General features: G+C 39.8%; 2 protein-coding genes and 1 long non-coding RNA gene across 16 annotated transcripts; 2 read left to right on the top strand and 1 right to left on the bottom strand.

The window, feature by feature from the left end:
• Nucleotides 1-20613: 20613 nt before the first annotated feature.
• On the top strand, nucleotides 20614-25078 carry LOC310903578 (uncharacterized protein). Its single transcript, XM_083847053.1, has 4 exons — nucleotides 20614-21888; nucleotides 22051-23769; nucleotides 23931-24000; nucleotides 24180-25078. The coding sequence occupies exons 1-4, from the start codon at nucleotides 21709-21711 to the stop codon at nucleotides 24371-24373; spliced, it is 2163 nt and encodes a 720-aa protein (XP_083703179.1). The 5' UTR covers nucleotides 20614-21708; the 3' UTR covers nucleotides 24374-25078.
• Nucleotides 25079-33376: 8298 nt separating this feature from the next.
• Nucleotides 33377-38559, bottom strand: LOC310903297. The gene is made up of 3 exons (XR_014587441.1): nucleotides 38423-38559; nucleotides 37698-37818; nucleotides 33377-36061 (listed from the first exon to the last, which is right to left on the bottom strand). It is a non-coding gene; the product is annotated as an uncharacterized lncRNA (long non-coding RNA).
• An 80-nt stretch (nucleotides 38560-38639) lies between these two features.
• LOC310903296 (uncharacterized protein) lies at nucleotides 38640-130713 on the top strand. 14 transcript variants are annotated; one of them, XM_083846224.1, is made up of 11 exons: nucleotides 38640-38778; nucleotides 40567-40674; nucleotides 49350-49418; nucleotides 49871-49997; nucleotides 108717-108914; nucleotides 111524-111608; nucleotides 112775-112906; nucleotides 127025-128212; nucleotides 128375-130093; nucleotides 130256-130325; nucleotides 130505-130713. In XM_083846224.1, exons 8-11 carry the CDS (start codon nucleotides 128033-128035, stop codon nucleotides 130696-130698), a joined length of 2163 nt encoding a protein of 720 aa, XP_083702350.1. In that variant the 5' UTR covers nucleotides 38640-38778; nucleotides 40567-40674; nucleotides 49350-49418; nucleotides 49871-49997; nucleotides 108717-108914; nucleotides 111524-111608; nucleotides 112775-112906; nucleotides 127025-128032; the 3' UTR covers nucleotides 130699-130713. The 14 variants fall into 14 exon arrangements, with proteins under 14 accessions (XP_083702350.1, XP_083702353.1, XP_083702346.1 ...); XM_083846227.1 differs by lacking the exons at nucleotides 49871-49997; nucleotides 108717-108914 and adding an exon at nucleotides 70455-70557; XM_083846220.1 differs by lacking the exon at nucleotides 108717-108914 and having other exon boundaries at nucleotides 128084-128212.
• The last annotated feature ends 13466 nt before the right edge of the window (nucleotides 130714-144179 follow it).

Here is a 144179-nt window from a genome sequence, read left to right as displayed (position 1 = left end):
GCTTTGTGTGTGTGCCTGCTGGGAACACATCTTCAGCCTCACATCTGCTTGGACCTGGGGAAATGTAGAGGCAGCAGCCTCACCATTCTCAGGCTGTTGGATGCAGATAATTTCCTTTGTACTCTCTGTACTTCTGATACTACTTTACCCCCTGTCCTCTCTGAATGCCATATTGTTCATTGCCCATTTCCTTAGGACTAGGAAGTCGTCTTATGTGCATGAACATGTAACACAGACTGTACAAAAATATAGAAATGTATATGTTTATTTACATACAGATATAGATATTCTATTATAGATACACCAGCATTCAAGGACAAAAAAATGTATGGAGATGTCAGACTGCCAGCCATCACACCAAATGTCTGATTGCTTGATTTCTTATGTATACGTAGTAGGCATGTGTTAGTAGATATGTGTATGCCACCGTTTGCGTTAAAGGACATTGGCTGTGCTTCAATGGAGGTGGGAAACTTTTAAGGGTGTAAATCCCCTTTTTGGAACACCTAAAAGGTGAGCAGGTTCCAGTCATTCATTAACTGACTTGCAAACCAGGATACTCACAGGATGTTTACACCGATTAGGTACTTTAAAATCAATTGTTTTAGCAAAATACCGTTCAGTAATTTGTTACTGATAATGAATTAAATCTATTACCTTTGAGTGTTTTAAAAAGAAACTCAAAACCACGGAGTGTTGATATCTTACAGCACAGTCTAGTCATTATTTCCTGATTAAAACACGGAAACCAAGAGAAAAAATGTACTTTGCAGTGGCTACGGCTATTAATATCATATAAAGTGCATTTGACAATGTGATATAGATAACTGGAAAACAGTTGGACTGTTTAACTATGTGTGAAGCTGAACACCAGCAGATTTTTTTTTTGATTTTTTTTTTCCAGCAGACTCTCAGTATCATAGGCAGTAAGGGATTTTATCCATTAGAATGGTAACTAAGTTATTTGTTCTCAACTACCATGTCTTAAAACAGCTTTTAATCTTTTTAAGTCACTAATCCACTAATCTTTTATGTATACTATGTACTGTACAAGTATATCATCCAACATTTTTAAAGGAAATTAACATTTGAATCAGTAAAGAAAGTCTCTGTGAGGGTCTAGCACAGAAAAAAAAAATCTTTTTTTTTTTTATTATAATTTTTGGAGTCTATAAAACCAAGAATGCAATGAAAGCTCAACCCTCTGGTCTGCAGGTATTCCACCTCCCACTGACTTTAGTGGAGGTTTTCAGAGAGGCAGGAATATTGTACCAGGCTAATAAAGATGTGCAAGGAATCACTCTTTTCTCATCAATGAACCAGTCGCTGTTGCTGCTGTTGTTTTCTTGCAAAGATAGGCAAATGTGTAGGGATTTTTAGATGAAGTCAATCTCATAATTTTGCTTCATTGTAAATATATATATAATATATATATTTATTAAGGCTAACAACCAGAAACATATACAAATGTTTCAGTTGGGTATGATTTAAACTAGCAAAAACATAAAATTAAAAGTGTTTGAACTATGGATCACAAATTCTAAATGTTCATGTTGAATACAAAAATAAAATTTCAAGCTGTCACTATAACTTGTAAAGTGGTGTATATTTTGACACAAATAATTTAAAACTGACAATTTTTCTGTGTAGCTCACTTTTTTTTTTTTTTTACATATTTTTTTTCCCTCCCTTTGTGAAGAAAGAGAGAGAGAGAGGGATTATTCATTGTTGTAAAGCTGTAAGCTGCTCCCTTAAATGCAATTTTTGCTTTATTGTTACTGGAGAGGATACTTGCAGTGTTGATGATCAACTTCATCAAAAGTGTACTTTAGAAAATACATGAGGCTTTTGTTATGTATTTTGTTTTTCTGCTGCAAGTTATAAAAGGTGTCCATGTTTGTAGCTATGCTAGCCAATGGTTATACACGCTTTGATTGCACATCATTAAGGAAAGACTTCTGGTTATTTCCCTAGGCTGTTTTAGGCTTAAAAGTGACGGAAGACATGGGTGCTAACAAAAGATTTCTTTTTCAATTACTATTGATGATCCCCATGGAATTTCTAGAATTGTTCCAGGGGAAACTATGGTTTTGTTTGCTTAATGAAAATCACAGAATCACAGAATCACAGAATCAAAGGGGTTAGAAGGGACCTCGAAAAGATCATCGGGTCCAACCCCCCTGCCAAAGCAGGTTCCTTAGAGCAGGCTGCCCAGGTAGGCATCCAGACGGGCCTTGAATATCTCCAGAGGGGGAGACTCCACAACCTCCCTGGGCAGCCTGTTCCAGTGTTCTGTCACCCTCACTGTGAAGAAGTTCTTTCGCATGCTGGTGCGGAACTTCCTGTGCTCTATCTTGTGGCCATTGCCTCTTGTCCTACCCCCACAAACCACTGAGAAGAGGTTGACCAAATCCCTCTGTCTCCCTCACCTCAGGTATTTATACACATTGATAAGATCCCCTCTCAGTCTTCTCTTCTCCAGGCTGAACAGACCCAGGTCTCTCAGCCTTTCCTCACAGGGAAGATGCTCCAGGCCCCGTATCATCTTTGTGGCCCTCTGCTGGACTCTTTCCAGGAGATCCCTGTCTTTTTTGTACTGGGGAGCCCAGAACTGGACACAGTACTCCAGGTGAGGCCTGACCAGGGCGGAGTAGAGGGGGAGGATCACCTCCCTTGACCTGCTGGACACACTCCTTTTAATACATGCCAGGATCCCATTGGCCCTCTTGGCCACCAGGGCACACTGCCAGCTCATGGTCAACCTGTCGTCCACCAGGACCCCCAGGTCCTTCTCCTCAGAGCTCCTCTCCAGCAGGTCGTCCCCCAGCCTGTACTGATACATCCGGTTGTTCCTTCCAAGGTGCAGGACTCTACACTTGCTCTTATTAAACCTCATTTGGTTTCTTCCTGCCCATCTCTCCAGCTGGTCCAGGTCTCGCTGAATGGCAGCACAACCTTCTGACATGTCAGCCACTCCTCCCAGCTTCGTGTCATCGGCGTACTTGCTGAGGGCAGACACTATTCCCTCATCAAGGTTGTCGATGAAGATGTTGAACAAAACCAGACCCAGCACCGACCCCTGGGAAACACCGCTAGTCACAGGTCTCCAGCTGGACTCTGCGCTGCCGATCACCACCCTCTGAGCTTGGCCAGTCAGCCAGTTCTCAACCCACCTTACTGTCCACTCCTCTATCCCACACTTTCTCAGCTTTGCTATCAGGATGTCACGGGAGACAGTATTGAAAGCCTTGCTAAAATCAAGGTAGATGACATCCACTGATCTGCCCCCATCTACCCAGCTGGTGATGTCATCATAGAAGGCAACGAGTTTGGTCGAGCACGACTTCCCCTTGGTAAATCCATGCTGACTACTCCTCATAACATTCTTCTCTTCCAATTGCTTGGAGATGTCATCCAGAACAAGCTGTTCCAACACCTTTCCAGGGACAGAGGTGAGACTGACTGGCCTGTAGTTTCCTGGATCCTCCTTCTTGCCCTTCTTGAAGACCGGAGTCACATTGGCTGTCCTCCAATCTTCAGGCACCTCTCCTGTTCTCCAGAACCTTTCAAAGATGATAGAGAGCGGTTCGGTGATCACCTCTGCCAACTCCCTTAGCACACGTAGATGCATCCCATCGGGACTCATGGATTTGTGTGCGTTGAGCCCACTCAGGCATTCCCCAACTACCCTCGGGTCAACCACAGGAGAGCCCTCCATTTCCCAGCCCCTTTCACCCCCCACCAGGGTCAAGGAGTCCCGGGGGGGAGTCCTGGAAGCAAAGACTGAAGCAAAGAAAGCATTCAGTATCTCCACCTTCTCGGCATCTCCCGTTACCAGGACACCCCTCTCGTTCAGCAAGGGACCTACATTATACCTAGTCTTCCTTTTACTGTTTACGTACTTAAAAAAAACCTTCTTATTATTTTTTATCTCTTTTGCAAGCCTCACCTCTAGGTGGGCTTTAGCCTTCCTTGTCGCACCCCTGCAGGCCCTGACAACACTTCTGTACTCCTCCCAAGAGGACAGGCCATTTTTCCACATTTAATAGACCTTCCTCTTCCTTTTGATCTTATTGATTAGCTCCTTGCTCATCCACTTAGGTTTCCTGCCCCCCCTTCCCCGATTTCTTACTCTTAGGGATGCACCAATCCTGAGCTTGGAAGAAGTGCTGTTTAAATGTAGCCCAACTCTCACAAGCACCCTTGACTTCTAGCAACCTAGCCCAGGAGATACTTCCAAGCAGGTCCCAGAAGAGGTCAAAGTTGGCTCTTCGAAAGTCTAGGGTAGCAATCCTGCTTTTAGCCTTACTTCTTCCACCAAGTTCCATCTTGAACTCCACCATCTCGTGGTCCTTGCATCCCAAGCTGCCCCCAACCTTCAGGTCCCTAACAAGCCCATCCCTGTTGGTAAGGACAAGGTCCAGAAGCACCCCCTGCCTCGTCGGCTCCTCCACCACCTGTGTCAGAAAATTACCTTCAATACATTGTAGGAACCGTTTGGACTGCTCGTGCCTGGCCGAGTTGCTTACTCAACAGATGTCTGGATAATTGAAGTCCCCCATGAGAACCAGTGCCCGTGATCGTGAGGCTACTACCAGCTGTTTGTAGAAGGCCTCATCGACCACGTCCTCCTGATCTGGTGACCTGTAGTGCACCCCCACAACAGTGTCCCCCATACCAGCCCACCCCTTAATTCTCACCCACAAGCTCTCCACTTGTCCTTCACCCTCTCCCAGGTGGAGCTGGGTACACTCTAATTGCTCCCTCACATAAAGGGCAACCCCACAGCCTCGCTTCCCCAGCCTGTCTTTCCTAAAAAGGACATAGCCCTCCATGACAGCGTTACAGTCATGCGAGCTGTCCCACTACGTCTTTGTGATTGCAACAAGATCGTGGCCCTGCAACCGAACACAGATCTCGAGCTCATCCTGTTTATTTCCGATGCTCTGTGCATTGGTGTACAGGCACTTGAGGGAAGCAGTGGGCGCAGTTACCTCTGGAGGGATGCAAGAAGAAGATTCCGGATGGGGTATTGGGATCATTACCTCCTCTGAGGAGCCCTCAGACAATCCTATGGGACAACTCAGAGGTGCTTCCCTTCTGCCTTCAACAGTGACAGCAGTGACGACTTCCCCCAGCCCTTCTCTGTCACTTGTAGCTCCCCTCCCTTCCCCTGTCAAACCTAGTTTAAAGCCCTGGTTTGTATATTTGGATAGAAAACAAAGGAAAAGAAAGACCAACAGCCAGAATACTGTCATTCTGCTTTTGCTAAAACATGTCTATTTGTTCATATTTACCCTTTATAAAGAATAGGGGAATCACAGTTCAAAGTTGCTGCCATCATTCAAAAGTCACAGGTGTAAAGATCCATTGCATTTTAAATAATCTTGGCTTTTCGTACTTAATTTAGAAAATCCAGTGTCCAGAATTATCAGTTTTTAGTGAAAATAGGCAAAGATGCCAGTTGATTGCAACAGACAAGAGCTAAATGAGACTTGAAATACACTGACAGCATATTAGCAGATGTTTCTGTCATTCAACAAAGGGAAAGTAAGCCTTAAAGCAAGTTTTGTGTTCTAACCAAAAAGAAATTAAAAAAATAAAAGACATTATACCTACTTCAATTTACAACTATGTAAAATAAATACATCCAAGAGTAGTGTGTTAATTTTCTACCTAATTGCATTTGCATTCGTTTGCTAGAAGATGTCTTTAGTTAGGAATTCATTGTGTTGAACTAGACGTACATAGCAGATCTATGCTCTAAGATTTAAGGAAAATGGTCCATACTCAAGGTGGACTTTCTGTCTTTGCAGCCATGGTCACTGTCATTACAATTGTCAAATCTAATTAAGTCTAAACCTCAGACCAGTGAAAATACAGTCTCATTCTTTCTACTTTGCTCTTTAAGTACATAGTTGGTCTTTTTATATCTATTTTTTATATAATTACTCTAAATTATATGCATATATACATATATATATAATACTCTAAATTACCATACATATTCACACACATGAAAAAGTATCTTGAGAAAAGAGAAAGTAAATGCTATCTCATACAAGTACACACATTCAGAGAGAGTGTGTTTGTTTTCAAGTAGGACAATCTCTGCATTTGTGATTGATGTGTACTGACCCCCAAATTGAGGCCTGCTAGTCCACAATGAAAGTCAGAAAGTATGCGATTTTCAAATAATCTTTCCAGTAAACATGATAATCATTTTTCTATTCTATAGTTTTTTCTTCTAATAGAGTTATGAAAAAGCAGAGCTGAAAAGTATCTCAAGGTATTACCAAGTTAATTCCTTTCCTCTAAACTGGGATCAGTAATATATACTTGATTTAAGACGAATTCTTCCAATATATTCGGTAAGCTGGAGTCTACAGATATTAGGTAATTTATTTCCTTTCTAATTACCTTCTCTAGTAAAATATTTTTGTTTGTTTGTATGTTTTGTTTTGTTTTACCTAATGTCTTATCTGTATCTTTCTCATTTTAGATTACCTTCTGTTCTGACTATGTGGACACAGAAAAAAATAAAATAAAATAAAAAATCCTTCCTCCATCAAGCATAGCTGAGGACTGCTAAAAATCATATCAATCATTTCCTTAAATTTTACATTTTCTTCAGTCATTTCTCCTGATTCATGGTTTCCAACCTCTTTTTTGTCCTCTGCTGGATTTTCTAAATATATTCTACAGTTTTTCAGCTGTGGCTTTATGCTGCCTGAGTACAGAAAAACTATACTGAGAGTGTTTATTCATCTTTATACTTCCTCTATGATGTCAGCCTTCCCTCTGCAATGACATTATTGTCTCCTGTTCTATTTGGGATTGGTTTTAATTTTGACTGACAATAAACCCACAAAGTCATTTAAAAAATCATTAAGAAAGGAAGCCCAAAGAAACCTATATTAATCTGCTTGGTGCTCTTTTGTTGTTATTCTTTATAGAATATATTGTAATAACCTCATGCAAATAGTCTCTTTACACAGAAATTCCTTCATAAATAACTGCTTTCAGTCACTGAGGTCAATTATTTTTGGTTAAATTTATTTACTGATTTGAAATTGTAGCATTTCTCATACTCCTTCTCTTGCATCATTGACTGAAGTAAATGTTATATTCGTGTCTATATGATTTTTCTACCATTATGTATTACATGGGAATAAGTCTGTAGTTTCTTCCAAACTTATCATTGTTATCTGACTGTTACAAGTTATGTTTTAGATTCATGTTAATGTGGTGTTTTTAAATTCTGTCAGAAAATAAATTAATGTAAGACCTACTATAAAGTATATATTTTATAGGTATCTTGGCATTGTCTGTAATTTCAGTGATTTGTATTTACTTGAGAAATATGATTTTATTTACTTTTGTTATGGGTTTTGTTCTGTTTAAGGACTAAATAAAACAAAAGCAAGGATAAGAAATTCACTGCTGCCCTGCTTCTGACCTTGTACCAAGGTAAATGGATAGTAAAGTCCCAGATACTTGCTCATCCCACTCAAATTTTGAATCCCGTTCTGCTGTCAAAAGCACATGCTCTCTTTTGCAGACCTCCTTGGTGAAGTGTGATGCAGTGATGGATCTGTGAAGGACAGGGGAGAGCTTTAGTCCGTTTTCTGTTTTCTGCTGATTTAAGAGAGAATAACTAGATTACTCCCATGGTGAAGCATGAGTAGGATATGACCAACATTTTTTTTCTGAATTGGGAGATATTTTTTTACACAGTCCAAGTTATCCAATGCAGAATTACAAAGCTCTGCAGAGTAAATATTTTCATACTGAAGCGTTTGATGAGTTACTGTGCAGCAACCTATTTCTACACATTCAAAGACATGATAAAACATGCATTGATTTAACTTGCAATTGTTTAGAATAGAAATGTCACAGTACAATAGTCCTGATTTAATGTACTTGTACATGTACTGTACAGAAAGAATACTACAGTCTCTGATACAGATAGAACATTTTCATCCCATGCCCAGAAGTGCATGACTCACTGGTCTTAGATAGTTCTTTTGCATCAATTGGTGTGCTTGTTAAAGTGAGTAGTGCAATTGAGAGGGTGCTCTGTTAACAGAAATCCCACTGCTTTTCCTTTATGCTTCATCCTTGCTGGGGCAAAAATATCTGACCTGACAGAGAAGAAAATGTTCAGTTAAATTGTTCAGTATTGTACACTGCACAGAATCAGGTGCATCCCTCTGGTCATGACACTGAGAAATGCAGTTGAGGGGAAAAAGATTCTTTATCTGCAATACAATTGCTTTGTATGCTTTTGTATTTCCTAAACTGTCATTCATAATGAATATGAATGCTAGCATAAGCTTCTATTCTTTAAATCCAGAACCAGAAGCCTGTATCTGTCTGTTTTATACAGAATAGGCACTAGTTTACACTAATGATGTAGAACCACGTATGTAATGATTTCAGGTGAAGTCTCCTGATGCATTCATGAAGAAATGACTGCTGTGTAACCACTCAGGGAAAACAAAGGGTGGAAGTGTGACTCTCTTGTTTCCCATTTCCATAGTCCCAAAAAAATAATAAACGTATATCTTGCATGTCTCTGTGTGCATTTGTCTTTGTTAATTTAGCATTACTTTAAAGTTTGGAAATTAGTTGGAAACTAAAAAGTTTTTGAACTTTCTTTGCTCCTGTGCTTTCTTTCGCCATTTGCTACCAAGGGACTACTGAAAGAGTAGCCCCATTACTCCTTACAGTAAATATCGAAAGGATGCTATGTGGGAGATCAAACAGGCTGGATCCCTGAAAATCTGGTTACTAAACAATAGAGTAAGATCTTGGAGGAATGTAATTAATTTATTTTGTATTATTTTGTATTAACATATTTAGTGTGACTTTTATAAGTCTTGATTTCTTCTGCATGTAGCTGGTCAGGGAATAGGTTACAAGTATTTTAACCTTGACTTTAAGATTTGAAAAACAAAGGACATAGAAAAGTATTACTCTCTCACTAGGAGTATTTTAAAAATAAATTCATATTGTTATAGCCAACAAAAGTTTGCCCCTTCCCATAAATTGTATAGAAAATTATATATAATCACTAGTTATATGCCCAGACAGCTCAGATCTCCTTTTGAATACTAATTAAATACTTTTAAATTGTCATTAAAATTTATTTACAGAAACCTGCTTATTTGTAATGATGACACAAAAGGTGATATCACTCATCAAAATTGCTTTTCAAATCATAATAAAATTAAGGTTAAAATACTGGTAAATTACTGTAGAAAATTTTTTTTTTTTTTTTTTTTACCGTATCATTCATCAGCAGAAGGCCCTGAATACCGAGCTATGGTATCATAAAACACATTTGCAAATTCATTTTCAAAATAAACATTTAATTTAATTTTTAATTTAAACATTTAGTTTTTTTTTTCCCCTCTGGTAAATTTTAAACATGAGATTGAATATTGTTTTCTATTTTCTGAAGGTACTGTACTCTCTGCCTCCCCTGTGATAGCTTAAAGGATGCTTGTCACTCTCTAACCAGGAGTCAGACTTTCCCAGCATTTCCCATTTCCTATTATCTAGAAGTTAACAGAAGATAAAGAAGAAAAATTGGGAAGTGCTGCACAGACTGCACACAGCAGCTGCAAACAGCAGCCTGAAAAGCACCCTGGGGAACCTTCATGAGCCCTCTCCCAGTCTCTGTCTGCAGCCCCTCATTGCAGTGATCCAGGTTGCTTTGATCTCTAAGGGCGATTTAAATAGCAAGTGAACGCTCTGTAAGGTGTCCTTCCCTGGCATGTCCGTTCTCATGAGGCCCAAATTCCACAAAGACCTCCTGAGCACGAGCTCATGAATTTATTGCTGCCATGTGGTCCAGACAACCTCACAGCAAGTGGAGGATTAAATAATTATCATAATTATTAATGACCTTCATCTTAGCAAATAGGAAGCAATAGTACAAGCTATCATTAGATCAGCCAAAAATGGAAATTTTGAAGTACCAAAGAAATTACCAAGTGAACCCAAGAGAAAACAAAGCAGGCGACAGCTAATGATGCTGCTGAAAAGTGAATGTAACAACTATATGTTTATATTAAAAAAAAAAAAAAGTCACTGCAGTCTATTTAAACGTGAAAATGAGAAAATAAACTGAATTAATAGCAGGTGTGAGAAGTAACACTGCAATATTAACAGAGGGAAAGAAGAAAAAACATAAATCTCATTACAAACACATCTGTTTTTAAATAATAAGTATGAAATAAAAGAAAAATAAATAATTTATCTTCTATTCAAGAAATGCTATTTTAAAATAACTGTGACTGTTTTAAAAATATGCAGCATGTTAGAATTGAAACTGGAAAGGTTCTGCATATGTGCTGCTGTTATTTTGACGGTCTGTTAAAGATGACGGGTCAAGAAAAAACTTATTCTCATTTCAATTGCGGTGTGTAGCTATGATAATTGTGTTGTTGTCTAATGCACCATTACAGTTCCCTTCTGTAGCAGATCTTTTGATAAAAAAGGGAGGGAGGAATAGTCATTGCAGCCCCTGTTTCACAGACACCTCGGCAAGCAGTGCTAGCAACAGTGAGTCCAGATGGCAGAGCACAATGTCAGATGTCCAATTACCTATGTGAAAGCTGGCATTATTATTCTTCAGCCAGCTGGGAGTATATAATGCTGGGGTAATCTCAGTTCTATATTTACAAATGGACTACAGTACTTTACCAAGTGGTGCAAAATAGCAGTGAGTTGACTTTCAAACCTGTCTCTTTCTACAAGGACAGAAATATTAGTTTAAGGATGATAATATAAGACAAAAACCCAAAGTCTGTTTTCAGATTTTAAAGCAAATTTTCTTTGTGGGAATAGGAAAACAAAACAAACAAACAAAAAAAACCACTAAGAATACTTTTACTTTTGTGATAACAAAGAAAAATGTGGTAACAATTTATCATTCATCAATTTATCAAATTGACATTTATCAAAAATAATGTAAAATATAAATAGATATAGCACAAGTTTGGTATAGTCAAATTACATAGTAATATAAGTAAAAATGTATGTTTCAATATATGCAATTTCAATATATGGTTTCTTACATTGGATATTCTTTGACAGGGCACTAGTGAGAAGATTCAGTTCAAGCTGAACTTTCAGTTTAAAACACATTACTATAACGCATATGAGCATTGTCCAAAGAGGAGTACTAGAAGATATGAAATAGTAATTCATTATTATGAAACTGATGTATAAAGATTCAGTTCAAGCTGAACTTTCAGTTTAAAACACATTACTATAACGCATATGAGCATTGTCCAAAGAGGAGTACTAGAAGATATGAAATAGTAATTCATTATTATGAAACTGATGTATAATCTGCTTCTTATTGTCCTCAGCACAGAAGAATAGAATTTACTGTGGGAAAGAGAAGTGGCAAAGGTTGTTGAGTGATGCAAATATTCTTAGTGCAATGAAGAATGAAAACCTTAGTGAATTGTCTCATAAGTCTTTCATAACGATGTGTGAAAAAGCAAAAACATAGCAAATGAGGTTCAGCACTGATAGAGTTAAGTCATTAGTTGAAAAGCAGATTTGCCTATATATATGGTAGATTCTAAAGTTATATTAACCCTCTGAAGAAATGCTCTTTCAATCACTGAATAAATATATGACAATGTCAGCTCCAGCACTCAGTGGTGGTTCAGAAAGCAAGTATCAGTTAAGAACTAGGAAAAGAATAGAGAACAAGACAGAAGGTATCACTACAACTTTTGAAACCCCGGGAGCATAAAAGAACTGAATAATGAATGTAGAAGAAAAACAAGTATGACTGCAAATATAAAAATTAATCCATTTCATTCTGCGAATGGATGCTTTAAATAAATTGAGATTCTTTTGCTCAGAAAAGATATGAAGAGGATTATAATGAAGACATTAAAAAACTCTCAAATAAAAGGTAAATGAGGACCTATTTTTCAGTATTTTTTAATAAAGCAAGAAATAAGAAGAATCCAATGAAATTAAGCATAGAAGTTCTAGAGCCAAGAAAGGAAGTTATATTGAATATGTTTTGGAGTTCATCATCGTAGGTGTCTTCGGTACCAACTGTACACCTTAGTTAAAATAATTATTAGGGAAACTCATAGAAGAAAGGTTCATTGAAAGATTATAAGAAATACTTAGGAGAAAAGATTATTAAACACAGAAGTACGGATATAATTCTGGATCAATGAATCCTTAACTCAACAATTTATGTGGGGGAAAACATTCCAGAAAAAAAAAAATTTACATTGATTTATTTTTCCTTTTTTGCTTCTCCAGCATGAGCCACTCTAAGACAAAGTGGCATGAGGTTTTGTGAAAACTTATGTAATACAGGTTGAACCTATACTTTTAAAATAAGACAGAGGGCTAAAAATAGCATATGTGGGACTTTCTGAATTCATTGTTTTGTTTTTTTTTGTTGTTGTTGTTTGTTTGTTTGTTTGTTTGTTTTTATGTTTCCTGAAGTGACAATCACAGGAGAGAAAAATAAGTTCACAACTGTGAAGTAATAAATAGGTATGATTTTCAAAAAATGCCCATTATGTTGCAAATTTTTATGATAGCAATGATAAACTGCTCAAACATTCCTGTGAGAAAATACCATAATAGCTCTTAGTCAGTAGGTAGGAGGACATAACTGTCATAGACATAACAAAAGACGATACTATTTTTATTATTCCTATTCCTACCATTCCTCTAAGCCCTAATTTCTCTGCAATTTCTTATATTTTTTGGCTACCTACTTTAGAATGTTGCCTTACCCACTATATTCCATTTTGGTTTCCATTTGCTCTCTAGATGCTATATTTACAATAAATAATCTAACCATTGTAACTAGGCAATCCTTTCAGCTCCACTGCCTGTTCCTGGGCTGTCGGCACTAGTGGATGCAGCTGGCTGTGATGTATTCCCAGCATTCCCAGTCATTCCCAATAGCTTCAATGTTACTATTCCCCAGTCTCTTCGAATTTCTGCCAATTAGGCTGTGACTAGTGTTCTATTTTTTATGGGAATATTTACATTTCTTTTTTGTTGATTGTTATGGTAAAATGGTTTTCAAATTATGTTCCATGGCATTCATTTTGATAATGCCTTTTTTTTTTTTTTTTAATGAGAAGCTCTCCAACCCCCATGAAAACTGATGAACCATTTGCTATATTTTTCCATTTTAAACTGTTCTTTTTGTGCTCAAAATAACACAGTTATATTGCTGTCTATAATCACTATCACTTTGTTCTGGCAATTCTCTGACACCTTTGCAAATCTCAAATGTCAGGATGTTATAATGCTTCCCTTTGGCTATTGGAAACGAAGAACAGGCTAATTTACTTCAACGAGAGATGTAGCCTATTCTTATTTTTCACATTTAGTTCACGAAGACTTTCTTTGATGAAATTTGATGGACACACAAAATTTGATTACATACTTTTGGTAAGTAAAGAAACACCAATTTCATACTATTTGGAAGTTCAGTTTTAGTCAGTATCAGGACCTGGGTCTCTTCCTGCATTTCATTAATGCTATCTTTCTCTATCTTCCACAAAAAATTTTTTTAGACCATTGTGGTGGGTTGACTTTGGTTGGCTGCCAGATCCCCACACAGACACTTTGTCACTTCATCTTCTCAACAGAACAGGGAAGAAAATAAGATGAAAAAGCTGGTGGTTGAAGATAAGGAGAGAGATCATATACCAGTTACTGTCACAGACAATTGCCTTAGGGAAAAATAAATTATTGAAAATTAAAATAGTTTGGGATAGTGAGAAACATAGACATTAAAACAACACCTTTCCTCCATTGCCTCTCAGTTTCCCAGGCTTAACTTCACACCTTTCCATCTGCTCTACCTCCCACCCTGCACTGAGTACAGAGGAAGAGGGAATGGGAGTTGTGGTTGGTCCATAACAGTTCCTCTCTACCACTCTTTCTTCCTCACACTTTTTCCGTGTTCCATTGTAGGTCCTTCCCACAGGCTATAGTCCTTCAGGATAGACCTGCTTTTGTGGGGGCTCTCCACAAGCTGTAGTTGTTTTCTTCAGGGAGTATACACCTGCTGCATTGTGGTCCTCTCCACAGGCTACTGGGAAATCCCTGCTCCAGTACCTGCAGAACCTCGTTCTCCTCTTCTTTTTCTCAGCCTGGTGTTGAAAGGTTGTTCATCCCGCTTCCCCCCCCCCTCATTCCTCACTGCCTGTTTGGCATTTTTGCCCTTTCTTAAATGCATTTTCACAAATGTACCACCAGCATCGCTGGTCGGTCAACTGTGTCCTTCAATGGGGCTGTTAAAATGCATATCTGGAACATTCCTCTTGCCCATACTTTCCCACCTACACCCAATATGACCCTATATGATCATATCTTTCCCCCTTTATCAAAAGTCTCCCATACTTTTTTTTTCTTTCTTTCTTTTTTTTTTCTTCTCCTTTATCTTTATTTGAAACTCTAATTTTGCAGTTTTCAAATGCATGGGAATAGTTCTCCTCATACAAAACAATGTAATGCATTGGCTTTACCTTCCCTCGTTATGTAATATTTAGCTTTATGATATCTTCATGTCATCTATACAAACTTAATTAACTTATTTTCATTAAGCACTGAAAGATTGCCCACTTAGAAGTCTAATCCCCATGGCTATCCAATAGTTTTAATTCACATTGTTATTAGTCACTTTCTGTCTAAGCCTCAAACACAGCTATTTTAATGTATCACTTTTACACTGTCCAACATATCTGAAGAATGAATCTCTAGATGTGTCCTATGAAGTAGATGTATACCATAACTTTATTTCTTCTTTTCATGTTCAGAATTTTGCAGGATAATAATAATAATAATAATTTCATACTTTTTCTTTGTAGCTTAGTAAATAGGACTTTTGCTATTACTGAGTAATCTTTTTACTGACCTGAGAGTCTCAGGACTTCTTGGGCTCACCTTGACCTCTTCTATTTTTTGTTTCCTGTAGCATTTTTCTACTATTCAAATGTTTATTACCTCTCACACTTAATTTCTTCAAATATATGAATGCACATATATAACCATCCTGACAAAATCATGGAGTTACTCTGCATTGACTTTGTAACTGTTGATATCAACTGAGGTTAGGGGAAGCTGATGTCCAGCTTTCAAACTTCAGCTGGGTACCAGGAAGCAGATTGGGAGAAGTCAGCAGACTTCATGAAGGACACGCATCAAAATAACTCCTTGCACGCCCAAGACTGAGAAAGAAAGGACTCATGCCATGAACGCCCTTGCAGCAAAGACCTTAGGTGTTCGCAGCTAATCTCACTTCTATTCTACTTGAGGAAGGCTAAATCGTTAGGTCCCATAGGGATGCTGAAAGGATGAACGCACCACCAGAAAAAAAAAAAAAAAAAAAAAAAGGAAAAAACAGATATTAAAACTTTTTTATTCATACTGTATTTTTGAAGTTTTCCTGAGTTAATTTGACTGTTAAAACATTATTTGGATTATTGGTAGATTCTTAGGTTTTATCTAGGAGAGTAATCCCTTTTGCCAATAGTCTGTTTTCAAGTATAACATTTTCCAACTCTAATTTTTTTTTTCCTCAAGTGTGCATAATGGATGAAAGGGCCATTACAAAAAAACTGTACCACATAAGTCCTCAATGGGGCCAACATATACAGCAAAATGTTAATTATTAAGGCTTGGTAGTGACACAAACTCTCATGGTATTGAAAAAATGTGCACTATGAGCAGAATATGTGGAATTTTATATCACTCCATTAATTTCATAACATGGAATCATAGAATGTCTTGGATTGGAACAGACCTCAAAGATATCTAATTCCAACTTCCTGCCATGGGCAAGGACACCTCCCACTAGACCAGGTCACTCAAAACCCCTTCCAACGTGGCCTTGAACACTTCCAGATATGGGGCATACACAAATTCTCTGAGCAAATTGATCCAGTGCCTGACCACCCCCTGAATTTCCTCATAATATCCAAACTAAATCTTTCTGTCTTTTTGTTTAAAACTGTTTCCTCTTGTCCTATCACTACCTACCCTTGTAAAAAGACACTCCATCTTTTTATTAAGACCCCTTTAAGTAATGAAAGGCTGAAAAAGAAGCGTGGAGATGATGCTAAGGGCACAGGGATATCCTGGAAATGTAATTGGACCATCAAACTCCTTCATAAATCACAGAACTGACGTTCCGCTCCTCCTCCTCAAATCAGGTAGGAAATTTTATCTTTCTTATCATTGCTTTTCTTTTATCACCTCTTCAGCTCCTGTGTTGTTGATATTGTTTTCAACTTTGTGCTGAAGCAGTGATTATAATGAGTATACTGAGTCAGAATAATCAATTAAACCTTAGGTAGTTCTTTCTAGATTATTACTTTAGGTACCAAACCTTCACACTGAGCTATTATTATGAGCTATTCTGCCAGCAATTCATATATCTTCAGTGATTTTGCTTCCATTGAGAGAGATTTTAGTTTCTGAAGTAAACACAGTACAATTAAACTACCAGGAGCAGCTGTTTTCATTTTTCCAGTGAGTTGCTTTCACTTCTGAGCCTGTTTCATTCCTTTGCTTTTAACTCAATGTTCAGTTCAGGCAATCACAGACATTTACTGTTTTGGTGCACAGGGGCTTCTGCAGTATTCTTCCTGGAGTGAAATTTTATACATTTTTTGACATAATCATGCAAAGACGTATTCAGCATTTACTAGAATCACTTCACCCTAAAGTGTATTATGTTGTGAGAATTTATTTTCTTTGGCTTTTTTCCCTGCAGGAGAAATCACTCAAAAAAGCAAGTGTCCTAAACATTGCGATTTGCAAAGCCTGTCCTATTTTCTGTGTCTAGAATATCCGACCTAAAAGAAGTGTTGCTGAGAATAATACCACAGACGCTTCATTGAAATAAGTGTGTTAACTGCTGTAAAGAATTTTGGTTTGCTCTTGCTTTTAGCTTGCACTCCTTATGCTTTTATTTTATTTTATTTTATTTTATTTTATTTTATTTTATTTTATTTTATTTTATTTTATTTTATTTTATTTTATGTTATTTTATTTTATTTTATTTTATTTTATTTTATTTTATTTTATTTTATTTTATTTTTTAAACACACACACCCCCCTGTCCTTTAATGACTGTAATATAAACTTAAGACATTTCTTAGTAAGTTCCAGAGAAGTACTGGATGTGACATTGGCATTGGAATAGGCTGCCCAGGTAAGTGGTTCAGTCACCATCCCTGGAGGTCTTTAAAAGATGTTTAGATGTAGAGCTTAGTGATATGGTTTAGTGGAGGACTTGTTAGTGTTAAGTCAGAGGTTGGACTAGGTGATCTTGGAGGTCTCTTCCAACTTAGATGATTCTGTGATTCTGTGACAGAAACAGACTTCTTTATGAGAGTTTATGAATACTATAGAGAAGCTTATTTTGTAGATTACTGTTTAATTATATTGGTTTAATCTAATGGGGGAATAATGGAAAACAAAGAAAGAGAACAGAAGGACTAAAAACAACATGCCATTTGCAGACACTTAGAGGTTATTAATAGAAGACAATATCATCAGAAAAAGCCTGGATTGCAAAACAGCAAAGGACAAGAGGCAATGGGCGCAAACTGGAACACAAAGAGTTCTGTCTGAACATCAGGAAACGCTTTACTGTGAGAGCGATGAAGCACTGTAACAGGATGCCCAGAGAGTTTGTGAAGTCTCCCTCCTTGGAGATATTCAAAAGCTGCCTGCACATGGTCCTGGGCAACCTGCTCTGGGTAGCCCTGCTGAAGCAAGAGGTCCCTTCCAACCTCAACCGTTCTGTAATTCTGTGACAATAACAACTCAAGTATAGATTTGCCTATTGATCTCAAGCCTACCTTGACAGTAGACTTTACTTGCAAGCCTTAAGTTAAATGGCCTGAATGCTCCAGAGCCCACTTTCTCTAAATGTGATGTCACCATTTTTAGATAGCAATTATTTTTTTTCCTATATATTCCACTGCTGATAAATTTCCAGAGAAAGGATTTCAGTAGTAAGTCCTATTTAGACTGAATGATTAATTGCTTACTTATCCAGGCCTGGTCTAAATATGAGACTATTTACATTTTATTTTTGTCTTTGATAGGCAAGGGATTGGAACTGATTGCTGGATCAAGAGTATTATAGACAGAAAGGATCCATAGTTAATCTTCCTCTGTAACCAAAACTTTGCAACAATCAAGATTCTCAGGCTAAGAACCAGTTAAGTCCATTCACCTATGCTATACTGTACACATGTACATGAATGTACAGAGAACACAATCAGTTCAAGGACTGGTAAATTAATTTTCTCTCCTTGAATAAGAAATGCATTGAAAAAAAAATAATAGACTTTTTTTTTCCAATTAATTAAAAGTCTTTAAATCATAGAACTGTTTTTTTGTTTGTTTGTTTTGTTTTGTTTTTCTTTTCTTCATTTAAGGATATCTGCCTGTGTATTGATTTACAGCACATTAATCAATAAATTAATTATGTCTTTTAGGTAAAAACATATCAATAGGTAATTTAGCAATGAATGTTTTATGACATAAATTGGCTGCATTTGCTGACAAAAAATAGACTGTGTTCTACATTGAATTACATAGATCATCACATTCAAGATATACAATATTTTGAATATGTCATAGCCTTAAGATTTAGTAACTCAATAGACATTAGTGAAGTCTGAGAGTCCAAGTTTCAGTAAGTTTTTGATCATTCTTATGGTGCTCATGACTGATGTATCTATCACAATAAGTTAGAGAATATTTTTGTTGAAATGTGTACAACCCTAAAGATGTTTTGTAACATCCATGTAGTGACTCAGTTTGGGAGGAGATTTTAAGCATATTTCAACTAAAGCTAGCTATTACACAGTTGACATCCAATAAACAAAAAGAAAATGTACCACAACTCTAAAATGACATAGACCAATCTTTTCTAGAAAACTGAGTGTTCTGTTGTGTATATTTAACCTTTTAAAACAGAGAATTAAACTAATTAAATGCATCAGTGCTCTTCACCAGGTATCCAATTACATTATTAGAACTGAAGGCCAGTCGGTGGAGCATGCAGTCTATGACAACTCAAAAAGATACTCCTTAGACCCTTAGTGGTGAGGGAATTGGCTGATGTAGCTGCCAAGCCTCTCCCCATCATATTTGAAAAGTCATTACAGTCAGATGAATGGAAAAAGGGAATCATCATTCCCATTTTTAAAAAGGGTAGAATGGAACACCTTGGGAACTACAGGTTGGATGAGTCCCAGGGACACTAATGTTGTGTGTGGCATCCCTGCCCATGGCAGAGGGTTTGGAACTAGATGATCTTTAAGGTCCATTCCAACGCAAGCTGATCTATGAAAAGGGAATTAACTATGCCAGTTGTCTCACCCAAACTGTCACTAAAAGCAGAAGTGATTTCGATCAGATAGCTCAGGGCCTTTTCCATCCTGTTTATCCAAGAGCATCTTCAAGGATGAAGTTTCCAAAACCTGTCCAAGCAACCTGTTCCAATGTTTGATTAACCTTATTGTGAAATTTTCATAAATATATATAATGTGTTTCCTGTGTTCCAACCTGTGTCCGTTACCTGTTGTCCCACCACTGTGCACTTGCAAGTGAAATATAGCTCCACCTTCTCTATACCTTTCCATCAAGTATCACAGAATCACAGCAGTTCACGAGGGGTAGGCAGAGGTAGTTCATATTGTAACAGCCTAGCAGGTAGCAGGTGAGGAGTTCCAGTGGCACGGTCCTGCTCCACAGCAGCCCTGTTTCCTGACCAGCTGGAGGCTGCACCTAGAATAGTGCGTCCGGTTGTATGTCCCCCAGTACAAGATACACATGAAAAGTCCAACAGGGGGCCACTAAGATGATCAAGGGACTGGAGCATCGCTGAATCACAGAATGGCCAAGGTTGGAAGGGACCTTTGAAGATCATCTAGTCCAAACCCCTGCCAAGCAAGATCACCTACAACACATTGCACAGGATAGCACCCATGTGGGTTTTGAATATCTCCAGAGAAGGAGACTCCACAGCCTCTCTGGGCAACCTGTTCCAGTGCTCTGTCACCCTTACAGAAAAGGAATGCCCCTTCATTTTGTCTTTTGTGTAGCATCTGCCTGGTGGGATAGGGAAAACTTTGTTTCTTCTGTGGTGGCTAGCTCATGAGTCTGTCTCAGAGATGTTAGCGTATGCTTCCACCTGTTCCCTCTCTGACTCCCTGATGCTCCTTGGCCTACTCACCTCGTCACGAAGCTCCACCACCTGGCTGAGCAGTTCTTCAACCTGGGCACACCTCCCACGGACACTGACAGAAAACTCGGGCACAACCTGCAGCCCAAGACCTGCAAGGCCGCGTGTTTCCCTGAGACCTCTGTCTGGGTAGCCATATCTCTAGCTGTGGCTGGAGAGGCCACAAGGGATGCTGAGGCCATGGCTTTCTGCCAGGTGGATACATGGCTGGGCTCTCCGCAAGCAGGTTACAACCACCGTTGGAAAACAGCAGTGAGAGCGCCCTCCCTGCTCGCCCTGCCTGCGCAGAGAGCAGCTGTGGTGGAGTTTGGCTGCCCAGCTGGGTAAAACCACCACATTGGCTCACTCACCATCTGTGTCAAGAAGTGAAGGAAGTTATCTTCCACAGACGATAGAAACCTCTGAGACTGTTTCCTCTTTGCTGTGTTGCATTCCCAGCAGATATCTGGTAAGCTGGAGTCTCCCGTGAGAACGAGGGCAACTGATTGCAAGACTTAATTTTTAGGCACCATTTGCCTTCAGGAAGCCATGCTGGCTGAAGCCCTGAATGAGAGCATGGAGAGCTGCCAAAGGAAGAAAGGGCTGAGGCCTGGAGCATTCGCTTGGACGGGGTGCATTTGGCAAGGGCTTGTCAACAGGGAGGCCACAGGGTGGCCTCTGTGAGAGGAGATGAGGGGCTGCCCCGTGCCAGACACGGCATGGTTCCAGGCACTTCCAGCAGCCCCAGTGCAGGCAAGAGTGAGCCCGTGAGGGATGGTGATGGCGCCTCTCGGAAAATGTCCGGCAGAGGACCGCCAGGATGACGGAGCGGGCCTGGAGTAGGGGAGCCCAGAGGTGCCTCCTGACCCCCACACTGCTGTGAGCCAGTGTCTCGGCGGGAGGCTGCCGGGAGCAAGGTGGCTCCACAGCAAGCACCAGGGCTTTGTGACATGGGGCGGCGTCAGGCCACAAGACCATTGTGACAGGGCAAGTGTCCCCATGGTGACGGTGTGCCTTGTGGGGCCCGAGCCCCCGTGGTGCCCACTCCCAGGAGTGCAGCGCCGTCAGGAGGCAGCAGCTGCCCTGGGTGCCTGTTTCTTTGTCTCTGTGAGAGGACAGAGAGATGTCGAAGGAGCAAGAGGCGAAGGCCCGCTCCCAGCCCGACGAAGGGCTGCCGAGCGTGCAGAAGCGCCGCCAGGTGCGGGACAGGGAGGGAGGGAGAGGGCGGACACAGCAGCGAGAGCGGCAGGCGGCAGGGCACGGCACCGGGGCGCAAGGCCTGGCCCTGAGCATCCGCGGCTCAGGCCCAGGTCCTCCTGCCCTGGGGGGTTCCCCTGGGCAGAGCTGAGGCCTGGGATGGCTGCGACTCGCGTGGGCCAGGCAGCTCTTTGCCCCAAGGACCTGGCGCTGAGGTGGGGCTGGGTGTGCCGGCACCACAAGGGATGCTGGTGGCAGCGCAGCCACTGCCATCCCACACCTCCTTCTTCCCACAGGCGCGACCCAACCTACCACAGGCAGGACCGCCGGGCAGCCAGAGCCCGTCCTCATCCATCCATGGGGTCAGGCTGCCACTGCTCCCCTGCCCAGAGAGGTCACAGGCCTCTAGGAATCAGAACACACAGGTAGGGAGCCCAAGGGAGATGGGGCCAGATGCCTTCCCAAGCCCTGGGAGCTGCTGACAAGGAGGCAGCATGTGCTGGAGGGGGCAGGTGGGCTGGTGCTTGAGGTGGGCAGGTGGGAAAGGGCCACAGTAACATGACCTTTCTCCTTTGCTTCCCTTGCAGACAGACAGGCTGGAGCTGAGGCAGGCACTGCCCCGCAGCAGTGCCACCAGTGAACGGAGAGAGCCTCTACCAGCCTTGCTGCCTCTGCCAAGGCAGGCAGCGACACTGACAGCCACACCCCGGCATTCAGTGGGAGTTGCAAATGTCCCCCGGCTGCCCGCTCTGCCAGCAGTAGGCTCCACCACTTCTGCGCCATGCAGAGACCGCATCGCGAGCACCAAGGCTGTCAGACTCCCCGAGGTCGTCCCACGTCCTCAAGGAAACCCGAGTAAACAGCAAATGGCAGCAACTGCTGAGAGCTGGGGGACAGCCCTGCAAGTCCCCGCATCCATTCTGACGCCTCTGCAGGCCAGACCTGAGCAACACAACAGGCTACCCCCGAGCCATGCTGCAGCCAAGAGCCCAAGACTCAGGGTGCAGCAGGGGGTACTAAGGCACCATGCCCCTCCCAGCAGTCTGGCAACACCAGCAAGGACAGCCCAGGTGCCGGCAACCAAGACTGAAAAGACACCAGCAGCACAGACAGAAACAGATGACCATGCTCAAGAGGACACGAGAGCTGCTGGTGGGACCTCCAAGCCATGTTCCCTGGCAGCAGCACCGGGCCCAGCAGCGCAGGCAGACGGCATTGCCTGCCACCCTCAGGGCGAGACCCCACACCCTGAGGATGTGGCACAGTGTCTGGACAGTGAGCCAGAGCCTCTGGAAGAGCTGGAGAGCACCGCTGCAGGACCATCAAGGGAGGAACAGAGGGACTTGATGCAGGGGGAGGAGCAAAGAGATGCTGCTACCAAGGACCCGTCAGGAGGGAGGCAGCAGAAGGAAGCCACCTCGAACCTTCACCAGGACCCAGAGGCAGCCCACCAGCAGGGGCCTGGCTCACCCCATAACACTGGCAGAGATTCTGCAGGAGAGGCAGTCAGCCACGCACAGAGTGCATCTCTTGCCCTGTCAGGGACAACCAATGCTGAGCCAGCAGCTTCTGCGCAGGCCGCAGGTCCTGCCAGTGAGGGGGACAAGGAGCTTCTGGGTGCATCAGCACCCAGAGATGCTAATTCGCCTTCTCCCCTGCCTGCCGCTATGCCTGACCCTTCCACAAACACCCAGGGAAGACTGTCGACATTGCAAGACCGGGTCAAGATCAACTGGGATGTCTATGGGCGCTCTTCCTTTCTGCCAGCAATGCGGACCATTCCTAGCGGGGAGAGGGAAGGCCGCCGGTTGTCCTGGTGGAACGTGTCCTGGCCGAGAAGCGTGAGGGTTCCAAGACTGCGAGGGATCTGGGCAGCACATGATGGTGACACAGCTGCCGGCACTGCACCCAGCGCATCGGGCAGCCAGGAGATGGCAGGGAGGACCGCGGGCCAGCGCCTTCCCTACCTTTGCCCCTCAACGAGTAAGACCACTCTGCAGGATGTTCAGGAAGAGTGGGAAGAGAGCCCCAAGAGAGAAGCTGTGGCAGAAGCAGACGACGTCCCACCCAGCATGTCTCCTGCCCCATCTGGTGAGGCCGATGCCGGGCCTTCAGCTGCTCCTATGGCTGCAGTTCCCGGGCCCGAGGAGCTCACCCCTGTCTGCATGCCCGAAGATGGAAAATCTTCAGCCCCTCCCCTGGCTGTGGACCCTGTGGAGGAGGCCAGCACAGCACCTCTCACCCCATCGGCATGTGAGGAAGAAGAAGCAGCACCTTCTCCCCTGGTTGGGAGCCTTCTGCAAGAGGTAAGCAAGGTACACCTTCCTCGTCCCACGGGTGTGGAAGCCACAGACCCTGCCGGTGGGCCTCGAGGCCCCTCATCACTTATCCCCCTGGCCCGGGGCACCGGGGCCCAGAGCATGGCCAAATGGTGGCCTACAGTCTGTGGTTTTCTCTCCCCACGCAGGTTTCCTCCGAGCCCAGAGGCAGTGCACAGCGCTCCTCGCACTTCCAAGCAGTGCCAGAGGAAGGCCCAGGTATGTCCCCAAGTGTGGAGCCATCACAGCCCGCAGCATGGAGGCTGGCAGCACTCCACGCACAGGGTCGGACCGTGCCCAACTCTCCCCTCCCTGGGGAAAGCCTTGTTGGTGGGGGCAGGCAGGGCCGTGCCCAGTGCCTGCCCAGCCCCTCACGTACAGCTCTCTGTCCCCCACAGGCACCGCTGCCCTCCCGCATGCTGCGGCTCGCCGGCGATGGCCCAACTTCTTCAGGACAGCGCTTCGGGCTCTGCGCAGGGCTTTCTCCTGCAGCTGCATCACAGGAGACCGAGAGCAGCAGCATGAGGCTGCCAGAACCAGGCAGCTCCCTAGAGATGGCAGCTTCGGTCCCGAGGACGGGGCTTCTGAATAAAATCGTTCAGAACTCTTTCCTAGCTGAGGGCTGTCTCTTCTGTTCTGTTCTGTTCTGGTGTGCAGGGGTGTCTACAGGCTGCGAGTGCTGCTGCTGGGGTCAGACCCCGGGGCAGTGGGTCCCCATTTCTGTGGTGCCAATGCCTAGAGGGATCGTGGGTGTGCAAGGCAGTGTGATAGCTGGCAAAGGTCAAGCCGGATGAGCCAGTGAGTGTGGGAGGTGGAGGGCCGAGTGGCTCTGGGAGGGCCCTGGATGTGCAAGTGCCCATGTGTCTCCAGGGCTGAGACCACTCTGGGGTCACTGTGTTAGGGATAAAAGGCTTAAACTGGTCTGATGTGAAATAGCCATTGTTTTAAGACTAGCAAGGGGAAACTCTGACCTTGCAACGATACATAATGCTTGCTCAGTGATACGGCACCAGGCTGCAGTCATCCAGCTTGAGACAATGCTGCCATCCACACAATTCCAGTATTCTGTCACCCTCACAGATAAGGAATGCCCCCTCATGTTCAGCCAGAACCTCCTGTGCTTCAGTGTGTGCCCATTGCCCCTCGTCATGTCGCTAGGCACAACTGAAAAGTGACTTGCTCCATCCTCTTGACATCCTCCCCTCAGATGTTTATACACATTGATGAGGTCTCCCTCCCCTCAGTCTTCTCTTGTCCAGACTAAACAGTCCCAGTTTTCTCAGCCTGTCCTCGTATGACAGGTGCTCCAGTCCCCTCATCATCTTAGTAGCCCTCCTCGGGACTCGCTACAGTCTTGTACAGGGGAGCCCAGAACTGAACACAATACTCCAGGCGTGGCCTCACCAGGACTGAGCAGAGGGGGAGCATCACCTTCCTTGGCTCGCTGGCAACACTCTTCCAAATGCCCCCCCTGGATACCATTGGCCCTCTTGGCCACAAGGTCACGTTGCTAACTCATGGTCAGCCTGCTGTCCACCAGGACTCCCACATCCCTCTCTGCAGAGCTGCACTCCAGCAGGTCATTGCCCAGCCTGTACTGGTACTTGGGGCTATTCGTCCTTAGGTGCAGGATCCTGCACTTGCCTTTGTTGAACTTCATGAGGTTCCTCTAGGCCCAACCCTCCAGCCTGTTGAGGTCCCTCTGAATGGCAGCACAGCCCTCTGGGACATCAGCATTTCCTCCCAGCTTTGTGTCATCAGCAAACTTCCTGAGTCTGATAAATTTGAAAGAGTTTATCTATCATTTTATATGTTTTCCATTATCTAAATTTTTGAACCAAAAGGAATTTTTCTAAGTTCCATGTGTGTCCTCTAGGCAGGCAGTATTGATCACCAACAACACTAATTAATTTTATGCACTTACTTATTTCAAATTTTGAAACTAGTTGCAAGTGTATGAGCTCATGAAAAATATGAATCTGCGATACCAACATAATTGTCAGATGTATCACTTTGATGGAGAATTTGTTTTGTTAAATGGTATCCGGATTTTGTAGATTTTTTATAGAGTGCTGTGGAGTTCACAGCTGATTCAATACAGTAGTTGAACTTCAACCAGTTAATACCTTATTGAATATATATTGAAATTTAGAGGATTAGTTTGAGTTTTAGACACTTCTGAATGTTCTGTTATACTCTTCATAACTATAATAATATTTTTATGAGATTATAACCTATATTATTTCTTCCAGGCTTTTTCATAACCTATAATCCATTTATTTCTTATTTGGCTTTATTGCCATGTAATAGTTTCATTTTTCTACTGTCTAACTACTTTTCTGGGGCATGGTACATTTTGCAATATTTTTTTGGGGGGGGAATCATAATAAAATATTTTGCTGTTCAAGTAATTTTAAAATATTTTAAGCTGAACTATGCCATAAGCAAAAATAAATAAATAAATAAAAATAATAAAAAAAGCAAAATTCCTGACCTGGAATTCTGGGATGGGGAGCAGAAGAAACCCTCCCACAATTCAGGTGGAAACAGTTAGAGACCTGCTGCTCCACCTGGACTCTCACAACTCCATGGGGCCAGATGGAATCCACCTGAGGGTGTTTAGGGAGTTGGTGGATGTGATTGCTGGGCCACTTTCCATCATCTATCGGTGGTCATGGTCATCCAGAGAGGTCCCGGATGACTGGAGAGTTGCTAATGTGATGCCCATCTATAAGAAGGGTCATAAGGAGGACCTGGGGAACTACAGGCCTGTCAGCCTGACCTTGGTGCCAGGAAAGGTGATGGAACAGCTCATCTTGAATGCAATCACACAGCATATGTGGGACAACCAGGGGATCAGGCCCATTCAGCATGGGTTCATGAAAGGCAAGTCCTGCCCGACCAACCTCATCTCTTTCTATGACCGGGTGACCCGCCTGGTGGATGAGGCAAAGCCTGTTGATGTAGTCTACCTGGACTCCAGCAAGGCCTTTGACGCGGTCTCCCACAGTATTCTCCTGGAGAAGCTGGCAGCCTATGGCTTGGACAGAATATACTCTTTGCCGGGTTAAAAACTGGCTGGATGGCTGGTCCCAGAGGGTGGTGGTGAATGGAGTGAAATCCAGCTGGTGACCGGTCACCAGTGGTGTTCCCTAGGGGTCACTGTTGGGGCCCATCCTCTTTAATATCTTTATTGATGACTTGAATGAGGGAATTGAGTGCACCCTCAGTAAGTGTGCAGATGACACCAAGTTGGGGGGAATTGCCGGAGGGTAGGGAAGCCGGTCAGAGGGACCTGGACAGAATGAATCAATGGGCAGAGGCCAATGGGATGAGGTTCAACATGGCTAAATGATGGGTCCTGCACTTTGACCACATCAATCCCATGCAATGCTACAGGCTTGGGGCAGAGTGGCTAGAAAGCTATTCAGAGGAAGAGGACCTGGGTGTGCTAATCGATGCTGGCGTGAATTTGGTCTGTTCTCCCATGTGTCTGGTGACAGGACGAGGGGGAATGGGCTGAAGGTGCGCCAGGGGATGTTTAGGTAGATATTAGGAAGAACTTCTTTACCGAAAGGGTTGATAGGCATTGGAATGGGCTGCCCAGGGAAGTGATTGAGTAACCATCTCTGGAAGTCTTTAAAAGATGTTTAGATGTTGAGCTTAGTGATATGGTTTAGTGGACGACTTCTGTTAGGTTAGAGGTTGGAGTAGGTGATCTTGGAGTACTCTTCCAATCTAGATGATTCTGTGATTCTGTGAACATGAGCCGGCAGTGTGCCCAGGTGGCCAAGAAGGCCAACGGAATCCTGGCTTGTATCAGGAACAGTGCAGTCAGCAGGATCAGGGAGGTGATCGTCCCCTTGTACTCTGCTCTGGTGAGGCCGCACCTTGAGTACTGTGTTCCGCTTTGGGCCCCTCACTACAAGAGGCCCTGGAGTGTGTCCAGAGAAGGGCTACGAAGCTGGTGGAGGGCCTGGAACACAAGTCCTGTGAGGAGTGGCTGAGGGAACTGGGGTTGTTTAGTCTGGAGAAGAGGAGGCTCAGGGAAGACCTTATTGCTCTCTGCACCTACCTGAAAGGAAGGTGTGGGGAGATGGGTGTTGACCTCTTCTCACTAGTGATAGGACTAGAGGGAATGGCCTCATGTTGCGCCAGAGGAGGTTTAGGTTGGAAATGAGGAGACATTTCTTCTCAGAAAGAGCAGTTAGGCATTGGAACGGGTTGCCCAGGGAAGTGGTGGAGTCACCGTCCCTGGGGATGTTCAAGGAAAGGTTGGACCTGACAATTAGGGACATAGCATAGTGGGTGACATTAGTAGTAGGGTGATGTTTGGACCAGATGACCTTGAACATGAACTTCCAACCTTAATTATTCTATGATTCTAAGTAAATACTCAGTCCTAGTTCCTAGTCACGTGAACAAGTTCTATACTCAGTCCTAGTTCCTAGTCACGTGGACAAGTTCTTTCATAGAGAATGCCTGGAGCAGACTGACATTTCATGAATAATGACTTTGTTTTATTTGAGCATTTTTATGCTGCTGACATATGTCAAATAAAATCAGAGGTTCTTTTATCTTTTTTTTTTTTTATCTTTTTATCTTTCCAGCTATTCTTGGCTAAAAATCACTTTTTTTTTTTTTTTTGGGGGGGGGGGTGGAGTATAAATCTTTTTTGTTACATTCTAGTATTTTCTGGACTCCAATTCCACACATACAGTATGATGTAACAACTGTTGACACTTTTATGTTCAGAATGAATTCTATCTGATTTCTTCAAGTTCCAATGAGGTCAACATGGTTACTTGCTGGAATAAGCTTAGCAGCTTTTGGCTGCCTTGAATTTACTTTATTACTCTGTATGGTCAATTTATGTTGTTGACTTAGCAAAGCAGCTAGGTACATAATGAAGTGTTAATAAAGTAAAATTCATACTTAAATGTGCTTTAGAACCCCAGAATTAGGATCTTTTACCTGATTTCATTATTGTTTTTTTCTTTCATCCTGAACTTGCTGTATACAGAGTGAGTTAACCATTTCACAGAATCATTTAAGTTGGAAAAGACTGCTAAGATCATCAGTTCCAATGGTTAACCTAGCCCTGCCAAGTCTACCAGCAAACCATGTCCCTAAGCACAACAACTACATGTTTTTTGAACACCTCCAGGGATAGTCACTCAACCACTTCCATGGGCAGCCTGTTCCAAAGTGTCACAACACTTTCAGTGAAGAAATTTTTCCTAATATCCAACCTAAACTTGCCCTGGTTCAACTTGAGGCTGTATCCTCTTGTCTGTCACTTTTTGCTTGGGAAAAAAGGCTGACCACCATCTCATAACAACCTTTTTTGAGATAGACAGTTACAACCTCCTTTGAAATAGAAAGATGTGGACGTGTTAGAGCGAGTCCAGAGGAGGGCTACAAAGATGATCAGGGGGCTGGAGCACCTGTCCTGTGAAAAAAGGCTGAGAGAAACAAGGGATGTTCAGCCTGGAGAAGAGAAGGTTCTGGGAAGACCTCATTGCATCCTTAATGATTCTATGATTCTATTCTTTTCCAACATAAATGATTCTGTGATTCTAATCTATGAGTTTAAAATTTCTGGTGACAGGAGGAAAACTGCCACCAAAACTTCAGTCCTGGATATGGGGAGAGCAGACTTAAGGCTGCTCAGGGAACTAGTTAGCAAGGTCCCCTGGGAAACTGTTTTTGAAGGTGTTGGCATCCATCAATGCTGGTCAGTCTTTAAGCACTGCCTCCTAAAACCACAGGATCAGGCAATTTCAAAAATATCGTAAGTCAGGCAGGCAGGGCAGAAGGCTGGCTTGGCTGACCAGGGATTTTCCACTGGAACTTAGGCACAAAAAGAAAGTGTATGGCTGCTGGCAGCAGGGTCAGGCAACATAGGAGGACCACAGGGAAGTTGTTCACCTTTGTAGGGAGAAAATTTGTGCGGCCAAAGCCCAATTAGAGTTGAAGCTGGCCAGGTCTGTGGGAGACAATAAAAAGGCTTTCTTAAATATGTGAACAGAAAGAAAGAGGACCAGAGAAAATATAGAACTACTACTCGATGGAGATGGTCACCTCACAAACAAGGACATAGGCAAAGCAGAGATGTTTAATGCCTTCTTTGCCTCCGTCTTCAAGACCAATGTTGGGCTTTGGGACCCTCGGTGCCCTGAGCAGGAGGACCGTGATGGTGGGAATGATAAACTTCCAACTGACCCTGAACGTGTGTGGGATTTGCTGCTCCACCAAGATCCATACAAGTCCATGGGTCCGGATGGGTTTCATCCCAAGGTGCTCAGAGAGCTGGTTGACGTCATTGAGGGACCTCTCTCATTTATTTTTCAACAGTCTTGGGAATCTGGAGAGGTCCAAGTAGACTGGAAGCTAGCAAATGTTGTACCAATTTTCAAGATGAGCAAGAAAGAAGACCCTGGTAACTACAGGCCTGTCTGTCTCACGCCAGTGCCTGGTAAGATTACAGAGAAGATTATCCTGGGAGTTATTGAAACACACCTGGGGGACAGTGCAGCCATTGGTCCCAGCCACTGTGGGTTCAAAAGAGTTAGGTCCTGTTTGACTAATTTAATTTCCTTGTATGATAAGATCACCCATCTGATCGATCAAGGCAAACCAGCTGATGTGATCTTTTTGGATTTCAGTAAAGCTTTCGATACAGTTTCCCATAGAATCCTACTGGACAAAACGTCCAGCATACAGCTAGACAAAAACATCAGACAATGGGTGAACAATTGGCTGACGGGTAGGGATCAAAAGTTATGGAAAATGAGGCTACATCAGCCTGGTGGACAGTCACCAGGGGGGTCTCCCAGGGCTCCGTTTTAGGGCCAGTTCTTTTCAATGTTTACGTAAATGATTTGGATGCAGAACTAGAAGGTATTTTGAGTAAGCTTGCAGGCAATACTAAACTGGGAGGAGTTGTTGTCTCTGTTGAGGGTAGAAAGGCCTTGCAGAGAGATCTGGACAAATTGGAGAGCTGGCCAATCACCAACTGCATGAGGCTTAACAAGAGCAAGTGCCAGGTCCTGCACCTGGGACAGGGCAACCTTGGCTATATGTACAGACTGGGTGATGAGATGCTGGAGAGCAGCCCTGCAGAGAGGGATCTGGAGGTTTTGGTTGATAACAAGCTGAATATGAGCCAGCAGTGTGCCCTGGCAGCCAGAAGGGCCAACCGTATCCTGGGGTACATCAAGCATGGTATTGCTAGCCGGTTGAGGGAAGTGATTGTCCCACTCTACTCTGTGTTGGTGCGGCCTCACCTTGAGTACTGTGTGCAGTTCTGGGTACCACAGCACAAAAAGGACATAAAACTGTTGGAGAGTGTTCAGAGAAGGGCTATGAAGATGGTGAAGGGCCTAGGGGGGAAAACACATGAGGAGCAGCTGAAGTCACTTGGCCTGTTCAGCCTGGAAAAGAGGAGGCTGAGGGGAGACCTCATTGCGGTCTACAGATTCCTTACAACAGGGAGCAGAGGGGAAGGCGCCGACCTATTCTCTTTAGTGACCAGTGATAGGACCTATGAGAATGGTGTCAAGCTGCGGCACAGAAGGTTCAGGCTAGACATTAGGAACAGGTTCTTCACTGAAGAGGCTTGTTGTGCACTGGAATAGGCTCCCCAGGGAAGTAGTCACTGCACCAAGACTGTCGGAGATTAAGAATCATTTGGACTATGCTCTCAGTCATATGGTCTGAATTCTAATTTATGTGTGGATCTGTGTGGTGCCAGGAGTTGGACTCGATGATCCTTGTGGGTCACTCGGGATATTCTATGGTTTTATTATTCTATGATTCTACCTTTATGTTCCTTCTGCGTAGCAGTCTGCATAGCTATGGAGACCAAGCTGAGAATCCCTTCTAATTAGATCTCCTACATGACAGTTCATCTAAGAATCAATATAAAAATTGTGCATCCAAGGTAATGAAGCAGCTTGGAGTAAGGTGGGAAGGAAACTTAGTCCTGAGCCAGCAGAGAGCCATGTGCTGGTGCAGTGGTCTGCCCCTGCACTACACTGAGACTGTAGATAGACTTGTGTCCTGCCAGCCCCAGGCAAAGCCTTGCAGGCAGTAGCACTCTACGTGCTAACAGAGCATAACCAATCTTTCTTTTTCTGTTTGGACAGAATAGTGTTTAAGTCCATTACTGGGCATCATTTTATGAGCTGATGCCCCAGGCATAGCTGTGTTACACAGCAACGCTAATCTTTCTTTAACAGGGAAGGACAGTATGCCAGGAAGGACTAATATTTCCTGGAGGAATTTGGTTTGCTCTGCATAGCTGTCTGCAAAAGTGCAATTCCTTAAATGCTTCCTTGTTGGTCTCAGAAAAAGTCCAAAGCATGTGCTGCTAAAGCAGTTTACTCAGACTCCTCCAGGTTATGATATTTCTGAGACCCATATATACATGGACAGAAAAGTTTGTGAGTTAGGCAAATTTTTCTCTTGAGAAAAAACAAAACAAAAAAAAAAAACATGGAAATCTTTCTCTTGAAATCCTATATGTAATGAAATAGTCACAGCCACATCACAGCTACCATTTTCTTCTGAAACTGTGACATTTTGATTCATCAGTCCTGTGTTTATTTTTCTACAAAGGCAGCTTATTCAGATGATGTATAAAGAAGGAAAAGGTGGAATGGTCCTTTGAATCTGATGTTTTGTATTTCAAATGCACATCTGATTCTACTAAACTTCATTTTGGTAGGGAAATCTTGCCTAAACCTTCAGAAATTTTGCTCATGTCTAATTATTTTGGGGAAATGAAGCGAGAACTTTTTACCTCTGCATTAATAAGGAAGTGATTAATGACATGTTAGTTATTCACATTAAAATAAGAAGAGAAGCATAAGAAATGAAATTGATAAGATGGTGGCTGTTACTTTTTTTGTTACTTTTTTTTTTTCCAGATGTTGTTTATATTGGACTATGCCCAAAGTATTACTGATATGCATAACAGTCAGAGTTTTTCATTTTTCTTTACAGGTATGTGATCTGTTAAACATGTCTTATGTTGTAATTTAATGGCTCTGAAAAAGGGTACCTTTTGAGATGTCACTTTTAGGAAAGATTGTATCAATGTAGGATTCATTTTGGTGATAAAGCAGAAGGAACAAAAATTGAGTGTGAAAAAAATAAGAAGTCTAATTACCAAATAAAACTTTCTTTTACTAGTTTATTTTCCTGGTCTATGGTTTCTTGCTGCCTGTTTAATGGAAAAAGAGAAATAATGATGTAGAGCAATAATATATCATATTCACACCATCATTCTAGAACTAATGATACACAAGAGATATAAACATCATTCAGCTTTTGGTGAAAGTGCAAATCTGAAATAATTTCAAAACAACACAGAGAATAATTAATGTTGAGGATATTTCGAAATCATATGACTTACAAGGTAATTAATGATAATTGGCTTCCTTGGACCATAGAAGTTGGCATATTTATGTACAATTGTGTGTAAAGTAATATTCCTACTTAATCAGATTTTTCTTCTTAGCACTTTTTTTTCTTTTTTTTCTCTTCTCTTCTCTTCTCTTCTCTTCTCTTCTCTTCTCTTCTCTTTTCTTTCTTTTCTTTTCTTTTCTTTTCTTTTCTTTTCTTTTCTTTTCTTTTCTTTTCTTTTCTTTTCCTTTTCTTTTCTTTTCTTTTCTTTTCTTTTCTTTTCTTTTCTTTTCTTTTCTTTTCTTTTCTTTTCTTTTCTTTTCTTTTCTTTTCTTTTCTTTTCTTTTCTTTTCTTTTCTTCTTTTCTTTTCTTTTCTTTTCTTTTTTCTTTTTTTCTTTTCTTTTCTTTTCTTTTTCCTTCCCTTCCCTTCCCTTCCCTTCCCTTCCCTTCCCTTCCCTTCCCTTCCCTTCCCTTCCCTTCCCCTCGTCTCCCCTCGTCTCCTCTCGTCTCCTCTTTTCTTCTTTTATTTTCTGGATAGAAACAGAGTGCATTATTGTTGTTCTTATGACCAGTAAATGATTTATTTTTCCTTCCTCTCCTCCTCCTTATCTACCTGCTTCAGGGCTGCAATAAGGGACTTTCAAGCAAAGTAATATCTTCTTAATTATTTTCCTTTTTTCCTTCCTTCCTGGCTTCCCAAGCCAGCCTTTGTTACCATAAATATTTTCCTCCCTCATAAAAATATTTTCTGTAACACGCTCTGCCTACAAAATACCACCTTTGGCCAAAGCTTGTAATTATTAAGTTTCCCACTTGCATTAACATAATGTTGATTATATGATGTCCTCGTTCAACCAAAATGTTTTTGTCTATCATGTCATTACCAAACTTTGCAGAGCTATCTTCCAGGCTCAGAAAGAAATATATTAAGCATTTTTTTTTTTTTAGAAAGGATGGAAGTTATAAAATTACCACCAAATAGGAAAGCTCATAGGAACCAAGCATATATTACTAATCTACAGGTTTCTAAGAATTGCACTTCGTAGGCAATTTGATGAGAGGCCTTTGAGAATTTTGTTATTTATAACAGTGTTACAGTTCATTTATATTTTACGCAGACATAAAAAGTCTTATTCCCAATTGCCAAAAAGCAAAAAACAAAAAAACATAAATCAAACAACCCATCTACCCTCACTCCTCTAGTCAACTTATATGAATAGTATGTTATGTATTCCTTAATTTTTAATAGAAATCTATTGGAAATTGTTTGTTTTGCATATGCAAAGTATACCAATCATACTAAACTTAGGAAGATCATAGTAGTTTATTCATTTCTCTGAGAGGCAGGGTTTGTTTCATTGGTTGCATCTCCATGAGTTTTCTTGATTTCCTTTTTTTAAAAAAAAAATATATATATATATTTATTTTTTCCATCCTCTGGGAAAGGCAAGGGAGTGAAAAACTGCATGCGTGTTTATTTGCTAGCTGGGATCAACCTATTATTGTTCGGGATCGAATACTGGGAAAAGAAAAAGTGAAATCTTCAAGAAATTAAATCTAATATAGTCTACCTTAATGTATGGGCAAGCTGTAGACTATTCTTCCCTTGTAGCACAAGTGTGTGCTTATGCCTATAAACACCTATGACACTTTAGTTTGTTCTTATCAGTGAAAAAAAAAAAAACCAAACAAAAAAACAACAAAAAACTTTAATGTTTCATTATAGTGAAATATATACAAATAATTCTTCAATTGTTTTGAGATTTTCTGCTTGAAATAGTAAACAAAGCACACATTGCTCCTGCTTCAGAATTAATCTCCAAAACAGTGACTAACCCCACTCTACGAAGAGTCAGTGTGCAGGCTGGTACAAAACCAAAACCAACACCAACACCAACCTGACCTATGCAGTTCTGTTTTCTTAATTTATGTCCTGTTCCATTCCTAAATGACAGACCAGGACATAGAAAAGACTTTTGAAACTCTTTATTTGCATTAGCAGCTTTTGTTTGCTTATTTGTTTGTTTTTGTATCAACAGTCTATATTGCATTAACAATTTTTTCTCCTTTTCTGTCATTTCTTCAGTCAGTGGACATTATCAAATGATTTTTTTTTTTTTGAAAATGAAAAAAAAATCCCTTCTCCTTCTTTCCTGTTAAAATTAATAATTCTATCCCTCACATACTGTAGCTTGACCTCATAAGAAAGATTGTTTTTTTTCTGTTGAGCACTTATCGCTTCAGAAAACATTACAAAATTATTTATTTAAATGATAGAACAAAGAATTGTTTCACAGATCTTCATGTTGCAAGTTGTCAAGCAGTTCAGTTACGAAATACTATTCTTCCTCTGAATGACAACAGATTACCTTGAATGCAAGGTAAGCAACAAAGCAACAGTAACAAATCCAGGAAAAGTTTTTTTTCTTTTTCTTTTTTTTCCAGAACTTGAAAAAATGCACAAGATATTAGTAACTTTGTGGATTATCAGCACTGTAAGACAGCATGGTCACACAATTCCAGCTGCAAGCTACCAGAAAATCTACACGGGTGAGAAAAGCTAATGTAGGTCTTGGCATTCAGCCTTAGTAAAGATTTGATTGGAGTTTACTTATCCAGCTTGCCATGTAGGTCAGATATTCTGCCAGATGATTTCTTTTTCTCACTGTTTTCTCACAGAAGAGACAAAATTTATCTCAGGAGCATGAAACTAAATCCCAGCATAGCTGATCCACTGTGACACTGTGGCACAGTTGTCAATGGCAGACAAAAAGAAAAATCTCCCTCTGTGTCAATTTGAAAACAGCGGTGGGTATCAGACTGTATTGGTTGAATTCCTGCTTTTCCAGAAGTTGAGTAAGTGTGTGCCTAATACAGGAAAGAAAACAAGAAAGCAAGACATTTTAAAATTAGTTCCTGGGAAACGAGAATTCAGCAGGAAATGAAATGAAAGGTAATTTGATCTGAGCAGAAATAGAAATCGTGACATTCAGAGGTCTCTTGATGAGAATTTACAGTAGAATAGAAGTCATCAGCTTGCTATAAGCATTAATTTAATCAGTGACTGTTTCTCATTACTACGTATCCATCACACCATTATTACTTTTCTGCTTAAAACACATTTGTATACGAATTATTTTTCCGCTTTATTTTTGTAGGACAGTTCATAGAATCATAGAATCAAAGAATATCCCGAGTTGGAAGGGACACGTAAGGATCATCAAGTCCAACTCCTGGCACCACACAGGTCCACACATAAATTAGAATTCAGACCATATGACTGAGAGCATAGTCCAAATGATTCTTAATTAAGGCTTGGTACAGTGACTACTTCTCTGGGGAGCCTGTTCCAGTGCACAACAAGCCTCTCGGTGAAGAACCTGTTCCTAATGTCTAGCCTGAACCTTCTATGCCGCGGCTTGACACCGTTCTCATAGGTCCTATCACTGGTCGCTAAAGAGAACAGTTTGGCACCTGCCCCTCCACTCCCCTCATGACAAAGCTGTAGACCTCAATGAGGTCTCCCCTCAGCCTCCTCTTTTCCAGGCTGAACAGGCCCAGTGACTTCAGCTGCTCCTCATACGTTTTCCCCCCTAGGCCCTTCACTATCTTCGTAGCCCTTCTCAGGACACTCTCCAACAGTTTTACATTCATTTGTGCTGTGGTGCCCAGAACTGCACACAGTACTCAAGGTGAGGCCGCACCAACGCAGAGTAGAGCAGGACAATCCCTACCCTCGACTGGCTAGCAATGCTGTGCTTGATGCACTCCAGGATACGGTTGGCCCTCCTGCCTGCCAGGGCACACTGCTGGCTCATATTCAGCTTGTTATCAACCAAAACCTCCAGATCCCTCTCTGAAGGGCTGCTCTCCAGAGTTTCGTTGCCCAGTCTGTACGTAGAGCCAGGGTTGCCCTGTCCCAGGTGCAGAACCTGGCACTTGCTCTTGTTAAGCCTCATGCAGTTGGTGATTGGCCAGCTCTCCAATCTGTCCAGATCTCTCTGCAAGGTCTTTCCACCCTCAACAGAATCAATAACTCCTCCAAGTTTAGTGTCATCAGCAAATTTGCTCAAAATACCTTCTAGTCCTACATCCAAATCATTTATAAAAACATTGAAGAGGACTGGCCCTAAAATGGAGACTTGGGGGACCCCACTTGTGACCGTTCACCAACTTGATGCAGCCCCATTTACCACAACCCTTTGAGCTCTGCCTGTCAGCCAATTGTTCACCTATCATATGATGATTTTGTCTAGCTATATGCTGGACGTTTTGTCCAGTAGGATTCTATGGGAAACTGTGTCAAAAGCTTTACTGAAATCCAAAAAGATCACATCAGCTGGTTTGCCTTGATCGATCAGATGGGTGATCTTATCATACAAGGAAATTAAATTAGTCAAACAGGACCTAACTCTTTTGAACCCACAGTGGCTGGGACCAATGGCTGCACTGTCCCCCAGGTGTGTTTCAATAACTCCCAGGATAATCTTCTCTGTAATCTTACCAGGCACTGGCGTGAGACAGACAGGCCTGTAGTTACCAGGGTCTTCTTTCTTGCTCATCTTGAAAATTGGTACAACATTTGCTAGCTTCCAGTCTACTTGGACCTCTCCAGATTCCCAAGACTGTTGAAAAATAAATGAGAGAGGTCCCTCAATGACGTCAACCAGCTCTCTGAGCACCTTGGGATGAAACCCATCCGGACCCATGGACTTGTATGGATCTTGGTGGAGCAGCAAATCCCACACACGTTCAGGGTCAGTTGGAAGTTTATCATTCCCACCGTCACGGTCCTCCTGCTCAGGGCACCGAGGGTCCCAAAGCCCAACATTGGTCTTGAAGACGGAGGCAAAGAAGGCATTAAACATCTCTGCTTTGCCTATGTCCTTGTTTGTGAGGTGACCATCTCCATCGAGTAGTAGTTCTATATTTTCTCTGGTCCTCTTTCTTTCTGTTCACATATTTAAGAAAGCCTTTTTATTGTCTCCCACAGACCTGGCCAGCTTCAACTCTAATTGGGCTTTGGCCGCACAAATTTTCTCCCTACAAAGGTGAACAACTTCCCTGTGGTCCTCCTATGTTGCCTGACCCTGCTGCCAGCAGCCATACACTTTCTTTTTGTGCCTAAGTTCCAGTGGAAAATCCCTGGTCAGCCAAGCCAGCCTTCTGCCCTGCCTGCCTGACTTACGATATTTTTGAAATTGCCTGATCCTGTGCTTAAAGACTGACCAGCACTGATGGATGCCAACGCCTTCAGAAGCAGTTTGCCAGGGAACCTTGCTAACTAGTTCCCCGAGCAGCCTGAAGTATGCTCTCCCAAAAGCAGGCCTCAGCGCTCCATGGCGCCGTCACCGCCAGACCCCGGCTCCCGCCCCTGCCCCGTGACGACTCCGGCCCTCGTGATCGAGCTGGGCCGCGGCGGCGGCGCGCACGCGGCTCCTCCCGGCTCCTCGGCTCGGGCTGACCCCGCTGCGCTGCGCTCCGGGACCCGCGCGGCGCCCCCCGGCCCAGCCCGGTCCCGCCCGGTCTGTATGGCGGCTGCGGCGCCCCCGCCTCGGCGCTCCTCCGAGGGGTTAAAATAGTCTGTAAGTTGAAATAGGCTATACAGTTTGTAGTTCACAGATGACCTATGCCGGAAATAAAATTCCAGGAAAGGATTTCTAGTGTGGAACATGTAACCTCAGTTCAGGATTTGGGCTCTGCATTAAAATACCTAGGAGAGAAGAATGGCAAGATGCACACAGTTGTAGTGGTGGATTTGCAAGGCATTTGCAGCTCCTGTGCTATTGCAGAGACTGCAGAGCTACTACAATGCTGCATAAATATATAGGAAAATGGTCTTTGTTTTTGTAACCAAAACTAGCTCAGGCAAAGAACTGTGTATGCTGCTGTACTGAAGCAGAGGAGCAGCACGTTTTGTATATTGTGTACTTACTGTACTTTCATTTATTTATTGATCTAACAAGGCTGTGTATTAGTCATTAGAAGTACATTCCTTCCACGCCAAAGTGGTGTTTTCCTTCCTAGTTCTTATGACGCATTTTGAATACCTTGACTATTTCTCTGTATTTCTGGTGTTACCTGAGCAATCTCAATTATCCGTAGTTATCCATAGGTTTGTGCCCAGTGCACCTCACCAATAAGCACACAGAGTAGGATCCACACAAAGGTTCTGATGCTTTTGCATTTCTGTGGTTTGAATATAAATTTGGTAGAAAAAATAAATGTTTGAAATAACAGTATGAAATTCTTTAATTTATACTGTTTAGCAAAGTTTGGCTTCTATAAGCGGAAATTGTCATTCTGTTAACTGGTAAACTGTGGAAATAGGCATTCTGAAGAAGTTTTTTACTTTTGCTTTTCTGGAGAAAAGTTACAGTTCTGTTGACGTTGATTCAGATAAGAAAACTGTTGATGCATTTTGAAGTCTCACTTAAACTGAAATTATAATGACCATGTTTTCAGAGAAGCATCTGTGTATAGAGAGCAAGGTTAACAATGATATTTACTTCACAAATCTATTGTTACAAGTGTTATATTAAAGTCTAAGTGTGAGTTACAATCTATTAAAATAAAATGGCTACATGAACTTTTCCATTAACTCTTATTGGTCCTAACATGACAATGCCATGGTTAAACTGGCACAGTTTAAATATGTAAAAAGTTTATAGATATTTTTCAGAAAGGACAAATTAAAAAAAAAAAAAGGAAAAAAGAAAGACAGCTTTGACAATAATGCATGCACATACAGAACAGCTCCTACTGATAGAGTATCTGTCATGTGTCTGCTTATTTTGCCCATCACTTACAAGACACGTTGTAAATCAAAACGAGAATGATCTGGAAGGGAAGAGAATTTATTCTGCTGAAACCATTGTAGAACAAATAATGTTATGTGGAAACGAGGTCAAAAATATAAACAAATATTCATATTACTGACCTATATACAGCAGGAAAAATAGATTCTTCTAATTGAAACCATTTATAATGAGTTTTTACTAGAATCACACTCAACGTGGAGGTAATGGAGTAATGGAGGTATTTGATTTTTAATTTACTGAAGGACTTGCTATAAATTTTTTACCAAGACTATCTTGACAAATTGTCATAAATGTTCTAAGAGAACAATATAAAGCCAAATTTACCATTTACTTTGACACAGTAGTGACATTTTTATAGTCTTATATCCTTCATTTATCTAAAACAGATCACTGACCTTTCTTCAAATTTTCCTTCCTTTTGTGTGTGTGACTGAGCTTTAAAATGGATAGAGGAACTGTTTAAAGGAGAATTTGTGTTACTATTACTAAAGAAAAAAATTCAACAAAACAAATTTACTTCTTATATATTTTATTCTTATTATTTTAAAATAGAAACACCTATCAAACATCCCAATATTTCCCTGAAACGAAGACAGGAATCTCATAGAAACACTATTCAACTGAAATGGATTGATGACGAACTGATATCTTCTGATGATGGTGAGCTTTCTGGGCTTGTAGTCATGAATTACTGACGTTTGGAAGTCCTGGATCAGAATTTGAGTCTGACTTCAAGTTAGATTTAGGGAACATCTAGGTCCATGACATAGGGGGCTAGCATGAGTACATTGGTGTCAGTGTTTCTGGAGCTTTACAGAAAGCCTGGAATCTAAAAGGTGTGGAAATGTCATTTTTTTTCAGTGCTGCAGAATCAGTCTGAAATCAGGAAGTCTCAAGAGTTTTCAGGACTGAGGAATGAATAAATATTAAAATCCCCTGTGAAGGTTTCCAGAAGCAGGAATGACTTAAAAGGAAAGGAATTCAGATTAAACCAACAAGAATGTAAGCTTCCTGAAGATTTTCGAGGGTTTTCTCCTACTGTGAAAATTATTATTCTTTTTTTAATATTATTATTTGGGAAATTAGTCCAGCTTCAAATCAAATTTTTAAAATGTTTGCTTCTTCATGAATTGGAAGAATGTCATTCAACTAAGTCTATCTAGGCCCTCATGTGTCTCTGGAAAATGGCTACAGATAAAAACTCAAAGGATTTCAACTGATTACATAGAAGTCAACAGACGTTTTTAGGTGGTTTAAATGGGAGCTGTTCTGAGCTGTAATTGTGTCGTGCAAAATGTTAAATTCCATGTCTCTTCTGTAAACAGACTGGAGGGCAGATACTTTGAGGATAGCATCATGCACAATAGTGCAATTTTGCAAAGACTGAGTGTGTTTTCTAGCAAGACAATTAATGTCCTTGAAAAGAGGAAGGCTTAAACCCCATTTATATGCACTATAAGACTGATCTACAGATTATAGCGTGTCAACACAACAGTTCCTCACTAGAGGAACTGGCTTTCTGTCTTTTAAAAAATTGTTTACAGCTTCAATTGTTCGCATGATCTAAGTATCTTTAGTTGCACTCTGATGTGAAAGAGGACAGCAAAGGAAGTCTTTTGTTTTCTTTTTCTCTTGAGTTTCCAAACTAAACCCCTCCAGTAACAGCTTCATATTTAAGCTTTCTTTCTGTAATAGTGTTGACTAATTTAACAGATTGGGTAGGAGGAAGTGAATTTTTTTGTCCTTTTTGGGGTGTGTGTGAAGGGAATCTGCATAAACTAAATTACCAGCAGGATTTGTTGTGACATTTCCTGATAATTAATATCTTTGCAGAACAAAGATCAACAAAGAAATAATCATATGTGTGTATGTTTCAATTTCTAGGAGAACACATGATAATTAATGCTCCTAATAAGCAAGAGGGGCTTAGCAGAACAACAGGGATTATATTTAAAAACAACTGTTTCTTGAAAAGACTTTTAGCCCTGTTCATGGACCATATCAGCACCTGTAAACACTATAGTGTCCATACTGATGGACATCAACTGTTTTCCCATTCAAACTGTTCTCTACAAAGGATTTTTATAATTTTAATTTCTGTACTTGTTTCCAGCTGCATTTAATTAACACTGGAACATTATCACTTTGGAGATTAAGTACTTAAAGGCAAATACGGTTCCATGAAAACCATTTGTTCTTTACATTAGATAATTGAACACAAGCCTAAAGAAAGTGAAAATTATTGTGTTCATTAATATGTTTTGTACTGTTTCTGTGATTAAAAAGAGATGTACAGCCCCTAGTTTCCAACAGTGAAACTTGTAGACCTGTGAAACAGGATTAAATTTCAGTACCTTTCCTGAAAACTATTTTCCTTTGTATTCTTATTTTAGGTTAGGTATTGTGGATTGAAATTCATGAGACTGGATTAAGTTTTCATTTGTATATCTTCTGAAAAAAAATGAAATTTAGACTAAAGTAACTTTTCTAATGATAAGGAAATAAGATCTAAATTTCAAATCACTGTGACAAATTCTCTCTGGATGTTTGTTTTATGCAGGTATGTTTTGTAATATTAAATGAAATAAAATGCTCAGAAACAAATATTTTGTAAGTTGAAATGAAGCAGTAGTTCTACAAATAAGTCTGAAATTTTGAAACAAGAAAGAAGTAATATCTGTTTTTGAATATGATAGTGTTTTCCTTTAAGCATTAGACTATGTAAAACCAAGGGTAAAGATATGTCTAAAGAAAGCAGATTAGTAATACATTAAAAAATTGTTTTTTCTCTAGTGTTCTAGATGTCCACATTTGATTTCAACATTATAACCATGTGTTTCACAGATAAATACAATATTATTATTTTTTTTTTCCACTTTTTTTTTTAATTTTAGTTTTACTATTGTGTTCTACTGCGGAACAATATGAAGTTCAAAAGAATTCTCTAAGACTTGTGGAAATGCAAATGTTTTGCAGCCTTCACCTAAGCAACACCTGCCACCCCACCTTAATGTATCTATCTTATTAAAGCTGTGAGGCTTATGTCATCATTACTTTATGCAATGTGCATTACAACTGTTTTTGATACTCTTTCCAAATACAACAGGCTTTAAAGATTTCCAGCTATTATAGCTAGGTGAAAAGAATCAGTCACATCTTAACAAGTTCTGATTTAAATACTTACAAATGAAAAAGGTCCATTTTGACCTCTGTGAAATGCAACCAATTTAAAGGCATAATACTTTTTTTTTTTTCCCAGACTATTCCAGCAGCTACTATTTCTTTTAAAATTGATTAAAAAATAAAACACATTTGAATAAAAATTTGTATATAATTCAGGAAACATTTGACACATCTTATTTACTTCAGAAAGATTATTTCCATGGAGGCTTAAAATGTGCTAACTCCTTGAGGAGGAAGACATAAAACATAATTTGTAAATCAAAATCTTCTGCAAATGTAAACAGAAATTGTCTGTGGAGCAAAACCCATTATAGAGTTTCTAAAAAATTTCCCCAGTGCTGAAACATTTTTAAAAATGACTGTCTTTTAAGTGCCTAAAATGGTAACTAACTGTTGGATACCTGGTTATGCACTTTTTTTGGAAAGTCACTTTATGAATATCCCTGGTTCTCAATGGCATGATAAGCTGGACTGATTCTGTGACTTCCTGTGGGTTTTTGTTTGTTTGTTTGTTTTTGTTGTTTGTTTTTTTTTACAACTGCTTAGTACTCTGTGAAATACTATTAAATTAAAAGGAGATTTTAAATGCATCAAAGCATGCTAATCAGTGCTCGTATATTACAATTTTACAGAGCAAGTTTCCTAATGACTGCATAATGTGTTTGTACTGCAATGTGATTTCACTTCAGTTTTTTTGAAAGCTTAATTGTGCACAGCTGCCTGGATTTTGATGATGGACAGATGATACTTAGTGACTTCCTACTTATCTAGTGTCCAGAGGGACCTGAAGTGTATTTTAACTTGTTTACTTCAATTTAGTTCTGATAAGAGGGACTGGGCTATCATCAGCCACTAATGATTTCGTGCTGTGATTTTACCTTGTGTGCCAATTAAATGCTAAACGAGTGTGAACCAGTATCAGGATTGTGGAAAATTTATTATGCATATTATATAAGAGTGTATTATTAATAGTATTCCATGTTTATAGAGCTTCCATCATGTAGGGATCTCAAATCCACTTAAAAAGTCTGGGACATTCAGTTCTCTAAAAGGAAACTGAGAGACTCTGGAAAAAAACATTTAAATTTATGCAACAAAACCTGAACTAAATCTAGGATTACTACATTTATACACCTCTTTAGACACTAAACACATTTCCAAAGACTAAAACTTGCTAAGTATTAGGCTGTTTGCTAGAAATGGCTATTGCAATGAATAGTAAAACATAAAGATACAATCTTTACAGTGGAAATAAAACTGTCATTAATGCTTCTTTGTGTAACTTGTAAAGAATAGGAAGTTCTTGTGTAATCCAAGGCTCTGGTGATCAGGTTCCTGCAATATATGTCAAGTCAGCTATGGATACTGATGACAAAGTCTTTAACTAATGATTTATATTTATATGAATAATGTTTTATTTGAAATACCTATCACTGGGGATAAAGTAAAACATTTCATTTTGGTGGAAAAAGTTGTGACCGGTTTTGATGCAGCCACGTGCTGCAGGTGAGCGAGGGATCACGGCGGGCAGGCACTTTTCTGCATCAAGGCCACTTGAGGCAGCCAAGGGGGCCGCCACGACCCGGGGGCCCTTTCTAGGGCAGCTGATGAGGCTTGGGAGAAGCCCCCCAGCTGTACAAAGGCAGCCCCTAGGGAACGTAAGCGACCAGGAGCACGTTGAACAGCGTGGGCAAACAGGGCATGGTGCGTCAGTCATGGCATGGCACGGCAGTTTGTGCAGGCAGGGCTAGCAGGGAGGGCTGAGGATCCCTCCTCACTCAGGAGACTGGCTCACCTCAGCTGCCTCCCAGACACCAAATGTAGCCATGGTCACCGCCAGGTGGCAAGTGCTCACCAAAGAGCTCACCAAAAAGACCGTGGCAACCCAGACCGAGTGCCTGCCCAAAAATGTGGCTGTTAGGTCTCTGCCTGCAGGGAGTGCCTGAGCCTGTTGCTGCCAATAGAGGGTGGCAGAGATACTGCCTGCGTGAGGTGCGAGCAGGTGGAGGATCTGGTCAGCCTGGTGGCAGAGCTCAAGGAGGAGGTGGAGAGATTAAGGACTGTCAGGGAGTGTGAGCAGGAGTTAGATTGGTGGAGTCACTCCCTGCCATGCCTGAGAGAAAGGCACTTCGGCGACACACCCCTAATAGTGGGGGACCCCCTGGCCTGTCACTCTCAGGCAGAGGGAGGGGACCTGAGAGATGGAGAGGAATGGCAATAGATCCCTGCTTGGTGTCACAGGTGAGTCTCCTCCCTACCTGCCTCACCGCTGCAGGTGCCCTTACACAATAGGTTTGAGGCCCTGGAGCTCGAGGGACAGGGTGGTGAGGATGTGGGGGAAAGTCCACATAGGAGAATGTCTAGCACAAGCAAGTCAACTCCACACCTCAAGACTTCCTCCACCAAGAAGGAAAGAAGGGTAATGGTCGTAGGTGACTCCCTTCTGAGGGGAACAGAAGGTCCCATATGTCAGCCAGCCCCTACCCATAGGAAAGTCTGCTGCCTCCCTGGGGCCTGGGTCAGGGACATTACCAGAAAACTTTCTGATCTTGTTCTCCCCTCCCATTATTACCCCTTAGTGATAATTCAGGCTGGCAGTGATGAAATAGCTGAGAAAAGCCTGAAGGCTATCAAGAGGGACTTCAGGGGACTGGGGCATTTACTGGATGGAGTAGGAGTACAGGTGGTGTTTTCCTCTATCCCTTCAGTGGTGGGGAGGGATACTGAGCAGACCTGGAAGGCCTGCCTCATCAGTACATGGCTGAGAGGCTGGTGCCATCGCAGGAATTTTTTGTTTCATTTTGTTTTTTGATCATGGGGAGGTTTACTTAGCACCTGGCCTGATGGCTGCAGATGCGTCCCACCTGTCTCAAAGGGGAAAAAGGACTCTAGTCCACGAGCTGGCAGGGATCATCTAGAGGGCTTTAAACTAGGTACAAAGGGGAACAGGGGGGAAATGAGGCTCCATAGAGATGAGCCTGGGGGGGCAGTCCCAGGGTTGGGGGTGAGAGCAGTAGTGCAACTGAAGTGCATCTACACTAATGCATGCAGCATGGGAAACAAACAGGAGGAGCTGGAAGCCATTGTGTGGCAGGCAAACTATGACCTAGTTGCCATCACTGAAACGTGGTGGGACCACTCCCACAACTGGAGTGCTGCAATGGATGCCTACAAGCTCTTCAGAAAGGACAGGCAACTCAGGAGGGGCCGTGGCATGGCTCTCTGTGTTAAAGAGTTTTTCGATGCTGTTGAGCTCGGGGTTGGGAATGATAAGGTAGAGTCCCTGTGGGTAAGGATCAGGGGGTTGGCCAACACGGCAGACATCCTTGTGGGGGTCTGTTACAGACCGCCAAACCAGGATGAAGAGACAGATGAGGCATTCTGTAAGCAGCTGGTGAAAATCGCTCAATCGCCAATGCCTGTCCTCATGGGGGACTTTAACTTCCGAGACATATGCTGGAAATACAGTACAGCCCTGAGGAAGCAGTCTGGAAGATTCCTGGAATGCATGGAAGACAGCTTCCTGACTCAGCTGGTTAGTGAGCCTACCAGAGGGGGTGCACCACTAGACCTGCTGTTCATGAAGAGAGAAGGACTGGTGGAAGACGTAGTAGTCAGGATATGTCTTGGGCAGAGTCACCATGACATGGCAGAGTCCTCTATTCTTGGTGAAGTCAGGAGGGGCATCAGTAAAACTGCTACCCTGGACTTTCAGAGGTCAGACTGAACTGTTCAGGACACTGGTAGGAGGGTCCCTTGGGAGCCAGTCCTGAAGGGCACTGGGGTCCAGGAAGGCTGGATGCTCCTCAGGAAGGAAGTCTTAATGGCACAGGAGCAGGCTGTCCCCGTGTACCATAAGATGAGCCAGCAGGGAAGAAGACTAGCATGGCTGAACACAGAACATTTGCTGTGTGTCTGGAAGAAAAAAAGAGTTTATGTCTGGTGGAAGAAGGGGCAGACAACTCAGGGAGAGTACAAGGAAGTTGCTAGCGTATGCAGAGGCAAATTCAGGAAGGGTAAAGCCCAGTACAAGCTCAATCTGGCCACTATGGTTAAGGATAACAAAAAATGTTTTTATAACTACTTATTAACTTCTATTAACGGCAAAAGGAGGGCCAAGGAGAATCCCCATCCTTTACTGGACGCAGGGGGGGGAACACGACTACTGAGGTTAAGGAAAAGGCTGAGGTTCTTAATGCCTTCTTTACATCTGTCTTTACTAGCCAGACCACTTATCCTTGGGATACTCAGCCTCCTGACCTGGAAGTCTGGGACAGGGAGAAGAAAAACCCCTGAACAGTTCAGATGGAAACAGTTAGAGACCTGCTGCTCCACCTGGACTCTCACAACTCCATGGGGCCAGATGGAATCCACCTGAGGGTGTTTAGGGAGTTGGTGGATGTGATTGCTGGGCCACTTTCCATCATCTATCGGTGGTCATGGTCATCTGGAGAGGTCCCGGATGACTGGAGAGTTGCTAATGTGATGCCCATCTATAAGAAGGGTCATAAGGAGGACCTGGGGAACTACAGGCCTGTCAGCCTGACCTTGGTGCCAGGAAAGGTGATGGAACAGCTCATCTTGAATGCAATCACACAGCATATGTGGGACAACCAGGGGATCAGGCCCATTCAGCATGGGTTCATGAAAGGCAAGTCCTGCCTGACCAACCTCATCTCTTTCTATGACCGGGTGACCCGCCTGGTGGATGAGGCAAAGGCTGTTGATGTAGTCTACCTGGACTCCAGCAAGGCCTTTGACGCGGTCTCCCACAGTATTCTCCTGGAGAAGCTGGCAGCCTATGGCTTGGACAGAATATACTCTTTGCCGGGTTAAAAACTGGCTGGATGGCTGGTCCCAGAGAGTGGTGGTGAATGGAATGAAATCCAGCTGGTGACCAGTCACCAGTGGTGTTCCCTAGGGGTCACTGTTGGGGCCCATCCTCTTTAATATCTTTATTGGTGACTTGAATGAGGGAATTGAGTGCACCCTCAGTAAGTGTGCGGATGACGCCAAGTTGGGGGGAATTGCCGATCTGCCGGAGGGTAGGGAAGCCCGTCAGAGGGACCTGGACAGGATGAATCAATGGGCAGAGGCCAGTGGGATGAGGTTCAACATGGCTAAATGATGGGTCCTGCACTTTGACCACATCAATCCCATGCAATGCTACAGGCTTGGGGCAGAGTCGCTTGAAAGCTGTACAACGGTAGAGGACCTGGGTGTGCTAATTGATGCTCGCATGAACAGGAGCCGGCAGTGTGCCCAGGTGGCCAAGAAGGTCAATGGCATCTTGGTTTATATAAGGAATAGTGTAGCCAGCATGACCAGGGGGGTGATCGTCCACTTGTACTCTGCTCTGGCAAGGCCGCACCTCGAGTACTGTGTTCAGCTTTGGGCCCCTCACTACAAGAAGGACATCGAGGTGCTCGAGCGTGTCCAGAGAAGGGCTGCAAAGCTGGTGGAGGACCCAGAACACAAGTCCTATGAGGAGCGGCTGAGGGAACTGGGGTTATTTAATCTGGAGAGGACGAGTCTCAGGGATGACCTTATTTTTTCTCCAACTCCCTGAAAGGAAGGTGTGAGGAGCTGGGGGTCGGCCTCTTCTCACGGGTAACTAGTGATATGACCAAAGAGAATGGCCTCAACTTGCACCAGGGGAGGTTTAGGTTGGAAACTAGGAGACATTTCTTCTCAGAAGGAGTTGTCAGGCACCGGAAGGGGTTGCCCAGGGAAGTGGTGGAGTCACTGTCCCTGGGGATGTTTAAGGAAAGGTTGGATGTGGTGCTTAGGGACATGGTTTCGTGGGTGATACTGGTAGTAGGGTGATGGTTGGACCAGATGATCTTGCAGGTCTTTTCCAAGCTTAATGATTCTATGATTGCGTAAAAACAGCAATTTTGCAGAACAAAACTCAATTCTAATTTGGAATCTGAGGATATGGGGCATACTTTTTAAAAACATTTATCTGGCAGTCGTTTAAAGAGTAAATATGTGGTCATTGAAATGGTGGTGAGATTTATATTTATTTCACTTATAGTAGTTGAAGCTTTCATAAGCAAAATGTTTAGAGTACATAGACATCTATAGATGTTCACATTTTTGTGTTTTTTTTGTTTGTTTTTGTGTGTGTTGTTTCAATACCTTTTCTGAAGAAATTCATTCATCTGTCTACTGAAGCACCACTTTCTCTGAAGATGTAATTGCAAAGCACCATATTTAAGGTAAGCAGCTGGCTGAAAGCAGGCCTTTTCCAAGAAGCATAAAACAAGTCAAATAAGTCAGTCTATCACAGAATTTAGAAACCTTTTACTAGGAAATTATTAGACAAATAATTACTAGAAAAGATTGGGTTAATACAGAACTACCTCAAAATGTAACCAGTAACAATTAAAGAAAATTGTAATTGTACATTCTGTAACTTATCTGAATTGATATAATTTAATTGCAACAGATGAAAATTGAGAAAATATTAATGCGGCTACAGAGATGATGAACTCTTATGCAACACTGCTTGTCAGTCACAGAATAATTGAAACATGAAAATTATTTCCTAATAATATTCTCAGTCAGTAGATATGAAAGCAAATTAAGTTTAATTTCCTTTTGGCTGATATATAGCATAAGTTAAATAAGTGAGATATCAAATCTGATGGTTAGTCCAAGCATTTTTCAGTATATTTCAGGTCTCACATTGAAACTCTTGTGATTTCAACGGATTGTTGTACCACGTTGATGTGGTATGACAGGCCTCTGGGAACCTCAGAGACCCAACTGGATGGCAAAAATCACTTGCAAGATAGGTAATAATGTGGATTTGTTGCTACATCTTTGGTGTTTCAAGCTTTCTGTTATTTATTTTTGTTTGTGGTGTTGGTTTGTGTACTTTGCAATGTTTTTGGAGGCCATCTGTTCTCTACTTTGGCTAGACTGTTTCTAGACATAATGCTGATCCACCGTCAAGGCAGTGGTCTCTATGAGACAATTTGCTTAGAAGTTTATGTGGAATGACTGAGGTTACAGAATAAATATATCTGGTTGTTTTATTTTCATGAGTTCTCTGGCAGTGTCTCTAAATTGATTGTCTGAAGCCAAAGTCCAGAGGTGAGTTCAGAAAGGACTGAGCACTTTAGAGCACAGTAGCTTTTTTAATGTAGGGCAAATAGAAGGACATTTCTAGCGTCAATATATCATCCAGGCAAGACATTGTTTGCATCTGCCCACCTCTAACTGACTAGATTATTCTCATGTGGAATTCATACCAATAGGGGAAAAACTGTACTTTTTGTAACGTTTTCAAGGAGGACACCAGAGGGTGAGAAAAACCTCTAAGACAATTACTAAATCAATTAGCAAAACAATTGCCTGTTTATGCTGACAAACTAATGCAAAAAAGTAAAGTACAATGAAAACAATAGCCCCTTGAAGTTAAAAGGGATGGTGAAAGACAGACACGGACCTCTGAAACTGCTTAAATGTTTGTACTTGAGGTAGAATCACTATGTGGAGTGGCCAAGCCACCAGCTAGGGTATGACACCTTCCCAGATGGGACACTAGTGTCCTGGACAAGTGTTTTCTGTGTCTATGATGCTGATCTAAACTGGACCAAGGGGTAGGGCCTTGGTTGGTGTGTTGTATGCAGGTGAGTGTGTTGTAGAACACAAATTTTAGAATAGAAATCACTATCCTGCTCAGTACATAATGTTTAGATTTTGTGTTACTTAGTGGTGTGGTCTGTTCTTGTTGCCACCCATCTAAACTACTCTCTGATGACTGAACAGAAAAAAAAAATGAGGTGCATTGGTTGTGAACATAGAAATTATTCTTGCTGCTTTGGGATTATTGCAATTGTGTTGGCATGTGCATTGAATAGTGAGATTTCTGTTTTGATCTGTGTATTGGATGCACTGGGATCTCGGGTAGGGACTGGATGCACATTGCAAGTGATGCATAAATAATGCATTAACTCTCTTTATATCACTCATTCTAATTCAAAAATGACATTGGGTCATCTGTCAAATCTGCACAGAACTGGAAGTTTTGCTTCAGATTTCAGTTTAAATGCAAATTTCATGTTGTGTGGGAACATGTTCTGAAGCTCATTTTGAAGTAAATTAGATAGCTGTCCGTTAACCTCAATCAGAATTGTTTCTGGCCTGTCTCCTTTCCAAAATGCAGAATCTTAAACAAGATTTTGCATTTAAATGCAACTATCAGTATAAGATTTTTATTCTTCCAGTGTAACTAGTGAGATGTAAATGAGAACTGTCTGTATCTACCGGTGTCTGACTTCCTCTTTTGAATATTTTAATTTACTAGGTTAAAAATAAATTACAATGTTCTATTTGCTTCATCAGATTGTGCATATTAATTCACCTATTCTACAATGCTTACTGCTAAATAAAATTGATTTACTTTTCATTTGCATAGTCAAGTATTTAAGTAGCTTTTGGCTATTCATAATCACTCTTGAAAGGAGTTGAAACTGTGGTCAGTACAGTATTTTCTTATTTACAGGTAGTTCAAGTGTAATGAGTATGCACTAATATTTATTGAAATGCAATTTTTCTGTTCAAGAAAGAAGTGGAAGACCTACTACATTTTTGTACCCTTTTAAACACTAGTTCTTTGTTCTTTTGTCCTGTGTATTTGCGACATTTTCTTTTTAAAGCTGAAACATCTCGGAAGGCAAATGTACTCTGTAGACCCTGTGCTAGTCAAAGAACTGTCTTTTTGTTGTTTCTTCCGGAAACTGTGCTTTGAAAGAAATCACTGTTGTAGAACCAATTAGGTTCTTTAAGTACATCATTTCTCAGTCACTGGAATAATGAATTCCATTTGCTCAAAGGGTTGCATTCACCCTTCAGTGGCAAGACAAACAAGAATTCATTGCCACAGCTAGGCAACCAGAATTATTTATGCATTCTTTTCAGAATCTTTCTTTTTTCATCTTTATTGGAATTCACCACAAAGATTATTGTTTAATAAGGGGGAAGTTCAATTGACGCCAAATAAAAAAGCACAAGTCTTTTAAACCAGAGTATATTTTTCAGAAGTGTCTTATTTGTCAAGCTGTTGCAAATTTGCCTTTTATTTTATTTTTGTTAGTTAAAATTAAAATGAATTATCTGTTTTCTTATTTATTTTTTTTCCCATTTTGAAAAAGTTTTCTGGACAGAGAAAAAAATTAAACTTTGGTTCTCAAAAGCAAGACATTTTAAAGTATATTTAAAGGTGTTCACAGGATGAATCACCATCCTCAAACTTTTTCCTTTTTTCCCATTTTAGCCTTGGTAAGATTGTCAGGGTCTACTATACCTGCTTAGATTTATTAGAAAAACAAAACAAAACAAAACATATATATATATATGCCTAAGTCAGGGTTCATTGCATCATAATCAAACTTCTGGAAATGAAATTTGCGCCTGAACTGCAGTCATCTGACTACCTCAAGTAGCTATCTAAATCATAGAACCATTGAATCATTAAGGCTGGAAAAGACCTTCAAGACCCTACCACCAGTATCACCACTAAACCATCACAGAATCACAGAATCATCTAGGTTGGAAGAGACCTCCAAGATCACCTAGTCCAACCTCTGCTGTTGGCCTTCTTGGTCACCTGGGCACACTACTGGCTCATGTTCACATGAGCATCAATGCTAAAATGAAAATGTAATTATAGCATTTGCTTGTTTTCAGCTTGTTATTTATACATATTATTTATGAGTCAGAGTTCACAGAACATGTAGTTAATAGCAAGATCGTTTTGTAACGTTAGAGTCTTTTTCATCTACCTTGAAACTTCCCAGTAAATTTAGTTAGGTAGAGCAGCTACAGAAAACACAGCAAATGATATTGGTTTTCTAATAAAGGTTAGTTGAATTTTAGAACTTAATAAAAGTAACTTTCTAAATATACTTCTCCACAGTTTGACGTTGTATTTTGCTCATTTTAATTTAGAGATTTATTTATATAATTGTAACAAATAAATGCCATAGGAGCTTGTGTTACATTTTTTTGTTTTAGGTAGACATTTGTGAAATATCTATCCTTACTATACTGAGTTTAGATAAGTTATCAAAGCTCCAAAATCAGACTAGGGAGGGACACGATTTATAATTTATAGAATGCATATAGGAAAACCCTTAAACTCTGATTAGGATAAAGGACGTGCTTGTGTCAATATTTTAGCAGAAAGTGGAGTTGTGCAAGTTATACAATAACTTGTTTCACAGCATGATTTGGGGGTAGGGAGTAGTCTGTTTTGTTTATTTTGGGGCACATGAATCATCTGAAGCACAGTATCCTGCTTTGCTCTGATGATCTAGCATTCTGAGGTCAAGCCATTGATACATATCTGTTTTCTCTCACGTTGCATGAATATTAACTATCATCAGTAATCTCTAACATACTTGCTTCTGCCTCCTGGATATATTGTCATGATAGACTCCATCACCTACTGTATTCAAAATCTATTCTGTTCCTGTTCATAGGAGTTAGTTTTCAACATCAGGCAGAAGTGTTGCCTTGACAATGGCAACTTTCCAGTAAACTCATTTTCTGTGTGTAATTAGTGGAGCTGCAGGAAGAAGGACAAGATGTGAGAGATGTCATTTAACTTTTTTAATTAATTTACCAGCAAATTCTATGTCAATATTCTGTAGAAACAGTCTTTCCTAAAATATTTCAACTTCCTGAGGAAAATATCTGTAAAACCTGTACCTCTTAATCGTGATTTATTTCTGGTACTTTAGTATCATTCCTAAAACGTAAAGCTAAAGAGTGATGAAAAGTGTGAGGAGAATTTTAGCTGCTGCTGATCTTCTTTAATAAATTATTTCCCTTTCAACAAATACGTTTAGAGATTAGACAGTATTTGAAAGGGTCTTGTGCAGATGTACTGGATACTTTTCATGGGAAAAAAATAGCAATTCTTTTCAAAGTTTTTTGTTGTTGTGTTTTTGTTGTTGTTGTTGTTTTGTTTTAAAGAAGTACTTTAGGAAGAAAAGCAAATTCCATCAGTCAGAAAAAAAAAAAAGTAAATATATTTTTTTGCTCAACGACTAGAGCTCACTTGAGTTTTCACAGCCCAATTCATATTTACTTTGACCCTGAGGAGAACAGTATTTCCCTCTTGTATTTAATAACAGAATTTTCTTTCCCCAGTTTCTTCCTGTGAGGCTGTGGAGACTGCAGTCTCCTCATTCATGAGTTTTAAATTGTGACAATAGCTTGAAAAAGTGCATGCCAGGTACTGTCATTTTTATCAGTCATTAATTGGTTTCATCTCAGTGAATTTTTTTTTATATGTATTTTTTTAACCAAAACTGTACAACACTGAAAAATTTCACACACTCAGTGGACCAATTTGCCAATTGATTTTTTTATTTCCCCTGCATTTGCGCCCCATTGCTTCTTTATGTCAGGTGACATAAAGGCAGTGTGCTCACGTGGCTAAGAAGGCCAATGTCATCCTGGTTTGTATCAGGAATAGTGTAGCCAGCAGGACCAGGGAGGTGATCGTCCCCTTGTACTCTGCTCTGGTGAGGCCGCACCTCGAGTACTGTGTTCAGCTTTGGGCCCCTCACTACAAGAAGGACATCGAGGTGCTCGAGCGTGTCCAGAGAAGGGCTGCAAAGCTGGTGGAGGGCCCAGAACACAAGTCCTATGAGGAGCAGCTGAGGGAACTGGGGTTGTTTAGTCTGGAGAAGAGGAGGCTCAGGGGAGACCTTATTGCTCTCTACAACTCCCTGAAAGGAAGGTGTGGGGAGATGGGGGTTGGCCTCTTCTCACAGATAACCAGCAACAGAACTAGAGGGAATGGCCTCAAGTTTCTCCAGAGAAGGTTTAGGTTGGAAATGAGGAGACATTTCTTCTCAGAAAGAGTGGTCAGGCATTGGAAGGGGTTGTCCAGGGAAGTGGTGGAGTCACCGTCCCTGGGGATGTTCAAGGAAAGGTTGGATGTGGTGCTTAGGGACATGGTTTAGTGGGTGATATTGGTAGTAGGGTGATGGTTGGACCAGATGATCTTGGAGGTTTTTTCCAGCCTTAATGATTCTATAACCCCTTGGTTTTGAGGGAGGTAATTGTTTTCTAAGTCACTTGTTCGTCACTCATCAGTGAAGGGGTTGTGCCCTGTGTTCTTCATTAATGCTTGGAATCATTAGCTTACAAATGGGAAAAAAAATAAAAATGGTTTTGTTTTCGTTTTATGTTTTCACACATATTTAGTGTTTATTAGTGTGTTTGAAGTAGGTTAGTAAGGGTGTATTTTGAATCTGTACAGTCCTAATACATGACTCCAACATATAGATGATGCTTATCATATTTGGCCTGATGTGCATGACAGTAGTTAGACAAAAACAATAATTAGACTAAAGTCTATAAGATTGCTCCTATGCTAAAAGAGTAAAAATGAAACAAAAAATCAGTGTTGGAAGAGACCCTTACTCCATGTATTCTTTACAGTTCTGTATCTCCATGTTCACAGTTCTGTATCTCCATGTTCATAATTTATCATCATTTATAATTTACGTGCATTTATCTTTTGGCACAGAGTACTGGCATCTGCTAGCAACTTTTTTTTTCTTAATTTCTGACAGAAAAAAAAATTATCAAATGTGGATTTGTGCATACTCCTATGCAATGATATAATGAATTTGAACCGTCTAAATCAAGAAACGTTTGTTTGCTAGGGCACACAGACGAAAACTAAGTAGACTGTGTTCATCAAAAGAACATGAGTTTTTTTTGTTTTTTTTTTTTTTCTTCTTCAAGTGATATATCCAACAGTCAAAAAAAGGAATCTGAAGTGAGTTAAACCAAGCAAACATAGTTGTATTTCCACTGAGGGCTCCAAGTATTTCATAGTTGTTTGCTTTACTGTTCATAAAATAAAGTTTGTCCCTAACAGATTTAAAATAAAAATAGGGCTTCTACTTTTCTAAAATCACGCTAGTAGAAGACAAACTGTCAGAATAAGTAGATGGTCATTCCAGAATGGGTGTGTCTTTTGGGGTTGTTTATTTGTTTTGTTAATTCTGAAACTGATGAAATTTGCAGTTGATGGTACAACTCCCTTTCATTCATACATTAGAAATATAGGAAATCTCCACAGTCAGCCTTATGACTGGAAAATTCTCTGTGACTGTAACGATTTCTTTGGGACCAAAAATGGACACAAAATGGACATAAAAAAATTACCTGTTGGCTAGGGAAAGAAGACGGGAAAACAGTAGTTTTAAATACATAGTGAAATTTCTGTAGGCAAGCCCTACTTCTCTACCAAATATGCTTCCCGATTAATCAAATATATCTTTTCTGAGTATGTAGTGTCATAACTGAGTGATTGAACTGATGAACCTTTTCCTTTTAAGGGTAGCAGACAATTTAAAGGCTTTAATTTCTTTAACCTAATATTGGGATGAGGTTTGAAAGGGAGGCCAGTGACAGAAAGCATAATGTAGAGTACTGATCTTTGGGAATCCTTCAGTCATAATTATGCCCCCTAAATGTCAACATCCATGTCAGACACCAGTGTATTCTGAAGATCTTGGTTATTTAGGTATACGCCATTAAAGTAATATACAGCCCTAACAAAAGGTAATTTAACTGCATGATTTCTCTTGTTTTCTAACTACACTTTATGTTGTTTGGTGAGAAAATGTCCAGGGAGTGTCAGAAAATCCTGTCATGGGTTTCAGAAATAATGTAAGACACATACCAGCCATGTGGCTGGCAGGGATTTTAATGGGACTTGAAAGGCTGAAATGGTGTTCTTCAATCAAGCATAAACTGTGTTACTGGAGAAAAAAATAAATCAATTGTTGAGGAGCAGTCTAATCTACCACATACTTTTTAGCACTTTTGATAAGCTGCATTATTTTATCACAGATAAATATATAATAATTAATAATAATAAACTTTGTTATAGTGTTTTTTTATGTGACAAGTATTTCAGAAGTCTATTTTTCTGTGCTTTCTTGTTGTTGTTGTTTTGTTTGTTTGTTTTCATGTGGGTTGCTTTTATTTTCCTTTTGAAGAAAACTTGAATCTTACATGAATATATGTGGCAGGAGAAGACCAGAGACAGGCCTGCCACAGTATTATGCATTGTGGCTGTAGCTTAAAACGGCCAGATGCTAGAGGGTCATCTGAAAGCAAGCCCCATGAGAAAGGTTCAGTCCTGCCTATGACCTCTTCGTTACAACAGGGTTTCTGCAAACCCTTCCACAGACTCAGATCACCACAAGCTCTTATTTATTATGTCTTCATTAACTCCTTGAGGGTAGTGTCCTCCTTCCTGTAAATGGATTTGCATACTACATAACAGTCAAGAAAGATGATGGGAATCTTTATGATTTTCAGGGCTACACATATACTTCCAAATAGTTGCTTTCTGATACATTCATTTTATTCATTCTAATCGCTGTGAAGAATCTTGTTAATTACGCATCAAGTATAGTTCACTGCATGAGTTTGTTTTCTCCTTTATTAGGCAGACATAAAATCAAGGGGAAAAAAATGTAGTCAATAACTTTCATCAAGGATGGGGTAAAGGACTGTGTTGATGTATTTTATATAACATTTGAGAACAAAGTTTTTGGTGAATTCTGTCAAAAACTATGATATAGTCTTAGCTAAAATGATGTGATATCAAATCTGTAAGATCTAAGTGGGAAGTTTCATGTGAAGAGCTGGTAGGCATCAGGATTTTATATGTCGTGATAATCAGCAACACACTTAACAGTGAGAGAGCAACGACAACTTTCTACAGAATTTAGTATCCTCCCATCCCCTTTATAATTTATAGTCAGAAGCGCTCATTTCCTATCTGCTATATATAATAGATAATTTTTATTGGTTCATTTGTTATTTTAACGACCGTATGTTATGAAGAAAAATCAATAGCAGAAAAACTAACAGAATCAAAATTGTGTTGGGAAAAACCATGCACAGCAGTTAATGTACAAGTTACGTAAGTTTCCTTCTGTATTTTCATTAAAAAAAAAATACTGGAAATCTTAAAAGCTTTTCATCTATCTTAGTCAAACCATACTTTTGAAGAGTGAAGCAATTGAAGAAACCTAGACATTTATTTTACTTTAAGGAAAAAGAAATTATCAACTGGGTACACTGGTAAACATTAATGCAAGTGAAAAATCAAGAAATTACTGTTAGTGCTTTGCCACACTTTGAGTGTAGAAACATTTCTTGTCCTTTTCCTCATATTAAAATGGAAAATGGAGAAAGGTTTTCCTTTTTTTTTTCTTTAATTCTTCTAACATTATGACAATATGAAAAAAAAAGTTCATAAAATATAAGCTGCACATCTTTAGACTGCTCATGAATAATTTCAACTTTCACGATCCCATAGAAATGTAACGGTAATCCTACCTGCTTCTACTAATTTTCTGTATGTCTATGTTCTCTTGCAGTGGTTGATTAGAGAAAAGCATAAATATTCTCACAGCACTTCATCAGTCTTTTTTTATTCTCTTCTCTTTTCTCTCTATTCCCTTGTTGGCTTTCTAAATTCAGTAGTAAACTATCTTAAAAGAGAAAAAAAAAATGAAAAAAAAACTGAAAAAAACAGAACAGAACAACAACAACAAAAAAAAAACACCACAATTTAAGATTGTGAGTATCATCTAGGATATTTACCTCTGAACCTTTTCAAGACAAAAATTATGATTAGAAAATAACTTTTCTGGGTATGAGAAGTAACAAGTTCACAGGAAAAAATATATTTTGAGTTGAAATCAGCCGTTTAATCCATTTATTCCAACGTTAATCCATTCAAGCCAACCTTAGACTTAAAAGTCTTCAAAGAGAAGTGAAATAGCCACCAATTGAGTAAGCAACTCTATTCAAGCTTCATTACCCAACCTTGTTATGAATTTGGCACAGGCTAGTTCTGAAGAATTGTGTTGACTCTACATTTTTTTCTTGGCAGCAGTGTAATGACTGAAATTATTAATGATGGCTTTCCATGCATGTACTTGTTCATGAAGAACAGAACTGATTTGCCATTGGCAAAACACAAATTCTTTTTTAGAATAACTTATCTGTTCATCATGGCAAATTACAGCAACAGTGATAATAACGTGCCTCTCAGAAATGTAAAGATAATTTTGTACAGTCATTTAATATGCTTATTTGGATCTTAGTGTAGATTATATTATCAAACAAAAAGACTAAGGGACTACAACATTTTTTAGAAAATTCCTTTTATCTATTTATTGTTGTCTATATATCATTATTTATTTATCTATTTATTTATTTATATCTATTTTATTTTATCTATTTATTTATTATAATGCATGGGCGTTACTGTTCCTGTAGAGACCTGATCTGGACTACACTGAAGGCAGTCTAGGCACATATTTTCATTGGCTTTAGTTCAATCCATAAAAGGACAATAAGTGAGTGAAAAGCTAGTTTCTTCTGTAGGTGTATTTCTTTCCCAATGGTATATTGTATGATTATCTCTAATTTGATTTTTTTAACCAAAAAAGTAGAGAAAGTTGTGCATAAATAAAAATTTTATTGTGTATTTGAGCAATAGGAATTAAATATTTTCTTAAACGTAACTAATAAAAATATTTATTTTATAATGATACAAACAGTGTAGACTATTGCAGAGCTAATAAAAATAAGATACTGGAAGTTCATATTAAAGCATTTTTTTTTACTGTGCTGGCAGTAAGGTAACGGGAAAATTAGAAAGCAGTGACATGTGAGATCACATATAATTTGGTCCTAACTATCTTCAATCTTCTTAATGAGGTAAATTTGTCTTTTAGATAATTGGAGGCTAAATTTCAGTCAGAAATATAAAGGTTAGACCAATACTATTCTGGAGCAAGTAACTTTGCTGGTTGCTAGAATATAGACAAATCTTACCTGTATTATTCCTTAAAGCCATTTGTGGAGGAAAAAGTTGAAATATGAACTTTCTGCAATAGAAACAACTAAAGAGACCTCAAATATTTATTTCTTTATTTATTTACTAACTCTTGCAATTTTAAAGCTGCTGTGTACTTTAATTTCTTATAACTAAAATCCTAAACCAAGTCTTCTATGAACGATGAATTAAACTTCTTCCTTGTCAGGCTCTACTGTTTAGCAGATTGAAAGGAATGAATCAAAGAACATTGGGCCTTTGAAAACTGCTTGAGAGTTTAGTCACACACTTTTCATTTTGGTAGTTGTTTAAACTCTGTTTTCTATATAGATGAAAAGATTTATTATCGAGACTACTTAAATGTGGCTCAAAGAAGAAATAGAAAACTTGCAACCTGCAACATTAAAATAAATAGTTAGAAACAAAGTAGTAAAGATAATAAATTACAATCTGTATTCTTTTAATCAAGATTGTGTTCTGGAAAAATGAAAAAAGCTAAACCCAGTTCTAATGAAAGGACTATAAATTATTATGTCAAAGGTGAGCTAAAAGCTGAGGTCTGTTTATTTTTCTGTTTTCTTCTAAACACATGGATGCTGAATCGTCTTTGAGGTCTTCATAATTGTTGTTGCATTTGTGATAGATCAGTGATGATAGAAGCAGGACTGATAAATATGTTAAGGTATTTACATGACATGTCAAGATATTACTACCTTTTTTTTTTTTTTTCTTACATGAGGAGATCCTGTTTCCTTCCACTAAGAAAGTGCCCTGCTTTTCTCATGCTGCATACAGGCTGTCTAATTTATGTTCCAATCATTTACTTTTCAGTCCTCATAAATCTGTGACAAGGAAAATAAAAATCCTAAAGCATGACAGCTGATGTTTTTACATGGATTATCTAAGTGACAAAGAGTTCGGTGATTCTTTCTAATTCTTTATATTGCAAAAAATAATTAAACTTTGGTATAATTAAGATAGAAAGCATTTGATTTCAAGCTTTATGTGCTTAATTTATCAATTTTTTAGTTTTCTATTATAACCAAAGAAATCAGCTAAAAGTATGTAAGGCTAAATAAACAAACATGTATACCCTAAATACAAACAAAATAAAACAGAAATGTGCAGACCTTTAAGAAAGGTTAGTGAAAGAATCTGTGCAGCTTCTCTGATAAAGACATTAAAAAAGCTGTGTGCATACTGTCTCTGTCTCTACAGAATGTTCTATTTGGTAAATAAATACATATTTGAGCTCCAAATGTATTTGTTGTTTGGTGATTTTATCCTGCTACACAGCTGAACTCCACCACAGCTGCTCTCTCACTCCCCCTCCTTAAAGGAAGAGGGGGAGAATATATGATGGGAAGGGCTCAAGGGTTGAGATAAGGACAGGGAGTTCACTCAACAATTATTGTCCTGGGTAAAACAGACTCAGTATAGGAAGATTAATGTAATTTATCAGTAACCAACTAGAACAGTGAGAAGCTAAAAGCAAACTAAAACCACCCTCCCCCCATCCACCCTCTTCTACCTCCTCCCCCCCGAGCAGCACAGAGGAACGGGGAATGGGGGCTGTAGTCCATAGCGCTTCATCTCCTTCTCGGTCACTCTCTGCCCCTGCTCCACGTGGGGTCCCCCCCACGGGATGCTGTCCTTCCCAAACTGAGCCTGCGGGGGCTACCCACAGGCAGCAGTTCTTCAAGAACTGCTCCCACATGGCTCCCATGGGGTCCATCCCCTAGGAGCAAACTGCTCCAACACGGGTCCCCCACGGGCGGCAGCTCCCCCCAGACCCCCTGCTCCTGCGTGGGCACCTCTCCATGGGCTGCAGCTCCGGCCTGGGGCCTGCTCCTTCCTGCATTTTTGGAGCTGGCTGGAGCTGGCTCTGATCTAATATGGGGCAGCTTCTGGTCTCTTCTCACAGAGGTCACCCCTGCAGTTCCCCCTGCTACCAAAACCTTGCCATGTAAAAGCCAATATATCATCTTACCTCTCTGCTGAAGCAGCTGGTGGTTGAAGTGGGGCTGCAGACCCAGTTAGCTCACATGCTGTTGTGATCAGGTGCCAGTAACTGGGGAGAACAGGGACTAGGGTCAGCTCCTGGTGGGATATGTAGCATATGTTTATATATGTGTGCATATAACAAACAAGACTAGGCTGTCCATGATGTTCATGTTTCTGTTAAAGGAACTGTTTTCTCTGTTGATCAGTGCATGTAACTGCCTGTTTCTAGGACATGCCTAGCTCATCCAGCTGGACAAGCCTCACATCTACTGAGCTACCAGATTCATCAGTCTCCAACATCTGCAAATTTATAATCACTCATTATTCCCTGTGGAGTGAGGACTTTTAACTTAACTGGGCCCTGCTGAACTCTTTAATCAAATGGCCAAGGCCAGTTTCTTCCTTCCCAGAAACTCTGAATCTCTCTGAGAACGTCCTCAAGATGATTAGTTTATGGGGCTGACATGCAGTGAATTAGGTACCCATATTTACAAATGGGGGATTGGGGGGGAGAGAGAGAGAAGGTGGAGACAAAAAGAGAAAAAGAAAGGAAGAGGAGGAAGAGGGAGGAATATGTTTTTTTCAAGGAGGTTGTGTTTGTTCTTTTACCTGTTTTTTGATTTTGATCTTTCACTGGCACAGCTACTAAAAAGTAGACACTGCTGAATGAGTAATAAAATAGATCTCATAACTATGCTTAAATAAAAAAACTTCACTTCTGGGAATATTTTCTGGGAATCTCTGGGAAACATTTATACTATATTTTCTCTTTAAAATAAAGATGCCTATTGTTTTACTAAAATTCAGCTTTTAAAAAAATCCTTTTAAGCAGAAGGATAGTGGAAGTTTTTCATGTGATGTTAATTGGTATAAGATCTGACCTAATACCAAGGAAAACTATTTTAATGTAAATACTTGTTTGTCTTTCAAATTCTGAATGTAGTTTCTCCATAGCTACCTTGGTTGGTTCCAGCTCTCAAGGTAAAGCATAATGGAGGACACTTCTGAGTTAACTCAATAAAAAACAAAACAAAACAGAACACAAAAAAAGAAAAAGGAACAGTTTTTAAAGGTCAGTGTTTGCAAAACGGGGGAAAAAAAAAAAAAGAATGACTTGGCAGCAGGAGATAGAAGTGAACAAGTTGCAGTAGCTGTCTGAAAGGCTAAATCCAATGTCTCTTCAAAGTGCCACCTCACATATTCTTTTTTTTTTTTTAATAATTATTGCAGCTGATTGCATATATCTATACACACATATACATATAAGTAGATACAAGTTAGTGTGTGGTAACAACACATTTTATTATTTACAGAATTAATCTCATGAACCTCTACCAGACTGTCTCAAAGCAAGCAAGCCCAGAGACACTGGGCTGCTAAGAATTCATCTATTTGAAACAAAGAAACAAAAAATCTGTTAAACAACCTTTTCCATTTTTTTAAGCTGTACAGCTGGGGAGCAAGTAAAGTATAAAATCCCATTAGATGTTCTTAGCTGGGAGGACTTCTTTGTAGTCCTCACCTGTAAACAAAGAAACTTATTCCATCTACTTGCAGCAGGACTTCTGGGATATGATCTCCTGTTGTTCCTGCCCCCTTTTCTTTCCTGTCCTGTCAGTTGTTGCCTGTAATAAACTATTGATTTTATCAGAAAAAGCATTTCTGTATACCACAGAACAAAACAGCAAATCAGCATCCAATTATAAGTTCCACTGTATATTTCTCATTGCATTCCTTTCTTTCATTATAATCTTATACTGAATTTTCCCTTTTTCATATTATACTAATTCTGTTCATGCTATTTATATTTTCTCCTCTCAGTAGTTTGAGCTTTTGCATCCCTTTCTGACCCATCTTCAATTAATTGTAAATTTCCTGTGCTGCTCTCTAGGTTACTATTTTTTTCAACCATGCAAAAAGTCCTGATTACAATGAAAGTGTGTAGCAGCTGAATCATTACTCCTGTCACTAATTTGTCTATTCTCACTCTGTTGAGCACACTCCTCTCTATTTCTGGATTGATCCAGAGATTAGTTATTCACAGCTGATTCTCAGCTGAAATCAATATTCTAGTCTACTATCAAATCTTTATTCAGTTCATTTCTTCCTTCCTGGAAGGAGCTATATGCCATTATATTCCTAAAATCTTGTGCATAGTGAGATGAACCTAAAGCATTCTCATACTTTCTTTAAGGTCAAACATTCTGAATAATAAATGAGTTAGATTGAGTTTTGATAGCCAAAAATTTAATTCTTTAATCATGAATGCTGCTTCTCTTCTAATGAAAGTTAACATTTTCCATGAAAGAATTAACTTTCTTTCATTCAGGGACTACCCCCCCGACCCCCCACCCCGCAACTGTACTGCGAGAAGTGGGGAACTGATAAGGATATGTGTGGGGATTAGCAACTACTTTATGGTCATCAAATTAAAAGCTAATGATCATGAATACAATCTTCCTAATGTCACAACACAACATAAAGAACTGAAGAGTGTGCTTTCTTAGGCTGCGTAAAGAAAATTGTTCCTATAGAAGACCCCAATCTATCACATTTCTTAAAAAAAAAAAAACTAGAAAGGAATATTCATACCAAGATAAATCCCAATTGTTTTCCTCATGACAGCAATTACTTTTGTGTTTAACCATATTTCTACATTATTTGAAAGATATAAGTATTTTCTGTGTGCTTAAGTGTATGCATAAGCATTTTAAAGATATTGACTAGAAATAAGATCAAATCCTTGTGAAGAACTTTGGAAATGAAATTGTATGACATCTTTGCTCTCTGTCTTCCCTTTTGAAAGTTCAATAACATAAGGTTTAAGAAAATTTATGCTGAAGCCTGAGATGCCCTTACAGAATTGCTTTACCTCCCTGCAGACAGAAAAGGAAAGACCCGTGGCAGGGGTGTGGAGCTGAGTAAGACAGCTTGGTCTGCTCCCTGCATAACAACCAGTCCCACTAAGAAGAGGCTTTGTGTAGTAGTAGGTGGAGACTCCCTTCTGAGTCAGAGGTACAGAGTTGCCAGGGAAGGGGAACCTCAATCCATCCTACTCCTCCCAGCTTGATGCCAGTGTCAGTGATAGATGTCCAGAGCCTGGAGAAGGGTCACAGGTCAGCAGGAGAGCACCTGAAAGCAGTACAAAGAAATTCCACCAGCCAGTAGGGGAGCTTCATCAGTGGCCCAACTGCAATCTCTCTAGGCTAAACACGTAGCATGGGGAAAAAACAAGAGGAGTTAGAGATGTACACATGCCTGCAGGGATATGACCTCTTTGGCACTGCAGAGACATAGTGGAAGTGCTACCATGGCTGGAGTGTTGGAATGGACGGACACAGGCTCTTTAGGAAGGACAGGCACAGGAGGCAAGGAGGGGACATAGCCCTCAATGTCAATCAGCAGCTGGAGTGCACGGAGCTCTGCCTGGGGTTGGGTGAGGAGCAGACAGACAGATGATGGGTCAGGATTAAAAGGAGGACAGGGACACGGGACATTATAGTGGGGGAGTGCTACTGGCCACCTGATCAGGAAGACTGAGCAGATGAGGCCCTCTACAGATAGAAGTAGCCTCACATTCACAAGCCCACATTCACATGGGGGACTTCAACCGCCCCAATATCTGTTGGAGGGACTGCACAGCAGGGCATAGGAAATCCAGAGGTTCTTGGAATGCATTGATGATAACTTCCTTCTCCAAGTAATAGAGGAGCAAACAAGTAAAGGCGTTATGCTGGACCTCATTCTCACCAGCAAGGAGGGACTGGTGGGAAATGTGAAACTAAGGGCAGCCTTGGCTGCAGTGACCATGAAATGGTGGAGTTTAGGATCCTGAGAGCAGTGAGGAGAGAGCACAGCAAGCTCACTACCCTGGACTTCAGGAGAGCAGACTTTGCCCTCTTCAGGGATCTGTTTGTTTGAATACCATGGGACAAAGCCCTGGAGGGAAGAGGAGCCCAAGAAAGCTGGTCAATATTCAAGAATCACCTCCTTCAAACTCAGGAGAGATGCATCCCAGCAAAGAGAAAATCAGGCAAAAACACCAGGAGGCCTTTGTGGATGAACAAGGAGCTCCTGGCCAAACTCAAGCAGAAGACGTAATGAGAGGTGTTTCTTAGGGGGTCAGTATTGGGACCTGCACTATTTAACATCTTTGTTGGTGACATGGACAGTGGGCTTGAGTGCAAGTTTGCATCAGCAAGTTTGCTGATGACACTAAGTGGTTGACACACTAGAGGGAAGGGATGACATCAAGAGACCATCTTGAAGAACCATCTTGAAAGATGGGCCTGTATGAACTTCATGAGGTTCAACAAGGCCAAGTGCCAGGTCCTGTATTTGGGACAGGTCAGTCCCAAGAACAAATAAAAGCTGGGTAGAGAATGGATTCAGAGCAGCCCTGAGGAGGGACGTGGGGGCGTTGGTTGACACGAAGCTCAACAAGAGCCAGCAATGTGTGCTTGCAGCCCAGAAAGCCAACCATATCTTGGGCTGCATCAAAAGAAGTGCGGCCAGAAGGTTGAGGGAGGTGATTCTCCTCTTCTTCTCTGCTCTTGTCAGACCCCACCTGGAGTTCCGCATTCAGCTTTGGGGCCCCCAGCACAGGAATTAGACGTACCTATTAGATCGAGTCCAGAGGAGGGCCATGAGGATGATCAAAGTGCTGGAGCACCTCACCCATGAAGACAGGATAAGTGAGTTGAGGTTGGTCAGCCTGGAGAAGAGGCTTCTCGAGTCTTCTAGAGAGACCTTATGGCAGCCTTCCAGTACTTAAAGGGGGCCTACAAGAAAGCAGGAGAGGGACTGTTTATCAAGGAGTGTAGTGATAGGGCAAGGAGTAATGGCTTTAAACTGAAAGAGGGTAGATTTAGATTAGAAATTAGGAAGAAATTATTTACTCAGAGGATGGTGAGACACTGGAACAGGTTGCACAGTGAAGCTGTAAATGCCCTATCCCTAGAAGTGTTCAAGACCAGGCTGGATGGAGCTTTGGGCAACCTGGTGTGGTGGGAGGTGTCCTTGCCCATGGCAGGGGGGCTGGAATTAGATGATCTTGAAGGTCCCTTCCAAACCAAAGCATTCTATGACTCCATATAGCAAATTTGTATATTTTGGGAGAGATTTACAATGACAGAGAAATGATCTGAAAAAGTTCTATGTTTCACAGGACAAAAGAAGTATCCAGAAGGAAAAAAAAAAAAAAAAAAGAAAAAAAAAGTCACTTTCTGCTCCTTTGTAAACATTATTTTAACTTCAGTGATGAGGAGAATATAAGACAAACTTAATAAACAACATCCTCAGTCAATTTATTAGAGCCTGCATCTGTCAATCACTTTAACAGAGCCAATTTACATATGTTGAATGATCATCTCTTAGACAGCTTTATACCATTGTTTAAACTATTAAGCTCCAAAGGACATTTACTTATTAATCATTACATGATCTAAATTTAACATTTCATTTTATTGGAGCATAGTTGCCTTGTTATAAACATCTTTGTTTCATAAAGAATGTTTTAGCACCATGTAGAATCTTCTAATTCATCTTTCATCAGTAAATCCCCATATTGCATGCAGTTTTGATGATCTGGATATAAGGGAGCTTCATGTCCTACTGTATACAAATGGATAGAAATCTTTATTGGGTTTATGAGGCAAGGGTTTCGTAGCACGGGAGCTACAGGGGTGGCCTCTGTGAGCAGAGCCCAGCAGCTGCCCCATGTCAGATCAGAGCCAGCTCCAGCCAGCTCCAAAAGGAACCTGCTGCTGTCCAGAGCTGAGCCAGTGAGTGACGCTGGTTGGGCCTCTGGGAGAGCAGAGTTTAGAAAGGGGAAAAACAAAAACTGCTGCGCAACAGCAGCCGGGAGAGATGAGTGAGAAAAACCCTGCAGCCACCAAGGTCTGTGCAGAAGGAGGGCAGAAGGTGCTTCAGGCACGCAGCAAAAGTTCCCCTGCAGCCTGTGGAGAGGACAATGGTGAAGCACGTTGTTCCCCTTCAGCCCATGGGTCCCACGGCGTAGCAGATCTCCACGCTGCAGCCCATGGAGGAGCCCTGGTGGAGCAGGTGGGTGTGGCCTGGAGGAGGCTGCGGCCCGTGGAGAGCCCCCACAGGAGCAGGCCCCGGGCCGGAGCTGCAGCCCGTGGAGAGGAGCCCATGCAGGAGCAGGGGGCCTACGGAGAGCTGCCACCCGTGGGGGAGCCGTGCTGGAGCTGTTTGCTTCTGACAGATGGACCTCGTGGTACAAACCCATATTTGGAGCAGTTCCTGAAGAGCTGCTGCCTGTGGGCAGCCCCTGCAAGATCAGTTTGGGAAGGACAGCATTGTGTGGGAGGGACCCCACATGGAGCAGTGGCAGAGAGTGACCGAAAAGGAGCCGTGCAGACAAAGTATTACAGACTGACCGCAGACCCCATTCTCCCTTCCCCTGCACCACTCGTGGAGAGGATATAGAAGAGGGTGGACTGGGTGAAAGTGTTTTTAGTTAGGTTTTAGTTTCTCATTGTTCTAGTCAGCTGCTGATAGGCAATACATTACATTAATCTCCCTATTTTGAGTCTGTTTTGCCTGTGACAATTGGTGAGTGAGCTTCCTGTCCATATCCTAGCCCTTGAGCCCTTCCCATTGTATTTTCTTCCCCCTTTTCCTGTCATTTTTCACTTGCTATCAAATAAGGAGTGCCTGCCTTCACTAAGCCCAATAAGTATTTGTCACTGATCAGGTTTTTAATTTCGTATTTAATTTTCAGATAAGCATTATGGTACTTTTTCTTAGGCTGTCTCTCTACTGCAGAGGAATTAAAAATAAACACATCCAAAGCTACCTCAGATTTCTGCTTCTAATCTCTTTTAAAAAATTACAAAATATTGGTAAGATTTAATGACAAGTTGTTATATGTTCAGATTACATTCTAACAATCACATTAAATCCTTGCTTTCACAACACACCCAGTTTGGCAGCAGTAGTCTGCAAGACTACCTCTGCACTGCAGCATGCCAGCATATTTCTTTGTTGGGCCATGCTTCAACAGGGTCAGGAAAACTTGTCTGGACATTAAAAATATATATATATATATAAATGCTGGAAATGGGATTACAGTTTTATAGCAGTTTCCTGTAACAGTTGATAATGAAGATCAGTGGTGCTAGATAGTGTAAACTGAAAGGTGGAGATGCACAAGGCTGATGTTGTTACTGAAGTATTAGTAATGAGAACTGTGATCTAATTTGTTCTCAGTATTTACCTTTACTCTTTCTTTTTGTTTATATTCATCTTTTGTTTATATTCACCTATATTACAGGTAAGATGTGCACATCTTGCATTATAATGATATGGTATTCCATGCTAAAAAGTTCATAGATTTTGCTGCACAGTGGGGCTCACAGTAACACCAAAACTGCAAATTCATAATGATATCAGAACTGTAGAAGCTGGGTACCCTGTATTGGGGTGAAAGTACTGAAACTTGAGGGCTGACACTGGAGTGATACATAATTCAGGATTCCTGGCATCTGTAGATTGAGGAAGCCTAGACTTTGCTGCACACCACTAGAATTTTTACTGTCACTGGGAAGACATGCAGCAAAAGTGGTAACATAAACTTTAAAATGTGATATTTGCTTTGGCAGAGCATTTCCAGATAGTTCTAGTCAATGGTGCCATTTGGTTGGTCTGTCACTGGGAATAGGTCACCTTGTATACTATCAAAGCCTGTTATTTTTAATGGGAAGTTATAGAGCTATTAAATTGCCGAGTATATTTTATTCTTAATTATGCTTTTAACATATGCATAAAACAGAAAAATGTACCTTAAATTGCCTCCTCTCTGCATGTGTGATGCAGCTACAACAGGATATGAAGAAAATTATAAATTTTACTTCGATTACAGCAGTATAAAAGATCATATCATTATCTGAATCAGTGTTTTATGAGAAAGTAACTTGTTCGTTACAAGATGACAAGGAATGAATTAATGTTAAGTTCTGGACATGTCCCCCTGCATTACTTTTCCCATGTGCAGAATGACTACAGATCCAAAACATTCCATTCTTCTTCTTTTCTTCAATAATCTTGCAGAAATGTCTAAATTCATACCACACAATATCCTGTGCAGAAGCATATCCCATAGCCTTTTAATAGCATGGAAGCATTATAAATTAGTCTTCGTCTGTTATAGAGATTGTTATGGAAGCTCAGACAGCATTAAGTCCACTTGGCTTCCCTGCATATATAAGAAATGCATGCATCCATTTCCAAGGATATCTCCAAAGACTAATATTCCCTAATATGGAAAGGGCATGTGTTGTGTTCCTTTTGACAAAGCAATGAAGGGAAGCAACTTTTTTCACAGAAAACATCTATATATGGACAAGGAGGACATACCTGCTTCCTAGAAGTTGATCTTTCCTCTGATCCAGATTCACTCGTACCTAAGCTCATGTGCTTCAGCCTCCGTAAGTGACCTTATTGACTTCAGTCAAACTGTTCAGTTTTGGCCTTCAAACAAATGGAATAGTTACTAACTATAAAAAAGGTACAATTGTATTCTAAGTACACAAATTTAGCAGGATTTGGCTTCTGTTGAGTTGCTTACTGTCATTTTTTTACAATTATATCACTATTCTGAAGCTTTCAAATTTTCATAGACATTTCTTATCTTTAGAAGCTGATTGATCTGTTTACAAAATACAGAGATTGTGAAATTTCTAACCTAAGAGGTCAGGTAAAATCTGTGAAAATATGGGATCTTGATACTAGTGGAGGAAAACAAAAATGAGAAATAAAACAAAACAGTAACAAAAATGGTGGGGCTGATTCGTGATAGACTAATTATTTTTGATATTTTTATTGGTTGCTTGAAGAAAAAAAATCTCAAAGGAGATGTAGATATATTGGGTGTATCATTACTGAAAAAAAAATGGTTAAACACTGTATGATTCAAGAACAACAACAGCAACAACAAAACATTCATGGAATAACTTAGAGCTGCTTCCCATGAATCCATGCGGAAAGCCAAACCAGCTGCTTCACAGTCACCGTACAGTATATTTTGAATATATATAACCATGCTCTCAAAAAAATACTCTATTCAAACCTTTGTATACTATTCAGATATCCTGTAAACATTTATGCGAACAGTTAGATTGACGATGTTTCTGTCTAAAATCTGTAATATGACATAGACTAAATGAAGGCATTAATTCTGGAGAATTACAACTTTATAAGAGATAAGGGTTACACTGATTTGCAGAATTAGGGAAAGAGAAAACATATTCAGCAGTGACCACTTAATTTATTTTCACAGTGGAAGAAAAATAAAAATGCTCCAATTAATTATCACCTGCGAAATTCTAAACACCCATATGAAGACACAAAAACGTCTAATGGAAGAAAATGGTAAAAACACTCTTTAGCTAAATCACAGAATCGTAGAATCATAGAACAGCCTGGGTTGAAAAGGACCTTAAAGATCATCTAATTTCAACCCCCCTGCTCTGGGCAGGGTTGCCAACCATTAGAGCAGGCTGCCCAGAGCCGCATCCAGCCTGGCCTTGAATGCCTCCAGGGATGGGGTATCCACAATCTCCCTGAGCAACCTGTTCCAGTGCTTCAACACCCTCTGAGTGAAAAACTTCCTCCTAATTTCTAAACAAAGCAAAACCTAATAAGGAAATGAGTCAGACAGGATCCATACCTCTGAAGACAGTTGGCATTTAGATCTGAGTCTTCCTTTTCAGATCTTCTCTTCAGACATATTCCTATGCCACATGAAATAACATTTCAGTACCTAATTTGATGAGATCTTTATGATGTAATTTTGTCCTCCACTGTTTTTAAAGCATATCAATGAAAGTAAATTCCGTTTTTTGTTTTTTTTTTTTTTTTTTCCTGCTTGTCCCTCTCCTTTTATGTATATCTCTGCATAAAATCCATGGAAACAAGCGGATCACATGAAATGCTGAACACTGCCAGTGTTACTGAAACCTCAAAGAACAATCAATATTAGGACAGCACTGAGTTTAGCCATATTCAAATTTTATTATTCTCTTTCCATTATTCATTTATATTGTTCAATATATTTATAAAGACATATCATACAGAAACTGATACGTGGTAGCTATAGCCTTTGTGAAAAATAAGCCATGACCCTGTGAAATTTAATCTGTTCCACCTTGCTCTTCACTCTCACTGGTCACTCTCAAAGAAATTAATCATTTTTCTCTCTTGCTCTTAAAATCATTCACTTTCTTTCCCAGTGTCTTGCATAATTCGTGGTTACTAGGTGGAGGAAAAAAATTATATTGCTGTGATACATCTATCTCAATAGGGATACAACCTCGAGTGTAACTTGAGGGAGTAGAAGAGTGTTAACACCATGTATTTTTGCTAAGTGATGGCTCTTCTTGCCCTGGGAAAGAAAAAGAAAAAAAAAATCACTCGTGGCAGTGTATAGTGTATAGATAGTGTATAGATATGCTAAAATTCTTGTGATGCACTCTTTTGAAGTTTTCATTTTCTCTCACAAGCAATATTCATAAGATCATTGATCACAACCATGTACACTTTATTAGGTGGAAATAAGTCTTTATTGCTAAGACTTTCCGGAAAGTCCTCCACAGGTTTGCTAAAAAGATATTTAGAGATCAGTCCCTCATATAACAGCTGCCAACATCTGTAACACCACATCGCATTCTAAGGCAAAACAGAGAGAAAGTCTTTGGCATTCTCCCCCGAAATATTTCAAAATAACTTTTTCTGCAGTTGCCAGTCCCTAATAGAAATGTAGAAAAAGGGTGCTTCCAAAGCACATCCAAAAAGCTGTAGAAACTTTTAGATAGTATCTTTTTGTAATAGACCACCTTCTGTGTCTGGGGGGGTCTGGATTCTTTCACCCCACTCTTCCTTGTTCCTAACTGTGGGACACTGTTCTATGATGATCATTCTAGGGGCATCATTGTCTGGATTAATGCCGAACACGAACTCTCACAATGGCACAAAATTGCTGTTGATTGCATTAAGAGTGAAGTCTTTAGATTCTAGATAAGACCTTTCCCTCAACTTCAGGTAGCTGTAGGATTTGGGACCTGATGACGTGAAGTAAGCAATTTGCTCATCTGAGGTCAGCTCACCTGAAAAGAGCATGCAGTCATCCAAGTGACTCATGAATATGAGGGTCTGCATTGTGATAAAGGCAACGATCTTGCATCTAAAGAGATAGCAGAGTTCTAGGGATGTATATACTTTGTTGCAGCAGGCTATAAAAATGTTAGTGCTGTGCTGTGCTCTATGGTTACATATCCTTTTGCATGTTTCCAGGAGACAGTGGCTGCACCCTCATCAACAAAATCACAGGAGGACGGCATAAGCCAGAGAAAAGGGGGAAAACTACAACTAGTCTGGTTCTCTTACAATAGTGGTGTTGTGAAGGCAACTTGAAAGGGTTGCACAAAGATCACTGAGTCCAGCTTCTGGCTCCACACAGAACCACCCAAAGCCCAAACCATGTGTCTGAGAGCCTTGTCCAGCTCCTGAACTCCAGCAGGCTCAGTGTCATGACCACTGCCCTGGGGAGCCTATCCAGTGTCCCATCACCCTTTTGGTGAAGAACCTTTTCCTAATATCCAATCTGAACCTCCCCTGACACAACTTCATGCCATTGCCTCGGGTCCTATTGCTGGTCACCAGAGAGAAGAGATCAGCATCTACCCCTCAACTCCCCTTTGTGAGGAGGCTGTAGGCTGTGATAAGGTCACCCTCAGACTTCCCTGCACCAAGCAAATTCAGCTGCATGTGATCCATTTTCCCCTCTAAACACTTCACTATCTTTGTTGCCCTATTCTGGACGCTCTCTAATAGTTTTATGTCCTTTTTATATCATGGTGCCCCAAACTGCACACTGTACTCAAAGTGGGGCTACAACAGCACAGACTAGAGCAGGACAAACATTTCCCTCAGCTGGGCAGCAATGCTGTGCTTGAGGCACCCCAGGATATGGTTGGCCCTCCTGGCTGACAATATACACTGTTGATTCATATTCAATTTACTGTTGACCAGAAACCCCAGAATCACACACTAGAACACTACAATCAAGGGTTACAAGCTTTTCAGAAAATGTAGTCAGGGAAGGAGGCGTGGGGGATGTTGCCCTGTGTGTTAAGAAAGGGAGAGATTGCAAAGAGCTGTCTCTGAGAAACAGCCATGGACAGGCTGAGAGCTTGTGGGTAAAAGTTAGGGACTGGACCAATAAAGGACACCTTGTGGTCAGGGTCTACTACAGGCCGCTTGACCAAAGGGAGGCCTTCTTGCTTCAACTACAAGAAGCATCACACTTGCGTGCTCTCATCCTGATGGAAGACTTCAGCTACCTGGATGTCTGCTGGAAAAGCTACACAGCAGGCTGTGAGCAATGCAGGAGACTCCTGGAGTGCACTGAGGATAACTTTCTGGTCCAGCTATTAGGCAAACTGACCAGAGGAGAAGTATTACTGGATGTGGTGCTCATAAGTGCAAATGAATTCAGTAAAGAGGTTAAGACTGGAGTCAGTCTGGGCTGCAGTGACCACATCATGGTTGAGTTCATGATCTCAAGGAATATGGGCCTGTCAAAGAGCAAAGTTAGGACCCTGAACTTTTGAAGAGTGAATTTCCAGCTGTTTAAACGAGCTGTTTTTCCAAGATTGCCCTGTCCCAAGTGCAGAATCCAGCACTTGCTCTTGTTGAACTTCATTCAGTTGGTGATTGCTCAGCCCTCTAATCCTTTAAGATCTCTCTGCAAGGCCCCTCTACCCCCAAAGGAGTCAATAGCTCCTTCTAATTTAGTGGTGGCTGCAAACATACTCAGCATGCATTCAAATCCTGCATCCAAATCATTTATAAAAACATTGAAGAGAACTGGCCCCAAAATGGAGCCCTACAGAATCCCACTAATGAGTGTCTGCCAGCCTGATGTAACCCCATTTACTATAACCCTTTGAGCCTGACCCATGAGACAATTGTCCAGTCATTGTATTATGTATTTATCTAGCTCTATGCTGGACATTTTGTCTGGAAAGATACCGAGAGAAACAGTACCGAAAGCTTTGCAGAGATCCAGAAAATTTAAATCTGCTAGCTTGCCTTGGTCAACTGGTTTCCTTGGTGGGTAACCTTGTCATAAAAGGAAATTAAATTAGTTAAACAGGACTTTCCCCTAATGAGCCTGTGTTGGCTGTGACCAATGACTGCATTGTCTTTCAATTATTTTTCAGGAACTCCCTTCTTCCTGTTCATCTTCTCCATAATTTTACCAGTCTCTGAAGTGAGACAGACAGGCCTGTGATTACCAGGATCTTCTTTCTTACCCTTCTTGAAAACTGGGACAACATTTGCCAGCTTCAAGTTGACTGGGTCTTTTCCAGATTCCCAAGATCACTGAAAAATATTCGAGAAAGGTCTCATGATAATGTCAGCCAGCTCTTTGAGTATCCAGGGATGAATCCCATCAGGTCTCAGAGACTTACGTGCATTCAGATGGAGCAGCAGCAGATCCCACATAAGTTGAAAGTTGGCTGGGAATTTACTGTTCCCAAAGTCACAGTCCTCTAACTCATGGCTCCTGGGATCCCAGGGCCCACCCATCAAAGACAGAAGCAAAGAAAGCATTAAACATCTCTGCTTTTATCTACGTCCCTAGTTTGTGAGGGTTTTTGTTGTTGTTGTTGTTGCTTGTTTGTTTGTTTGTTTTTCCTGCGGAAGACCAAAATAACACAGAGACTAGTATCCTTAGTATCTGGTGGTTCCTGTCATGGTTATTATGTGTCAATGACAAGTATGAATAGCATAGTGTCTCCCCCATAATTGGGGAAACAGTCACTTTCTGTCTTTGGCCACCAAAATTGTGAGGGAACAGCTGTATCAGTTTAACTTTCATAAGTCCGTAGGGGAAGATAGGAAGCAATCCTGAGTGTTGAAGGACTTAATGGACACTATAGCTTCCCTTCCCTTCCCTTCCCTTCCCTTCCCTTCCCTTCCCTTCCCTTCCCTTCCCTTCCCTTCCCTTCCCTTCCCTTCCCTTCCCTTCCCTTCCCTTCCCTTCCCTTCCCTTCCCTTCCCTTCCCTTCCTTCCATTCCCTTCCCTTCCATTCCCTTCCCTTTCCCTTCCCTTTCCTTCCATTCCCTTCCCTTTCCCTTCCCTTTCCCTTCCCTTTCCCTTTTCTGCCCCAAAACTGTATTCATAAGCAAACAATTGATATAAAACAAAGACGTCATATAAAATAGAATCCTGCCCTGATGCTGGATTCCTGATCACAGGCTACAAACACTGATGCTGTTTTTTGGTGTAAATCTCTTCATAGAACATTCATTTCCAGCCTTTAAAATTGTGATGTTTTCCCACACAGGCCTTTCACATCTCACATAAAATCATTGCCAATCAATCAATTTGTTCTTTAATAGACAGGACCTTATTCTGTTGAAAACATCCCACAGACCTGCACTGTCCTCTGCAGTTAGAGCGCTCTATTCTCATGTCCATGTAACCTGCTTAAGGTTTGAATCGAGCAATATTTAAGGCCCTGGATGTGACTTTACAGTATTCGACAAAGCTGACAAAACGTTTTCTTCCTGAATACTTTCCTTTACCTCCTTAACAGTGTAACAAATGTCATCATGTAAAAGAAGGAAACAGGCTTTATGACAACTAAGGCTGTCATTTGTCATTTGGCTTAAAAATTACTCAGTTTTTTTTTTTGTTTGTTTGTTTGTTTTTCTTCCCATAGATAAGATGATGACACATACTGCATGAATTGCAGAAGCAATTCAGTATGACCTCCCTGTGCACAGACATGCACAAACATTTGCACTGATCAATAGCTCCATGCCTGTCCAGACCCTCAGCACTCCAAGTGCTGTGAAGCTATCAGCAAAACAGAGATTACAGACTATTATTATTAGACTACAATTATCTATTTAGATAATTTAGATTTTACAGTTTTAGAACAGAGGATAGAAAGTAGGGTTGTGTCCCCTCCTCCTTCAGAAGCTTTTATAGTAATGATAACCAGATGGAAAGTCTAATTAAAAACCATCTCCCTTTTATTTTACAAAGATTGATGACACCATCTAAAATTCTCTGCATTCATATTGTTTAAATGAGTAGTGGGAGATTATAAAGAGCTGTAGAAACTGACAGCTTCAAGATTGAATTTAACATAGTCACTGAGTTCAAACAGGTAGCCAAGGTTTTCAAAAACTGAATCTGTACAATGAAAAATGTGTTTTACAAGCTTCAGGTAGCAATATCTGATCTAAATGAACATGTCTATATTCTTCCACATATTGCCTAGCCCAGCTGTTCCCACTGACGCACACATTTCACACAAGCATATCGGGCTGCCTGCCTATCTGCCTCCCCTGCTACTTTTGAGTGCCTGGGTAGTTCTGAACTGTCAAAGACCTCCTTAGGGCTATGCAATGCAGCTGACGTCCATTTCTGTAAAGTGTCCTCCCTGTAAACTTGTGGGGCTGCTAACTCACAGCCTGCTAGGAACAGAGTGTCCTGGAGTTCCTTTTCAGGGACTCATCTTCTGACCTATCAGGAAATATTTCCATTGAACCACCAGGTTCACAAAAGCAGTTTACATCTGAGATCTTATGGTAAGCCAATAAGATACTTAAAGTGAGGCAAAGTCAGTTTAAAATTAGCAGCTTTTGTTGTGACTGTGTCTGGAATTGCTTGTCTGTGCCAGAATTATTGGCACCACAAGCATTTTTTATGGCCTTAATCCTCTACAATACTTCTCTGTGCCTGATTATATTCATGGTCTTTAAACTGTGGTCTCCGTTCTGACACAGAGACCACAGACTGGCCACACAGTCTCGTTCGATCTGCATGTCTGTGTTACCAGCATCATGGAACAGGGCAGGAAGCCCAGGGGCTGCCCCAGGGACAACGTGTGATTGTTCGGGCCTGGGGCCAGGCGGGGGCCTTCTGGGCAGGGCCATGAGGTTCATCTCTGTTCTGCATTTGCTGTGTTTGGGTTAACCAAGTGGCTCCTTGGTTATGTCACAGGATTAGGCCCATGTCCCAGAGACTTGAGTTTTAATATTTATACATGTTTGTACACCCCTGTATATTGGCGTATTTTTGTGTGTATTGCTGTTTCCCGATGCTGAGTAGAGCAGTTGACACTTAGCATTCTGCTACGCCCAGGGTGCTGACAAGAAGGGGGCTGCACACAGCGCTGCCCACCTCCAGAAGCAGGCCCAGCCAGTCACTTGTCAAGGCCAGGGGTGGAACTTCAGGGTCAGGCAGGACACCTGGGCGTGAGGCAGGGGCTAACAATCCCCACAAAGGGGTCATTTCAGAAATGAGCATAATCGAAAACCTGCAAGATTCTCTGAACTCCTAAGGCTCTTTGAAGGCATTTTGGGGGAAGGCTTTCTGGAGATTTTTTTTTTTTTTTCCTCACCTTGTTTTATTTACCCATCTGTCTGGGAGCACCTTTTTCCTGACCCATGAGTGTCACAAATCTCATTTTCATTGTGATGTACTGAAAGCAAAGGTGTCTTTCTTCACAGTTCATCCAGGTTCTGAAATGGCTCTTCCTTACTCATCTAGTGACAGTTGCTATGCTAGGTACAGATGAGAAAGAAATCCAATACCATCATTGTAGCAATAAATCTGAGTGCCAAAACGCAGTCTTCACTCTTGCACAGTATTTCATGATATTTCAATGCCCTTCCATCTCCTTGATGAATAAACCAGCATTGGTCTAGAAAAATTAGTATTTTTGAAACTTTCTTTTCTCAAAGACCTCTAGATTTTCAGAATAAGCTGAAATAAAAAATGCGTTCATCTTCAGGAAAGATGTTTCTGTTTAACTAGTGTGTCAATTAGCTGAAACCTTAGCGTAAGAGGCCACGGACCATAAAAGATTAATAAAACTTATATTTCTGAGGGGGAAAGGAATTAAAAACAAAAAACACTTTGGAGTAGATTTTGTGAATTTAACAATCTATATATATATTTCCAGACTTTTACCTTTTTCTCTGGGTATATTAAAAAGAGGTTTTTTGTCATGTAAGTAGTCACATATAAAAAACAAGGCTTTTGTATAAATCTTACTAATCCTCTATTACAGTCCCAGCATTCCGTCAGGTATTATCAGTGGGCTTTGCCTACGTTTTCTGAGACAAATCTTAATAAGGTCTCTTGATGCCAATACACGAGACATTAACAGGCTTGCACAAAACAAATTAAAAACATTATTTTGCAGCTGGCATCTAGTATTTGCTTGTACTGTACCATTTATTTATTTTTTTTATTAGTAAATAGAAGTTTATAAAAGTCTACATTTACTTCAGTGATCAAAACCAAGGAAAGTGAAATATCAGACAGGTAATCAGAGGGTAGAGGTTGCATGCACTGTGATTTTCTCTTTCCTGCTGACTTGGTTTCAGCTGGGAGAGGGTTAATTTTCCTCCTAGTAGCTGGTATGGTGCTGTTTTGGATTTAGAATGAAAATAGTGCTGATTACTCATCAATGTTTTTGTTGTTGCAGAGCAGTTTTTACACTAAGTCAAGGACTTTTCAGCTTGTCCTGAAGGTAGGGGGGACAGAAACAGAACATCTGACCCAAACCAGCCAAAGGGATATTCCGTACCATGTGATGTCATTCTGAACAATTAATATGAGGTGGCTGGCTGTGGTGGAAGGGATGGCTTCTCAGGGATGGGATGGGCATTGATGAGTGGGTGGTAAGCAATTGCATTGTGCATCACTTGCTTTGTACATTCTATTATAGTCGTTATAATTATTATTTCCCTTCTTTTTCTGTCCTATTGAACTGTCTTTATCTCAACCCACGAGTTTTTACCATTTTTTTTTCCTCCCAGTTTTCTCCTCCATCCCACTGCAGAGGGTGGAGGGGTTGCTGAGCAAATGGCTGTGCTAAATGGTGCTAAGCTGCCTGCCAGGTTAAACCACAACAATTGCTCAATATATTTTTCACATCATAGATGGAAAACCATTTTTAAAATACAGTAGGGCATACCCTATGTCAACAGAATATTTAGGATTTTGTCAATGCAATGCTAAGAGTTTGCATAACATATCTGAAAATACGACCAATTCAATAGGTGAATTCAAATACAACCTTGCATTATTGAATCATATTTTGATGGGACACAGCCATAGTATTTAACACACAAACAGTGAAAAACCTAGAGAAGCATTAGGAAAAACTGCAGCCATATCAGCCTGAAAAGATTAAATAGTTCTCCCCTTTTTTAAGTTCCACTTCACTTTTTATTAAATTTGGTTTGATTGTTTTCACCTGCTATTGCATTAAAGGTAAAAGTAATTGGGAGTGATGCCCAGTTAGTCATAATAAGTCTGGTCACGTTCAGTGTACTGAACTATCACAATAATGGATACACAAATAATGTAATACACCCTCAGTCTAGTCACATTCAATGAACTACCACGCCCACACTTAAAGAGTTTGGTTGCATTCAATGAGAACTATCAAGGCTAGATTAATGAGTAGTGCAATTTATTAAAGCAACAGGTACACAGGTTCTTTGGATTACCAGTGATAAATTCACTGTCTTCAAAGCACATACAAACACCAAAAGTATGAGTAACACTGCCTGGCTACAGATGTGTTAAAAGATATAAAGTGACTCTATAGAGATTTCTTAGTTTCCTGGGGAGGCACTTGGCATAACCAAGTGTTTGAATCTTACCCAAAAGAATCCCAATGTGGGGGGAGAGAGGTTCAGCCCATCGATTGATCCCAGCAGTCAGAAGGTATCTTTCCTTACACAATGGTATCTTCCCTAACATTCTCTCTCCCTTAAGCTGATTTATATTATTTTCTATCTTTTAGGTGGAGCTTGAGTGACTGTAGTCATACATACCTTTGTTATGATTGGAGCAAATTTTTTTGCTTTTTTTAAAAGGTATAGTCTCAGAGAAATTCAGGGTGCATGCTCAGTGAGGAGTGGTCGCACCTTGGAGGCAGGTAGCCTTTGGGCTGGAGGTGTGTTTTGGCATTATAATGATATTATAATGGGCAAAGTTCATCAAAAGGAGAGCATTTTGTTAGAAACAAGATAGGCTGTTGGCTCAGGGTAGCAAATGTGCAGCTTATCAGTCTCGGTGTGCACAAGAACAATCAAGTTCCCATCTTATCACAGAGCCTGGCCACAGTCTCTCCACTCTGCTCCACTCTCCAGACTGTTCCTCTTAGAGTCAGCACACCAGGTTCCCCCAGTGTGATCAACATCTAATGTTGGAGGCCTGGGGAACTTCTATGTAGTGCAGCTACACTTCACCCTTGAAGCTTCTTCAATGCTGTACCTTTTCTTTAAAATGTGAATATAAATTTAATTTCTAAGCACCTCAGGCAATTATTGCACACTTGCATCTATTGTATTTCAGATTTTGTGGTTCATCATTGTATACACTAAAGCTACATTATGTTGAAGGACCTTTCACTCTTCATGAAAAGCGTGACTGTACAGTCTTGATCATATTTAGCTGTTGTTTTTAGCATCCAAGGCTTCTAAGGAAGGAAAGCCAACACTTTTTCCAGTTATCACCTTCTTATTTTCTTCCCCTTTTTCACTTTTCTTTTCCTTTTGTTTAAGATATTTTAGGATTTTTAAAAATTTATCTTTATAATAAAGTCATATTACACCTTTCTGGCAAAAACAGGAGACTATACACTTAACATAAATTGTATACAGGACACAATAAGAATCATGCCATTAAATCCAAATAATAACACAAAATAAAATAAATATATTTTTTATTAGGAAATAGTTAAAAAACATAGCTTCTCTATTTTTTAAGTCTCTGTTTTGGGTCCTGAAATTCCAGTCCACTTGGAAGTTTATAAACAGGCACTGTCAGACTAAGCTTTAGAGTTAAATTCCTGCCAAAGCTTCACATGTTGAGCTATGACTCTATTTTCTATGTACCAGAACTGCTGTTGCTAAAAGCGTAAGCAAAATAATGAAACAAAAGTGTTTTTTTTTTCCATAATTTTTAAAAATGTCTTCATTACAAAATCATAGTTCTTTGAAACTCCTTTTTTTTTTTTTAATATATATACAATAGATGTTACACGGGCTGAATGGTAGTATTTATCTATTAAATATTCTACATCATTTTATCTTCATGATTTTCTTCTAGTTAAGTAGCTTAAAAAAAAAAAAAAAAAAAGTTTTCCATTTCTTGTATCCATAGAATAGTTTGGTCATGCTGCACATAGATCACACTACAAGTCATACAACACTCCAAGTGAATTATATTGTCTATTTCTATATACTGGATAGAATGATACTGCTTTACAAACACGATATTAAATACAGAGATCCATCGAGAAGCACTGGTAAATTACAAATACCCTAACCTTAAACTTGTACTAACTTGGTCTGTGCTGGATGTAGCATGTGCACTTGTCTTCTTACATACCAGATCTTTTTTTTTCCAGACATTTCAGTCAGAATTCCCTCAAGTGCCAAGTTTACCATTTCATAAAAGAGATAGACAGAGGATTGAAAGGAATGTCACCTCATTGATTATCAACTTTGAATTAATTACTTCATCTCAGTATCAAACAGATTTTTATCTTTGAATTTTTCCATCAGTTCTAGAAGTTGTTTTTTTCTGATTTCCCTTTAGTGCCATGGCTCATGGTAACATTATCAAATGTTTCATGATGAGATTTTTTTAATACCCCCTAACTACATTCTCTGGGATTGATGCTATGATCAAATATCATTATATTTGCCATTCCAGACTGTTTTTTTTTTCTTGTTTATAGTAGCAATTAAAATGAAAAAGGGAGATTCAGAAGCATAAAGATTGCAGTAAACAGCCAATATATTTTTTTCCTTTGGTCATCTATATCTAGGAAGATTTTCAAAATCTTTCCTAAAGTACTTGTTCAAGTGAAAGCAGTCCTACAAGGAAAACATTGAAAACAAAAGATACCCTTCATCCAGAGCCATCATTTACACTGTAAAGTAGGTGTAAAACCTGTCCTGCTTAGGTCCCTTTTGCTAAAAGATCTTTACAGAAAGTTTGCTACCACATGAGTACACATGAAGCCCCAATTTTCAGCTTTTCTACAATACATGCCTATCATGCCCACTTTCGGCAAACACTTTTCACTGATACAGGAATCATTTATCTTAACTACTGTATTTTTCTGTGCCCAATCCCCTGTAATTAGCAATGTTGCGTAGTAAACATTTGTTTCAAGATTTCAGGGGGCCCCTAAAGATTTATAGACTAATTCAAAACAATTACTCTTATCAAACACTCTTCTAAGAATGAAATGAAAAAAATGGCTGGCAACACTACCTGTTTCCCTTAAAGTTTGTCTGAATTTTGAAAAGTCTTTGAAAATAAGCATTTGTGTTTTATTAATAAAGTCACGTACAAGCCATAAGGAACATCTACTTTTAACACATTGTTTTTAGTTTAATTTCTTGAATATCATGATTGACAATGTCAAGGTAACCTATATTAATGTAGATAACCTATATTATCTACAGTTAACTAAACCTCACCAAAACCTGTTGAGAATCATAGAATCATTCAGGTTGGAAAAGATGTCTAAGATCATCTAGTCCAACCTTTAACCTAGTGCTAAAGTCCACCACTAACCCATGCCACTAAGTCCTAAATCTGCACGTTTCTTGAAGACCTCCAGTGATGGTTACTCAAACACTTCACTTGGCAGCCTTTTCAAATACTTCACAACCTTTTCAGTGAAGAAGGTTTTCCTAATATCCAACCTCAAACTCCTCTGGGGCAACTTGTCGTCGTTTCCTCTTGTCATATCACTTGGTGCTTGGGAGAAGAGCCCGATTCCCACCTCCTTTAAGGTAATTGTAGAGCATGATAAGGTCTCCACTCCTTTTCTCCAGGCTAAACTACCCTGGCTCCCACAACCGCTCCTCAAAAGACTTGTTCTCCAGACACTTCACTGTCTTCATTGCCCTTCTCTGGACACACTCTAGCACTTTGATGTCCTTCTTGTAGTGAGGGGCCCAAAACTGAACACACAATTCAAGGTACGGTCTTACCAGAGCCAAGTACAGGGGGCCAATCACTTCCCTGGTCCTGTTGGTCACACCATTTTTGATACAAGCCAGAATGCTGTTGGTCTTCTTGACCACCTGAGCACACCACTTAATTATATTCATCCAGCTATTGACCAATACCCCCAGGTCCCTTTCTAACATAAAGCTTTCCAGCCACTCTTCCTGTAGCGTTGCATGGTGTTGTTGTGTCCGAAGTGCAGGACCTGGTACTTGGCCTTGTTGAACCTCATAGAGTTGGTCTCTGCCGATCGGTCCAGCCTATCCAGTTCCCTCTGCAGAGCCCTCCTACCCTCGAGCAGATCAACACTTGTGCCCAACTTGGTGTTGTCTGAAAACTTACTGAGGGTGCACTCAATCCCCTCATCCAGATCACTGATAAAAATATTGAAGAGAACTGGCCCCCGTACTGAGCCCTGGGGGACACCACTAATAACTGACCTCCAGCTGGATTTAACTCCATTCACCATGACTCTCTGGGCCAGGCCATCCAGCCAATTTTTAACCCAAGGAAACATACACCTGTCCAAGCCAGCTTCTTCAGGAGAATGCTGCGAGAAACATTGTCAGAAACATTATTGAAGTCTAGGTAGACCAAATCCACAGCCTCATCCACTGATCATGTCACCTTGTCATAGAAAGAGATCAGGTTAGTCAAGCAGGACCTGCCTTTGATAAACCCGTGTTGACAGGGACTGATTGCCTGGTTGCCCTGTAGGTGCTGCATGATGGCATTTAAGATAATCTGCTGAATTCCCCGGCACTGAGGTCAGACTGACAGGCTGGTAGTTTCCTGGATCCTCCTGGACTTTCTTGTAGATGGGTGTCACACTTGCTACCCACCCGTTGACTGGGACCTTCCCTGACAAAACCTCCTTGAGGTTTATAACTGAATGAGGAAAATCAGGCACATCTACCAAAAAGTAATACAAAGTTTAAAATTCTACTGATTGGTAACCAAACAAAATATAATTTATTTATCTAAATTACCTTGGAATACTTCTACAGTAACTGTCCTACCTTCTGCAGAACAGAGAATTGAATTGTGTCAAATGCCCTGAGCCATTCCAAGTAAGATGCTCTTAATAGTAATTACTGAAAATGGAAAATATGTTCCTTTTTTCTTTTTTAAAATTGAAGTGAGTGTATGAAACTCTGTAATCTATGCTATTTTATCTCCAATACAAGAAATGAAGAAGGAGGTGACTATTCCAAAGCCATTGAACATTGTCTTACATAAACTACCAATTTGAGTTGGTTTCTCAAGAAGATAATAAGCTGGCTGTGCATTGGCAAATCTTGGCATGGTTTCTTTTACTCTTCAAGAACGTACTAACTTTTTTACCGATGTAGATTAGCGTAGAGAGTGTGTGCAAATGTAGCAGTCAAATGCAGGTGGTCTGATGTTTTGTGCTTGTAGAAGACATAAGGAAGCAAAGTACTATGGATAGATTCAGTGGAGAATGCTAAGGTGCAATATTTTTATCTTGAAAATATGCAGGATGGAATTTGCTCCACAGGGCTGAGTAGCAGCTGTGCATTGTTAATACAGCTCAAAACAGACTGAACATAGCCACTGGCTGCCTGGTTGTGCTGTGGAGTACTTATGGGCAAGCTGGGCAGGGTTTTGCTGATGTGACAACACTTGAGAACATCATCCAGCTCTCGTAAAACTATCTTAGAATTCAAGCGTTCACATCCAATAATGGAAGTTCATGGAATTAATAGAAGTAACATTATTGAAACATAGGTGAAAAACATAAAGAGTATCATAAGGTAATCAGGATTTATTATTATTATCATTATTATTCCCTTCAGACAGTTTAGGAGCTGAGTTATTTGTACATATACCAACTAAACTATTCAAATGTTGTCTAATATATGCAACTTTTATGAAAAATCTGTATGCTTGCCCTAGCACATAAGTATAAAGAAACTTTAGCAGTCTTGCAGAGAAGAGGAGGAACAATAACCTGAAGATTTAAAATAGTAAGGAATTAGATGTTTTGAAGGCTATAGAATGCTGTAAGTTCTCTCAGAAATGATCAACACAATGTTATTTAGCACAGGTGTTTGTGTAATTGTGATACATTAGAAAAAATAACAGTGCTCAATGGGCCTCAAACAGACATTTATGTTTTTTTGTGTTGAAATGCTCTATTTTAATATGCAGAGTTACGGTGTGAAATATGTACTTTTTAACTTAAGAAGACCTGCTGATGGATTTTCAAGGCACGTATTTCTTCATTTCTTCAATTACTGTATTGCTAGATTTTGTAATAGACAATGTAGAATACAAAACCACCTCATGGATTTTTACGCAATGAGTTTGAGCCAAAATGTTCCTCAGGCTACTGCAGTATTGGCAACATTCCGTAAATGTGACTTGCAAATATGCAGCTGAAAACTATACAGGTGTAAATGAATAAGAATCTCCTAATTCTAATTCTAATTCTAATTAATTCTACTTCTAATTCTGTAATACTATTATCACTCAATTCAGATGCTAATGTTTCATTAAAAAACACAAAAATAATGCCTTTGTTTTCTTTTTCAAATATATATTATTCCTAGAAGTCTTTCAGGCATTAGGGTACACCCCAATGAAGTGTGGGTTTGATAATGTATGAAACTATCACAGAAAGTTTTACTTTTGTAAAAAGCTGTGATCCTAATTGCCTCAAAATCCTTCATTTTTTTGATAAGATCTAGATGTAGAACAGCCTGCTTTCGTATACAATATTTAAAGTATGGAAAAGATCCTTTAACTACTCAATGCTTATGTTCTTGCTTTTTCCAGCTAATGATGAAATGTTACTGGAAAGGCAAGTTAATTAGCTTTAGCTGCCTGCTGTAAATGTTAATCCTGTTGATTTAGTAGAAACATCTTTTAAGAGCTATCCAGAAAAACAGAGTTAGTGGTGTCTGCTGGTGTACTTGCACAGGGCATGGGAGAAGTCTATGGGCTGTTCAGTCACACTGTGTTTCTCATCTCAGTCCTTTTGAAGACATATTACTGGAGATACAGAGTTCAAGTGACTCGTGAAAAGAATTGCTTACCTCTGCAAGAGGTAGACTATGTGAAAATTTAGTTAGTGTTTTCACCAAACCCGATGAGCAGTTTTTAGTTCACAGACTCTGCTTCAGAGCTTATTCTTCAGTTTTATTTTAGGTAGAGATACTTGGATCAGGTTTTTGAACTAATCAATTCTATTATGGCAAAATTTTCATTATGGATTCCCTCTCTTCTTAACTGATTTCTGTTCATGACACTTTTACTTGCTGATGGATAGCACTGCAAAAATGCATTTAAGTCAGCTGCATGAGTTATTTGGATACACTTCTTAATAAATATTCACATAAATATTTACAGCAATTCTCCATAAATATTCTTAAAAACATTATTTTATATTCTCAAACGTTTTTAAAAGTCCATGTAGGAGTGATAAATACACTGTGATAAAATTTTCTTCAAATAAATGTTCCTAACTATATTTTGCAGTTTTGGCCCAGCACTGTGTCTATCTATGCTTTGTTTTGTTTTGTTTTTTTTTGTTTTGTTTTTCTCTTGTAGTTCTGAATTTTTAAGATAATTGTTTCAAAGATATTATTTTGATGAATACAGTGAACCTCTCATGTTAGTTTAACATACCTCATATCTTTAACGTACAGTATACATAATCAGTGGTATCTATCAGTGGTACAAAATTAGATTTTAATTCATAAATCACAATCTCTAAGTAAATTAAAGACTGATTCAAATATCAGAAAATTGCATATGGAAAAGCTCATCATACTAAGTGAAATTAATAGTACAACCTTGTTAGAATCACCTCACAGAGAAGCGAAGTATCTGTAATCAAAGTACAATAATTTTATTGTTTATTTATCAATTACACAAGGGGAAAGGCAAATAAGTTGGAGAGGGACTCTATCAGGGAGTGTAGTGATAGGACAAGGGGTAATGGCTTTAACCTAAAGAGGATAGATTTAGATTGGATATAAGGAAGAAATTATTTAATATGTGGGCTGTGAGGCAGTGGAACAGGTTGCCCAGAGAAGCTGTGAATGCCCCATCCCTGACAGTGTTCAAGGCCAAGTTGGATGGGCAACGTAGTCTAGTGGGAGGTTGTAACTTGATGATCTTTAATGTACCTTCCAGCCCCAAACATTCTGTGATTCTATGATTCTATGTGTTAGCCTCTAGTACCAAGCTTTAGACAAGAACTGTATATTAAGCAGTCATAATTTCCTCTGCTGCTGGAGCAACAGGAAAGTAACAAGGGGGAAATTGGCCTCATTTCACATAGGGTATAACACTTGGTAGCTCTTCAGTGTTCATTTCTGAATTTACTGAATGGACATCCATGGTGTAAGAGAGAAGTGCTATCTCTGGAAAAAAAAAAAAAAAGGCCTAGATTTATGACTCTAAAGAGTCAGATGGACTAAAAGCCAGCATAAACTACCCTGAATTATACCACTTACCACTCTCAGCCTTTCCCAGTTATTCCTGTTTCTTAAATTACTCAACAAAATATAAAATGGTATTAGCTGCAACTTTGCTTGGTAAGGGGATATAAAGTTCAGACCCTTAACATATTCTTTTTCTATGGTTGCAGTCCTGCCCCTACTTTCTATTTGAAATACATTCTCACAACATTTTTTTCATTTCTTCTTCTGTTAATCTTATTTTTCATAGATTCATAGAATTTACACCAGTTAATATGTCTAGAGGGCAGAAAATATATCCCAGTCATGCCCATTATTTTGCTTTGCTTTTCATTAAAGGGAAAGTTAATAATAATTTCTGATCGTTTGACTGGAAAAAAAAGTGCCTGTTTATTAAACTGTCCAATGAAATAACATAATCATACAGCTGTTGTATGGAAGACGCTACATTAAGTTTTCTAGTTCTTTTTACTGTGGTGAAAAAATGATTAGAAATAATGGATCAAGGAAGAATGAGTATTCCAAACCTCTGCCCTAAACATCTGAAAACAAGTAGTCCTGAATGCAAGAGATTAGTTCAAAATGCAGGATGTTTCATTTACAATGAAATAATTCCAAGACCTTTTCTTTTTAAGACTTTTATCTTCTTTATTCATAGAATGAAGTCACCATGCATCCTTTGAAATCAATATGAATCTATTCAGGTATTGGACCTTTGGAAAATCAGGAGTAAAGGACTTTGTCATAAAATTCTTTCCTCTGAACACTTTTATCTGAGTCTATGCAGGACTTGTTTGTACTAGGCCATCCAGGATGCAGAGACTTATACCTAAACTGAATGCACAAAGCCTTTCTTTCCTGTAATACCAACAACCAATTGCACATTGAAGAAGAATATTTGAGTGAAGACGGAAAAAAAAAAAAAAAAAAAAAGCTCATTCTACTTTGAGACTGATAGATTTTTATATCAAAATTCTACTTTTTCAGTGTGCATAAAGGGTAGGCATGTGGGATGAGATTGTTTTGTTCTAGGGAACACTATTGTCTTTTAAGTATATCTTTTATACTTTGGAAAAACTAAATAAAAGATCAGGGAAATGCAAGAAGAGGAGACTTTCAGATAAAACTGTAAATACACAGAGAACTGCATTCTTTCCATGACTATGCTGTAAGATTTTATAAGATTCTAAGAAAGTCACTTAAATGTTTTTAGGGTAGCGAGCAATTGTGTCCTCCCATTCTTTAAGTGCTGAACTGTATTTTCTGAGTGAGATTTAAGTCTCATAGAGGAATCAACTTTTCCCATTAAAGATATCTGAAGGACATTTCAAACACTTATTGCTTCAATGGGTACTTGCATATAATGTTCTATGTTCTTAGAATATTTTCCTTATGTTGGATGGCACTTGGGATTCAATTAGGACATTCTAGATTAAAAAAAAAAAAGAGAGAGAGAGAGAGAGAGAAATCTACGAATTATTCTGAATATTAAAGGTAAGTTAGTTAAGAAAGATACTGACTCATAATTTCCTTGCCAAAGACTTGATATTTTGCATGAATATAATTAGGATTCAGAGAAAGAAGCTTTCCCATACTCAGAAGAAAGAAAAAAGAGTTCTCCACATAACTGTGAGGCAAGTCGTGTTCTTTTTCATAAGACAAATTGATTGAGGAAGGTAGAAAAGGTGGTTCTACCAAATATGCTGAGATATCTTTCTTCTTAAGTTGAATTTGGAGGATATCCATGTATAAAACAATGTCAGTCAGAGTGCTCCCGATGGATATTATATTGAGCCAACAGCCAGCTATATGAATGCTTTTCATTGACTTTGGTGCTGCAGAATCAAGTGGTAGCAGAATGTTCAACATATGATTCTTTTTATTAGAACTAATGCTGAAAGTAACATTTTACCTGACCTGTCAATACCTAATAATTAGTAGTCACCACCTGTCAAATTATGAGTTTTGCTGATTCATTTGACATTTGACATTTGACATTTTAATAGTAAAGCAATCTCTGGTACCTGATTTAATCCTTTTTCATTTTTTATTTTTTCTAACTAGTGCCTTAAAAAAAAAAAAAAAAAGAAAAAAAAAAAGGCAGTCAGTTACTTAGTTATATTGGTATTTTCAGCAATTATTTCCATTGTAATCTAGTAATTGTTTGTAATTGTTTGTTTTCCCCAGTACAGGGAGGGGTTAATATCCCATTAACAGGATTAGTGTACCTGTTTTTTATATACTTTTCACCACATCTCATACCATTTGAATACGTTAAAAAGACATTTCATGAGGTCATAGTTAATCAAAATATAGGCTTGAGAAAAATAGATTAAGTACAAATTCTTCTCCTGCCCTTCCTCTGCCTGTATCCAGTGTTCAGAACCAAAAACAAAAGATTCGTATTTTGAAGTTAACTATGCTATATCAAAAACGTTAATACAGTTTTAAAACTAGGATAGTAGGTTGTTTATTTTTTTCTTCATATATCTATATGCAAAGCTTTAAATATGTATAGTGACAGTAAACTGAAGTTTTTGGTCAATATATAACACAGATTATGTTGGGAATTTCTGTAGAATTGTTTGACTACCCGGTATTGAATTTAATAGGGACTTGGGCCCTAACTCTATGTTAAAAGCTACCTGAACATTTAGAGTGACTCATTGATCTTGCAGGAGTCACTGATACCTCATCAGTTCTGTGATCAACTTCCAGTTGTGCTATATTTTATGTTGTTCTGGAAACAACATGAGTACAAAGCATGAAAAAAAACTTAGTTACCTATTAAGAGATAAACAAACAAACAAACAAACAAACACAAACCATGCATTCATCAGTATAGGTTGTTATTAACCCTACCAAGATCTCTGGAAGAATATTTTCAAGTCCTGGTAATGGGGATTTGCTTACAACTTTCCTAGCAGCTAAAATTCTGAACATATTTGGGAGTCTTGGCCACCTTTAAAGAACTGTGCCTGTGATGTCTATGATTCCTCTGTTAATCAGCAAATGTATCAAGCCTCTGCTGACATTATGCTCTTGGGATAAGACTGGGTTAGAAAAATACTAGTGTAGTTTTCATTTTTTTTCCTTGTCCTTTTGAGCTACAGCAGACATGAATAGTACCTCATGAAAATAAATTCTAGCAGTTTTTGACACCACTATTTACAATACACTTGAACTAAACAGATGTCAGTGAGGAGAGTGCCTTTATATAATTCGAGTTGGACAGTGGGAAATAAGAAGTGCTGCAAGAAGCCTGTTCAGCAGACAGTCAAGAAATCTGACAGTCAAGTTACTACAAAAACCATGTAGTTTTTGTACAGGTCTTCAGTTTTCTAGTTCTAATCAATAGTTTGAAACTTCAAATGCAAATTCAAGTTAAAAATCTTTGGGAAAGAACTGTGGGAAACAAGATTTTACAGGTGTTTGATTAGTTTCTATGAAAGAGATGAGATCAAGTGCCACTCCCCAAAATAGCAAACCTGGGAAATGTTTGCACAAATTGAAATCAATTTTATATTCCTTAAGATAATAATGAAGTAAAGCAAACCTAAAAAAAACCATCCCTTTGAAACTGCCTTGAGGCAAGAGCTACTCTTTCCAGAACGGTAAATCATAGAATCATAGAATGGTTTGGGTTAGAAAGGACCTTTAATATCATCTATTTCCAACCCCTCTGCCATGGGTAGAAACACTCCCAGTAGACCAGGTTGCCCAAAAGCCCCATCCAAGCTGGCCATGAACACTGACAGGGGCATCCACAGCTTCTCTGGGCAACCTGTTCCAGTGCCTCACCACCCTCCAAGTAAAGCATTTATTATAAAGAAGAATTTATTTATAAACTGTCTAATAATGATTTTGTTATGACATAATCTCAGAAACTCTCATCCCAAAACTGCAGTCTAGCTTTATCACAAGAAGCCTAAGGTGAATTAAATATGTCATTGTAAACACAGCTCTCAGGAGAAATCTAAACAACATTGTGTGTGTTTATTTTCATAGCTATCTTTGTAGATTTCTAGTTAACACTAATTTTAAGTGACTTGAATAATCTGAGTAATATAAAAGAAATCCTAAATCCTAAACACTTTCTGCAGATGATTTTATCTTCCCACCACACACATATGCTCAAATTTATGCATACGGTATGTGTATGAGTGAAAGTATGAATATGTGTTCTTTTGAATTCAGGAATTGAAGACATAAAACTTTTTTCAATATACAGTACATAAAACATTTTTGGTAAAAGCTCAACTGTTCAGTGGTTAGATATTTCTACTCATTAATAAGTATGAGAGCTTCATTAGAAAATTTCATACATAGAGACAGGATTTTAAAAAAAAAAAGTGAGTTTATAGGTTTAAAAGTGTATAAAGATGAAATGTAAAATATGTAAAGTATCCAAAATAGTCATGTTTGCCAACATCAGACAATTTGAAAGCATACATAGAAGAACATAGAAGAACCAGATATTTCTAGTCCCTAGAGTCTCTGGTACTTGAATTATATAGTCCTATTATTTTAATTGTAGCTTTCTATGGCATATTGTAAAAGCAACAGCAGACAGTTATATTATTCTATGTACTTTACATGCAGTAGGGATTTTTTCCACCTAAATTGTCTGGGAACTTTTTAAACAATTGATATTTGTCTTAAATTAAAGCAATCCATCACTATTGCAGTATTCTAATCTCCATTCCTTCAAATAAATTAATGCAAATATATGTTATGCCAAACACACATGTCTAGAGAAACTTATTTCCTCAATAATTTCACACAGATGATAAATTTCTACTCTTACGCAGTTATGTTATTCAGCTAGAATACATCTGCCACTGCAGCTATGAGCAAGGAACTCCCCAATATCAGTATACATAACAGAAAGTTTTCCTTCTACTCAATACCCTTCTCTTTTTTATTTGACTTTTTAAAATTTTCTTAATCTCTTTCCTGTTCTTTGTGCCCTTATAATTTAAGCTAAAATATAGTGGGGGAAAAATAGCCTTTTGTATTCAAATCATTTTAAATTGTATAGTGGTTCTATTTTCTAAGTATATTTCCTATTTCTTTATATCTGGTCCCTTATTGATCTGCATGAGTTACAGGTGTGAAAAAAATAAAATAATATATAAAAAAAAATTATCTGTCACAGAAAATCCAAGCTTATTAAAAAAAAAAAAAAAGAAAAGAAAAAATTAAAAAAAAGACCTTGCTGGTATAAAAAAACTGACCACAACAACTTCCATTGTTTTAGTACCTTAGACATTTTAGGATCTTGGAATTTGGAAGCAATTAAATGTTTTTGGCTGCTTTAATCAAAAGCATTTGCTCTTAAAGCATCTCAAGGACCAGTTAAATCATTTTAGGATATGAGCAACTAAGCTAAAGAGATACCCACTCTATCGCTGAATAAAATACTTCCTGGCAAAACAGAGGAATATATTTTAAAAAATTTGCTAGCTGAATATAAATATAGATGCAATAAAGCTACAAGTTCACTGAAAGACTTAAAAAAATAAATAAAAAAATAGCTAAATAAACCAAACCAAACCAAAAACAACCAAAAACTTTTCTGGGAACACTGACTCAAAATATTTATTTTTTTTTCTTTATAATGTAGTATTTATATATGTACCCTATTTGAAAGTGCAGTTGACTGCCTCATTACACCATTTTTATTCCAGACCTGCAATTTGAAAAGGCTGAGCTGAAATGGAATTCAGTTAATAAGATACATCTCTAGTGGAAAACACATATCAATCACACTACAAGAAGAGCCATGTCTGAAGTCTAAATCAGACCTGGTTCTGGACAGTTAACCTATGCTGACCATAATGTATGTAAGTAAATTCTTAGGCAAAAAAAAAAAAAAAAAAAAAAAGGTTTAGCTTGCCCTCCTGAATAATAAATTTACATTTGAACAATTTTATTTTTTTTTCCCCTTACAAACTCTGTATGTTAAAAGTTGATTTTTTTCCATGTTTTCCTCATTGGTAAGCATTGTTCCTTAAGATAAAGAAAACAGATAATCTGATAACACATTCCATCTACAGCAAATTTATTACAACAGTTTAATTTTCATATGCATCCCTCACTACCTTCGAATTCAGGAGGTAAACTGCTTGACTACTAATTATTCTAAAAAAAAAAACAACAAAACAAAACAAAACAAAAACTTCTGTCTCTTACACACTTAATTGCTTAATCAAATTAAGGAAATACCATGTACTGCTCATCTACATAAATATTAATATAAACCTTTTGAACTTAAAAATATACCAGGAATATAAAAGGACTATGGAAAAAAAAAAAAAAAAAAAGTAATTTTTCATCTCTGTTCTAAAAAGCTGTGGATCGTGAAAGATGTGATTTTATTTTTGGTTTGTTGGTTGGTTGTCTTTTTTCTGTTTTTTACTCCTGAGGACATACTGAAAAAAAAAATATATATATATATATATATAAAAAAAAAAAAAGGAAGATACCATTTCCCTCCACAAATCTTTTTGTTAGTTCAGATCTAGTCAGGGGGTAAAATGCATGGTAAATAAAGAAGATGTAAGTAAAAGAAAATGATTGTTTATTACTTTTCCCGTAAAAAAAAAAAAAAGTGGGAATTCTCTCTATTTTGTCTGTATTTTCAATAGCAGAGATCATCAAAAACATATAACAAGTACATTGCTTTCAAAAAATATTGATGTTGAATGACATTGGAAAGATGTTGAATGCAAAGCTCTAAATCAAAACATAACATTGATGAACATTGATGAATAAAGGGTTTCTGAAAAATGTAAAAGCTTAACAAAAATCTTCATCTCTTCCAGTTAAAGAAAAACGTTTGCACCCCCCAGAAGCAGAAATGCTCTGGAGGCTTTTCCTTCTGGCAACTCAGAAAGAAGTAATTTTTTGTTAAAATACACTTTACTTTGACTACATGTGCTTTAGACAGGCCTTGCCTTATGTTTGGTTTTGATAGAGTGTTTTCAGTATTGCAGTATTTCAGTATTATGGATTTTCTACAAGTAAATTCTCAAGGATTAGACTTGCTTTATTGCAGATCTATTTTCTAAGGCATGCAACAATCTAGAGATATGTCATTTATACTATTACAGACTTTCATTTCCACTGAAATGAATGGTGTTATTTTCTTAGATGATTTGTTTTGACAGTATAAAAATGAATTTTGAAAGCAGATTGTCGATACTATTGATCAAAAGGTCCATCAACACAGGTTTTTTTATTATTTATTTAAACTCTCTACTCAAAGTAAAGCAGGTTTTGATTTGCTAAGTGAAATGTAGAATAGTCATTCTACATTAACTATGAAAATTCAATGTAAAAGAGAGAAGAAACCAGCAATGTGAAAGACTTTTAGCACACACAGCCCTGTTCATCTTTCTAGATTGTCTGGTAATTGCAAGAGTGAAATAGAAAGAGAAAGGATAAATTGATAATCTGACTGATCATTCCTAAACTGAAGAACTTAATTTGCAGAGGAATTTCAGATTGCTTGATTTGCTAATTTGCCTAAAATGACCCTCATGACCACTATAGTCACCTAAAGAGATTTCAAAAATTCTTTGATGTGTTTAATAGGCTATGTGCAACCAGCACTCTTATTTGCCCTCCATTCTTTATAAATGCAGTGGTAAAGTGGGAAGTGCAATTGTAAAAAGAATTTGAGGAGCAAAAGATATTTATTTGTGAAGCAGTAACCTGATCGAATATTGGAGAAACAGAGCAAGATCTGAATTCCAAGTAGACTTAACTACTGCTGGCATAACCTACACTTGCTTTTAACAATTGATTTCATATTGTACAATCAACACAATATAAATTGTTATCATCATTATATTCAAAGGAAACATGAGGCAGCGATTTGTTTGTGATAATTTTAGATAAAAGCCTGTGGTGGTTTTACACTGCTGGGCAGCTAAATTCCACCACAAGCACTCTTTCACTCCCCTTCTTCAAAAGAAGAGGGGGAGAAGGAAGTATGCCCAAAAGAAAGTTAAAAAAATAAATAAATAAATAAAAAAGGCTCATGGGTTGAGATAAGGATAATTTAATTAAAGGGAAAAGAAAGAGAAAAAACAACAACAAAAACCAAGCAAAGGCCATTCAGAAGCACAAAGAGAAGGGAAAAAAATTGTTCTCTACTTCCTATCAAGGAGCGATGTTCAGCCACGTCCTAGGAAGCAGGGCCTCAACACATGCAGTGGTTGTTCAGAAGAATAAATGTCTTCATAACAAACACCTCCCCGCTCCTCCCCTTTCCCCTTTCCCACCTTTTATTGCTAAGTGTGACATCATATGGTATGGAATAATCTTTTGGTTGGTTTAGGTCAGCTGCCCTGGTGATGTCTCCTCCCTACCTCTTGCCCATCCCCAGACTACTGGCTCTGGGGGTTGGTTGGAGGGAGTCGATGCTGTGCCAGCACTTCTCAGCAATAGACAAAACACTGGTGTGATACCAATGGTGTTCTAGCCACAAGTGCAGAGCACAGCACTATTTGGGCCGCTTCAGGAAAAGCTAACTCCATTCAAGTCAGACCCAGTACAAAGCCCCATGATGTTCTCTGCCATTCTGACATTTTCTGTGGCTTCTGGACATGGATGTCTCATGTTCCCTCTTCCTCAGCTACAGGAGAAAATCCCATCCCATTGTTTTAGACTTTGACTTTTAAGGAGATGCATTTCATTGCACCAACATGTGGTCTCAGCTTTGTTCACACTTTTAATTGTAATTATACAAGACTTGTATTGTGTTAATAGACTTAATTGGTTAGCAAGAGAATAAGCTGTAATAGAATTATTTCTCAGGTTTATATTAGGAAAAATACAGCTCATGATTTGCTAGCAGAATAGAAGGCTCAGGAAAGTCACTCTTCCTGAATAAGAGCAGCAATGTGAATGCTTTCTGTGCAATTAGCTACTTCTTAGATTTTTGCTCTGAAGGCTTTCCAAACAGAAGACATATTGTGAAGTACACCCCGTGGTGACGAGATCATATCATTGTAGAATCATAGAATCATAGAATTGTTTGGATTGGAAGGGACCTTAAAGATCACCTAGTTCCACCCACCCCCCCTGCCTTGGCAGGGATGCCCCCCTCTAGATCAGGTTGCTCAGAGCCTCATCCAAACTGGTCTCGAACACCTCCAGGGATGAGACATCCACAGCTTCTCTGGGCAACATGTTCCAGTGCTTCACCACCCTCTGAGTAAAGAATTGCTTCCAAATACCTATTCTAAATCTATCCTCTCTTAGAGTAGAACAAGCCATTACTCCTTGGCCTATCACTACGCTCCCTGAAAAAGAGTCCTTCTCCAGCTTTTCTATAAGTCCCCTTAGGTACTGGAAGCCACAATAAGGTCTCACCAGAGCCTTCTCTTCTCCGGGCTGAACAACCCTAACTCCCTCAGCCTGTCTTCACATGAGAGGTGCTCCAGTCCCTTGATCATCTTCATAGCCCTCCTCTGGACCCTCTGGCTCTAACAGTCCCACATCCTTCTTGTGCTGGGGGCCCAGACCTGGATGCAGGGCTCCAAGTGGGGCCTCACTAGGGTGGAGTGGAGTGGGACAATCACCTCCCTTGACCTGCTGGCCACTCCTCTGTTGATGCAGTTGATATTCTGGACTGTAATTGCATACTAGTGGCTCATGTCAAGCCTTTCGTCCACCTGAACCTGCAAGTCCTTCTCAGCAGGGCTGCTGTCAATAAGTACCCCAGTGGGTACTCATGTCTGGTATTGCCCCGAGCTAGGTGTAGCACCTTTCTCTTGGACTTGTTAAACCTCATTAGTTTCATGTGTGCCCACTTCTCAAACTTACCCTGGTGCCTTTGAATGGCGTATTCTCCTTCTGTTGTATCATCTGCACCACTCAGCTTGGTGTCATCTGAAAATGAGCTGAGGGTGCACTCCATCCCATTGTCTTTGTCATTGATAAAGGTATTGAAAAGCACTGTTCCCAAGACAGACCTCTGAGGGACACTACTAGTCACTGGCCTCTACCTGGACATGGAGCTTTTGACTGCAACTCTCTGTGTGTGGCCATCCTGCCAGTTCCTTATCCACTGTGTGGCCCAGCCATCATATGCATATCAGGATGTCATGTGGGATTATGTCAAAGGCCTTACAGAAGTCCAGGTAGATGACATTGGTTGGTCCTCCTTTGTCAACTGATGCCGTCACTCCACCACAGAAAGCCAATAGAGAGTTTTGGCATGATTTGCCCTTGGTGAAGCCATGCTGGCTGTTTCAGATCAACTCCATGTCCTGCATGTGCCTTGATATTGCTTCCAGGAGAGTCTGTTCAATGATCTTCATATGCACAGAAGTGAAGCATAACATCAGACCTCATAAACTTGTACCTGTTCAGGTTCATCAGGTGGTCTCAAACCTGCTCTTTGCTTACTATGGGAGGGACTTTGCTCCCTAGCCCTCATCTACAGGTTCAGGGAAAGAGGAGACGTGGGAAGCCTGCCTGCTAGTGAAGACTGAGAGAAAGAAGTTGAGTACCTCAGCCTTCTCCATGTCTGTCACTACCAGTTCACCCTTCTCATCCATCAGAGGGGGAACACTCTCCTTGGCCTTTCTTTTCTGAGCAATGTGCCTATGGAAACCCTTCCTGTTATTCTTTGCATCCCTTGCCAAGCTCAATTCCATCTGTACCTTGGTTTTCCTGATTTCATCCCTGCACATCCAGGGAGCATCCCTCTACTCTTCCCAGGTCAGGTGTCCCTGCTTCCACTCTCTGTGCATTTCCTTCTTGCACCTCAGTCTGACCTGCAGATCCTTGGTCAGCCATCCCAGTTTTCTACCCTCCCTGCTCACTTTCTTACACAGCAGGAAGGATGGAGAGTTACAGAATCACAGAACCACAGAATCATCTAGGTTGGAAGAGACCTCCAAGATCACCTAGTACAACCTCTGACCTAACACTAACAAGTCATCTACTAAATCATATCACTAAGCTCTACATCTAAATGCCTTTTAAAGACCTCCAGGGATGGTGACTCAACCACTTCCCTGGGCAGCCCATTCTAATGCCTAAAAACCCTTTCGGTAAAGAAGTTCTTCCTAATATCCAGCCTAAACCTCCCCTGGCGCAACTTGAGGCCATTCCCCCTTGTCCTATCACTAGGCATATGAGAGAATAAACCAATCCACACCTCCTCCTTTAATGTACCTATAGAGAGCAATAAGGTCGCCCCTGAGCCTCCTCTTCTCCAGGCTAAACAATCCCAGCTCCCTCAGCCACTCCTCGTAAGACTTATTCTCCAGACCCCTCACCAGCTTTGTTGCCCTTCTCTGGACTCGCCTGAGCACCTCGATGTCCTTCTTGTAGTGAGGAGCCCAAAACTGAGCACAGTACTCGAGGTGCGGCCTCACCAGAGCCGAGTACAGGGAGACAATCACTTCCCTAGCCCTGCTGGCCACACTGTTTCTTATACAAGCCAGGATGCTGTTGGCGTTCTTGGCCACCTGAGCACACTGCTGGCTCATATTCAGCCGACTATCAACCAATACTCCCAGGTCCTTCTCTTTCTAACCACTCGTCTCCCAGCCTGTAGCGCTGCATGGGGTTGTTGTGCCCCAGGTGCAGGACCCGGCACTTGGCCTTGAACTTCATACAGTTGGCCTCAGCCCATCGGTCCAGCCTATCCAGATTGTCCTGCAGAGCCTTCCTACCCTCGAGCAGATCGACACATGCACCTAACTTGGTGTCGTCTGCAAACTTACTGAGGGTGCACTCGATCCCCTCATCCAGATCATCGATAAAGACATTGAAGTGAACTGGCCCTAGTACTGAGCCCTGGGGGACTCTACTAGTGACCGGCCTCCAACTGGATTTAACTCCATTCACCACGAGTTCTTGTGCTCTAAGAAAAAACATCCTTAAAGAATTGCCAGCTCTGCTCCTTTGTCCCTAAGGACAGTGGTCCAGGGGATGTCATCCACTAGGTCTTTAAACTTCTGGAAGTTCACTCTTCGGAATTTCAGGGTCCTGACTCTGCTCTTTGACAGGCCCATATTCCTTGAGATCGCAAAGTCAACAAGGGTGTTGTTACTGCACCCCAGACTGCCTCTAATCTTAACCTGTTTACTGAGTTCATCTGCACTGATGAGCACCAGGTCCAATAACGCTTCTCCTCTGGTCGGTTTGCCTAATACCTGGACCAGAAAGTTCTCAGTGCACTCCAGGAGTCTCCTGCATTGCTCACAGCCTGCTGTGTAGCTTTTCCAGCAGACATCCAGATGGTTGAAGTCCCCCATCAGGATGAAAGCATGCATGTGTGATGCTTCTTGTAATTGAAGCAAGAAAGACTCCCTTTGATCAAGCAGCCTGTAATAGACCCTGACCACAAGGTGTCCTTTATTGGTCCAGTCCTAACCTTTTACTCACAAGCTCAGCCTGTCCGTGGCTGTTTCTCAGAGACAGCTCTTTGCAATCTATCCCTTTCTTAACATAGAGGGCAACATCCCCACCTCTCCTTCCCTGCCTATCTCTTCTGAAAAGTTTGTAGTTCTCTACTCCAGTGTTCCAGCTGTGTGATCCATCCCACCACATCTCTGTGATAGCAAACAATTTATATTTCTCTAATTGTGCCATTGCTTCCAACTCTGTTGTTAGATTTTTTCTGTGAAGGATTTCCAAACAGAAAAGATGTATCATGAAGCACACACCATGGTCTTCACAGATTAGTTGAAAAATATGTTGCAGCATTGCTTTCTCACTGCAGTAAAATGAATTTATTTTTTTTTAATTTCATAAAGTCATTATTCTGGGCCCACTAGTTTTACTATTGGAGTTCCTAGAACTAAAAGTTTTATTTTTAACTCTAGGTGTTTAAATTGTTTCTAATGAACACACTTGCAAAAATGAAGAATCTGAATATGATTAGGCAGTTAATTATATCTCTCTAGTTCTTGTCAGAGGAGCTCCACGAATGCATGGATATTTTACTGACATTGGTCAGGACAATCATTTCTAATTATTTATTGAATACTCTTTCTGAAGAATATTAAAAGATTTTTAAAAATATAATCAAATATTTAGAGAAAGAGGGTAACAACTGGGAAAATATATATATATATTTTGTTGGTTGATGAGAAACTGAACACAAGTCAGCAATGTGCGCTTGAAGCCCAGAAAGCCAACAGTATCCTGAACTGCATCAAAAGAAGTGTGACCAGCAGGTCAAGGTAGGAGATTCTCCCCCTCTACTCTGCTCTTGTGAGACCCCACCTAGAGTACTTTGTTCATCTCTGGGCTTCCAATATAAGAAGGAAATGGAAGTATTAGAACAAGTTCAGAGGAGTTCACAAGGGTGATCAGAGGGCAAGTCTGCCTCTCCTATGAAGACAGTCTGAGGGAGCTGAGGTTTTTCAGCCTGGAGAAGAGAAATCTCCAGGAAGACCTTATAGCGGCCTTCCAGTACCTAAAGGCGGCCTACAGGAAAGCAGAAGAGAGACCTACTATTAGGGAATGCAGTTAGTGGACAAGGGCTAATGGTTTTAAAGTAAGAGAGGGTATGTTTACATTTGATATATGGAAGACATTCTTTACTATCAAGGTGAAGAAGCACTGGAATAAGTTGCCCAAAGAAGCTGTGTGTGCTCCATCCCTGGTGGTGTTCAAGGCTAGGTTGGATGGGGCTTTGAGCAACATGGTCAAATGCAATGTGTCCCTGCCGTTGTCAGTGAAGGTGGAACTAGATAATCTTTAAATGCCTTTCAAACACAAATCATTCTATCATTAGGAAAAACACAAGCTGATCACAGAAAAAGTGAACATATAGAAAAAATGAAATGTATTTCATTCCACAAAATGATTTTTTTTTTTTCTGATAAAGCATTATTGTACAACTTTAATAGATTAGAATAGAACAGATCAGTTGGAAGAGACCTTCAAAGACAATCTAGTCCAACTGCCTGACCTCTTCAGGTCAAATGAAAATAACTTTTTCTCTTTCTTTCTTTCTTTCTTTCTTTCTTTCTTTCTTTCTCTTTCTTTCTTTCTTTCTCTTTCTTTCTCTTTCTTTCTCTTTCTTTCTTTTTTTTCTGTCTTCCTTCCTTCCTTCCTTCCTTCCTTCCTTCCTTCCTTCCTTCCTTCCTTCCTTCCTTCCTTCCTTCCTTCCTTCCTTCCTTCCTTCCTTCCTTCCTTCCTTCCTTCCCTCCTTCCTTCCTTCCCTCCTTCCTTCCTTCCTTCCTTCCTTCCTTCTTCCTTCCTTCCTTCTTCCTTCCTTGCTGTTTTTCTCTCTTTCTATTTTTGATGGCAGTAGAACTTTTCGACATGGTCACTGCTTCTAACCTTACTATTGTTTATTATCAGTAAGTCATTTTATTCTGAAAATATCTTCTTCTATAACTGAAGAGTCATAATAGCCATATCAAAATATACTGATCCTATATTATTGTGAAACATCCAAGTAATTATTTAGTAGAAATTTGTTACATTAGGGGAAAGAAATGTAAATTTATTTTTAAAAACTTTAAATCCATACTTTTTTTTTTTAACTCCACCATATAATCATCTGGGTGGTAAATAAATATGAATCAGTCATATATTGTTGATCCAATGTAGCTTTTGCTCTGTATTTTGCTTCTTCCAGATGAGAATAGTAAATTATTTTGTAAATCTGAGTTACCAGTTACCATATGCAGTCCCCAAACAAGACTGAGTTTACAGGCAGCCCAATTCCTCTTAACTATGTTTCACTGTAGTTTGTGTGCAATCAAGCCAATGGAAAAAAATATCTTAGCAACTTGTGGAAATAAGTGGTGGTCACGTTAGAGTATATGAAATATTAAATGACTATTTAAAAGGAAAAAAATACATAAATTTTCATGGTATGTAGAAATTCTGTCTTATTAGTAGCAATAAATGCTAGTACAGTGGTGCACCATCTTATGTTGTTTACTTGGAAAATAAATAAGTGCAGTGGATATGGGGTTGCTTAAATAGAATGGAGGGGACAGATTTTGAAAGTCATTTCAGTGTTTTAATATCCTTTTGGATTACATTAGGTAACAACATATGTAAAATCCCCTCACACCTCAAAAGTTACAAACAGGACTCAGTAGAGGAAATACTGGAAAATGGTGTTTCAGAAATAAAATATGCTGTGTGGGCCTAATAACTGTGAAACCAAAGTTCATGTTAGTTCTGTGGATGCCTCAGGCTCTGCAGCAGTGACTAGAAACATCCACAATAAAGGCTACCTTTGGTACCATATTCATTTGTCTGGGATGCTCCATTATTAGTCAGTTCCAAAGTTTTGGGGTCTGCTCTGACAATCTAAATCTTTCAACCACCTGAAGGCTGGAATTAGTTTGTGGTACAAGTTCTCTGTGTTTGTCCTAGGTTATCAGTTCTAACTCAACAGTAGAAAAATCTAAATGCTGTCAGGTCCTCTTCAAATGACATTAGATTTAGCACTGTATACACAATCTCTTGCTTTTCTGGAAAATTGTACTATATTTTTGTAGACCTCTTAGGTACTCAGATTTGGGGACTGAAGGCTATTTATTGCATAGAAGAAAAAGAGTACCTTTTTGACAGTATTATATATAAAGGAATCAAGACAAAAATATTACAGTTCATACGGCTCCCAGTTTTGCTTCCTATTTTCAGGAAGGACCATCTGGCTAAGTCAAAAAGAAGAAATTTAGAGGTTTCTTTATGTCTGTGATTGATTGAATGCCTTAGTAATTTCGCAACTGCTGTATATTTATTACAGGCAGGCAGTCTGCGCTGTCAAGGCAGTCCAGTCATACAGCTTCGTTTAATATTTCTTAAATTGTGGTAGTATCTTTACAGTGCACTGTGTCTTTTGGCCTACGGCTATAGTAACCATATCACCATGAGATACCTAACTATTCATCAGTGTGGATTTCACTTTTTCTGTCATTCAGATTTGCAGATGGCAAGATGATAAGTTTTCATCATTATGCTCTTTTTATTTTATTCCTTTCAGAAACATAGGGTGCCAACTTGAACTGAATTACCAGATTGTCCCATTCCAATTGCTCAGTGGGCCATTCATGAGTCACCCACAGTGAGATTAAGACATAAGGAAGGTCCAATATTGTCCACCAGTTTATTACTTTTGTGTGAAAATATCAAAAGAGAAGTGAAAGTTAAGAACGGGTGTTGTGGCTTAACTTGTCTGGCAGCTAAACACCACACAGCCGTTCGCTCACCCTCACCCCTCCCTCTGTGGGACGGGGGAGACAAACGGCAAAGTGAAGCCTGTGAGTTGGGATAAAGACAGTTTATTAAGACAGGAAGATAATAATAATTAATAATAATAATAATGTGTACGAAACAAGTGATGCACAATGCAATTGCTCACCACCCACTGACCGATGCCCAGCCTATCCCTGAGCAGCCGGCCCCCCTAACCCCGGCTAGCCACCCCTATATGTTGTTTAGTATGACATCAGATGGTATGGAATACCCCTTCTGCCAGTTTGGGTCAGCTGTCCTGGGTCTGTCCCCTCCCAGCTCCTGCTGCACCCCTAGCCTGCCCTCTGGCAGAACAGAGCAAGAAGCCGAAAAGTCCTTGGCTTAGTGAAAGCACTGCTCTGCAACAATTAAAACATCAGCATGTTATCAGCGCTCTTCTCATCCTAATCCAAAACATAGCACCCTACCAGTTACTAGGAGGAAAATTAACTCTATCCTAACTGAAACCAGGACAAGGAGGGAGTGATAGAAAAAGTAATGAAATATAAGCAAAGGTGTCTTATAGATTGCAAGAGATAGCTTGCAATCACATTATGGATGTTCTTATTTCTGATTGGTTAAGACCACTGCCACTAGGCAGGGATTCCCCCGGTACCACATGCCTAGCACATGCCATACTGGCATTTTTGTCCTGCCCATGCATTCCAGTCTGTTCAGGCACCAGCCGATCAAGAAGAGATGTGCTAGCCATACAGATAGGTAGGTCTATGTTGCTAGGTAGGAAATTCTGCAAACAATGTTTGAGACAGAGCAAAAATGCTGTCTTCCACACAGATTAACAAATTATATTAATAAGTCGTGATACATTAATACAGTCAACTACTTACCAGACTGGGGAGAACTTAAAATGTTACAAAAGATTGCTTGCAGTTCTCAAATTATGTGTTTTTCTTTCTGACTAAAGTCTGTCCTATGTTAGAGCCAGGCATGGATGGATACCCGAAGAGTAAAAAAGTTATAATAAACTTAACTAACTCCTTAAGTTATCAGAATTGCATTCATCAAGTTCAAAAGAGAAATCAGCTTAAAAGTCACCTTATAGACAGTTGCTACAAAATGCTAACTCTCACTTTTGTTACTCAGGTCTGAAGTGATTCCACTTGTTAGTGTAATACTGTAGCATCATGCCTCATCATATCAAAGACAAATCACTTTTTCTCAGAAACAAAGCCTATTTTTTTTTTCAGTTTTATTTTGTTTCCTTAAGTTTCCTAAGAATTTTCTTAGGCAAAATCATGACTTCACTTAAATCAGATCTTGGAGTTAAATTAATATTTTGAAGTATTGACATATAAAAAACAGTTATGTCAGAGAATATAAATTACCATCTACTTTTCCCTCAAGTAACCTGTGCACATATCTTGCTCAGCTTCTTAAAAACTATAGAAGTCATGAATTTTCAAATAACCATTCAGTAAATCAGTCAATCAATCAATCTCTTACCTCAAAATGTTTCTTCTCCAACACAAATTAGAGGACCCAGCCCTGCCTTTTGGAACATATTTTATGGTAGTGACCTCAATACTTTTCAACTGTGTATCCTGAAATTGCTAGGAAGACCCCAGGTTCCTCAGTCCCTTTGGTTTTTGGTCCTGGAGATAAACTGAAGGGCTTTGTGGAAATTCTGAGACCAGGCTGGCGCACACTGATTGCAAAATAATTCTGGAGCTTGTGCCACTGGTTAACAGAATTTGGGATTAAGGAAATATAAAATCGATCTCTCACAGCTGCACTCAGCAAATTCAGATAGACTGAGCCCAAACTGGATACAACTAGGAGACCTAATCTAATTTTACCTATGTATGTGAGTAACGATTTCCATTAGACAAGGTTTTGATTTGCATTTGACAAGGTTTTTCTCAGTTGACTGCAATTTCTTAATGCCAAGTATTTTGTCACCATTTCCTTATACTTTTGTACAAATTTTTAAATGTAAATACTATTTTCAATCCACTACAAATTCTTGTAATTTTCAGAGCTTGAAAACAATTCCTTAACTACATTGTGAGGGTTTTAAACTCACAGTGTGTGGAGTGGTTGTGTAGTGTGAGACATACTTGATTTTCCATAAATGTAGGAAGAAACATTCTTGTCCTGGACCTATTCCCTACAGACTTCTTTTTCTGGGAGAAAGTTGTCAGTGGTAATTAATAGCATCTTAAAAAAATGAAACTCAAACCATAATGTGCTGGTACATTTAAATAACTATAGGATTTTTTCTCCTTAACGAATTATGTTTTGTAGAAAAAGGAAAATCCCCCGTGATTTACAGATGAAAGTGGAGCTGTGTCCCTGCTGTAAGCAATTCCATGTGCTGTAGTACCTGTTATATTTATCTTGCTTCACGTACCTTTCCAGTTATGACATCTGATTGATTTCTTTTGTAATCGGGCATCAGGATTGCCATTTGTCTGAATCTAGTCCTTGTGTAAAACACCCAAGTTGAAGATTTAAAATAGAGGTCTAGAAACTGGACTGAAGAAGCATGTACTAGGATAATAAATATAAATTATAATGGAGCTATGGGTGCTGGCTCAGATCCATTTATGCCATGTGCCCACAGAACAGCTTTGCATAAGTAGTTTAGTTGTCTAGTGCATTAGATGGCTTTTTCCCTACTGAAAGTGCTTTTAGGGGGGGAGAAACTGTTTTTTTAATTAGGTGTAAGGTTCATTAGAACTCCTTCAAATCTTACAGTAAGAAAAGAAGAGCCACATATATGACAGATTCCCAATATAAATAAATAACGTCACCAAAATTTATGGTCTCTAACAATTTTAAAGTCCTAATGGAAATGTATTAGGTAGTCTTCAATTCTGGTGGGAAGAAACCTGAAGGACACATTTTTTGTTCTAGTATATGGGTCCGTAGCTATGGTTGCTTGCATATAGCCAGGAAACAATAGTCTACTTCTGATCTGTTACTCTAGTAAAGCTGATATTTCATCTATGACCCTGAAATATTGATATGCCTTTTTGTTTTGCCTTTGGAAGTTCTGTTTTGGAAGTTATGGTTTTCTGTCCACCATTACAATGATGGCACTGATAACCTCTTGATTCTTATAATACCGTCTTTCTAAAATAATGTAGAATTTAACATACAAACTGACTTTCTAAAATAACCTAGAATTTAACATAGTTATATTTTTCTATGGACCTTTGTCCAATTGTTTACTAAATGATAAGGATTTTTTTTTTCTTTTCTGTACAGTAAATCATAATGAAAACTGTTCATAAAACTTGGGGGGGGGGGGGGGGGGAGGGCAGGGGAGAGAGAGGGGACCTTCAGATAAAAGTAACAAAGCTAGAAATATTTAAAAAGCTCAGCATCCACAAGCAGTTAAAGGGATGCCATCTCTTTGTGGGATTGATTCATTTGTATTGAGTGGCAAAATCCCCACCGATTTCAAGGTGGGATAAGATCTAATCCTGCATGTTCAGATGAGCTCATGTTTAGGTCATAGAGATCTTTGAAAATTTGTCTACTATCAGTACTTGCTGCTGAGAGACGAGCGCTTTTAGAAGGCAGCTTCCTGCTTAGGTGCCTAAATGAGAATCTGATTTCTTTTGAAACCCTGGCATTCTATATGGAGTGATTTTCAGTCGAAAATCTGGGCTCCTTTGAAATACTGATTTTGTAGAAATACCACATGGATAATCTTTGACTGTTATTATCAACACAGCACTGCTAAGATTAGTACTTATAAATATAGAGGAATTAGAAAAAATGTAGCAAATATAATTTGATTAAGCTGAAACTGAACTTGGCAAGAGATGAAAAGACTAACATGAAGGGGATTCTATAGGTACACTGGTCAGAAAAGAAAGACCAAGGAGAGTGTACCCTCTGATGGATGAGAAATGAGAACTGGTAACAACAGACATGGAGAAGGCTGAAGTACTCAACAACTTCTTTCTCTGTCTTCACTGGCCATCAGGCTTCCGACATTTCTCAAGTCCCTGAACCTCTAGAAAGGGATCGGTTGAGAAAAGTCTCTCCCATGGTAAGTGAAGAGCAGGTTTGAGGCCACCTGATGAAATTGAACAGGTACAATTCTATGAGGCCCAATGCCATGCAGCCCAGTGTCCTGAGCAAACTGGATGATGGAGTTGCGAAGCTTCTTTCCATATTTGAAATGTCATGGCAGTCAGGTGAAGTCCCTGGTGACTGGAAAAAGGGGTGTCCACTCCCCTTTTTTTAAAAAAAGGTAGAAAGGATGACCAGTGAGCCTCACCTCTATGCCTGAAATGATCATGGAACAGATCCTTTTGAAAACAATATCAAGGCACAGGCAAACCAAGAAGGTGATCTGAGACAGACAGCAAGGGCAAATCATGCCAAAACTCTATTGGCTTTCTGTGGTGGAGTGACAGCATCAGTTGACAAAGGAGAACCAACCAATGTCATCTACCTGGACTTCTGTAAGGCCTTTGACATGGTTCCACATGACATCCTTATCTCCAAAGTGGAGAGATATGGATATGATGGGTGGATCACTCAGTGGATAAGGAATTGGCTGGATGGCCACACACAGAGTGTTTCAGTCAAAAGCTCAATGCCCAGGTAGAGGCTGGTGACTAGTAATGTCCCTCAGAGGTCTGTCTTGGGAACAGTGCTTTTCAATACCTTTATCAATGACAAAGACAATGGGATGGAGTGCACCCTCAGCTCATTTTCAGATGACACCAAGCTGAGTGGTGCAGATGATACAACAGAAGGAGAATATGCCATTCAAAGGCACCAGGGTAAGTTGAAGAAGGAGGCCCACATAAAGAAAGATGGAGAGTGACTTTTTACACACTCAAATAGTGATAGTACATAGGGAAAGTGTTTTAAACTAATATATATATATATACATATATATATATATATGTAAATTGAGATTTAGATTAGATATCAGGAGGAAATTCTTTACTCAGAGGGTGGTGAGGCTCTGAAGCAGGTTTCCCGGAGAAGTTGTGGATGTCCTGTGAAAGTAACTAAGAAAATCACCAATCATAACTGAGATATGCTTGACTAGAGTCACTCAAGCTCCACCTAAAAGATAGAAAATAATATAAATTGGCCTAAGAGAGAGGGGATGTCAAGGGAAGATACCACCGTGAGGGAAGATACCATCCCGAGGGAATACACCATCTCGAGGACCTCCTGACTCCTGGGATCAGTTGACGGGCTGAGCCTCTCTTCCTCCCCATTGGGACGCCTTTGGGTGAGATTTGAACACTTGGTTATACTGTGTGTCTCTGAGGAAACTTAGAAATCTCTATAGAGTCTTTGTGCCTTCTAACGCGTTAATTTCCAGGCTGCGCACCTGTGTATTTCATGTATGCTAGCTTGCTTTTGCAGACAGTAACTATCACCAGCAACCCAAAGAACCTGTTGCTGTAATAATCGGCTACACCCCTTAACGCGACATGCCCTGATCTAGTTGCTGGCATCCATGATCATGGCAGGGGTATTGGAACTAGATGATCTATAAGGTCACTTCCAACCCAAGTCATTTTATGATTCTATGATTATGCTTTTGTCTTATTTTCACAGAGTGCTCTCATGCTGAGCAAAACAAGATCTCAAGTCCTTGCACTTTACTTTAGGAAATTGATTAAACTGAAACAGGACTATATCTGAAACAGAATGCCAGAATTAGGAACTGAAGTCAGAGTGTCTGTTGGTGTATTTCTTCCTATGAGGCAAACTCATGTCAGGAAGACTCTTGTGTGCTTCTTGTGTCAAATATGTGTAACATGAAGTCCTGTCATTAACTGATTTTTTTCTTCATATAGCATATCTCTCCTAAGATGATATTTTTCTGTGAAAGAAAGAAATATGTGTTTTTTGATGAAACCAAAAAGGTATTCTGACAGCAGAATATGATGCTGCTCTGTCTAGTTACCTTTTATGGGCTTCATTTGATGTGCTGTTTTTTTGTTGGTTTGTTTGGTTGGTTGGTTGGTTGGTTTTTTCCCTGAGATGCACGAGCACTTGATTTGATTTTTCAGTAGCTCAGACATGTTTGGTTCAGCTAAAATAAGCGTTGCAATTTGATCCCTGGTGATTTATCATGGTTTGGATTCATCTGTGCTCTCATTTTGTTGCCTAAGTTTTATAGACTTCCTTATGAGGCTGATTACTACCATAAAAGAAAACTGTATGAAACCTGGCTTTCAAACTCTAGTTGTAAAATCTTTATCAATGATTCATTCTTTTTGAAAAGTTGTTTTAGTTTTCCTTATATTAGCGTATGAAACACTGTAGCTGAATGGGATAGCTCTTTCAAATATAATAAGCCTCTATAATACAGTAGTGTTGCCAATTAATATTTTGACTCACAAGTGAATGTAATTGCAAAAGAAATGAAAAATAACACTTGTAAGACCAATATAGGTGAAAATGAAACATTTCAGCATTTATAATAAAACGTGAATTTTGCTGAATTCTGCTTTTGAAAGCTGCAACATAAATTCAGAATAAAACACAGCACTGAAAATGCGATCAGATGGGTCAGAATTCTAGTATTGGAGGCTGCAGCTTCAGAATATGAGTAAGTTCCAAATAAGGCAATATAATTTTGTTTGTTTTTTGTTTATTTGTTTGTTTGCTTGTTTTGCATAGGAAACATCCCTAAGAGGAAGCTGGGCTGACAGAGAAAAAAAAAAAAAAAAGAAGAGAAATCTATGAATTCTTCTGAATATTAAAGGTAAGTTAGTTAAGAAAGATACTGACTCATAATTTCCTTGCCAAAGACTCTTGATATTGTGCATGAATGTAATTAGGGTTCAGAGAAAGAAGCTTTCCCATACTCAGAAGAAAGAAAAAAGAGTTCTCCACATAACTGTGAGGCAAGTCGTGTTCTTTTTCATAAGACAAATTGATTGAGGAAGGTAGAAAAGGTGGTTCTACCAAATATGCTGAGATATCTTTCTTCTTAAGTTGAATTTGGAGGATATCCATGTATAAAACAATGTCAGTCAGAGTGCTCCCGATGGATATTATATTGAGCCAACAGCCAGCTATATGAATGCTTTTCATTGACTTTGGTGCTGCAGAATGAAGTGGGAGAAGAATGCCCAAGATATGATTCCTTTTATTACAACTAATGCTGAAAGTAACATTTTACCCTGCCTGTCAACAGCTAATAATTAGTAGTGACCACCATCAGTACCGTTTCCACCAGTCAAATTGTGAGTCTTGCTGATTAATTTGACATTTTAATAGTAAAGCAATCCCTGGTACCTGATTTAATCCCTGATTTAATTTTTGTTTTTTATTTTTTCTAACTAGTGCCTCATTCAGAGAAATTGAACCAACAGAAATACCTAAAGGGTTTTAATCAGTTTAAATTAAAATAATGATTTCCCAAACTAGAAACACCTACAGTATATATCAATATAAATTCATCAGAATGACAACAACAACAACAACTATTAATAAATACCAGGGAGAAATCCAAAATGAATAAAATCTTGATGTACAAACATGCAAGAAATATGGTATGTATTATGCATGTTACTGTAAAGACTTCTGTATTTTTCACAACACTCTTAAAGGCAAAAAAATTTATCTAAAATTCATGATATCATTTCACTTACTATAATCCCAGGAGGCACCGCTAGCAGGTAATTATTTTTGATAACTTTCCTTCCCACCCTGGAGCACTTCTTTATGTGCACTGAATATATTTAACACTTCATTATCCAACAGCCATTTATCATACCTATGATTAGTTGTTAAATAAGTGGATAATACAGATTTTATTTTAGTTTATTTTATTTTGCTGCCAGTGGTGACGTTTTGTGCTTTTTTTTTGGTTTCTTTTTTTTTGTTTTTGTTTTTGTTTGTTTGTTTGTTTGTTTGTTTTTATAGGAACTTTAAAAAATACACACAAGTTGCTGTATTGTCCTGAATTCCTACTGGAAATAAATATGCAAAATGGAAGCATACCCTGGACAAGTAAAATAATATCCTAACTGTCATCTTTTGTGTCTGTTCAAGCAGGTACAATTTTGAAATTACTGACGTATTTTTTCATCTACCTTTAATAAATGGATATTTACTGAAAATGCTGACAAACCTATTTTTATAGTATTGCCATTGGATGCTGATATAATTAAATCCCAGAATAGGGTACAATATGTTAGTGATAAAAACTGTCAGTAATTTTGCAATGATTTATGATCTGCAGCTAAGAGGAAAGCTCCAACAAGACAAGCAAAATTGTACACATTGTTAAGAGGAAACATTTTCCATTAAAGATTTAAAGGGAAATCTTATAATTACGTTTCCTAGATAGAAGCTTTTCAAAGATATTTAGGTACCTACAGATACAAATAGGTGTCTTTTATGATACTAAAAGACAGTAGTTTGTTTGTTTGCTTGTTTGTAGTAAGAGTCAAGTATCGATAAATATAAAAAAATCAAAGGTGATGCGGTATAAAAATGTTATAGGATTCAAAGGTTCTGTTTTCAGGTGAAATGAGTGCTTGCAAAATCTTTTTTTAAAAAAAATAAGTAAAAAAAATATGATAAGCCATTAAACACAAATGCAAAGGTTTTCAGCAGCAGTGTCTATTTAGCTAAAACTAGCTCTCACACAGGTCTATATAGTATTTTCTATCAGTGGACAGACGAAGTGATTTATATTATGTCAAGAAAAAATAGTAGTAGTAATGAATATCTAAAATTTAAAAGACACTCAAGAAAGACAACTATTATTTCAATACCTTCTTATATTACATTCTCTTTAAGAAAACATACTGGGAAATAATGTAAAAAGCACTTCAGGCTTGCTTTAATATGCTGCTTGTTTCTCCCTTCTTATTCCTTTCGCATTCTCTCTTCTCCCACTAAATGCTGAAACATACTCTCACCTGTCAGCTTAGGTCCATTTCCACATTTCACAATTGTTTCTGTGTATGTGATATGTTTCTATATTTATATGTTGAGTTGCTCTTGCTTCAATAGCATTTTGGAAAACCTATGGTGACCTGATGCACAACTTAAATGAATATAAGCAGGAAAAATAATTAATATGATTTCACTTTGAAAATTATCCTGTGGAAACATCTGGCTCATGAGCTGATACTTAAAAGAGCAGATGACAGCCAACCTGCCAGTGAAAGATAAGTTGGACAGCTGAACAGATGTGACATTTTTTGAAGACTTTTTTATTCCCAGTAAATATTGTATCTCTCAACACGACACAAAGAGCAAACAGGGATGTAGATTCCAGTGTCAGCTTTCACGCTGCCAGAAGGTATTTGTACAGCAGAAAAATAAAAATAAAATCCAACAAATACGTTTGTTTTGTTTTGTTTTTAGTAAAATGAAATGCTCTCTTCTCTGCTCATTGAAAACTGCAACATCAAAGTGCATCAAATCTTGATGCCTTTTGGATAAGCTGCAGAATACATTTTTTTCTAGAATATAACACTCTGCAGTTCCAGGAACATCTTGGTAAATTTTCCAGACAAATGATATTATAGTTGGCTTTGGATTTCTACTACAACTTCTTTTGTTTGACCCTGTTATAAATGGTAACTTATGTTCAGTTTGGTCTTCCACACAAATAAACCAGCTCTGATTTTGGCATCATAATTCTATGATGGGCCACTTCTGATAAAACTTTTTAGCCAATGGACTGTCTAGGTAAGATGACCTTTTCAATACCAAAGGAAGCCTCCGTTTGTTGATAGTTTCTTGATTCAGTATACCTTTTCTGTCAATCTAAAAACAGAATCAATGGATGAACAGCAATCTAATTGTTCTGTTAAATATTTTTCAGTTTAGTTCGAAGATAATCACTGCTGTTTAGTGTAGTTGTTCTTACTCCTCCTATTATTTGAGAATAGGGGTATGAATATAATGTCTTATATTTAAAAAGTTTTAGATCTTCTTTCCTTTTTTGCTTCTTATCATTACCATAAATAATTTTGTAAGCAACCAAAACATTAAATTGAGCTCTGTAATGTGCAAGCAGAAATTTCGGAACAGTTATATTTATACTATATTATTATTATACTATATTATATATATTTTATATATATATATATATAATATTATTATACTTTTTGACCAGAAAGAAATTATATTACTGGGAAAAAAAAAAGAAAAAAGAAAAAAAAGAATAACAATTATAAATTAAAAAAACACCGCCGTAATTATAATCTTGGGAATAAAACCTGAATTCTAATAGTTATTAAAAACAAACAAAAAAAAAACCATTAAATGGAAAATAATAAGGGCATCTGTCATATAAACATCTTTCCAATTCTGTGAACTGGAGTTACTTACAAAAAATAACTCTTTCACCATGTAACTACACTGTATCTTATATAAAACTACCATGTAATTGAAATCAATGTATTAAACACATTTTTAATGGCATTACACTTTAGTGAGTGTAGTGAAAGATTTTTCCCGCACAAGGTCATGAACTTCCATTATGAAGAGCAGCTTCCATCTCAGCAGCTTAAAGACTTCAGGGTAAAGTATTTTAGATGAGTAAAACATTAGTAGTGATTATTCACTGTCAGGGCTATAAAAATAGAACATTTGATTAACACAGCATTAGTAAATGTGTTGGCATTTTACAACATGTTGCTTTTACAGTTGTACCCTCATTTTTTATTGAATTATTTGCACCAATCTAGGTGTTTCAGCTACACTTTGTTAATACTCATGTGAATAATTTATTCCTTTTCTTAATATAGTTGTTAAAATAATCATTGTTTTGGAAAAACAATGCTTTGCTGAATTTGTGAGTTACATGTTATTCATATCTTTAACTAAAATTAAAAAATGATGCAAAATATCACTTTCTGTCATCTTTCAAAGTATAAAACTCTATCAACAGAAGACATACTGGGCTCTGTGATTTTAAAAAACTCTCAGATTATGCCTTGGTTGCCAGCATTTGGTAATCAAAATCATTTTCTCTCAGGAGAGTTATTACACTATCTTTATGCTACGCTAAGGTAATTCTTTCATGAGAGTTCAACATACAAAACAATACAACTGGAGAAAGAACAGTAAGGCTTTTCTCAGCACTGATATCAATATTGTTTGAATTCTTTGTTGGTTTTTTTTGTTGTTTTTTTTTTTTGTGTGTGTGTCAGAATTGCAATTCTGTCCTCATTTCATTTTTTCCTCCATGCAAGTATTGTTAACATGTCTTGCTGGAAATTAAAAGAAGAGTTTGACCTGTCAAACATTTAAAAGCTGCACTTCTAAAAACCCTGAGGGTTTTGTCCTTTTTGTTATTGAAAAGTACACAAATATACGTATATATATTGAAAACATGGTTGAATTATGAAGTCATGCATTCAAGTAATGTAACTTATTTTCTACTAGTATCTATTGGTTTTCATTTTAATCATTCTGCACATATTTGATATAAATGTAGACATCAGAAGTCCAGGGCTTCTTTAGGGTTTCCGCAGGGATACAGTGTTGATTAACTTCATTATTATGATATAGGATTAGAAATGCCTCTGAACTCCAGAACTGCCACTCTGAACTGGCAGCCGAGTGAAAAGGCATTATCACAGGACTACTGTTAAATGGGTACATTTTGTTCGGTGTGTAAAGTACTCATGATTTCAGTGAGTGACTGGGTATATTTCACTGTATTTTCCTGCCTTTTATAGAACCCTAGTTCTATAAACTCTAGATTATGTTAACATGTCTTCAAATGATTTTCAATAGAGATGAAGTCTGAAGTCCTGTGAACCAAGAACAGATTTGGTTGTGTCCCTGTTGAAATGAGTTCTTCAACTGTATTTGACTGAGTATGAAAAGAGCCCAGGTTGTCGTCATCTATCATGTTATCAACAAGATTTGATATCAGGCAGAGATGCATAGATAAAATCAATCTCCCAATCTCCTTTTTTTTTTTAAAATTAATATAAGAGTTTAACAATATAGTAATGCAAAAACTTCATAATCAAAATAAAGTAAGTAGTCCATAGAAATGAATGAAATGCTCTAGAGGGAGGAAAAAGTAGAAGCTGACAATAAGACAAAAACCCTGAAAATCATCACAGCTACTCTCATAAGGATAATGACACATCCCATGCCTGCCTTCATTTCTTTATCTGTTTGCCCATTATTACATTTCTTTCCTTTGACTCCCACCTTCCTAAAATTTAAAATGTTCTATTATTAGTAATATAAATAGTATTTCCCAGATATTCTCTTACATAGCTTCTTTTGTTTAACTCTTAATTAAGCTAAATTCTATTCTGGGTTGTATTCTGGGTTAACGTTTTTTGTTTGTTTGTTTTGTTTTGTTTTGTTTTGTTTTAAGTTTTTACTACATTAAAATGGACTAGTATTCATGAATTATTCTGTTATAGCTGTAATTCTGATTTAATTTCAAATACTTAGAAAAGTGTTGAAGTCAACAGATACTCAGTTTAGATTTCAACCTGAATTGAATACAATGCAATTGAGGTTAAAAGTGAAGTTGTGATGCAACACTATGCAAGATCCATTGTGCAGGGTGAGATTTATTCTTGTTACCTTTTCTGTATTCACTTGATTGAAATTTCTTGCCATAAAAAATTTTAATGTAAGTCCTGAAGGCAAGAGATCTTGCTAATGACAACCTGTATCCCTTGGTTTAGTCTGCAAATGAATAATGTAGCATAAATATAGCCAATGGCTAGGATTTGTCATTACAACTTTACAAATATGACTGTGTTTCACTTCACAAATATTTCTTAGGGAGAAGTAATATTTTCAGGAGCTTTTTCTCCATGTTGAAATCTCATTGTGCTTTTCAAAAGTCACAGCATATTGTTGTCAAAATATCAATGTTATTTTGAATACAAAACTGCAAATTTCTTCAGTTTACTAAAACTAGGACATATGCATTTTGATGCATAAATAAGTTTTTGTTCTGAATAAATGAAATGGAAATTTAAAAGACAGCAGTTATGATGAATACACTTCCGAACATTTAAAAAAAAATGTTACCATAATTTCTACTAATTTTCTTGCATTTTTCATTACATTCAGGCCTTGCTCAATTTACATGTCATCTCATACTTATGTTAAAACTATAGCCATTTTGGATTTCAGTTTAGTCCAATACCTGATTCCCCTTATAGTACACTACCTTGTTGATTTTAACCTGGTCTTGTATGTCTTAAGTTTTTTGGAGACACCATTAAAAGTACTGCTCAAGAAATGAATTATATATGTAAATATGTTTCCATAATTCCATTCATAGTATATCTACTTTTTATTCTTTGTCAATCCTTCTGCTGTCAATGAAAGCTACATAGACAGAGGAGAACATACCCTGAGACACCCATGAGCACACAGCTGTTGAACAGATGTCAAGCATTCCCTAGCTTCCTCACTCCATTTCAACAGCGTACTTATTCTGAATAATTTGATCGTTCAACTCATTAAAATTTATCAGGAAAAAATACATAATACAGGATTTCGTAACATTCTATTTTTCTTTAATAGGCACTGTCTAAAGCAATTTAATACATCTCAGTGACAAAGTTGCTCAGTTTTGTTTTTATTATACATTTTAAATTATTTTTTGCATTGTGTCCATAAAATGTATCCTAGACAGAAGGAGACATAGTAAATCTGTCATATTCAATTGAAATATCACCTTGTGGTTTAGCCACTACTATAAATGAAATCATATCCAAAATGTTTCACAATAGAAAAGGTCGAGTTAGCAAAATAACTAACTGTTCAGGAACAGATTTTATGTCAGTGGACCAAATATCATGATGACTGTCAAAGAATTTTATTAAATAAAAAGTTTTAGGAATTAGCCTTCTTAACTGAGTAAAGGTAAAGATATTTAAATTATTAAGTTCAACAGCATATAGCATATGGTATTATGATGATCTTGTTTTCGTAGTTGACTGCTTTCCTACCAGAGTCATGAAACAAAGGAAAAGAAACAAGCTCTTTCTAATTTTCTTGTGGCCCCTGTTTGGTTTTGTTGTTGTTGGTGGTGGTGGTGGTGGTGGTGGTTTGTTTGCTTCATAAAGACACGCTATCTCTTTACTTTTTTGTTGTAGTTCAGAGAGTCTGTTACATCTTTCTTCCCAAGGAGTTTTGGAATCAGTTAAGAACTGTAGTGACTCAACATATCTAGAAAGCCCTAAAGCCCTACCCCCTATGAATGCAACAGTAGATATTCAAGTAACGTGGTTTCACAAGAAGAACAGAATTCAAGGACATGACACAGTTTAAGGGCAATTTATGAAAAAGCTTTTAATAATATTGCTAGGAAATTGTTTATTATCATTTTTATTTTAATATAAATTGCTTAAAGTGTTTTGCATAGCTATACTAGCACTGAAACTTAGGAAATATTAACTTTATTAAACACTGCACCTCAGTTCATTTTAGTTTTCAGATAAGGACTGTGTGCGGCTGCTGAACAATACATGTATGTGTACTGCTTTCAATTTTTCATCATACTTCACAATATAAAGTTCTTCTGCAAGGCTTTGAAAATAATATGATACTGTGATTTTTATTCAATTTCTTTTTCCTTTCCTCCAAATAAAGACAAAAAAAAAAAAAGCTATACATAGCTCTTTCCAATCTATTATTGTGTTAATATTCTAAACTGTGGTTTACTCTAAATGGAAGCTAAAACACTGGGTGAAAATTAAAAGGAGACAAAATTAAAATTAAATGAAAGAGATGTGGAAATGAATGGAAGAAATACTGATCTCCAAGTCATTAAACAATTCTCTGTTTTTCCACAAGCTGTAGAAGGCTTTCTTCACGGACTGACATTAATACTTCAGATCTCTGGATTTACCTCACTTCAGATAGTAGCAACTCAAAATAATCCATCCAGTCTATTTTTAAAATGTTATATTATGGCTGGACTGGCCTCTAGTGAAACTGAAAAATGGACATTAACATGGGACAGGAGAAAGCTAAATGAACTATCTTACCTCCAGAAGCAGTGAAGCATTGAAATGTAATCTGTACATTTCATTTTGAGTAGACAGGCCTATCTCAACTCGAATCTGTAAGTCTAACTGGTACTTGTCAGATTCTCTGTTCTGCTCTGTTCTGCATCACTGTATCAAAAGCAGAAAAAATAATATTTTAGTATTGGCTTGCATTAACAGAAAGAGAAAACAGAAAAAAAAATACAAATTCATAGCAAAAGGTATGTTTAAGTTTTATGAATCAGTTATTTTTATGAGACTGGTATTAATCTTCATTTTCCTTCAAACACATTAATATTAATGTGAGAGAGGGTTTGCCTTACAGACTTTTGAAGCTCAAGTGATCAGAAGTTGAAACACAACTTAGTTTTAAATACCTTAAAAAAATTAAAGATATTTTATAACCAGTTTGTTTTACCTTGGTTTATTTTGGGATATATGCCTTCTTATGTGTTTTCATTGCTTATATTCTGTGTACCCAGGCTATTTTAGGTTTGTGAATATTTCCATAAAATACTAGTGGAAAAAAAAAAAAAAAAAAAAAAAGCAAAGCTGGTGCAATCTCGGGGATCTTGAAAAGTCTGAGAATGACTGAGTGAATTATGAGCCTTCTCTTCTTCAGGATAAAAAGACACAGGTTCCTAAAGTTGTTCAAATTTCTCATTCCTGATTGGCATCCTTTACAACTACAGTGAAATGAGAACTTTCTGTGGCTGTAACGAAGTAAAAAATTGTTCTAGAGCAGTTAATTCTTTAATACATGCATTTTTAAATCCATTTGTACGTATCCCTGGCTCCTGAGACCATGGAAAACTCTAGAACAGGGAAGACTTACCCAAGGTGGAGGTGTACCAGGTTAGGAAGCACTTAAAAAAATTAAACATACTTATATAGAAAGGGCCTGACAGATTGCACCCATGAGTTCTGAAGGAGCTGGCTAATATGTTGTGGAATATTGCCTTTGTAAAGAAGATTGAGCAAGACTCTTCTCAACAGTGCCCACTGACAGGACAAAAGGCAGTGGGTGAAGAGTAAAACACATGAAATTAACTATCACCAAAAACCACTTCTTTACTGTAAGGGTATCCAAACACTGGAATGGGTTGCCCGCAATCTGTAAAACCCTAGGAATCTTTCCGACACTTTGTGTAGCTAAACTCTACCACACAGATCGCTCACTAAGAAAAAGGGGGAGAAAGTATGAAGAAAAAGGGTTCCAGAGTTGAGATAGGAACAGGGAGATCACTGACCAATCACCATCACAGGTAAAACAGACTCAGGGTAGGAAGATTTATATAATTTATTGTCTGTTACTAACAGACTAGAGCAGTGAGAAACTAAAAGCAAACAACACCTTCCCATATCATCCACCTTCTTCTCCTCCCCCCAGGTAGCTGAGGAGAATGCAGAATAATAGTTGTGGTCAGTCTGTAACACTTCATCATCTGCCACTCCTTCATATTGACTCTTCCCCTGCTCCAGTGTGGGGTCCCTCCCACGGGATGCCGTCCTTCCCGAACTGATCCTGAGTGGGCTTCCCACAGGCAGCAGCTCTTCAAGAACTGCTCCCACATGGCTCCGTACTATGGGGTCCATCTGTCAGGAGCAAACTGCTCCAACATGAGACCACCACAGGCGGCAGCTCCCCCCAGACCCCCCTGCTCCTGCATGGGCTCCTCTCCACGGGCTGCAGCTCCGGCCCGGGGCCTGCTCCTGCGGGGGCTCTCCATGGGCCGCAGCCTCCTCCAGGCCACATCCACCTGCTCCACCGGGGGCTCCTCCATGGGATGCAGCATGGAGATCTGCTCCGCCATGGGACCCATGGGCTGCAGGGGGACAGCCTGCTTTACCATGGGCCTCTCCACAGGCCACAGCGGAACTTCTCCTATACCTGGAGCATCTTCTTTCCCTTGTTCTTCACTGACCTTAGTGTCAGCAGACTTGTTCCTCTCACATTGTCTTACTCTCTAGAGCTGATATTGCACAACATTTTTTTTTTTCTTCCCCTTTCTTAAATCTGTTCTCCCTGAGGCACAACCAGTTTTGCTCATTGGTTCAGATTTGGCCAGTGGTAGATCCCTTTTATAGACATCTGGAACTGGCTTTTCTCTAATACAGGGCAGGTTTTGGACACTTCACACAAAGACCACCTCTGCAGCTTGCCCACAACCAAAACCTTGACACATAAGCCCAATAAAATTTGAAATCTCACTAAAACATCGTACTTCTTTCCACCTAGCAACCTTCTTAACATTTGCAGAACTGGACTTTTTATCCACATTAACAAATGTACTTTTAGATTTTTTTTTTCCTTTTTCTCTGTGTATATCATGAATGTTTTTCTTTGTTACTATTTTATGATCTAATATAATCTCTAGAAGTTATTTCTCATACTCTATATAGTTTTTATTTTATTTCACTCTTTTTAAATTTATGGCTATTTTGTCCTCATTTCACTTCACACTTCCGAACATGCTGCAGAGAAGCTGCATTTTGTTCATTTAGAATTGCAAATACAATTCCCCAGCCTTCCGCAATATGTGGCTGCCACAATCATGGATTCCATCATAGCATTTCATAGAACACATTTGCTGTGGAATACTGCTTATTTCATTTTATGTTTGTTCATCCCTCATTCAGGGAAACCTGAAACATACTGAAAATGTAATTTGCTTTCTTACATCCAGCATGTGTTTTCTTCCCTCTTTTTTATAATTCAATTATTTTTACAGTAAATTTTATTTATTAGTTTGTTTAAAGATTTTTGTAGTCGTCCAATGAATGCTAGCCTATGAAACTAGCCTATGAAGCATCAGAAAAGAGCTGCATCAGTTTATACCTGCTTTGTCACTGCATTTCTTACAGAGAAGATCAAAGTCTTAGATTTGTGTTCTTGCTAGCAAAATTAGAAATTCCCTGTTATTAATATGAGGAGTACTATTTTCTTCCTCAAAAGCTATTCAAAGTTATTTCTGTCTTTTGGTAATCTAACTTATCCCTCTTTCTCCACAGAAATGGTGAAAATTCCTGTATATTTGATTTATATATAGCTTACCGGTCAAAATGTCAAGGTGATTAAAAAATAAAAAATCAAAACAAAACAACAAAAAAAACCCTTTGAATATAATTTATAATTTTTCTCTGCTCGTTCTATTGCTTATATTTATCATTAACCAAATTTCCTTTTTTCCCCACATTTTTAATCTGTGTTTATTTATAAATAGTCTCTAAAACTATGCAGATTATATTCTTTGTAATTGCCTTTCCAAAGAGACAAAAAGTTGAAGTACCTAAATTCTGTAATTATTAAATCAATAAAAGTAGCTAAGTAGAAAACAAAATTCAAAAGATTGATTTTGTTGATGAGAAAAACTTGAAGGATAATGCCTTTCTATTAATAAACTCAGATACTTGTTAGCAGATAATGCTTTAACAGAATGTTTATTAGTTTACGTTCTTTTGGGGGGTATTGTCAAAAAGCTGACTTGACTCTCTTGATGAAATTTAAAAGAACGGCCTAGGATTCATAATACAGAGCTCAGTCTGTTTGGCACTTGTGAGGCTGTACCTTAAGCGGCCTGTCTTGTTCATGATAAACTGGAGAGAATTCAGCAGACGATCAACAAAAAGCCTCACTAAATAGCATGTGAAGTACAAAGATATCCTAAGAGATTTACATTTGTGGAGACTGAAAAGGAGAAGTCTATGGGCCAGGAAGAGGGGCAAAATGTGCTCTTTAACATCCTGATAGGCATTAGGCATACAGACAGTCTTCTGAGCAAATAAGAGCAAATGAACAAGCTGCAGCAATGAAAAGGAGGATTTTCACCATGAGGATGGTTCAGCACTGGCACAGTAGATCCCGAGAGGGTATGGGATCTCAGTCGCTGAAGGTCTTCACAGCTCCAGGATAAAAGTTCCTGAGCAACCTGCACTAGCTTTTGTGTTGGCCCTGTTCGGAAAAGGATACAGAACTAGAGAAATCCTCCTGATGACCCTGCCAACTACAGTTCTTTCAGGATTGTAGTATGCCATACAAGGCCATCTAGGTATTTTCAGAACAGCAAACATCATCTGCAATAGCTTTCATGAAAGGGGAACATTTTAGTAAAGAATCTGCTTCGGTGGAGTTTGCCCTACCTCATTTCAGGGCCTGATGTCTATAGATGCAAAGCTTTACTGTCAAAATTGCAAGCATTTTCCTATTTTGGTTGTCCAGATAATTTCTTAATACTTTACTTGTAGCAAAACTATTCTGTCTCCTAATCCACCAGTATGCCATGGGAATCCTTATTTTTATATACTTTTGAAAAGATTGTTTACAGATAAGTTACAGTACTACGAGTAGTTAAAGGAACTTTGACCTTTCATCAGAAATCAGAAATCAGAAAATTATTTTTTCAGCACTTCACAGAAACTGCACAGTACTTTCAATATGCAAATAAGATGCAGCTTGATCTACTCCTCCTCCACCAGAAGAAAATAATTAGATATCAGTAGAAAACCAGTGAAGTATAGCTGTATTTTCAAAACAGGAGTGCTTTTAATTCCCTTTATTTCTTCTCAACACTGTATCTAAGTAGTTGTTCTTGGATAGAGTTCTTCGTATAAAAGTTAAGTCAATTATAGGAAACAGACCCTCGGATACTTTAGAGCAACACGCTGCTGCAAATCATCACCTCAGACAGGTTATTTTCTTTGTAATACCTTAGTCACTTAGGTTAATTAAATTACCTTTATAATATTTCTGAAGAGTTTATATTCTATGAGGAAGGAACACCTTTACACATTTTTTAAAAGCTTTTTTATTTTTACTTTTTGTTTGTGTAATCTTTGCAACATTTTAAAATACATTGGCACTATATTGCGAACTCTTCAATTTTCTTCCCTTTTCTGACAGTAAAGAGGTAAAAGACAGACAAGGTGAGCTTTCACCTTTTTTCATTCTATTAGTGGAAGGCTGTACATTATACATTAAAACATCTACCATAATGTTATTATATCACAAAATCACCTGAAGTATTCACCTCCTTAGGACTGATTAATTTATAATTTCTTTATCTTATCTCATGTTTTATAATAATAATAATAATAATAATAATAACATTAACAACAACAACAATAATAATAATAATAATAATAATAATTTATTCCAGGGCAGCAATTCAGAAACTCTTATCATGAAGATTCTGGTTTCCCATGTACAAATGAAAGACTCATAAAGAAATCACAACTCCTTTTCACCAAAGTAACATAATTTACTTGTAGATATTACCCTTTCTATGTTAAGGTATATTTTCCTAGGCTAGTAGTCACTTAGGTCACAGGTTTGAGCATGGTCATGGTGTATATGGCACACTCTTTTATCATTTATTTTTATTATTTTAAGGCTGTTGAAAAACTTTGGGGAAAAACAAGCTGGTAAAAACGTGAACATGCTTAAATCAAACATCTTATATTTAAGCTATGGTATGGATGTACTAGAAGCAAGCATACACATGTTGTGGTTATTGCTTAAGGAATAATTTTGCATAGCTTTGTGTTGTCATTGACTGAAATCATGTATCCTTTTTTTTTTTTTTTTTTCTTTCCTGCAATGCTTTGGAACAGTTGAAGAATATTAAAATAGAAAGTTAACATATTTGCTAATGAATTTTAAATCAGTCTTAATTCATATGGTGTATTAGCAACACTAGGTTAGAGAGAGTATGTGGTTTGGTTCTGGGAGGTCTGGAAGACTGCTGGGGATCAAGAAGCATTTGGACAATGCTCTCAGACAGAATCACAGAATGGCCAAGGTTGGAAGGGGCCTCTGGAGATCATTTAGTCCAACCCCCTGCCGAGCAGGGTCACCTACAACACATTGCGCAGGATGGCATCCAAGCAGGTTATGAATATCTCCAGAGAAGGAGACTCCGCAACCTCTCTGAGCAACCTGTTCTGTCACCGTCACAGTAAAGTAGTGCCCTCTCATAGGCACTTAGACATAGGGTTTGGTGTTTGGGTCATCCTGTGTGGTATTACACTGCTGGACACACTGTTGAACTCCACCATGACTACACTCTCACTGCCCCTCCTCAAAGAAAAAGTGTAAGAGATTAAGATGGAAAGGGCTCAAGGGTTGAGATAAGGACAGGGAAAACAATTATTATGTGAACAGAATTAACATAGGGAGAAAACTGCTCCAACATAGCCCCCCCCGCCATGGGCGGAAGCTCCCCCCAGACTCCTGCTCCTGCGTGGGCTCCTCTCCATGGGCTGCAGCTTCAGGCCGGGGCCTGCCCCTGCGGGGGCTCTGGGGGCTCTCCATGGGCCGCAGCCTCCTCCAGGCCACATCCACCTGCTGCACCGGGGGCTCCTCCACGGGCTGCAGCATGGAGATCTGCTCCACCATGAGACCCATGGGCTGCAGCATGGAGATCTGCTCCACCACAGGCCTCTCCACAGGCCGCAGAGGAACTTCTGCTCTGTTCCTGGAGCACATCCCGCCCTCCTTCTGCACTGACCTTGGTGGCTGCAGGGCTGTTTCTCACTCATCTCTCACGGCTGCTGTTGCACAGCATTTTTTCCCCCCCCTCTCTTGACGCTGTTCTCCCAGAGGCCCACCCAGCATCACCTACTGGCTCAGCTCTGGCCAGCAGTGGGTCCCTTCCCTTTTGGAACCAGCTGGAGCTGACTCTGATCTAACCTGGGGCAGCTTGTCGGCTCCGCTCACAGAGGACAACTCTGCAGCCCTCCTGCTGCTAAACCCTTACCACATAAACTCAACACGGCTGTTTCCATCTTATCAGAAATTATTGATGTCACTCCTTACAAAAGTTTGAGTTCCACATTAAAAGCTGTGTCCTGGTGAATGCGTCTGTGTGACAGGAAACAGTTTCTGAAGTTCAGGATTCAGTTATGAGACTAACTTGCTGTGCTCCTTATTGTTATACTCTGTGTTACAAGGTAAAATTCCTCACTAAATCCATTCCTCTACTTTTGTTTGGTTGGTTATTTTTGTTGTTTTGTTTGTTTGTTTGTTTGTTTTTAAGGGAAGAAATCCAGGTACAGAATTTTAGTTATTATGTGCTCCAAAAGCTGATCAGGAAATTTGGACTGAATGAGAGGCATTTCCCTTTTCTTGACTAGATAATGATTCCCACTAACCATTTTCACAAAATCACAGAATCACAGAAGAGTGCATCGGGCACCTGGGAGGTGGCAGTGAGGGCCGTGGGCCAGCGCCTTCCCTACCTTTGCCCCACAGCCGGTAAGGCCACTCTGCAGGAGGTTCAGGAAGAGTGGGAAAATAGCCCCAAGAAAGAAGCTCTGGCAGAAGCAGATGACATCCCACCCAGGACATCTCCTGACACATCTAGTGAGGCAGATGCCTGTCAACAGGGAGGCCGCAGGGTGGCCTCTGTGAGAGGAGAGGAGAGGAGAGGAGAGGCTGCCCCGTGCCAGACACAGCGTGGTTCCGGGCACTTCCAACAGCCCCAGTGCAGGCAAGAGTGAGCCCGTGAGGGATGGTGATGGTGCCTTTGGGGAAATATCTGGCAGAGGGCCGCCAAAATGACGGAGCGGGCCTGGAGTAGGGGAGCCCAGAGGTGCCTCCTGACCCCCACACTGCTGTGAGCCAGTGTCTCGACGGGAGGCTGCCGGGAGCAAGGTGGCTCCACAGCAAGCACCAGGGCTTTGTGACATGGGGCGGCGTCAGGCCACAAGACCATTGTGACAGGGCAAGTGTCCCCATGGTGACGGTGTGCCTTGTGGGGCCCGAGCCCCCGTGGTGCCCACTCCCAGGAGTGCAGCGCCGTCAGGAGGCAGCAGCTGCCCTGGGTGCCTGTTTCTTTGTCTCTGTGAGAGGACAGAGAGATGTCGAAGGAGCAAGAGGCGAAGGCCCGCTCCCAGCCCGACGAAGGGCTGCCGAGCGTGCAAAAGCGCCGCCAGGTGCGGGACAGGGAGGGAGGGAGAGGGCCGACACAGCAGCGAGAGCGCCAGGCGGCGGGGCATGGCACCGGGGCGCGAGGCCAGGCCCTGAGCATCCGCGGCCCAGGCCCAGGTCCTCCTGCCCTGGGGGGTTCCCCGGGGCAGAGCTGAGGCCTGGGATGGCTGCGACTCGCATGGGCCAGGCACCTCTTTGCCCCAAGGACCTGGCACTGCGGTGAGGCCGGGTGTGCCGGCACCACAAGGGATGCTGGTGGCAGCGCAGCCACTGCCATCCCACACCTCCTTCTCCCCACAGGCACGACGCAACCCACCACAGGCAGGACTGCCGGGCAGCCAGAGCCCGTCCTCATCCATCCATGGGGTCAGGCTGCCACTGCTCCCCTGCCCAGAGAGGTCGCAGGCCTCTAGGAATCAGAACACACAGGTAGGGAGCCCAAGGGAGATGGGGCCAGATGCCTTCCCAAGCCCTGGGAGCTGCTGACAAGGAGGCGGCACGTGCTGGAGGGGGCAGGTGGGCAGGTGCTTGAGGTGGGCAGGTGGGAAAGGGCCACAGTAACATGACCTTTCTCCTTTGCTTCCCTTGCAGACAGACAGGCCGGAGCTGAGGCAGGCACTGCCCCGCAGCAGTGCCACCAGTGAACGGAGAGAGCCTCTACCAGCCTTGCTGCCTCTGCCAAGGCAGGCAGCGACACTGACAGGCACACCCCGGCATTCAGTGGGAGCTGCAAATGTCCCCCGGCTGCCCGCTCTGCCAGCAGTAGGCTCCACCACTTCTGCGCAATGCAGAGACCGCATCGCGAGCACCAAGGCTGTCAGACTCCCCGAGGTCGTCCCACGTCCTCAAGGAAACCCGAGTAAACAGCAAATGGCAGCAACTGCTGAGAGCTGGGGGACAGCCCTGCAAGTCCCCGCATCCATTCTGACGCCTCTGCAGGCCAGACCTGAGCAACACAACAGGCTACCCCCGAGCCATGCTGCAGCCAAGAGCCCAAGACTCAGGGTGCAGCAGGGGGTACTAAGGCACCATGCCCCTCCCAGCAGTCTGGCAACACCAGCAAGGACAGCCCAAGTGCCGGCAACCAAGACTGAAAAGACACCGGCAGCACAGACAGAAACAGATGACCACGCTCAAGAGGGCACGAGAGCTGCTGGTGGGACCTCCAAGCCATGTTCCCTGGCAGCAGCACCGGGCCCAGCAGCGCAGGCAGACGGCATTGCCTGCCACCCTCAGGGAGAGACCCCACACCCTGGGGATGTGGCACAGTGTCTGGACAGTGAGCCAGAGCCTCTGGAAGAGCTGGAGAGCACCGCTGCAGGACCATCAAGGGAGGAACAGAGGGACTTGATGCAGAGGGAGGAGCAAAGAGATGCTGCTACCAAGGACCCGTCAGGAGGGAGGCAGCAGAAGGAACCCACCTCAAACCTTCACCAGGACCCAGAGGCAGCCCACCAGCAGGGGCCTGGCTCACCCCATAACACTGGCGGAGATTCTGCAGGAGAGGCAGTCAGCCATGCACAGAGTGCATCTCTTGCCCTGTCAGGGACAACCAATGCTGAGCCAGCTGCTTCTGCGCAGGCCGCAGGTCCTGCCAGTGAGGGGGACAAGGAGCCTCTGGGTGCATCAGCACCCAGAGATGCTAATTCGCCTTCTCCCCTGCCTGCCGCTATGCCTGACCCTTCCACAAACACCCAGGGAAGACCGTCGACATTGCAAGACCGGGTCAAGATCAACTGGGATGTCTATGGGCGCTCTTCCTTTCTGCCAGCAATGCGGACCATTCCTAGCGGGGAGAGGGAAGGCCGCCGGTTGTCCTGGTGGAACGTGTCCTGGCCGAGCAGCGTGAGGGTTCCAAGACTGCGAGGGATCTGGGCAGCACATGATGGTGACACAGCTGCCGGCACTGCACCCAGCGCATCGGGCAGCCAGGAGATGGCAGGGAGGACCGCGGGCCAGCGCCTTCCCTACCTTTGCCCCTCAACGAGTAAGACCACTCTGCAGGATGTTCAGGAAGAGTGGGAAGAGAGCCCCAAGAGAAAAGCTGTGGCAGAAGCAGATGATGTCCCACCCAGCATGTCTCCTGCCCCATCTGGTGAGGCCGATGCCGGGCCTTCAGCTGCTCCTATGGCTGCAGTTCCCGGGCCCGAGGAGCTCACCCCTGTCTGCATGCCCGAAGACGGAAAATCTTCAGCCCCTCCCCTGGCTGTGGACCCTGTGGAGGAGGCCAGCACAGCACCTCTCACCCCATCGGCATGTGAGGAAGAAGAAGCAGCACCTTCTCCCCTGGTTGGGAGCCTTCTGCAAGAGGTAAGCAAGGTACACCTTCCTCGTCCCACAGGTGTGGAAGCCACAGACCCTGCCGGTGGGCCTCGAGGCCCCTCATCACTTATCCCCCTGGCCCGGGGCACCGGGGCCCAGAGCATGGCCAAACGGTGGCCTACAGGTCTGTGGTTTTCTCTCCCCACGCAGGTTTCCTCCGAGCCCAGAGGCAGTGCACAGCGCTCCTCGCACTTCCAAGCAGTGCCAGAGGAAGGCCCAGGTATGTCCCCAAGTGTGGAGCCATCACAGCCCGCAGCATGGAGGCTGGCAGCACTCCACGCACAGGGTCGGACTGTTCCCAACTGTCCCCTCCCTGGGGAAAGCCTTGTTGGTGGGGGCAGGCAGGGCCATGCCCAGTGCCTGCCCAGCCCCTCACGTACAGCTCTCTGTCCCCCACAGGCACCGCTGCCCTCCCGCACGCTGCAGCTCGCCGGCGATGGCCCAACTTCTTCAGGACAGCGCTTCGGGCTCTGCGCAGGGCTTTCTCCTGCAGCTGCATCACAGGAGACCGAGAGCAGCAGCATGAGGCTGCCAGAACCAGGCAGCTCCCTAGAGATGGCAGCTTCGGTCCCGAGGACGGGGCTTCTGAATAAAATCGTTCAGAACTCTTTCCTAGCTGAGGGCTGTCTCTTCTGTTCTGTTCTGTTCTGTTCTGTGTGCACGGGTGTCTACAGGCTGCGAGTGCTGCTGCTGGGGTCAAACCCCGGGGCAGTGGGTCCCCATTTCTGTGGTGCCAATGCCTAGAGGGATCGTGGGTGTACAAGGCAGTGTGATAGCTGGCAAAGGTCAAGCCGGATGAGCCAGTGAGTGTGGGAGGTGGAGGGCCGAGTGGCTCTGGGAGGGCCCTGGGTGTGCAAGTGCCCATGTGTCTCCAGGGCTGAGACCACGCTGGGGTCACTGTGTTAGGGATAAAAGGCTTAAATTGGTCTGATGTGAAATAGCCATTGTTTTAAGACTAGCAAGGGGAAACTCTGACCTTGCAATGGTACATAATGCTTGCTCAGTGATACGGCTGTCTCTTCTGTTCTGTTCTGTGTGCACGGGCATCTATGGGCTGCGTGTGCTGCTGTTGGGGTCAGACCCCGGGGCAGGGTGTCCCCATCTCCGTGCTTCCAGTGCCTAGAGGGTGCACATGTTTGCGAGGCTGTGCTACCAGTGAAGGGAGGAAGCCTCTGCCAGCCTTGCTGCCTCTCCCAAGGCAGGCAGCGACACTGACAGCCGCACCTTGGCATTCAGTGGGAGCTGCAAATGTCCCCCAGCTGCCACTCTGCCAGCAGTAGGCTCCACCTCTTCTGCGCCATTCAGAGAAAACACCATGAGCACCATGCCCTTCAGACTCTCCGATGTTATCCTACATCCTCAGCGAAACCTGGGTAACTTGCAAATGGCAGCAAGTTCTGAGAGCTGGGGGACAGCCCTGCAAGTCATCTCCTGACACTAGCCTTTTACATATTTATAGACATTAATAAGGTCACCGCTCAGTCTCCTCTAAGCTAATGAGACCCAGCTCCCTCAGCCTTTCTTCATAAGGGAAATGCTCTACTCCCTTAATCATCTTTGTTGCTCTGTGCTGAACTCTCTCAAGCAGATTCCCTTCCTTCTTGAACTGAGGGGTCCAGAACTTGATGCAATATTCCAGATGCGGTCAGGGCAGAGCAGAGGGGGAGGAAAACCTCTCTCAACCTACTAACCATGCCTCTTCTAATACACCCCAGGATGCCGCTAGGCTTCTTGGCCACAAGGGTATGGTGCTGGCTCATGATCATCCCGCTGTCCACCAGGACCCCCAGGTCTCTTTCCCCTACGCTGCTCTCCAGCTGGTCAGTCCCCAACTTATACTAGTGTCTGGAGTTGTTCTTGCCCAGATGCAGGACTCTACACTTGCCCTCATTATATTTCATTAAATTTCTTCCCGCCCAATTCTACCTGTCTAGGTCCAACTGAATGGCAGCACAGTCTTCTGGTGTGTCAGCCACTACTCCCAGTTCAGTGTCATCAGCAAACTTTCTGGCAGTGCACTCCATTCCCTCATCCAAGTCATTGATGAATATATTGAACAATACTGGTCCCAGCACCAACCCTTAAGGGGCCCCACGAATTCCCGCTGAATCCAGCTCGATTCCGTCCCATTGACCACAACTCTCTGCCTTCTTCCCTTCAGCCAGTTCAAAGTCCACCTCACTACCCAATCATCCAAACCACACTTCCTCAGTTTATCTACGAGGATGCTGTGGGAGGTGGTGTCAAAGGCTTTACTGAAATCAAGATAGACCACGTCCACAGCTTTTCCATCATCTATCTACCTGGTTATGTGCTAAATAACTTACTTCACTCCTTTTCTGCCCATTGTGGTAAAAATAAATAATTAAATAATAATTAAAAAAAAAATGCAATAAGTCCGTAGCTAGTGATAAATTAAATTTGTCATATATTTGGGACAGCTTCATGTGTATTCTGTCTTCCAGTTTGCATTTCTTGCAGAGCTACTTATGCCATTTCAGACTTCTCAGTAGCTTCAGTCACACATGGCTGTTTAAAAACATGCCAGATGAATAGTTCATTATTTGCCCTCTGAACCAGTCCATATGTGACGGTGGTCTGAAACACTGGACAAAGAATATGCAATTTTGTCATGATAATATTAAGACTCAATATTTTAGCAAATCATCTGTAAGACCATATGGAAACTTATGCCCCTAAAATGATAAATGGTGAATTTATAAAATTTTCACCTTTTATCCTGGAAAATAATGAGTTATAAGAATTTTTCATCTCTAAGTTTGGTTTTCAGACATTCTCATTACGAAAGCATTTCCTAAATAGTCATGCCATTGCATATGTAGCATATGCCAATAGCATAAATCTAGTTATAGTTTATGACTTTACTTGGCATAACTAAAGATAATCTGAAAACTCAATCACACATCTCTCCAATAAAGATGAAATTCAAATCTTCATGCGTGCAACACTATCACAAAAGAAAAAAAAAAAAAGGAAAAAAAAAAAAGGTCATGTTTTAACAGATTGCCTTTGAAAGTTACCTTGGTTTTAATATTACTATTCATTTCTCTGATGTAAGAGAAACAGTTTCTTGGCTTTAAATATGTGTAGTTAAATTACAATAAAACTTTCAATAGTGCATCAAAAGGAGAACCAGATTCCACTACCTTTAAACACCAGGTTATGGAACACTTGACTGAAGCCCTGTTCATTGTCACATAGTCATGGGTATAGTTACTGGCCAGTAGTGGTGCCACTGCCTCAGAGTATATAGATCTATCCACAGTCCTTTTTCCTCTAAAAATTCCATTCTTTTCAGCTATTGCTACAATTCAAATACAGCATAGTTTTGATCTGCTTTTGAAAAACATGTCAAGAAAGCCAACACAAGCCCAAGACTAGGAATAATTTCCCTCCCTTCCCCCCCCCCCTTTTTTTTTTTTAACTTTGGTTTTGTTTTACCTCCTGATTCTACTCAGCAGCTTCAGGATAAATCAATAGCTGATATACCAAACTGAGAATGTAAAACTTCTATATACTGTCATATTTCACTTCAAAACAATCAAATTGCAATCACTTCTTTTGAGTACAATAAATTTAATTTCAGTATTAATATATTCCTAAATTTCTCCCCTAGTTCCATTTCTTACTAAGAATACATTCAATCTCTGTATTTTCTGACTCTAATTATGGACACTTAAAGATCAATGTATATGTGTCATAGATTGTTATATTGTATGTTATATGTATTGCTATATTGTATATGTTGTATATTGTTTTTAATAAGACTACTTTCTTAAAATGGAATACAATTTTCAGAACAGTAAAAGCTCCATTTACTTTTGACTTTTTTTTTATTATTTCTTTAATTTTAGCTGTGTTAGGTTATTATTAAATAAACTTAGTTTTAGCTTAAATGTTACATTATAAAATAAACTATATATAGGACAATTCCTCAATATGAATGCCTTGTGCTTTGGATTTCAATCTGATTTAATCTTCTGTACATACTAAAGAAGATTTAATGAAATGGTAAATTCCATGAAATTAAGAATATCACTGTCTGTTGCGTACCTACTTAAAAATTGTTTAGGAGTGTTGAATGCACTTATTTTCACTGGAAAGTTAAACATATGTGGATTATTCTCAGAAAACATAACTGTTAAATGTAAACCAAAAGAGGCATTCTCTTCAACAAGAAAGAACAGGAAAACACATACACATACACACACACATACACAGAGACAATTGAAAAAAAAAAAAAAAAGTTTCCTGTAATACAAAGACAGAAATGTTGTCTCTCACTTTCTCTATATTTTGTACACATACAGACAATTTCATGTGCAGTATACCCACAGTAAGTTGCACTTAACATAGGATTGTTTTTATCACTTTCCCTTAAAGAGTATTCAGCCTACCTAACATTTGTTTTCCTGCCTCTGTGTCTAAAATAACATCACTCAACATAGCACTTCATACACAGGAAGATAGTGACAACGGGTCTTGCAAGGAATCATTTTAAGAAATCATTACACAAGTAAAATAGTAAATAAATAATTCAGTAAATAAGAAGGGCATGAATAAATACTCTAGATCAGAAGGTCTTCCTGTATACCTTCACTGATACTAATCAACCAATAAATAATTACAACTGTAAAATTATCTTTCTGTATTGAATGGGGAGGTGGGGAGTTGAAATCTTTTGACACACAAGTTTAAATAAGTTATGTCTTTCTGACAATTTGTTTTGCTGATGAAAATATCAAAGGGTGGGTTGTCATTAACCAAATTACTTGTTTGTTTGTTTGTTTTGTTTTGTTTTTATAACTACCTTTCCTGGAGCAGTGTGAAATTTCTTTTTGATTCTTAGGTAAACTCAGACCCTTTCCCTTCTTGACGTCTCATAGGAAAAAATATAATTAAAATAGGGGAAAAAAATTGCTTCTTTCCACTTTCTGTTTTTAACATCTCATATATTCTCCTCCATCAAAACAAAACAAAACCTATTTAAAACCTCCTTTATTCTTTTTATTCTTTTAATTTCCTTACCTCAACATGTGCAATGTGGGAAAAGAGTGTTTAGAAAAATAAATTACTTAATCAAATTGAAGGCTTTCTGATGTTTTCTGGGTTCATGAATTGTTGTTACATATGTCCGAGAATGGTTTCAGATGTTCATTTTGGAATGACTGTAGATGTTTTTAAGCAAGAAGAAACGTCTTTGCCTTTGAGGTGTTTGAAAATGGACCAAAAGAAAAAAAAAAAAAGAAAAAAAAAAGACATCATAATGTCATAATGTTGCTGAAAGAATGTTTAAATTTATGTATGAATGCAAAGGTTCTTTGTTCACATAGAACTACCAGTTATCTACTACGGCTTCCAACAGAGCTGGCAGCTACTTCCACAGATATTGGCTTGAAGTGGGAGTAAAAGTAGCATCAGCCCACTGAAAAAACCTGCTGCACAGGCAGAAGAGTGAAGTCAGCAGAAGTAGTAAGTATTTACCTTCAAATAGCTAAAAGAATGAGAAATTCATGAGCTACATACTTGTTCCAGCCTGTAGTAGGAGTGTTCAAAGAAGACTGTGAAATATGTGATTTCAAGAGACATTGCAACAATAGGTTTCTGAGCTGGTGGGATCAGCAACAGTTCTATTAAAAGCCGGCCACATCCACAGGGGGTTTCACTCAGGTCTCATGACCCAAGCATGAATTTACTACGGAATGAGCATGAATTTATTGAGCTGTGTGTTCAGGAAGTCATCTTGCCGTACCATTTCTGCTCTCACTTACAAATAATTGTTGTACTAATGGCCCTGTGTAAGTTGAAAGAGGATGGTGTATTACCGTTGAGTGGAGATGTAGCTTTTAGGGAGGGATGGGGAACTGAGGATACAGCTTAACATGGAGTTGGATGCTTACCAAGCACATTAGACAGATGAATTAATACAGAATGGAAAATAAATCTTAGAGGCAGTGTTTGGGAAGGCTCGGGGGGGGGGGGGGGGGGAGTAGGGGGGGGTAGGGGGCAGGGAGGTTTTTTGTACACATCAATGACTTTATAGAAACCCATTTTATCCAGAGTTGGGTGAAGTGTAAAACACACGTAAAATGAGCCTCTTCACATACTCACTACTCTGGTTAGATTTGGAATGTGTTACTGACACTATTACCTACAACTTGGTTTCTAACAAACATGAGCAGTATAATGGCTAAAAACATGAAGCTGTTTTTCAGCCAAGTCAGGTAGATTAGGCATATCATTTTCAATATTGTTCATGCTTACTGCAATAGTGGTCTTTCTTTTCACAAAATCAACTGAAGGGAATAAAAGACAATTAGAAAGTAAGAAGGGGTGAAATTGCCTCTTGTTTTTTGTTTTTATGGCAGGAGTACTGTGACCCAATTAAACACCTGGAGACAGTGAAAACTGGAGGAAGAAAGGTACATCTAGGGTACAGCTCCTCTGGTAAAAATTTAAATAACAGGAGTGAATAATGATGACCTGATATTTCTGTAGAAAAGAGAAAATTGTTAAGAACTCTGTTGGTTTCTTGTTTATGCATTAGAAAATAAATATGGTGAACAGATTTGCAGCTAGCCTATACAGAGATGGTGGCATGTTGTACACAGTCCACCTGACTAACATTACAACTGTACTGCCACTAGCAGTGTATAAATAAAGCAGCCCTAAGTTTAACTTAAGGATCTGGATGGAGACCTTTGTATCAATAACCAAAGGTCAAATTATCAGCAGGGGTTAAATCAGCTTACACATTATATTACAGGCATCACTAAAGTTGGCTGACTTTAATCAGCTGACTATGCAGACCATTAATATCAGCAGACCTGTAAAAAGAGGACTTGAAACAAAAGCTAAGGATCCTCACAAGTACTGGCCAGAAGTCATGGCATATTTTCTAAAACCACTAAAAATAATTACAAAATCCTGAAATAAATGTGGTGGGCAGGATTGCCAGGAGGATCTTTCTAGTCCAACCTCCTGTTCCAAACAAGGCCAGCTTCAAATTTAGTGCACGTCACTTAGGGACCTTGCTCCCTGAAGCTGTGAGTACCTCCACAGACAGAAATCCCACATATAAGCTTGGATTAAGAAGGATTATATATAGATATATATATATATATGTATGTATATATATATATATTTCCATCAAAGATTTCTTCCTACCAAGGGATGATATAAGCTCCCCTAGACATCATAAACATTGAGTAAGTAGCCTACTCAGTACGTTTTTGATTGTTGCTGGGAAGATGCTGATTTAGTATTAAAAACAAGCAAACAAAAAAGGAATTAGAAAGAAAATATTAGGCCTAGAAAAAAAGTCCATACATGCATTTTTATGATATATGGAACTAGTTAACATTCACCAAATAACTTCTATCCTTTGACAGATCGATATTTGTATTGCAGTGGAATGAAGATTTTAGTTAGTTTAGCTTAGTTTAGTTTCTAATACAGGCTAGACTCAAAAGTATAGATAATTCATGAAGTTTTCCCCCTGAAATACCTGGTACAACAGACTTTGACAAAGGGAACAGATGGCAGCATGATATTCAGCAAACAGGTATGTAAAGACATGTTTTGAATCCCAGTTTTATCTTAAGCACCAGGTCTCAAATTAACAGGACTGTTAATTTCTAATGCAATTTGTCAAAGGACCATTTCCTTGTTGAGGGGGACAGCAAAAAAATGCCAGATCCTTCAGAGTGTGCTTTAGGAAACCAGATAATTTTTCCTTTCTTCTCATGCAGAAAGAAAAAATAATATTACATTATAGTGCTACATTGAGGTATTAGTTATTGTGTATTAGCAATATGAGAGTTTTGTAGGGATTTGCCTGGCATGTTTCATACCTGAGTTTAGTTTACTATCTGGTCATCTGAGTTTTCTATGAATTTTATAAGTTTGAAAGTTTTGGATATCACAAAACTAAAACTATACTACTGTGTGTGTGTGTGTGTGTGTGTGTGCGCGCTTGTATACACAAGCCTCTGACCTTTATGAGAAGTGACCCTCATGCTCTTTAACAGACCAACCAATTCCGGCTGTAAGTAGTAGCAGAAATGTTTAGTCTCTGATGAGGCCACCCTAATCAGAGATGAGAGTTCACTGACCCTAGTGAGCTCTGAGAATTTCATCTGGGTTTTTAAGAGATTTTTATAGGTCTTATTGTAATCGATTTTAAGTTAAAGAAACTTTTTTTTTCTTCCTTTTTGTATGTCTTCCATGGGGGGGGGGGGGGGGGGGGGGAATTTGAAAGACACAGCAGCAAATATACATTTTGTTAATAATAAAATTGAATTTCCCACAGAACAAAAAAGACACTGATCCTAATATTCTGAACCTCCATTTTTAGGAGCCAGTATAACGTATCTTCTGAAACACTCCTTCTGAAAATCAATATATAAGATATTCTTCTTCATAAGATTTTTTTGTCTTTTTGAATATAATATGCAAGCTAGAATTTAGAAGAAAACTCTCATTCAGATTTTAAGTTTAACAGCTCTGTGTTTTTGTTTTTTTTTAATTTTAATATATTTGTCTGAAATAAATATAGGCAACTGTTTCCCTTTAAAATGGAAGTAGCAATAATTCTGGAGGAGGTTTTGAGTAGCTGGATCAGTCTTACATAGCTAGACCGTGTCATGAAATAATACTTGTATTACAAGTTGTTGAAGAACAGTTTCAAAATTGCATGTGATTATTATTAAAATTTGCCCCCCAGATTCCCACTGGAGGGGTGGAAAAAAGAGAAAGACAGTTTCTACTCCACGACATCACAGTTTCTGCTCCACAACTGTTCCTTACCATCCATCTCAACTCCATTCATCACATCGCTTTCCAAATCCATACTAACTGGATGTTAATTTTCTCACAAATCTCCCTCTTAGCCCACTTGGCTGCTACCATAAAGTTAAGTTTTATCTGACTACTAAAAAGCCCTAAGCTGTCTCTAGAACTGTTAGAGATAGATTTAATCACTATTGAGTCCAGCATAATATATTTCTGTCAAAAAGAAAGAAGTCAGAAGAATAATTTGTATATGCTGAATTCAGAAGCATTATTTGTTTTGTTTGTTTTGTTTATTTTTTTGGTATTATTTTTTATGTCTGTTTTCTTTTCCCACTATAGATAAAAGAACAATACTTGAAGGGGGAAATTCTTCAGCGTATTCTTCAAAAGGTATTTTATCCCAGAATAACATAACTTAGATGCTTTTAAAACTGCTTGTTGCAAACTCTCTTAGTCTATAGTCGAGAAGAAAAACACAAACACCAGCAGATTTTTCTAATTCACAATTGTATGCTTGATACAACACTGTTCCACTTGCCCATGTATTTTCAACTTTAATAAAAAGTCACTTGTGATAGACATGTCAGATAGTTTAAGGACAAATTTCCTAAGCAAATATACTTTTCTACTTCATTATATATACTTATATAATGTAGTGCTTAGATGATATTTTTTTCACACAGTAAGATAGAAAATGTTCAATTTTACATATTTCACATATAAATACTTGTAGTACTTTTCATTAGCTATTATACATTTATAAATGAACAGCTAAGAATGACCAAAGGAGTCCGTAGAGATAACCAGATCCTGCCACGAGTTACACCAGATCAGCTCTTCTGAAGGACATAGAATTAGCTGAGATTTACACAAGTATAACAGAATCAATTAACTTAGACCCTAATTTTTGGATAGCTAATTGGAGAAATATATGTAGTGATAAAAAATGTTAGTTATTGTAGGATGATGTACTGCACAGAAATGGTTTGTTCTTTCATTCATTACTTTCATTTCCTTAGACTTTCTTTAACTTAGTTACAGATTTTCAAGGCTGGTACAATAAGTTTTAGAATTTATCTGTTCTAGCCTTCTTCTGTAAGAAAGAATCATACTGTTACATTTATTAGATTGAAACTTAAGGAAGTTTGTTTTCATGATGTTATTGTATTTTCAAAGAAGGTTTGTTCTATTTTTTATTATTTTTTTATGGTTTCTATATCAAGGGAAAAAAATAAGAGAAAGGAAGAAAAGGGAAAAGGGAAAAGGGAAAAGGGAAAAGGGAAAAGGGAAAAGGGAAAAGGGAAAAGGGAAAAGGGAGGGGAGGGGAGGGGAGGGGAGGGGAGGGGAGGGGAGGGGAGGGGAGGGGAGGGGAGGGGAGGGGAGGGGAGGGGAGGGGAGGGGAGGGGAGGGGAGGGGAGGAGAAAATTTCCAAGTTCTACACTAGGTGTTTTGTAGTGATGGAGCTCTTACAGTTCACCAAATGCCTATGAGTTTGAGTGAAAACGGGATGCTAATTAGAGGACGGAATCCTAGATGTGTCCTCTATAAGCATCTCAACAACAGTATAAGCTTCCAAATGTTTTTAGAACTTGCTAATTCAGAGAATTAACATAACCACACAAAAACTTCAGGTTTTATTTGTTTAGTTTTTCTGTTCATGAGGGTGCTTTGTTTTGTTTTGTTTTATTTTATTTTATTTTTATTATGTCTTTTAAGCTACATATTAAAAAAAAATAGCAAATTCATTATTTTGCCTTCTACACACAAAATATTTTTCACTTCCCATGAAGCTGTGTGTCAATCTGCAGCATGATATAGGTAGGTTGCCAATAATGATTAAACTTATTACTTATTAATCTGTGGCAACAGAAAAATAATATCTCAGTCCCAGGAGTAAGAAATAGCAAGGATTTATGGATTTTACTCATAAATATTTGCTATTTCCTTAGCTTAAGAACTGTTCATTAGTGAAAACACAATCACAGAATCACAGTCATAGAATCACAGAATCACAGAATCATAGAATCATAGAATCATAGAATGGCTTGAGTTCAAGTTCTTGTCACTTAAATCATTAAGAGCTTGATCTGCAGTTGCTTTCCAGAATACAAATTTAAGACAGTATGAGAATACTGTTGACATTATTTTATTAAATTTAAATGGTTTATTGTCTTAAAAATAAATGTGGGACATTATATACTTGCCCTGTGAAAGAAGAGCAAAATACATTGTAGTTGTGTACCAAGTCCCAGTGGGGCCCAGCTGAGCTTCAGAGCCACAAACTGTGTGGGATCCCCATGGGGCTGCCTAGTCAAGGCCTAAACCACCACTCCAGACAGGGAGTATGGCAGCTCGAGGGTAAGGACAGCCCTAGTCCAAGGCATTGGACAGCACCATGAGGACAAGGCTGATACAGTCCTGGGCATTTGCCCATGGATTGGGTGGACCTGGCTCAGCAGATGCCATCTCTGGGCAGGGAACAGATGGGGTTGGAAACCAACATCCTACAGCATTGATGGAGCAAGACCCGGTCCATGTGGGGAGCTGAAATGCTGTCCTGGGCCCAAGGAGCAGGGCTGGTAAGGCTGTGAGTGTCCTCAGGGCCCGGTGACAAAGCTTCTTAAAAACTTAAAATCTCTAATGTGAAAGAGCATACTGAATTTACAAAAGAAATTATTAAATGTTGCTTATATTCCAGAAATGTTTCTTTGTAGATAAATGGCAATTGCATCAAAGCCTAAGATTTCAGTAATCTTCACAAATATTTCAACACTGTTAAAGAAAGGTAGGTGACTTGACCCTGGGCCTGAGTATTGGGAATAGACTCTGAGAGTCTCATGAATGCACAAGAAAATTGTATTTAATGGCCAAACTTTGTGGGTAGTTAAGGGAACTTAAATGAGAGTTTCACAGGTAATAGGAGGGGTGCACTGGAGACCTCCCAGGCAGAGAGGTAGTGCAAGGCCAGCAGTGAGGTAGCCCTGTCACCCATACCAAGGCAAAGCTGAACTCAGTAACAGTATCTAAAATAGCAAATATAGGTACAGATGTAGCAAAACTGGGAGGTAGTGGGTTGACCTTGGCTGGCTGACAGATGCCCACCCAGTTGCTCTCTCACTCCCTCTCTTGACAGAACAGGGGGAGAAAATAAAATGGAAAATGTGGTGGGTTGAGATGAAGAAAGGGAGCTTATGAGGCTTGACTTGGGGAAAATTCTTCTAATTTACTGCTAGTTAAAATAGAGTTGGATAGTGAGAAACAAAGACAAAAATAAAATAGCACATTTCTCCCACACTCTCCCTTTTCCCAGGCTCAACTTTCCTTTTTGTTTCTGACTTCTCTACCTCCCTCCTTGCTCAGAGGAGCATAGAAGGATGAGAAATGGGTTTGTGGTCAGTCCATAATAGCTCCCCTCTGCCACTCCTTCTTCCTCACACTTTTCCCCTGCTCCAGCATGTGTCCTTTCTACATTGTGTAGTCCTTCAGGATAAACCTGCTCTAGCCTGGGGTTCCTCCATGGGACACAGTTCTTTCAGGAAATGTTCCCCTACTCCAGTGTGGCAGACTCCCATGGGCTGCAGGGAAATATCTCCTCCAGTGTGGTCTCTTCACAGGCTAAAGGGCAATCTCTGCTTCAATGCCTGGACCACCTCTTCCCCTCCTTCTTCTCTGACCTTGATGTCACAGAGCTGTTTCCCACATTTTTTATTTCTTCAGTCCTCTGCCTGTCTAGTATTTTTGCACCTTCTTAAATAAGTTTTCCCAGAAGTGCCACCAGCCTTGTTGACAGGCTCAGCTATGGCTGTAGCGGGATCAGTGGACACAGCAGGAGGCTGGAACTGGCTGTGTCCAGAATATGGGGCAGCTTCTGGTCTCCTCTCACAGAGGTCTCTCTGAAACACCTTCCCCTCCACCCCCCCCCACCCCCCCCCCCCGCAAACACCCACACCCCTGGCCTGCCAAAACCTTGTCATGTAAACCCAATACATGGAGACAATGGGGGAAAAGCAGTTAGATTCAGGTTATTTATATGGGAGGGGATAAGAGCAGAGAAGGGGAGGGATTAGGGTGCATGGAAAAGATCGTCCATGAGAAAATGCAGAGAAGGGGGATAAATTGAACCAGTAATGTGTAGCCAGCCAGTACATTGTCTGTACCCTGAGCCTGATCACCACAGACTGTCCTGTTGCCTTATTAAACTCTGTTTCTGGGTATTTTTCTGTGTGGGTATGTTCTTTTGTGTGTGTGTGTGTGTGTGTGTTTGAGTGGTGGGAATACGTGCTCATTCTTGTTATTGGCTCAATGTATAAATGGGAACAACAGCAAACACAGAGGAGGAATCCCCTCTGTCTTAAAGTCCAATTAATTTTGTTTCCCCCACCTACCTGTATGTAAGATTCTTTGTTTCTGGTTTTATGAGGGAATTGATTCAGATTAGGTAAAAATTATTCTGCTTTGTATTTAAAAGCAAAGAAAAAATAGTACAGTAATATAGTAAAATTATTATGCACATTATAAGAATATTGTGCAACACATTAATGATGACAAATTCAAGCCAAGAGAAGTTTTGTTTAAAGAAAGGCAGGTATTGAAATAAGTGGTACATGAGACAGAGTTCTCAGGAGATAGAGTAGCAATCTAGGATTGTAATTTCTGAAATGAGTGTTCAACATAACTCGTAGTTCTTAATTCTTGTACCTATCCCCAGATCATTCTTTAACATTTACAAAAAGCATGTTTTCCTTAAAACAGTTTCCAGAAATGTCAGCCTGCAATGACTTGTCATTTTTCATCTCAATATGTTCTATAATGCAATGTACCTGACAGTTTGATCTGATATACCATGGTTACCCTCTCCTTGAGCACTAAATTTAAAAATACTTTATTTTTGGAACCCTAGCTATGGCAAGCACAATTTTTAGAATTGAATAATTCACAAAAGTTATAAAATATTTCAGGCTTGACAGATTAAAACACGTATATGGGGAATAATATGGATCCTTTTCTTTCTCTTGGTTGGTAGAATTAAGTTACTGTTTATTTTGATTGTATTATGAAAAACAAACAAACAAAAAACAAACAAACAAACAAAAACTTTATGTGAGAGAGAGGGGGAGAGAGAGGGAGAGAGAGAGAGTCTCCAAGTCTCCAAGAGCAGCAATAGCCACCTCCTTACAAAATGATACGAGCTTCTGTTAAGGTTGCAAAATGTTTCATGATTAAAGCCTGTTTTCCATAGTTACGTGTCTTCATAAACTTC

This window comes from Anser anser (assembly GCF_964211835.1).
Source record: "Anser anser genome assembly, chromosome: 8".
In the NCBI taxonomy this organism is placed as follows: domain Eukaryota; kingdom Metazoa; phylum Chordata; class Aves; order Anseriformes; family Anatidae; genus Anser; species Anser anser.
This window is presented reverse-complemented; position numbering and strand designations above follow the sequence as displayed.

Coding starts and splice junctions, on each gene's coding strand:
- LOC310903578 (XM_083847053.1), top strand. CDS start 21,709: ATGCTGGTGGCAGCGCAGCCACTGCCATCCCACACCTCCTTCTTCCCA. Junction 23,770..23,930: donor TTGGGAGCCTTCTGCAAGAG/GTAAGCAAGGTA, acceptor CTCCCCACGCAG/GTTTCCTCCGAGCCCAGAGG. Junction 24,001..24,179: donor AGTGCCAGAGGAAGGCCCAG/GTATGTCCCCAA, acceptor TGTCCCCCACAG/GCACCGCTGCCCTCCCGCAT.
- LOC310903296 (XM_083846230.1), top strand. CDS start 128,033: ATGCTGGTGGCAGCGCAGCCACTGCCATCCCACACCTCCTTCTCCCCA. Junction 128,213..128,374: donor CTAGGAATCAGAACACACAG/GTAGGGAGCCCA, acceptor CTTCCCTTGCAG/ACAGACAGGCCGGAGCTGAG. Junction 130,326..130,504: donor AGTGCCAGAGGAAGGCCCAG/GTATGTCCCCAA, acceptor TGTCCCCCACAG/GCACCGCTGCCCTCCCGCAC.